The sequence below is a fragment of the Pelophylax lessonae genome (genome assembly GCF_965119305.1).
Source record: "Pelophylax lessonae genome assembly, chromosome: 1".
In the NCBI taxonomy this organism is placed as follows: Eukaryota; Metazoa; Chordata; class Amphibia; order Anura; family Ranidae; genus Pelophylax; species Pelophylax lessonae.
In genome coordinates this window covers 806,468,507-806,612,685 of record NC_138768.1, presented here as the reverse complement: position 1 = coordinate 806,612,685, position 144,179 = coordinate 806,468,507, and the positions used below count along the sequence as shown (strand labels likewise).

Sequence of the window (144,179 nt, the reverse complement as noted above, 5' to 3'; positions counted from 1 at the left end):
TCTTGTCCATGGGCTCTTTAAGGACACCCAGGTCCTCAAAGGCCAGGTCTGTAGACTTGGCGGATTGTGAGAAGGCCGCATCCAGTTTTGGAACCTTGTTCCAGATGCAAGAGGGATCCTCGTTAAAGGGGAACCTCCTTTTTAAGCTTTTTGGGAAAAACAGCTTCTTTTCAGGTTCCACCCACTCCTTTTTAATGGAGTCCGACAAAGTATCATGTATCGGAAAAACCCTAGACTGAGTTTCTTTTAGGGTTTGGTACATTTTCTCATGTAGGGACAGAGAGACCTGCTCTTCTTTAATTTCCAAGGTCTCATAAATCACTCCTAGTAAAGCATCAACCTACTCTAGTGATAACTTAAACCTAGGCGATTTAGTCCCTAACTCAAGGACCTCCCTGGAAGAAGCTGCCTCACTAAGCTCTTCAAGGGAATCTGAGTCCTCTGCCTCGGTTTCTCCACCCTCCTCTGGGGCTGAAACTAGGGGGGCTTCTGTTGGCTGTCTCTAGGTTAGACAGCATAGATTTAATCGCTTTCATCTCCTTCTGGACTCCTGCGATTAAATCCTTGCATGCCCCTGTTGACTCCTTATAGACCAATTTGTCTATGCAGGGTTTACTCCAGCCCTCCTTAAACTTAGCCGCACAGGCCGGGCATCTTTTCCTCCCTGCTAGTTTCTCTGTGTCTTTGGGCTGAGCCTGAAGACAAGAAGAGGGGGGAAAAAAAAGGAAAAGTAAGACCCCTAACAGAAAAACAAGGAGGGGGATAATCTTCAACAGCCACCCCCTCCCCCTGCCAGAAAAGCCAAGCCAGAGTTCCTAGGCTCTTTAGCCCGGACTTAGCTTTGAGAGGGGGGGGGGGGTAAAAAACAAACAGGGGAAATCATAGCATTCTGAGGGGCCCCTGTCCCAGCCCAGTAGGTAGCTTACCCGTGACACCTACCTGAGCTGGGATGGCGCCACCACCGCTGTGTCTTGCAGTCTCTATGAGAGAGGCCTCTTCCTCCTGCAGCATCCTGCCGTTGCGTTCTGCCCAGGGAAGCCTCGCAGACTTGGAGCGGTTTCAGCAGTTTAAATAAACCGCCATGGCTCCGGCTTCATCACCGCTGTGAGAGCCGGAACTGGAAGTGATGCGCCGGAAGCCCAGCCCTCCTCTGATGCACTCCAAAGGCCGGAACTCGAGGCCTGCGCATGCGCCCCCTGCCTCGTATGTGGAAGCTGCTCGGTGAAGACAGGACTCCACATCGTTGCGGGCAGTGGACATAGCCCTCCCCGGGCTCCAGGAGGAGATGCGCCGGACACGGCCTCATTGGCCACTGGGGGCCCCCACCGCTGACCTCCTTCATGGCCCTCTGACCAGGACAGGTACAGCAGAGCTCCACACCTGCCTCCTCCTCCAGGAAAGGAAACACAAAAGACTGGGGAAGATGGTGGGTGTCCGTCCCTTTATTCACCTGATCCTTTGTGTTTCCTGTCTCCGGAGGTGGAGCCTATATCTCCCCTGTGCTGTCTTGGACAGACTGGAGAAAAATTTATTTTAACCCCAAAAGCAAAGAGCAGTTCTTCCTGGAATTTTGTCTGCGGCACAATGGTTATGGAGCCTAGATAGGACATCTGATGTCCATATGAATCTAAGTAAATGGTGGGAATCCCTTTCTTACATCCTAATAGCTTCAATTACTTACCCATACATCTTATGACCCATGTACTATGTGGGACTAACCCATCTCCATTGGCGTGGTAGTCAAGTAATAATTTTGGTAGTTTTCTTGTAGATCCTACCATCTATTATTCTGCCCCTCATCTATCAGTAGAATTTTATTAAGCTTCCAACTGCTCTTCAGCGGTGATGAAGCCGGAGCCATGGCGGTTTATTTAAACTGCTGAAACCGCTCCAAGTCTGCGAGGCTTCCCTGGGCAGAACGCAACGGCAGGATGCTGCAGGAGGAAGAGGCCTCTCTCATAGAGACTGCAAGACACAGCGGTGGTGGCGCCATCCCAGCTCAGGTAGGTGTCACGGGTAGGCTACCTACTGGGCTGGGACAGGGGCCCCTCAGAATGCTATGATTTTCCCTGTTTGTTTTTTACTCCCCCCCCCCTCAAAGCTAAGTCCGGGCTAAAGAGCCTAGGAACTCTGGCTTGGCTTTTCTGGCAGGGGGAGGGGGTGGCTGTTGAAGATTATCCCCCTCCTTGTTTTTCTGTTAGGGGTCTTACTTTTCCTTTTTTTTCCCCCCTCTTCTTGTCTTCAGGCTCAGCCCAAAGACACAGAGAAACTAGCAGGGAGGAAAAGATGCCCGGCCTGTGCGGCTAAGTTTAAGGAGGGCTGGAGTAAACCCTGCATAGACAAATTGGTCTATAAGGAGTCAACAGGGGCATGCAAGGATTTAATCGCAGGAGTCCAGAAGGAGATGAAAGCGATTAAATCTATGCTGTCTAACCTAGAGACCCCTAAACAGCCAACAGAAGCCCCCCTAGTTTCAGCCCCAGAGGAGGGTGGAGAAACCGAGGCAGAGGACTCAGATTCCCTTGAAGAGCTTAGTGAGGCAGCTTCTTCCAGGGAGGTCCTTGTGTTAGGGACTAAATCGCCTAGGTTTAAGTTATCACTAGAGTAGGTTGATGCTTTACTAGGAGTGATTTATGAAACCTTGGAAATTAAAGAAGAGCAGGTCTCTCTGTCCCTACATGAGAAAATGTACCAAACCCTAAAAGAAACTCAGTCTAGGGTTTTTCCGATACATGATACTTTGTCGGACTCCATTAAAAAGGAGTGGGTGGAACCTGAAAAGAAGCTGTTTTTCCCAAAAAGCTTAAAAAGGAGGTTCCCTTTTAACGAGGATCCCTCCCCTGCTCGCCTCCTTGATATTTTGGTGGACAGTGGGGGGCAGGAAAGGTATTTTGCATATTTGCTGTACACAGATATGCAAGTCGCCACTGCTTTTCTTCTCATGCTTCCTAAAGAAGAAGTAAAAACGAAAAAACGTGTTGACCCATGAGGACTTCATTCCACCTAATGATCCTTTACAAAACAATTAGCCGTTTGCATACACAGTATATGATATGTTATATGGTAAATAACTTGCAGTGGGTCTACTGAGCTGTGCTATTTATCAGATTTGTTTTTAGTACATCCCATCTTGGTTTTTAATGTTGAAATGAATTTTGATGCTTGTAATAAAATATGATACCGTTTTATGATTCATTAAGTCTGTTCTTTGCCAGTAAAGTCCACTATTTACAATGAAAGGTTCTAAGATATTTTTCATCTGAATGGCATTAAATCATGAATATAAAGTTTTATTTGTTAGGACAAGGTGGAGGTTTGTACATCACCATCCCCATCTTCACTTCTCCAATCAGAGGATGCTCCACATTATTTGAGGAAATGCAAAGAGTTCCCTAAATGGCACCCTTGCCGAACAAGTGCCCTCCTGTGTTCAGTAAGCAACAGGGCAGACACTCTGAATCTAGGTATTGTACATTCATACTTATGCTGGTCCACGCTGTACCAATTTACCTATGTAACAGTTAGCATACCTGGAATTCAGCTTTAATCACTTCAATACCATGCACATTGACCCCTTCCTGCTCAGGCCAATTTTCAGCTTTCAGCACTGTTTTCCCACAAATAGAGCTTTATTTGGTGGTATCTGATCACCGCTGGGGTTTTTTATTTGCTACACAAATATTAAAAAAGTTTTTCTTTGCTTCCGTTATAAAACTTTGTAAATACATTAAGTATGTTTTCTCCTTCGCTGATGAGGCTGCACTGAAGGACACTGATAATGAGGCACTAATATGCAGCACTGATAGGTGGCAATGGTGGGCACTGATAGGCAGCAATGAGAAGGCACTGACAGGCATTACTTATGGGCTTGGATTAGCATTCTAGGTGGGCACCACTGATGGGTCTGCACTGATAATTAATGTGCTGATTATCAGCGCAAACCCCCCTGTCAGCGCAAAAAAAGGAAATGCCGATAACTGTCACTTCCTGGTTAGGATGTGATCAGCTGTGATTGGACACAGCTGATCACATGGTAAAGAGCCTATGCCATAGGCTCTTTACCTAGATCAGAGATGGAGTTTGTCAGAGCGACACACTGCAGTACGGTTAACTGCACCCAGGACCGGCTTATCCTGCTGGACGTCATATGGTGCCCAGTCAGGATAAAGAAACCACCGCTTGGCCATCATTCTGCAATAGGCCAGGCAGGATGTGGTTAAACAGTTTAACAGGTTCAAAAAAATTCCCAGGAAAATAAATTTCTCAGGAGTATAAATGCTCCATCATTACCCTTTCCAATATGTAAGTGTTCATAGGAAGATATGTCCTTTTCACGGATGGCAATATATGGTCATGCTCTTATCCTTAGAGCTGGCCATTTCCATTTTAATAAGGACTTAACAGAGTTCTGAAGCTTTCAGCTTTATCCGAGCTGTAACAGTGCAAGGCAAGAAAGGACATGTTCATGCTATTCAGAATACCAAAAGAATTCATCTACTTATGTTGTGTTTGTCCATTAGCCAGCAGCAGAGTTTAGTGTTCCGTGAAACAAAGGAAATCTTATATACAGACATGGAGGGACAAATCTAAACCACAGTCTAAAGGTGAAACTGGCTCCTCATGCACATTTTTGTGAAATAAAAATATATGTTACACAATGAGAGCTTCTGAAAACAAAAGACCATTATATGCCACCTCCTCATTAAAGATAGAGTATTGTTTAAAGGTTTCTATCTGTAAAATTACACATTATAAACTCCTCCTCCAAATCTCATATTCGCGCTGCTGTATTTCAATCTCCTATTAGAGGATGGCTACATTCGTTCTCCATGGTCCAACTATATGTAGGAACATTGCCACTCTCTCTTGCTAGCTCCCCAGATAGACTATGTACTTTAAACTATGGGAATTGTAGTGTGCATAGAGCTGTGTACATTAAAGCAACTAAGGTGCACTGCTTGTTCTAAATCAGTGGTCCTCAACCCTGGCCTACAGAGCCCACTAACAGGCCAGATTTGCAAGATAACTGAAATACATCCCAGGTGATATCATTTGCTGCTCAGTGATTGCAGTACTCTAGTCTGCATCTACCCAAGGTCATACTTAAAATCTGGCCTGTTAGTGGGCCCCGAGGACCGGAGTTGAGGACCACTGTTCTAAATGACAGAAAGTGGGGGGTGGGCGGGGGGAGGAATATCGAGAGCTTACTGAGGACATTACGAGGAGAAAGAAAAACACAGTAAGAAAATCCAAAAAAAACAGATTACAAGACCAATAAGTGCTGGATGTGTATGGACTATTTTTGGAAAATAAGGATATTGTTTGGTGTATCTAAATGTCCAGAGAAGTATGTTTAACTTTTTGCCAGACCTTTTTTTATAGTTTTCAGTGCTGTGATTTTTTTGGCTGACAATTACTCAAGTTATGCAACAATGTACCCACATTATTTTTTTTCTTTTTTACAGATAGAACTTTGTTTAGGTGGAATTTAAAGTGGTTTTAAAAGTAAAAAAAAAAGTTTTTTTTTGTTTTTTTTTTTTAACCTTAATTTTATGCATTAGGATAAAAAATTCAAGTTAGACTTACTGGTAACTTGTTTACCAAGAGTCTTTCAGGACAGCACCTTGAGAGAGATTGCGCCTCCCACTTGCCAACAGGAAACGGAAACACCACTTCACTTCCACCAAACTTTAAAATGAAGCTTCTTCCCACAGCTCATCAGTTGTAGAAGAGTACCTCCAGCCCATGCTGGAACACATAATCACAACATGGTTAAAAACAGAAAAAAACAGAAGGGCGGGTTGTTGCTGTCCTGAAAGACTCCTGGAAAGCAAGTTACCAGTAAAGCCACGTACCGATTGTCGGCCGTAAATATTCGGCCGACGACCGCTCGGCCAATTGTAGGCTTGTTAGTATGATGCTTCCGACAGCGCATTTTCGGCCAAAGAGAATCTGTCGTGCAGGCATTAAAATTTTTGTTGGCAGTCACCAGAACGGCCGATTGTTCGCCAGTCAGTACAGATTTCGGCCGACAGACCGCAGATTAGCAAGACTGGGCATGCTCAGAAAAGAAAAAAAGACAAGGAAAGTTAACCATCACATGACATCACTTCTGCAGTCGGCTGTTGTTGGCCGACAAAATTCGTGTGCAGTCTTTTGCAGTTTTCAACAGACACGACAGCCCTGGACAAAAGACGGCCGATCGTTCGGCCGACGATCAGTACGAGTGTACGGGGCTAAAGTCTAACTTAAATTTTACCTTAACATCTTTCCTGACAGCACCTTGAGAGTCTAAACGAGACTTACTAATTAGGGAGGGACAACAGCCTGAAGGACCTTTCTGCCAAACATCTGATCCCCTGCTGACAGAAGTTCCAGTCTGTAATGACGTACAAACTTTGGATAGCTTGACCACTTAGCCGCCCCACAAATTTGATCTGGGGTGGCACCAGCTCTTTCTGCCCATGTAGTGGCTGGAGCTCTAATAGAGTGTGCTCGAATGTCAAGCGGGGGAGATAATTCCATCTGGGAGTAATGCCCCATACACATGTGCAGATTATCTGAGGACTTTTGTCTGCAGACTTACCTTTTCTATGTAGTGCAAGGGCCTGCCGGATTGCATACAAATTGAAAGTGTTTAGGTTTGACCTCATATTATATGGTTTTGGTAAGTCTGCAGACAAAAGTCTTCAGATAATCTGCACGTGTGTACGGGGCATTAGCCTCCAAGAGTCTGGAGACCTAAATCTCCTTGTTACCTCCAGAAAATGCAAAAAGATTCTTCTCACTTCTAGATTGTGAAAAAGTTTTTCCCTTAGCCCCTGAAGGGTTAGGGCAAAATGTCGTCAAGACAATATCCTTAGACCGGTTTTGAATTGACACTACCTTTGGCAAAACACCTGGATCCATTTTCAGTATATTTCTAACCAGGTAGATGGACATGAAAGGCTCATTAACTGATAGTGTGTGCAGTTCACTGATTCTTCTTGCGGATGTAATTGCAGCTAGAAATACCGTCTTGAGGGAAAGATTACTCAAAGAAAAGGATTCTAAAGGTTCAAAAGGCTCCTTTGTGAAGGCTTGTAGAACCACTGACAAATCCCACTTTGGAAAATGTTTAGCAGGTGCTGGTCTGGAACGGTAAGTGCACTAAAACAAATCTTGCAACCAAGGCTTCTGAAGAAATTGGTCTCTCCAGGAATACTCCTAAGGCGGCCATCTGCACTTTAAGAGTACTAACTGCCAGACCTTTATCTGCACCATTCTGTAGGAATTCTAACACTGACACAATATTTTCCTAGGTTCGATTCATTGAATGACACCAAGCATTGTAGACCTTCCAAACCTTAGCGTAAATAGCCCTAGTTACTTTCTTCCTACTAGAAAGCAAAGTGGTTACTAGAGGTTCTGAGAATCCTCTTATTCTTCAATAGCTGCTCCTCAGATACCAGGCGGTGAGGTTTAGCCTGGCTACATCCGAGTGATACTCGGCCTTGAAGTAGCAAATCCTGTTGGAGAGGAAGCTGCCAGAATGGTTTGACTGCCATCTGTTGAATGGTGAAAAATCAAGCTCACTTTGGCTAGAATGGAGCATTTAGAATTACAGACACTCTTTCTGTATCTTCCTTAACACCAACGGAATTAGCTGAAAAGAGTAACCCAGGTGAAAGTTCCAAGAACGCGCTAAGGCATCTAACCCCAGAGAACCGTCGTCTGGGTGGAGAGAAAAGAATTGATGGAGCTGTGCATTTTCTTGATGCAAACAAGTACACATGTAGACGCCCCCCAAGTCCTGGTGAATTATGCAAAGATTTCTGGATTCAGGCTCCAATCTGCTTCCTGAATCTTTCGTCTGCTCAAATAATCTGCCACCTCATTTAACGTGCCTTTAAGATGGACCGCTGGTAAGGAAAGTAAGTGAATTTCTGCCCAATCCAGGATTTTGGTTGACAGCAACTGAAGGGCCTTGCTTCTCGTGCCCCCCTGTTTGTTTAAGCAAGCCATGGCAGTGGCGTTGTCTGATGAAATCTGCACATGGGACCCAAGGAGGTTTGGAGAAGGCGGCCAAAGCTAAAAAGACTGCCTTTAACTTCCAGTTTGAGGACTTCATTGCCTCGGCTTTGGACCAAACTCCTTGTGCCAGATTCTGATCCCAGTGGCCCCCCATCCCGGCATCAGTTGTCACTCTTCTTTCGATCAGAAAGGTCCATAGTAAGCCTTTTGACAAAACCAATTGATTGCTCCACCACCAAAGGGTCCTTTTGACCCTGGTGGGGATCTTTACCTTTGATTCTAGGGTTTTTGGACAGTGAACCCAAACCTTCAGCAGGAAATTCTGGGATGGCCTGAAATGGAGCCTTGCCCATTGAATGGCTGGCATAGTTGAGGTTAAGGACCCTTCTGACATAACCTTTATGACCGACAGCTCCTGATTTCTCTGTAGCATAGCTACTATATCCTGGATTTTGTTCCTCTTCTCCTCTTCTGGAAGGAAGACTCTTTGCTCCTCAGAATTTAACTGGTAACCCAGAAACTGTGTGACTTTTGAAGGTTCACCATCTAACCCAGGGTTTCCAAGTGACTGCAGGCTTTGTCCAGGTCTTCTTGCAATCTTTCCCTGGAAGGAGAAAAGAAGAGGAGGTCATCCAGATATGGGATTACGGAGACTCCTTGAAGGCGGAGTGGAGCAAGGCCTTCTTCCATTCATTACCTTTGTGAAAATCCAAGGGGCAGATGAAAAGGCAGAAAGGAAGGGCTTTAAATTGTAGCTGCAGAATTTCCACTGCCAACCTCAGGAATTTTTGGGACTGAGGGGTTATAGGAATATATAGGTAAGCATCTCTTAACCCTCCTCTTATGTTAGGGTCAAAACTGACCTGTTTTCAGGTTTTGAATGTCTATAAGTATCACATAAATTTGTTTATTGCATCAAGATTTTTTTACTTTGTCAGGAACCTCTATTTAAACAATGTAATAGAAAAATAATCCTTTTCACTAAATTATAAAATACTGTGGTGAAAATTAAGACGTTCATGGTGTTACGGTCAATTCTGACCCAGTTATAATATAGGATTTTAGGACACTAATAAGTGCCAAAACTGAAATCATAAACACTCTCTCTGCTTAGTAACAGTGACAGCCAATCCCCTCTCAACCCTGTGAGCTGTAGTTAGGGAGGGGCCTATCTCTTTTCCTGCTTGTCTGCTTCTCTAAATAAAGTGAAGAAACATAGGACAAATTCATTTCAGAGTTGCTGACTTTATTTTACCATTTTTTAAATTTGACAATGAGAGGTATGCTATCAAAAGAAAGGTCTAGGGGTCACACCAAAAATATTAAAACCAATCTTTTCAAGGATAAAGAAGCCTAACAAGGTAACCAAGAGGTAAGAAACAAATTTGATGATAAATAATTATTCAGAGGGTATTTTATGGCTGATTTAAAACACGGGTCAAAACTGACCCTAACATCATGGATAGTAACGGAATTCTAACATAAGAGGAGGGTTAAATCAATGGATGCCATCAAGCACCCTTTGGTCAACAGATTCCTGACAGTAAAGATGGAGTCCGTATGAAGCCTGTATAGGACTGACCTGTTCAACGGGGGCAGTGGCGTAGCGTGGGGGTGCGGAGGGGGCCGGTGGCACCGGGCGCAAAATTTAGGGGAGCGAAATCCAGAGCCGCCTCTGTCATTTTTTTTATGGTGTCCCCGCGCTCCAGGCCGCCATGTCCCCTGTTATTGGGCAAATAGGGTCATGTGCGGCAAGGGGCCTGGCCTGTCTGAGAACCCGGGTGGCACATGCGCACGGGTTGCTCCTGGAGTCTCGCCTCTGCCTCTGAATGTGAACTGCGAAGGTCTTCTCCTCCTCCTCTCCTCAAGCCTGGATCTCAGGTAAGTCAGCAGCCACACAGCCAGACAGTGAGTTAGGGGAGAACAGTTAGGGTCACGCTGTGTAGTGATCAGTATAGGAATACTATAGGCTGGGCAGTGTAATTTAGTGGGCAGTGTAATGTAGTGTAGTGGACAGTAGTGTAGTGTAGGGAAGGGTAGTGTAGGTGACAGTGTAGTGTAGTGGACTACTACACTGTCCACTACACTACTTGCTACACTACACTGTCCACTACGCTGACCACTACCCTGTTCAGTGTAGTGGACAGTGTAGTGTAGTGGTCATCGTAGTGTAATGGATAGTGTAGTATAGTGGACAGGTAGGTCAGTGTAGTGGACAGTGTAGGAATCAGGTACGTTAGTGTAGTGGTCAGTAATATTGTAGGAAGATACTCAGGGAGTGCTAAAAGTCCGCAGTTTGGGGGGGCGCAAATTACTTGCCTTGCCCTGGGCGCTGACAACCCACGCTGCGCCACTGGTCTGGGGACAACCCCACTCATGTCCCTTTCTCCCAGGGCTGGACCCGATCACACTGTCAGTCCAGTCTGGGCTCTGCTTCCCCTGCCTGTCTTTTTGTTTCTCCACCTGACTCTGGAATATGTGGCAGTTTGCCATCTTCGCCCTGGGCACCAAACTACCTTATCCCAGCACTGCATATAAGTCCTTGATTTCAGCTGAATGTGGCTACCCAAACACTGATCTCTAGGTAATATATTTATTGATTTTGAAGTTCTCATCAGCACTCTCCCACTATTAACCACCTAAGGACTGAGCCCATTTTGACACATTTTGTTCACAAGTTAAAAGCAGTATTTTTTGCTAGAACAATTTCACTGCATTTAAAAAAAACTAAACAGTAAAGTTAACCCATTTTTTATGTATATTGTGAAAGATAATGTCATGCCGAGTAAATAGATACCCAACATGTTAAGGTTTAAAATTCCGCACACCTGTGGAATGGCGACAAACTACGGTCAATAAAAATCTCCGTAGGCTTTTAAAAAAATGTTAACGGTTACCAGTTTAGAGTTAAGAGTGTAGCTCTTTTATTTAAATTATTGCTCTCGCTCTGGCAATCATGGCCATACCTCACATGTGTGGTTTGGACAGCGATTTCATATGCGGCGCAACTTCCGTATAAGTTTTTTCGTGCGCAAGCTCACCGCGACGGGGGGGGGGGGGGGGGCCAGGTAAAAATTATTAATTTTTTTCCTATTTATTTTTTTTAAATTTTAGCACAGGTTTTTAGAAAAAAATCTGGTAACTTTTATTGCTGTCACAAGCAATGTAAACATCCCTTGTGACAGCAATAGGCAGTGACAGGTACTCTTTATGGAGGGATTGGGGTGTAAAAGACCCTAGACCCCCTCCACTACACTTCCATGTATTCAAAACTCCGAAAACGGCATTTTTGAATACATTCACTTTTTAAATCTGGCGCCTTTAGCAGCGGAGTAAGCCGGATGTGACGTCATGGACGCCGCCTCCAGGTTACGCGATCGGAGACCCGATCTAAGCCGCATCCGGCTTTGATCAGGACTCCATCCAGCCAGCAGATACGCCGACTGGTTGCTTGGGTCTCCCGGTGGGACGGGAGACCCGGGCAGAGCCCCCGAAGGTGGCGGGGGGGGGCATCCCCTCTCGCTCTCTGGGGTAATGATCGAGCGGCTCCCAAGCCGCATCGGTCATTACTGCTGGAAAGCCAACCGCCGGGTCTAAAAAAACGGTACAATCACTTAAAGTCAGCTGACGTAGGTCTAAGTGGGTGGTCGGTAAGTGGTTAATGACGTTTATTGATATACATCTCTTCATCATTGGTAGGAACCTGTTCCATAGACCATAGGTTTTCCAACCTTACCATCTGATTACATGGACCGGCCTTGAAAATCTATTACGTGAGGATCATTGTACAACTGATATTAGTAAGTTCATATATTGGGTTATGGTCTGTAGCTTTATATGGCCATATAATCTCTGGTGGTTTTTGCTGTGTATTGATTGCCATTTGGGACAGTATGGCTAGAATATATTGATTTTCTGTCACAGCTGCCCAGCAGGGGAGTAATTTTTGAAGTCTTCCTCCCACAGGCAACACATTTTCATTGTGTCTTGTTGGCTGATGTAGGAGGATGGAAAGGGACACTTTCTTTCCCTTTAGCCCTCTGCGCCGACCAATTCTTCCTTTTCCCCTGGGGCTTGCCATCTTGCTCCTGAGCCCTTTGAGGTTGAAAAAGCCATTTAGCTGGTTGTTTTCTCTTCTTAACAGGGAATGAGCTCTTTTTGTCAGCTGTCCTATCTAAAACTGAGTCTAAATCGGAACTGAACAGCAGATCCCCCATAAATGGAATACCACAAAGCTTGCTTTTGGATGCCGCATCACTTGGTCTTCAACCATAGAGTCCTTCTGTTAGCTAGGGCTGCAGATCTTGCTGTCATCCTTACAGATGCATCCGCAATGTAGGCTACAGCCGTTGACAGAGTGGTAAAAGAATCAAGGATCTCTTGTTTGGGTGAATCTGCGATAATATGCGCTTTGTGTTGATTTATCCAGTACTCCAGATTTCTAGATACGCAAGTAGTCGCCATAGCTGGCGTGAACATTGCCCATGATGGATTGCCAAGCTTTTTTAAGTTTTTGATCTATCCTTTTGTCCATGGGATCTTTTAATATTCCCATGTCCTCAAATGCCAGCCCAGTTGACCTGGAAACTTGGAAAAAGGCTGCATCTAGCTTAGGTACTTTATTCCAAAGTGCCTCTGGGTCTTCATCAAAAAGGAAATGCCTTTTCTAGGCCTTTGGGAAAAAATGGTTCTCTCTGGTTCTGCCCATTCCTTTTTAATGGCTTTAGAGATAACAATGTACAGGAAAGGTGCGACCTTTAGGTTCCCCCAGACCTGCACACATCCAATCATGCAGAGACATTCTTCTTCTCTTCTCCCAAGCTCAAAGGAACATAAACTGCCTTCCACAAACCATCAACCTGATCTAAAGACAGTTTGTATTTTGAGGGTATATCTTACCCTCCTTCCTCCTCTTCTACCTCTGAATCTTCTTTGAAATGAGAGAGGAAAGTCCCTCTTTGGTAGGAGGACCGATCTCAACCACCTCAGGGATTAACTGTGAGCCCTGAGAGGATTGTGAGGTAGATGGCTGATTTAAGGGTGGATTTGTTAGCGAAGAGCGAAAAATTGAATGGTAGCATCCAGCTCTTTAACCAATGCAAATAAATCACTGCATAAAGTAGAAGCTTTCTCTTTAACCAGGGAGTCAATGCAAGTCTGACATAGTGTTTTCTTCCAACCCTCAGATAGTTTTGCTTTGCATGAAGGGCATTTTTTTTTTTAACCGCCAGGTCAGAGCTCTTAGCCTGCCATAATGAGCAAAAAAAAAAAAAAAACACAAAACAAACCATCCCAGTGAGTCAACCATTTCTCATGGAGATCACCCCAGGTGCACAATAAGGATAAACAAAACTCCAAGTGCCCAGACAGGGCCCCAGCCACCAGGGGGGAAAAGAAAGAAGGAGAGAGACCTCACAGTAATCAAGGCAAGATGCACAATCCACTTGTTACCTGGGCCTTGCTGGTGCCTGTGCCACTTGCTGCCGCGACCATGGCAGTATTACAGTGTCCACCCGTGGCTTAGGAATGCCACTCCGTAACTAGAAATATGCACCAACTCTGTTCCTTCCCTCTCCTCCTGTGCTTTCCCGGCGGAAGTGATGCATCGAGCCTGCTCCACGAGCACCGCTCCTGGCCGGATACCTGACTTCCGGCCGGCCGAATCACTACTCGCATCCGAAAAAATGGCGGCAGCACCTGTACAAACTGATCGGCGGGCGGAACTAAGAAATAATAAGGGAAGTCCAATGCCGGTGTCTGCCACCGCCAAGGAGCAGCGTTCACCTGAGCAGTACAGGCTCTCCTGAGTACCGAAGAGGGAGAGGAAGCCCATCCAAACAGCTCGTGTGGTATGGGAGGAACTGACTCTCAAAGAAAAAAAAGTAGGTATGGCTGGTCTCTCAGGACAACACCTAAGAGCTCCTGACTCCCAACTAGGTGTTCCTTGGCCGAAGGAAACAAAAACTGATGAGCTGTGGGGAGAAGCCTCATTTTAAAGTTTGGTGGAAGTGGTATTTCCTGTTGGCAAGTGGGAGGAGCCATCTCTCAAGGTTCTGTCCTGAAAGACGATAAGGGAAAAACTCCTCACTACTTCCCTCCCCCAATACCTAAACACTTACCTGGCTCCTCTCTTGATCCAGCTCTGTCCCGACCACTTCCTGGCCTCGCAGGAGACTGAGAGCAGCAGAAATCATAAGTTCCTGCTGCTATTAGTCAAATCTGGGAGAAGGGATCAGGGGGTGTAGCCAAGCCTCGCTGGGTGTGTCTATAGATACGGCTTACTGAGGGGACACCTGCAAGTAAGGAGGTGTGGACAGTGCCGGCGGGAGACTCCAGAAGAGGTAAGGGACACTCTGCAATACCATTGCACAAAGCAAGCTGGGTTAGGTTAAAAAAAAATATCCCAAGCTTTGAATATCTCATGGAGCACTGTTCAATCCATCATCCAAAAACTGAAAAAGTATGGCACAAGTGCAAACCTACCAAGACATGGCCGTCCACCTAAACGGACAGGCTGGGCAAGGAGAGCATTAATCAGGGAAGCAGCCAAGAGGCCCATGGTTACTCTGGAGGAGCTTCAGAAATCCACAGCTCAAGTGGGAGAATCTGTCCACAGGCCAACTATTAGTCATGCACTCCACAAATCTGGCCTTTATGGAAGAGTGCCAAGAAGAAAGTCATTGTTGAAAGAAAGCCATAAGAAGCCCCATTTACAGTTTGCAAAAAGCCATGTGGGGGACACAGCAAACATGAGGAAGAAGGTGATCTGGTCAGATGAGACCAAAGGTTTGACCCAAAAGCAAAAGGCTATGTGTGGCAGAAAACACTGCACATCACCCTGAACACACCATCCCCACTGTGAAACATGGTGGTGGCAGCATCATGTTGTGTGGAAGCTTTTCTTCAGCAGGGACAGGGAAGCTGGTCAGAGTTGATAGGAAGAGGGATGGAGCCAAATATAGGGCAATCTTAGAAGAAAACCTGTTAGAGTCTGCAAAAAACTTGACTGGGCTCACCTTCCAGCAGGACAACGACCCTAAACATATAGCCAGCGCTACAATGGAATGGTTTAGATCAAAGCATATTCATGTGTTAGAATGGCCAGACCCAAATCCAATTGAGAATCTGTGGAAAAGACTGGAAAATTGCTGTTCACAGACACTCTCTATCCAATCTGGCAGAGCTTGAGCTATTTTGCAAAGAATGGGCAAAAAAATGTCACTCTAGATGTGCAAAGCTGGTAGAGACATACCCAAAAAGACTTGCAGCTGTAATTGCAGCGAAAGGTGGTTCTACAAAGTATTGATTCAGGGAGGCTGAATACAAATACACGCCGCACTTTTCACCTATTTGTAAAGAAATTGAAAACCATTTATCATTTTCTTTCTACTTCAGAATTATGTGCCACTTTGTGTTGGTCTATCACAAAAAAACAATACAATACATTTATGTTTTTGGTTGTAACATGACAAAATGTGGAAAATTTTAAGGGGTATGAATACTTTTTCAAGGCACTGTACCTTCTCTTATTTGCAGCATTTTCCTATTGAATTTCCAAGACTGGTAGTTCAGATTTGCAAATGAAAGCTTTGCTGCAGCTGTGTTACTGGCCATTTTCTTTTATTCTCTTGGTAGTCATCTGTTGCTGTATCTTGCACATAGCTGTAGCTGGCTATGACTGGGTTGCCAGCTTTTCTTTGGGTGGGTGTCTGGGCCCATAACCTGTTAGAAATGCTGTATTTAGCACTACAGATAATTTATGGGATGTTTTTTGATAAATGATCTGGTTAATTGCAAATGCTGTGCCCTTTAAAGAGTGATCCACGTTGGGTCACTCTTCAGAGGGCAGTTGACAGGCAGTGATGAAACATATTGCATTCTTACTGCTTGCTTTACCCCGTGAACCCTGCACCAGCACGCCACAATCGTGTGCATTACACACCATTGCGTGTCGGTTGGGGGGGGGGGGGCACCGCATTCAGTTGAATGAGCCATGTTCAGTGGATGGTAAAGCCCGCTGAACTGCATCACAGCGCAGCATATGCACACCCTCCTCCGCTACCTTTTTAGCTCATTACATGTGTAAACTAGACCTATGAAGCATTTGCTTATCTGTCAAAGCACTGTGGATTTCTTGAACTCTGAACCTCTGCTATAGACTGAATTTAACCCTGTATGTCTAATGCAGTAAAAAATCCCAGATATTCTTCTCTACTAAAACCTTATAGGACAGCTGAGGTTTGTTATTTTACAACAAAGTTTAAAGAGACTTGACTTTAAAGAAGTATGTGTAACACCCTCCTAAGTAGGTGCTAGGTAGGTAAAGCCTAGTGTCTCCATCTGCTTATCAGGGGAGCCGGATTGTTAGTTTTGCCTGTTGCATGTGTGATTCATCTGGCCTGAGGTAGTGTCCCCACTGTATCCAATAGGGGAGCCTGTTGGACAGTGGAGGAAACCCAGCCAGTGAAACACAGGCTTTTGTAACTATCCCAGTGGGTTGGCACAAACATTGTTGCATCCTGGGATATGTTATAAAAGCCAAGGGCACATGTGACAGGGTGTCTTTGGGTCCCAGAAGGAGGGTGACATTTGTCTCTGCTGACTAGTGGAGTTGGAGGCAGAGCAACCTTGGGAAAGGCAGTATCCGTGAAAACCGGAAATCTTGCCGGGGGTCTGCCCAGGAAGGGGACCACACCTGTCCACTCCGTCAGTGGACAGGTGTCAGCGCACTCAGCAAGTGAGAAAGGGGGTGCCAAGCTAGGACCCTGAAGAGTGATTCAAACTAACACAATATCTATCTTCACTTCGGTGGCGGGCTGAAGCAGCAGCCTTGCTGCACACTGCAGCTGGTTGTCCTCAAGATTGTGCATGGTTCATAGTTGGGGTGTCCCTCTCATCCCTTCTCCTATCCCTGTTCCAAATGGAAGCACAAAGAACCAACATCCCCTGGATTGATTATTGACCGAGTCAAGGACTTTCAATGCCATTTGTCTGCTGTCGGTTGCTAAGGGTAACCCAGGGTAATCCAGAAGGTGTGGTACTCAGCAGTCCTCTAGAGGGCAGTGCTACATATGCATTAGGGATATAGAATGGTTGCGTACAGAAGAATTACCTATTTTGTCTTAATATAAAATGGCATTATGGTTCTTATTAATTTTATTGCTACTAGCTATACTATACTTTTATCCAAAGCACTGGTCCCTGATAGTTCACTGACCAGCGATGGCCGGTGAATCTGCTTGGGTTCAGTTGGAGGAAAGGTTCAGAATACACATCCAAAAATGTGCAAACTGCAAAATTGAATGCAACCCCATTGAATCAATAGGGGGCGAATCTTGAAAATCAATTCTCTCTATTTTCAAGGCTAACCAAGTGCATGGGGAGCTGAGCACTGCCGGTGGGATGGAAGGAGGGGGTCATGTAACAGTTATGAAAATAAAATGTAAACTACAGTTCACTCTTAAGAAGGCTTAAAGAGAAAACGTAAAAACATAACATTTCTTTAACCAATTAAGGACCGGAAGGTTTTACCTCCTTAATGACCAGGGCATTTTTTGCGATTTGGCACTGCGTTATTTTCCCGGACAATTGTGCAGTCGTGCAAAGCTGTACCCAAATAAAATTGATGTCCTTTTTTCCCTGTGCAATTTTTTTTTTTTGCGCTTTTAAAAAAAGAGCGACAATTCTGAAAAAAAAGAAAAAAAACAATATTTTTCACTTTCTGCTATATAACATTCGCCAAAAAAAAAAAAAAAGATTTTTAGTGGGACGGTGACATTGCGGCAAACAGATCCGGACCCTAACTGCCATTTTTGACACTTTTGGGGGAACCAGTGACATTACTACAGTAATCAGTGCTAAAAATATGCACTGTTACTGTAATAATGACACTGGCAGGGAAGGGGTAAACCCAAGGGCGATCAAAGGGTTAAATGTAAGCCTAGGGGGGGTTTTCTAACTGTGAGGGGGATGGGCTTATTGGATCAACACAGGGACCTGTGTTCCTAAATGGGGGGGAACACAGGAACCCTGTGATGATAACTGACAGAACAACGGTCTGCCGTGTTTACAACGGCAGACCGCCATTCTGTCTTCCAGAGGAGTGATCGCAGGTGCCCAGCAGCAATCACAGCCGCCGGCCCCGCAGATCAGCTTCCCTTCTCGCGAATCGCCCATTATCCTTGGTTACTAGGACACAGGCAGCAAGTTGGCATTTAGTGGTGGTAGTAATACTGCCACTAAATGAGTTACCTCCTTCTTTGACAAGAGTTTGACAAGGGGTGAACAGGCCAAATCTGGCCACTTAGTTCACCCAGCCTGCGAATTACAAACATGTACAGTTTGCAGCAAACCTGGCATGGCTGTGAATGTGAACCTCATCCCTAGTACCTACTATACTGATAGCTCTTCTGCCACCTGCTCTTTATTTACCCACTGGCCGTATGCATATGTGCGGCTTCTTGGCAGGTGGGCATTAACCAAGAGAGGCCGCATATATGCAGCCCTATGTAGACATGTTTCTGTTTCTGTGCTGAGAGTGTGCGCCTTGCATTCTCCCAGCACAGTTAACGGCAGGTACCAGAAAGCTCCCGATGCATACTTGCAATTGGGAGTTTTCCGATCATGTGACAGGCAATCTCATGAATGGAATGCCCGCCTCCACATCCCAGGATTTAGAAACTCTCACAGGGCCAGGAAGTGGCACCCGGAAGGGGTGAAGAATAATTTATCTTACATATAGTCACAGCTGACGCTGCCATCTGCTACACGGAGAGTTAGCAGAGGGCCCCATGATTCGTACTTACGACCCGTGGGTCTGGCGAGGGGTCTCTTTATTTGCCATTTCTTTTGAGAGGTTACATTAAGTGCCGGTGTTACGTGAGAATTACCTACCCGTGAGAAAAACCTACCCCTCGTCACTTCCGGTGCTCGGCACTGTATGTAATGCAGCGGTTACATTAAAACAGCTGTGCTGAAATACGAGTCATCTCTGCTCCTGTGCCTGTCATTTCCCTGCTCCCGGCAAGTAAATATTAAAGCGGCGGCGGGTGTATGAAAACATAAATCACGGAGCCGAGAGCCGCTTTTATATTTACTTGCCGAGAGCAGGGAAGTGCCAGGGACAGGAGCGGAGATGACTCATATTTCAGCACAGCTGTTTTATGTAACCGCCGCGTGGGTAGGTTTTTTTCATGGTACACCGTGATCTTTTCATACTAGTGCGCATGCGCACTAGTAAGCTCCTCAGTTGTTCCATTAGGTATCCGGGGCTCTGAGCATGCGCACTGCTCAGCTGTTTCTGGCAGGAAGTGACGAGGGTAGGTTTTTCTCACGGGGTAGGTAAAATGAATGTCTATGCAAGTCGCTCCAGGTCGCCCCGAAGTAGTACAGGACCCTTTTTCTAAGTCGGAGCGACTTGTGTCGCTCCTATTAGAACCGTTCCTGTACCGCACAATGGACCGCGACGGTGCACGACTTGTCAGGCTGACCAAGTCGTACTAGTGTGAACCGGCACTTAAGTATAAGTTCACCTTTGGACCATGTTAAATCCATTTTTATGGTGTAACATGTCCCAGCACACCCTCTCACCCCCTCCTTCCCCATGAAAGCGGGTGGGGTTCTTCTTCCCTGTGGTCACTGTAAATTTAAGATAGTGCGGCCACGCATCCATGTCAATAATTCAAGGGGATCTGTGAATGAATAAACTACATGTGCAGTCTTCCACTACGGCAGTCAGGTCGTAGTTCCCAGTTGACTAGAAGCACGCTGATGAGCACACTCCTAGTCCATTCACTCTTCCTCCAGCTTTGTACCAGAAATTCCGTACAGAGGTATGGAAAGAAAGCTGGAGGGAAAGTATGCAGGAACCGTACATTGCACCCCTGATTGGGTGCAATGCTTTGCAGGCTCCTGTAGAAAAAAAATTATAAATCTGCATTTTTTTTTCCTGCAAGAATAAGTGTATTTAGTATTTGTTTTTCCTAACGCTTGAACTTTAAAGTGGTTGTAAAGGCAGAAGGTTTTTTACCTTCATGTATTCTGTGTATGCATGAAAGTAAGAAACCTTCAGTGTGCAGCTCCCCCCTAATACTCCCCTAAGCCCAATCCTGATCCAGCGATGTGCACGAGACCCAAGGCTCTCCTGGTTCTCTGCCTCCTGATGGGCTGAGATGCAGGGGATGGGACTGAGCTGCGCTCTCTGCGTCCTATGAGCACAGAGAGCTGGCTTGGGAGGGAGCACGCACGAGTGCCCCCACAGGTCCAGAGCACTGGTAGATGACCCATATAGAGGAGGATCATGGCTGCTCTGTGCAAAACCACTGAACAGAGCGGGCAAGTATAAGTGTTTGTTATTCTTTTAAAATAAAAAGGTTTCCTTTACAATCACTTTAGTGCCCCTTTCACACTTGTACGACCTGAAAGCCGCGTGAATTTGACGTGACTTTGCAGCACAACTTTGATGCGACTTTGCCGCGACTTGAGGCAATGCCTGTGTAATCTTTAGGTCTATGGACCTCAAGTCGCATCAAAGTCAGACCAAAGTAGTGCAAGGACTACTTTGAGGTCGCACAGATATAAATGGTACTCACTGGAATTAATGGGGGCATGACTTTTCATGCGGCTTTGCAGTCACAAGTCGCAGAACAAGTCACAAAAGTGTGAAAGGGGCCTTAGCCTATGTTTACACTGAGGGCGGGTTTGAAACCGAGTGAGTTCAGCTGAACTCGCACAATTTCAAACCGGCATTTCAGTTTGACTTCAGGGGCAATTTGACAGACATCTGTGTGGGTTCCTGCACAGATGTCTATTAAAATGCACCCCACCCTCGAAGTTGCCAAAAGTAGTGCAGAAACTACTTTTGGGAATCGCTGCGGCGCTGCAAAGTCAGCGTCGCACCAATTAAGACGATGCCATTGTCAGCAATAGGCTTTGATATGTCAAATCGCATGCCAAATTGACCCAATGTGAACGTGGTCTAAGCGAAGCCCCGTACACACGTACCGATGGTCGGCATACAAATGTTCCTCTTTTCTCCCCGGGATGTCGGTGTCTGCTGAAAAGTGCAAAGACAGCACAAGGACAGCACAAGAATTTTGTCCGCCGACTGCAGAAGTGATGTCATGTAATGGTTAACTTTCCCTGTGTTTTCTATTTTCTGAGCATGCCCAGTCTTGCAAATCTGCGGTCTGTCGGCCGAATTGTGTACTGACAGGCGAACAATCGTCCGTTCTGGTGTCGGCATACAAATATTTTCATGTTTGCACGAAAGACTTTTGTCCGCGGATTGTGCGCAGACATCTGTCGGAGGCACCATACTAACACGCGTACAATCGGCAGATCCTTCGTCCACCGACGTTTGTATGCCGACGATCGGTACGTGTGTACGGGCCTTGAGTTTAGTAGTGTTATCTAATTGTGTTGCCTAATGACCTTTTCTTTATGAAAGCTTTCAAATTCAGGTGATTTTAAATGACATCATGAAGTAGATCACACATGCGATGTCGCTGAGTTCATGAAAAAAAAAAAAAAGTTTCTTTAGCAGTCGCCTCGACCGGCATTGTATCTGGTTTCTTCTAACTGCCTCGGAGCTGAAACGTTTGAAGGCTCATACAGAAACTTGCTCTAGATTCTAAAGGGGGAAGAAGCGCTGAAATGTAAGACGTGTGCATGTATACAAGAAAGGAACACAAAGCAGGAAGGAAATGGCTGGTGAATACAGAAAATCTATTGTACTGTATCTGTATTAGACCCGAGCAGAGCTCTGCACAAGATGAGTCAACCTAGAACAAGCTCTCCCAGGTAAGGACAAGCCAGGTACGATGATTAGGAGGTTGGACAGAAGGAGGGCCGATGGCAGGGATGGGGAAGGTTGGAGGAAGGAGGTGTAACCCACACTGCTCACATTTCTCTTCTTTCCTTCTCTTGTCCAGAAATAATGTGAACAGAGGTGTGTGACTGGGGCCCCTGGAACTGGCTGAAGAAGAGCCCACCCTGCTAAGCTGTGGAGCTGTCCTCCTACAGAACAGGTAAGTCCCCCATAGGACTTAGACTTTGTCCTTTATACTATACATTGCTACAGCTAACAGATGCCGACCTATACAGAAAGTATGGTGTGATAATTTGCGATTTAATACATTATTTGCAATTTGTGTGCCACTGTGCTGCTTTGTACATGGTGAACTTTTTCCATATTAGAATTTCATATTCACATTTATAGTGAGAAAAATGACACAGCTTAGTAGTTAGAACATCTGTCTTGCAGCACTGGAGTCACCGTTTTGAATTGCAGCACTGGAGTCATCGTTTTGAATCACGGCCAGGACCCTATCTGCATGGGGTTTGCATGTTCCCCCCTCTGCTTGCATGGGGTGCAATCTGCACTCCAAACACATGCTGGTGGGGAAATTGGCTCTTTTCAGATCTGTCCCATGCATGTAATCTCTGAACCAAAGTTTGTAAGATTCTAGACGGCAGGGACTGGTGTGCTTGTATGTAAATCGTTGATGCTACATACATGCCTGAAATAAATTAATTATAACTGTCTGAAGTAGAAGCATGAAATTGCATTTAACGTATTGATGCCAATGGTCACCATGACAGCCAGGGAACTTGCATTTGCTGCAAAAATCCAGCAATGGCAGCTTCGTTGTTTTTCTCATAACATTTTCACTTTAATCACTTGACCTCCGAAAGATTTACCCCCCCCCCCCCCCCTCATGAACAGGCCATTGTTTGCAGCACGGCACCACATTCCTTTAACTGACAATTATGTGGTCATGCAACTCTGTACCCAAATTAAATTTATATCTTTTTTCCCCACAAATAGAGATTTATTTTGTTAGTATTTGAACACCTCTGCGTTTTTTTTTTGTTTTTTTTTCACCGACAATTCTGGAAAAAAAAATTATATATTTATTTTTTTTACTGCTATAAAACCTATCCAATAATATACTTAGGCCAATATGTATTCTGCTACATATTTTTTGGTAAACAAAAATACCAATAAGCATATATTGATTGGTTTGCGCAAAAGTTAAAGCATCTAGAAACTATTGTGTGTGTGTGTGTATATATATTTTTTTTTTTTTACTAGTAATAGCGGGACTGCAATATTGCGCTGGACATTCTGACACTAACTGACACTTTTTGGGGTGACACTAATACAGTGCTAAAAATATGCACTGTCACTATACTCATGACACTAAAGGGGTTAACATCAAGGGCGATTAAAGGGTTAACTGTGTGCCTAGCCAGTGTTTTACTACTGTGTGAGGTGCTTTTACTAGGGGAAGAGATGGAATTTATTCCATCCTTGCAGGGACACGAATTCCATCCCTTCCCTCCTGTCAGAATGGTGATGTGCCATGTTTATCTAGGCAAATCTCAGTTCTGTCTCTCTGCCTAATGATCGATGGGTACCGTGCACTCGCCGATCGGCTTTCGCTGTATATAATCACAGCTGTAACGAGCTGCATGAGCGCCCCCTACCCGGAAGTGTCAGATTACATATACATAAATATAAATATACACACACGTGATCTGGTGCACAGGTGTTGTAAAACTGCTATATGGCAGACCTGAAGTGGTTAAAGCTGAATTCAGGGCTAAAAAAGTGGGGTCCCCCACTCTCTAAGGGTTAAATTCCTGTTAAGAGTAGTGGGTTTTTTTTCTGGCTCCAGAAGGTGTAATCCATCCATGTGACCGGTCCAGTGCTGCTTCTTCACTAAGGCACTCTCACCTCCTCCAAGTACAATGCAGAGTCCTTTGTACATGATGATGCCCCCCTCCTGGAGTGCAAGAGGTAAAAGGGCAACATTGAAGCCTGGTGGAGTGGGGAGTACAGTACGCAATAAAGCCTCTTCCTATACCACTAGAAATAACATGCAATTAAAGCTAAAACTGTATGAAAACTAAAGGTCCTCTCTTGCTGGGGACTGTGTCCACACTACAAGGGTTTACTGTTCATTTGGATAGGGAGAAGCAGTTACTTACCTGATCCTCCACTTCCATAGACTCCTCTGCACTGCTAGACTGTACTCCCCTACACCCCAGTGGTCAGATGCCCCTGACATCATCAAGACCAATGCAGGGACTTTAGCACTGCACTGGATGTTAGGCCACTGAGGGACAGTCCATGCAATGGAAGGGTGGTCCATCTGCTGGAGGAGCGGAGGATAGGGTAAGTACCATCCCCTAGACTAAACGAGCAGTTAACACGAGGGCTTACAGTGTGTGTGTGTGTGGGGGGGGGGGGACTCCGCTGCTAGGGTATTTTTTAACAACCCTGGCGTTCGCCTTTAACTACTTTAAGACCAGAAGGATTGGCCCCCTTAATGACCAGGCCCTATTTTGCGATTCTGCACTGCGTTATTTTAAACGGACAATTGCGCGGTCGTGCAATGCTGTACCCAAATAAAATTTATGTCTTTTTTTCCTACAAATAGAGCTTTCTTTTGGTGGCATTTGATCACCTGTGAGTTTTTTTTTTTTTTTGTGCTATAAATAAAAAAAAAAAAAAAGCGACAATTTTGAAAACAAAAAACAAAACAAAAAAAAAGAAACGTTTACATTCTGCTATATGACATTCTCAAAAAGTTTAAAAATCTAATTTTAACATTTTAGGCCAATTTGTTTTCTGCTACATATTTTTTGTAAAATAAAAAAATTACAATAAGCGTATTTTGATTGGTTTGAATCGCGTCTACTAAACTACAGGAAAGAGTTATGTAATTTTTATTGTTTTTTAACTAGTAATGGCGGCGAGCTGCGATTTTTTTGCGGGACTGACATTGCGGCGGACATATAAGACCCCCTAACTGACATTTGACACTTTTGGGGGGGGACCAGTGACATTACTACAGTAATCAGTGCTATAAATATGCACTGTTACTGTAATAATGACACTGGCAGGGAAGGGGTTAACCCTGTGGGTGATCAAGGGGTTAAATGTGAGCCTAGGGGAGTGATTCTAACTGTGGGGGCGTGGCTTCTGAAATGACCATAGAAACCTGTGATCCTATATAAAAAGGATCGCATGGGCTCTGTGATCATTCCAGGGAGAAGAACGGTCAGCTGTGTTTACAACAGCCGACCGTCCTCTCTCCGCGGGGAGCGATCGCGGGTGTCAGGCAGCAATCGGAGCCACCTGCCCCATGCATCGGTTTCCCCGCTGACGATCCGGTGCAGGAGCGCGCCGCCAGTGGCGTGCGCTTGCCCCCTAACTGCCACCAAGTGACCGACGTACCCATACGTCGGTTTGCCTGGGAGAACCACCCTGCCGCAAGTACAGTGCCTTGCAAAAATATTCGGCCCCCTTGAACTTTGCGACCTTTTGCCACATTTCAGGCTTCAAACATAAAGATATAAAACTAATTTTTTGTGAAGAATCAACAAGTGGGACACAATTATGAAGTGGAACGAAATTTATTGCATATTTCAAACTGTTAACAAATAAAAAACTGAAAAATTGGGCGTGCAAAATTATTCAGCCCCTTTACTTTCAGTGCAGCAAACTCTCTCCAGAAGTTCAGTGAGGATCTCTGAATGATCCAATGTTGACCTAAATGACTAATGATGATAAATAGAATCCACCTGTGTGTAATCAAGTCTCCGTATAAATGCACCTGCACTGTGATAGTCTCAGAGGTCCGTTTAAAGCGCAGAGAGCATCATGAAGAACAAGGAACACACCAGGCAGGTCCGAGATACTGTTGTGGAGAAGTTTAAAGCCGGATTTGGATACAAAAAGATTTCCCAAGCTTTAAACATCCCAAGGAGCACTGTGCAAGCGATAATATTGAAATGGAAGGAGTATCAGACCACTGCAAATCTACGAAGACCTGGCCGTCCCTCTAAACTTTCAGCTCATACAAGGAGAAGACTGATCAGAGAGGCAACCAAGAGGCCCATGATCACTCTGGATGAACTGCAGAGATCTACAGCTGAGGTGGGAGACTCTGTCCATAGGACAACAATCAGTCGTATACTGCACAAACCTGGCCTTTATGGAAGAGTGGCAAGAAGAAAGCCATTTCTTAAAGATATCCATAAAAAGTGTCGTTTAAAGTTTGCCACAAGCCACCTGGGAGACACACCAAACATGTGGAAGAAGGTGCTCTGGTCAGATGAAACCAAAATCAAACTTTTTGGCAACAATGCAAAACGTTATGTTTGGCGTAAAAGCAACACAGCTCATCACCCTGAACACACCATCCCCACTGTCAAACATGGTGGTGGCAGCATCATGGTTTGGGCCTGCTTTTCTTTAGCAGGGACAGGGAAGATGGTTAAAATTGATGGGAAGATGGATGGAGCCAAATACAGGACCATTCTGGAAGAAAACCTGATGGAGTCTGCAAAAGACCTGAGACTGGGATGGAGATTTGTCTTCCAACAAGACAATGATTCAAAACATAAAGCAAAATCTACAATGGAATGGTTCACAAATAAACATATCCAGGTGTTAGAATGGCCAAGTCAAAGTCCAGACCTGAATCCAATCGAGAATCTGTGGAAAGAACTGAAAACTGCTGTTCACAAACGCTCTCCATCCAACCTCACTGAGCTCGAGCTGTTTTGCAAGGAGGAATGGGCAAAAATTTCAGTCTCTCGATGTGCAAAACTGATAGAGACATACCTCAAGAGACTTACAGCTGTAATCGCAGCAAAAGGTGGCGCTACAAAGTATTAACTTAAGGGGGCTGAATAATTTTGCACGCCCAATTTTTCAGTTTATTTGTTAAAAAAGTTTGAAATATCCAATAAATTTCGTTCCACTTCATGATTGTGTCCCACTTGTTGATTCTTCACAAAAAAATAGTTTTATATCTTTAGGTTTGAAACCTGAAATGTGGCAAAAGGTCGAAAATTTCAAGGGGGCCGAATACTTCGCAAAGCACTGTATATATGTGGTAAGCTGTCAGCATGTGGTTAAAGATATTTTTATGCATTTTAATTCATAGACTTTAGGATCATTTAAATGAATGAGAAAAAATAAAGGAACTTTGTAAGTGGAGTTTCTTTGGAAACCCTGAGACAGAGCACAAGGGGGATGAGTCCAATCAAATCACCCGCTGGCTTCTTGAAGATCGTCAGAACCTAAGCGATACTGTATCCCAGTGTTTAACCTTTTTTCAGTCAAGGCACCCTTTACAATTATAGATAATGTCAAGGCACCCCATTCTAAAATGTAAAAAACTATTCTAATTGTTTTACATAATGCAGCAACATCCACACCTGTAGGACACCCAACGTTAGAGGCGATTTATTCTTCCAAATCAAATACACTTTTGCACACTGGTACTGACTAGTATGCCAATGTTTCTCTTCTCCCTCAATTTCTCTCCATCACTCAGCTATTGTCACCCCAGTGCTAAGAGAGAGGGGTACAGGAGGGTCAAAGATATTTTTTGTGCGTGTGTACGAGGCATAAGGATTAAAAAATCGTCAGATCGTTCGTCAGACGGAACTTTATTTCCGATTTTCTTACTGTGTGTATGGGCCTTAAGACTGGGATGCCATTAAAGTTCATGTATGTGTAACAGCAGGCATACCAATACCTTTGGTAATATAGTCTGTATTATATACTGTATATATATATATATATATATATGATTTCTTTTTTTGCTGGCAGTGTTTCTTTAAAGCAGTATTAAACTCAAAATTAAAAATGGAATATAATGCAACTTACAAATCATTAGATATGGTGGCTGCATTTTCCTTTTTAGGCTTTTCTCCCCTCTGTTTTCACCTGGTGATCCGGCCAGTAACATACCTGCTGTATTAGAGTGCTTACACTCTTGATGTCAGTCATGAGGGAGGGGTGTTAGGTACGCTAGCAGATTTAGATACATTAACAAATTGAAGCCAAACTCCAGCAAACACTTTTCCCTTTTGGGATAAAGGTTTCACATAAATAAATAGTTGATTATTGTAAGCATCCTCCTGTCAGTGGTAAATGGTTTGTCTCAGCACACTAACTGATACATTTGTAGGAGAGCTTGTTCTGTTGGAAAAACAGACTTACTGGTTGAATCACCAGATGAAAAAAAAAAAAAAGGAAAGAAAGACTGAAAAAGAAAACAAATACATATATCACATCTAAGAATACATAAGCTGCAATAGACACTATGTTTGCTTTTGAGTTTAATACCACTTCAAGTAAGATTGGGAAAAAAATATATATTCAAACACGATTGTAAGTTTTAAAACAATTCCCCCTTATTTTATATGATAGTAGTAATACCTGAAACAAATAAAAAATGTATATCTGCAAAGAAGGACTGATTGAGCCACATGCAGCCCTGCCCCCAACAGCCCAACATTGCAGTACCTGGTGCCAGCACACAAAATGTTAACCTTGTGCCTCCTGTAACGCTCACCATTTGCTCCGTGTGTCTGTATTAGGGGATTTTTCTACCTTTTTGTTTTTCATTGCTGCCAGCCTGGAGGGAAATGCGTGGTGTAAAATGAATAGCTGATGATTCATGACAAGGGCTGATATGGGGGGAGCAGAACTTTCTCATACACTCCTATATACAGGATGCTGTAACTGCACATGGGACACAGTGCATCTGTTACTGCTGTGTATGAAGTTCTAGGTAACAGGTTCAAGAAAAGATGTCATGGGTGCACTGATAACTTCTTTCTAAAAATGCTAGATGTCTGGCTGTTAGGTTGATTTTCATGCCCCTGATGTCAGAGCAACACACATTGCAACCCCATTTCTCCTGTATGCACATATAGAGCACACACATGTAAAGCACGCACGTGTACGTAAACAAATTGCACCATACATATGAGGATTGTTGGCAAGAGAGCAATAATTCATAGTTAACCTGTAAAGGCTTTTAAAGTTTTGCCGCTGCCAATGGAGAACTTTGAGTATCATAGCTTTTTGCAGTTTTAGGACTTAATATGTTTGGTATCTATTTACTCGTGCCCATCTTTTTATTTTACAAACAAATTCGGTATAATAATGTGTTTGTTTGCACTAAAATTAATTTTTGTGTTTTTTTCCTGAAATAATGCAAATCTGCAAATATTGTGCAACATAAAAATTGTAACTATTGTCATTTTATTCTCCAGGGTCACTGCTTTCAGAAAATATATCACTGTTTTGGGGGTTAAAGCACTTGCCAAATTGGGCACTTACCCCTTTCAGACCAGGCCAATTTTCAGCTTTTGCTGCTCTCACACTTTGCATGACAATTACTCAGTCATGAAACACTGTACCCATATGAAATTGAATCGTTTATTTTAAGAGAGCTTTCTATTGTTGGTATTTATTAACCACTTGGTTTTGTATTTTTTGCTAAACAAAAAAAAAAAATTCTTAGTTATAAAATTCAGCAAATAAATAATATTTCTTCTTCACTGATGTGTCCTGATAAGGCGGCTCTTATGGGCTGCACTAATGGGCACTGGCAGTAATAGTTTGCATTGATGATTAGTGCCCTGATCATCATCGAAAATGATGTCCTTACAGGCTTGCCAGTTAACGGCTCTCCTTTCCTCCAACAGACACAGCATGGGAGGAAAGGAATGCCGATAACAGGCAAGTCTGTTTACATGTCATCAGCTGTGATTGGAGACAGCTCATTACATGGTAAAGGGCCACTGTGATTGGCCCTTTACCCAGATTGTGATCAGCTGTGTCTGAAGGACACAGCGGTCACAGAGCACGTCCGATGCCCGCTACAGGAGGCGGCAGGGGGGGGTGGAGTTCTGGGAGGATGTCTATTGCGCAGCTGGCAAGTGGTTAAGTAATTTCTAGCAATCAAATTTAATTTAACATGACTGTGAAAAAAAAAAAATGAACACTGGTTAAAGAACACCTGTGCATTGCCCATGAAACAGGTTCACTTTATTGTCTCTTTCTCAAGCAGAATATATTCACCATTCTTTTGTTTTCCTGTTAATCTTTAGGGGAGAAAAAAAAAAATAATAATACCCATTTGTTTCAGGTATGTAGGAGCATGGTTCTCATTCCATGGGTCCGTGCTGGTGCTTGGTGATAGGACAGCGCACTGCAGAGGGGACAGTCTTTCTTGGCAAATGGTGCTTATACAAGACTGTCCCTTTGCTCATGGAGGGGCTTGAATAGAGTAAGAAGTGCAAAGGAAAGATGGGTATGTGCAGCTGCCCCATGATCACCCCAGTTTCCCCCATTACGGACTTACCCTGCCTTGTTCTGTACTGTGTCTGTGTGGTGGCAGCCATCTTGGTAGAAGCAGAGCATTGATTTCTTGTGTCAGAGCCTCCAGCAAGGAGAACAGCGAGCAGCACAACAGTGACATCACCAAATCGCACTCCAAATCTCCCGAGACTAGCAGTCAGAGACCGTAGTCACAAGACTATATACTGCTGATGAGAAAATGTATTTAGCAGTTTGTATTCACTAAAACGATTGCATTTCCATGTCCTGTGTACTGTGGGAGACCAGATATAGTGAATGCAGGCTCCTGGGTTTAGTAACACTTTAAGTGAATAATATTGATTGATTGATTATCGTGTTACAATAGCTTCTGAGATTCAGTGTGATATATTAGGGAGCAAGTAAACATGTTGTCTATTAAGTCGTTGTGTTGAAAGCAGACAAAATGGGCAACACAGCCATGTCCACAGCCAAAACCGCCTTCAATGGGCATGTGAGCATCAAAAGTGGATTACAGAGTGATGGAAGAAGGTGGCCTGGGCTGATGAATCACATTTTCCTATACAAAATGTGGATGGGCGGGAGTGTGTCACTTACCTGGGGAAGAGATGGCTCCATGCAGTATGGGAAGAAGGCAAGCCAGCTGAGGCAGTGTGATGCTTTAGACAATGTTCTGCAGGGGAACTTTGGGTCCTGCCAGTCATGTGGATGTCACTTTAACATGTACAACCTACCTAAACATTGTTGCTGACCAAATAAACCCCTTCATGAAAACGATATTCCCTAATGGCAGTGGCCTCTTTGCTCAGGATAATGCACCCTGCAAAAATGGTTCAAGAAAGGTTTGAGGGACACAATGAATTTGAGGTGTTGACTTGGCCTCCACATTCTCTGAATCTCAATTCAATCAAGCATCTGTTGGATGTGCTAGAAAAAATAAGTCTGATACTTAGAGGTGCCACCTCACAAACTTACAGGATTTAAAAGGTTGTGCTACTGATGGCTTGGTGTCAGATACCGCAACATACCTTCATAGGTCTAATAAGGTTTATGCCTCAACGGGTCAGGGCTGTTTTGGTGGCAAAAAGGGGACATACTCAATATTAGGTGAGTGGTCATAAAGTTATGGCAGATCAGTGTATATACCTGTGCCGAATTATTAAGGGTTGCGTTTAGTGGCCCCAGACACAGATATGCATGTAGGCACAATCTGCCCTCTGTCAATGACCAACCTTATTGCTTTATCACAACAGTCATTAAGCAAGGATGCGTAAATTTGTGTAAAAAAACAATATGGAACAGCAAAGGTTATTTTTAAATGATATCTGAATACCCATGTTTCTTGAAAGTATATCAGATTTTTGCTTCTATTTAATGGAACAATTACGTCATAGATCATCACTTGTCAAATACATTTATTAATATTGTTAAAGGTATTGAACTGTGCATCATAAAGTTATGGGCCATAGGGGAATGACCTATTAAAAGTGGCCCGAGGGTTCTTAAGTTAGGCCTGATTTTTAGCAGTCTGTTTTTTCTTCACTTATGTTCCTGGTAATTTGAGTCATTGTATCCTTTATCCTGCATTTTGTGCTACATTCTGTTCGGTGAGGTTTTTAGGTAAAACAGGTTTTACTTAGAGACACTGAGACATATGCAAAACAAATAGGGGAAAAAGATCTTTAGTAAAGAGGCATTTTACCCTTTAGGCTTTGTGTGTCGAGTGAACTGAAATACAATGCAAAGTATTCACAGATGTGCGTTATGTCATCGATAAACCTCTTCTGTATAGCACCTTCACTAGGTTATGGATGCAAAGGATTTTGAATCACTCCACACTCGCAAGTTTCTCAAAGTCGGTGGGGACAAATTCCAGTTGAATTGGACTAACTACTTCTAGCTATCACCTGGATGAGTTAAAACCTCTACAGACAATGATATGACAAACATTCACACTGTAAGCTACAAAGAAAAATTGCTGTATTTTGTCTTATATGTTTTTTCCCCTTTGTTTGTCGGGGCCATAATGCAGTATTTTCCTGATTGAATCATTTCAGGAAAAACAACACCTTATGGCTACTAGATAGAGCTTATGATCGTAGGCAATAATCATATTAGATAAAATACAGTGATTTTTACTGTGGCCGTGAAGATTTATAAAATGTGTACAGAAAATTATAAACAACAAGTAATATTGCTTGGAGTAGACTAAGGAGTAGGTGGATGTACAGCAACTTCCAGCTTGAAACTGGTAACATCACAGATTACCATACATATTTCTGGGACACCCAGCAGATTTAGATAATGTCAGTTTTTATCCAAAGTGATCACATCACAGCGGACAAGTGCAATGTTTCAACGCCACACAGAACCACTTTTGTCGGGCATGTGAGTTTTTTTTTTTATTTATTTTATTGATGTGATATTTTTTATTAATAGACCCTTTAGGTGATTGTAAAGCCCTGTACACGCGATCTGAAAATTAGATGACAGAGCGCCTGTTTTTTTTATGCATGCTAGTCACATATCGAAAATGGAGAAGTTACAAAAATTCTGGTATGACAGAATAAAAAAAAATAAATAAATCAGAAGTGATGGCATATGTTGTAGTGTATTTGTATTGTTTTTTTGAACAAATGTATGGATTAAACAAAAACCGTACGAGAATAATTTTCGTGCTTTTCCGATCTAATAATATCGGATAAACTGTCATGATCGGCTCTGGAAAGCGGTATTTTTCATATAATTTTCGGGTCGTGTGTACAGGCCTTAAACCCTCACCTTGTAAAACAACCCATTTAGTTTAAAATAGAAATCAAAAGATAAAACATTTGTGTATAGATATAAAAAAAATAATAATAATGAACTTTATTTATATAGTGCCTTTAATGGTAGCTTCTCAATGCCTTTAACAAGGAAAACACAAATATACAGGATAACATAACAGGAAAAAAAATAAAGAGGGGGGTGGCAACTATGTGAAAGCTTGTCTAACGAAAAGTTTTTAGATTTGATTTGATTGAGTTTAGAGAAAATGACTGATGTTCATAGGAAGTGAATTCCAGAGTTTGAGCATAGCAGGAGCCTCTGTCCCCCATCGAGTGTAGATGAGTAGAGGGGACACAGAAGACCAGAATTTGGAGTGGTGGTTACGAGGGGGGCGGGTAAGTTGGCAAAGGTTCAGAGAAGTAATGGAGTGCCAAGCCATGAGGAGCCTTATAGGCGAGCAAGAGGATCTTAAGCCCCGTACACACGTACCGATTGTCGGCCGTAAATATTTGGCCGACGACCGATCGGCCGATTGTAGGCTTGTTAGTATGATGCTTCCGACAGCGCATTTTCGGCCGAACAGAATCTGTCGTGTAGGCATTAAAATTTTTGTTGGCCAACACCAGAACGGCCGATTGTTCGCCAGTCAGTACAGAATTCGGCCGACAATCAGCAGATTTGCAAGACTGGGCATGCTCAGAAAAGAAAAAACACACGGAAAGTTAACTATCACATGACATCACTTCTGCAGTCGGCTGTTGTTGGCCGACAAAATTCGTGTGCAGTCTTTTGCAGTTTTCAACAGACACGACAGCCCTGGACAAAAGACGGCCGATCGTTCGGCCGACGATCGGTACGTGTGTACGAGGCATTCGTTTTACTAAACCCAGGAGCCTGAAATCACTATATCTGGTCTCCCACAGTACACAGAACATGGAAATGCAATTAATTTAGTAAATAAAAACTGCTAAATACCTTTTCTCATCAGCAGCATATAGCAGTCATGTGACTTCATCAGTGTCCGGCCGAGCACTGGTTAGAGCTTGTAGAGGGAGTTTTTATTCTCCTCTGACTGTCCTATGAGGCTGTATGACCTCTGACCCTCTGTGCTGATTGACCCTGTGCCGATCACATGCACCCTCCCAAAAAAAAAAAAACTTTCTAGCAATACACACCAAACTGAGCATGTGCAGAGTACCTCATAGAGCTCTGTACTATCAGCAGATGGATTGGGGCCAGTAAAAGAAGGGGAGGATCAGAGAAGACAGGATCAAACAGCCTGTTCAGCAATTCAGAGTATTAACCCCTTAGGTTCCACAGAGTATAACAAGCATGCTTTACTGCGTATACAGACTGATTTTACTGTTGTGTGTTTAACACTTTAAAGTCTATGTCAACCCTGATGTGTAGCCAGTGAAAGGACTCCAGGATAGGGGTAATATGGTCACTTGTAACAGACCTATAAACATATTGAATTAAAAATATACCTTTTTTTCCGCTTTTTTAAAATGTATCACATTCCTTCTTTTCTCAACTGCATAAGAGCCGGGGGAGGAAAAAGCAACAGTACACTGAGCTTCCCAAAGAAATGCTGTGAGGTGGGGGGGGGGCAAGACAAGTCTGATTATGGGAGGAGAGCACACCAGCATAGCTAGAGAACTGACCATGGTGTGTTCTCCTGCTTAGTGTGGTCAGTTTGTATTAGGAAAGCAGAGGGACTGGAAGGAACATCAGGGATTTTACATAAAAGAAATACAAAGAGAACTGGATACCTTTTTATACAAGTACATGGTACAACAGGCGCATACCAGGAAAATGACATGTTGGGATTACTGAATTGTGTTTCCACCACTACTAATTACATCCCCATCTAAGCATGAGCTCTTAAGATGGATACACACTATACAACTTTTGTTGCTCAATTTTCTTTAGCTTTACCTTCAACTATGTAGTGCAAGGGCCTGCCTGATTGCATACTGTGACGGTGTTCACCATCACTAGGAGTGAAAGACAGATAATTAATGGTTTGAATTGCTTCAGATGGGACAGTAATATTTGTCGGCAATATCTTCATATACAAATATGAAGATTTAATCCTACTTTACACTGGGAGACTTAGACTGTTATAGACCATTGTCATGAAGTCTGACTCCTAGATAATGTGTATTCTGTGTGCTTGTCTGTGAGAGAGACACACAGACTGTCATTGGCAGACTTCCCTATTGTTTGTGTTTTGAAATGGAATGTGGATTGTGCATGTCCCATTGTTAAATGTTAATGACCTCACATTGTTCTGTCGCCTAGATAATTAGTTTAGGTTAATTCTGTTCCTGTATACACTTTCATCTGCATATAATACTGTAATCACCCAGAGGAGAGGGATTGTGTACACTGTATGGGAATGACTTGAGTGTAAAACCCTGTTTCTGTTGGATTGTGAATGTCATGTCCTGTTCTCAAGGTCTACCTGGGCAGTAACCTTGTGGGGGAAAACTATAAAAGAGCAGCTATACCATTAAAGTTTGAGTGCTACTTCACCCTCAGTTTAGAGTCCTGTCTCTTATTGGGGGAATTGGCTACAAGGGATTGCTATGCTCTTCATACTCCCTTGAATCATCACTAAGCTCTTGTAAGAGCTTGTACCTGTTCCTGCTTCACTCTCTGGGGAAAGAGCTTCACCCACTGGAACCTGGAGCCTTGTCGTAGGTCCAGGGTGGGTAGGAGACGGTGAGATCCCAACCAAGCTGCAGCAGTTAATGGGGTCTGAGGTGGTTATGGTGTCTGGTGGAGTGCTTGGAGCCCTCATAAAGCACTAGGAGCATCAGTCAACGGAGGTACCCAGTCGGGGTGGCGGTTGATCTGTTACACATACAAATTTTAAACTGTTTAGGTATGACCTCATATTACATGGTTTTGGTAAATCCCCCCAAAAAAAATCTAAAAGACAATTGTATAGTGTATATCTAGCTTTAGACACTGCCTATTTAGGTGTCACCTGATGGCCCACCACCCTTAGTAAGGTCACCAATGCTGTTCCACTGGGGCCCTCCCTTTACTGCGGTAATGGAGCAGATTTTCTGGGTTTGGGGGAGCATGCATGCAACCTCTCCGATGTAACAGTGCTCAGGCCTCAGCAGCTAATTGCCAGTCCCCAGTACTGTGGCCTAGGGACAGCTACGTCATCCACCTGGCTAAGCTCTAAAGACATCCAACACCTCATTTTACCCAGGATGGACCCAGTGTGGATCAGTGAGTATAACTTGCTAGGGAGCTGTCAGTAGACACGGTCACTTTTTCCTTAAGGACATAACTGATCTAACTGATCTATTCTAACAATGGCCCAGAAGAGGTTTGATCATGCAGCTCAATGTATTTGTAGAGTATTGTGGTACTCTATATAAATACATATTGTGTTGTAAAATGGAGATTTTCAAACTGCCTGCACGTTGTCATACTGCGTCATACCAAGACTGATTCTGCCAAGTATCTGTTCAAATTTCCAAAACTTGAATTCCACATATATCTAGTTCCTCCCACACATGGTACTACCAGTAACTGACTATCAGATATCTTTTTTTTCCATATATTCATGCTTGTTTTATCTCGTTTTGGAAGACTTAATGACTGTATATGTTATTGCATAAAAACAGAGTATCCAGCGATCAGTAGATGCTTTCCTTTATATGTATCTTTTTTAAACTCCCATTTAAAGTGGTATTAAACCCAAAAGTAGACATCTATTATATTGCAGCTTAGATGTAATGGCTGCAAAGGCATGTGCAGGGGGAGTGCCAGGTGTGCCTGGGCACACCCTAATCACTCTTTGCGGTATTGCCTGGGCTTCCTCCTATGTTTCCCCCCCCCCCCCCGCAGTGCTGCTGGCTTCTCTTCTCTCCACCCGGATGCTGCAAGGATGTTTCAGGATGGAGAGCGGAGGAAGGGGCTAGTCAATATGTCATTTACCTACCCTTTTCTGAATGAACATAGCGAACACACAAATTCACTCATAGCTGAAGCATAGTAAAGTGTTTACTGTGCTTCAGTTTGTGAATGAACAGGAAGCCACTCAGCACAGAGCACTTTCCATTCATTCACTGCCCAGTGCAGCGAAGGCTGCAGAGACAGGCATGTGTGTTTGAGCTTGGGGGTGCACACACCTATGGATGGCTGCATTTGTTTTCTTTATGCTTTTATTCCTTTAAAAAACTGTTTGCTGTAACAGTTTATAAAGTGTTAGCTGGAGTTTGGCTTCAGTTTGCTAGTGTATCTAAACCTGGATCAGACAGATGTCAGCGGACATGTCTCCGCTGACATCTGCTGCCCCATAGAGATGCATGGGGCATCCGTTCAGATCCGCCTGAAAAACTGACAGGCGGATCTGAACGGTCCGCATGTGTGAAAGGGGCCTTAAGGTGCCCCTTGTGCTCCCTTATCCAAATTGGTGGCACTCTAACACAGGAGGTGTGTTACCGGCCAGATCACCAGGTGAAAAAATTAGCAAAAAAAGAAAAGAACACTAATGCAGCCACAACATCTAAATATTGATAATTAGCATTATATTACATTTTTGGTTTGGGGTTTAGTACAGCTTTACAGGATAAGTTCACTTTTTGGAAAAAGCTAAGAAATGCACATTTTGCTGCAGATGTGCATTTATTTGTTTTATTTATTTTTTGAGCCCTTTTTGAGCCCTAAAGCATTGCACCACCGATCGACAGATTCAACCCATACAGGCAGGCAGAATCAATGACAACGACAGCGGCAGAGCTGTGTGAATGAATGACGTGGCCGTGTGGGCAGAGCCCTGCATGGCCACGCTGATTTCAGAAAGTGGCAGCTAGTACAAGAAACTTCTCCCCATACTGCCGTCACAAGGAGGGGGGGTAAAGTGCACAACAGTTGCAGCATTGGGAACATGTTACATGTTCCATCCTAAAAATGTAGCATGTTCCCAAAGGTGAACTTACCCTTGAAGGGTTATTTAATATTGAAACTTTTCAGTCTGTTAGGGCCAGTTCACACCATAGGAACGCAGTCTAGATGTGTTCCAGGTCCTTTTCTGCATGCGCGCTTTTGATGCAGTCCAGTGCATTTTCCCCCCTCTTTTTTCTTAACCTCCCTGGCGGTATGATTATGTCAGGAATTATATACCAAAAGCGGTACAATTTTTTTCATGGAAATTTGGCAATATATATTATAGGCCTACAATTCTTAGTAATTACTGACTTAAACCTGACCAAAACAAGAGAGTCTAGTAGACATCCAGATGTGATACATTTGAAACACAAACGCATGAATTATAATCGAATCAATAATATAATTTTATTATATAATATATATAATAAAATTATATTATTGATTAGATTATAATTCATGCGCTATATATATACAGTGGGTACGGAAAGTATTCAGACCCCCTTAAATTTTTCACTCTTTGTTATATTGCAGCCATTTGCTAAAATCATTTAAGTTCATTCTTCTTCCTCATGAATGTACACATAGCACCCCATATTGACGGAAAAACTCAGAATTGTTGACATTGTTGCAGATTTATTAAAAAAGAAAAACCGAAATATCACATGGTCCTAAGTATTCAGACCCTTTGCTGTGACACTCATATATTTAACTCAGGTGCTTTCCACTTCTTCTGATCATCCTTGAGATGGTTCTACACCTTCATTTGAGTCCAGCTGTGTTTGATTATACTGATTGGACTTGATTAGGAAAGCCACACACCTGTCTATATAAGACCTTCCAGATCACAATGCATGTCAGAGCAAATGAGAATCATGAGGTCAAAGGAACTGCCTGAAGAGCTCAGAGACAGAATTGTGGCATGGCACAGATCTGGCCAAGGTTACAAAAAGATTTCTGCTGCACTTAAGGTTCCTAAGAGCACAGTGGCCTCCATAATCCTCAAATGGAAGACGTTTGGGATGACCAGAACCCTTCCTAGAGCTGGCCCTCCGGCCAAACTGAGCTATCGGGGGAGAAGAGCCTTGGTGAGAGAGGTAAAGAAGAACCCAAAGATCACTGTGGCTGAGCTCCAGAGATGCAGTCAGGAGATGGGAGAAAGTTGCAGAAAGTCAACCATCACTGCAGCCCTCCACCAGTCGGGGCTTTATGGCAGAGTGGCCCGACGGAAGCCTCTCCTCAGTGTAAGACACATGAAAGCCCGCAGGAGTTTGCTAAAAAACACCTGAAGGACTCCAAGATGGTGAGAAATAAGATTCTCTGGTCTGATGAGACCAAAATAGAACTTTTTGGCCTTAATTCTAAGCGGTATGTATGGAGAAAACCAGGCACTGCTCATCACCTGTCCAATACAGTCCCAACAGTGAAGCATGGTGGTGGCAGCATCATGCTGTGGGGGTGTTTTTCAGCTGCAGGGACAGGACGACTGGTTGCAATCGAGGGAAAGATGAATGCGGCCAAGTACAGGGATATCCTGGACAAAAACCTTCTCCAGAGTGCTCTGGACCTCAGACTGGGCCGAAGGTTTACCTTCCAACAAGACAATGACCCTAAGCACACAGCTAAAATAACAAAGGAGTGGCTTCACAACAACTCCGTGACTGTTCTTGAATGGCCCAGCCAGAGCCCTGACTTAAACCCAATTGAGCATCTCTGGAGAGACCTAAAAATGGCTGTCCACCAACGTTTACCATCCAACCTGACAGAACTGGAGAGGATCTGCAAGGAGGAATGGCAGAGGATCCCCAAATCCAGGTGTGAAAGACTTGTTGCATCTTTCCCAAAAAGACTCCTGGCTGTATTAGATCAAAAGGGGGCTTCTACTAAATACTGAGCAAAGGGTCTGAATACTTAGGACCATGTGATATTTTAGTTTTTCTTTTTTAATAAATCTGCAACAATGTCAACAATTCTGTGTTTTTCTGTCAGTATGGGGTGCTATGTGTACATTCATGAGGAAGAAGAATGAACTTAAATGATTTTAGCAAATGGCTGCAATATAACAAAGAGTGAAAAATTTAAGGGGGTCTGAATACTTTCCGTACCCACTATATATATATATATATATATATATATATATATATATATATATATATATAATTATAATCGAATCAATAATATTTTATATTATATATATATATTATAAAATGTGTTATGTGCAACGTTTTTTTTTTTTTTTTTTAATTTCCCTCCCTAGTTCCGCTCCCATGCAGCATTGCTGCTGCAGGGAACGGAACTAGGAAGTCATCACACCGACGGAGGAGCGGCGGGACTCTCGGCTGGCGGTCACAGCAATGAGAGATCATCGCTGGATCGCCAGGAGAAGGTAAGAGACACCGCTGCGCTCTCTGCACATTCACCCCGAGCGTGACTCGGGGATACCGATCCTGGACTAAAAAATCCACCCCGAGTCCAGCTCGGGATTACCGCCAGGGGGGTTAACTTTAAATAAGGACATGTGTGTTCCAGTGCTTTTTTTGGTGTGAACTATGCCATTGGAGACCATATATCCTACTTTCCATGCAGAAAATAAATGCGCTGGACTGCATGTGGTGTGAGCTGGTCCTTAAATACACATTTGAAAGCATTTTATTATGTCTGTTTGATAGGCGTAAAAAAAAAAAAAAAAACACCTGTTGATTCTGCCCAAAATTCAGTACTGTGCTGTATCGTATGAACTCCAGAGTTATTTTTTATGAGCCCCGTTGAGGAATTTAGTGACATAATAGTGGTCTAAATAGACCCCTGATGTCTCACTTTTGAGACAGAGAAAGAGGCTGAGGACTGAGCGGTTTCCTGTTCATTCTCCCCCTGGGCAGCAGGGGGGAATCTGAGCCACACTGGATGATTAGGGTGTGCCCAGGCACATCCTGCACACCCTTTGTTCACGCCTATGCCCTGACAGGTCTCCTTTGTGAACTACAGAACACCTTCCTCCATGTTATGGAGAAGAGGGGGAGGTACTTTGTAGTCCTGACAAACTTCCTATCCTGACAAGCTTCCTATCCTATGAACATTCTGCAGTGAGTGCCGGCACCGTAAGGAATGATAAATGCAGAGTTTACATTTCTGTTCTTCCATTTGGATATCACTTTAACCACTTCAATACAGGGCAGTTTCACCGCCTTCATGCCCAGGCCAATTTTCAGCTTTTAGCGCTGTTGCATTTTGAATGACAATTGCGCGGTCATGCAACACTGTACCTACACCAAATTTATGTCATTTTTTTCCCACAAATAGAGCTTTCTTTTGGTGGTATTTTGATCACTGCAAGGTTTTTTCTTTTTTGTTACACAAATAAAAAAAGACCGAACAGTTTGAACAAATAAAAAAAAATGTGTTTGTTATAAAACTTTGTAAATAGATATATTTTTTCTTGCACTGATGAGGCCACACTGATGAGGAGGCACTGATAGGTAGCACTGATATGCAGCATTGGTGGGCACTGATAGGCGGCACGGGTGGGTAATAATGGGCACTGGTGGGCGGCACTGATAGATGGCAATCATGGGCAGCTTTGATGGGGAAGGCACTGAAAGCGTCCCTGAGCCCTGATTGCCATGGGTGGGCAATCCCTGGTGGCTCTAGTGGCAGCCCCCCAAGGGTCTGCACTGGTAATCAATGCTCTGATTATCAGCACAGACCCCCCCGTCAGGAGAGCCGCCGATCGGCTCTCCTCTACTCGTGCCTGTCAGGCACGAACTGAGGAAAGCCGATCAATGGCACTTCCTATTTACTATGTGACCAGCTGTTGATTGGACACAGCTGGTCACTTGGTAAAGAGCCTACGTCATTAGGCTCTTTACCGGGATCGGAGATGCGGTGAGCCAGAGTGACACAACGCAGCACCGATCGCCAGCGGTCTATCCTGCTGGACGTCATATGACGGCCAGTCAGGATAGTGCAACCACTTTGCCGCTGTCAATCTGCTATAGGGCGGGCGGCAAGTGGTTAATCTACTGTATGTAAGCATTGTGTTCAACAAGTGTTTCTTGGTCTATATGTCTGAGTATTGTTAATCATAGGAAATATAAGACTTTACTTCCTACATCAAAAAGATGTCAATAGAAGCAGGAAAAATGCTTCTCAGTCACTTGCATGCTGTTATGTTATGCCCAGAGGTTGTTGTGGGGAATCATACATCTCCCTAGTTGGAAATCAACACTCATGCATGGAATGTTTTCATTGACAAATACCTTGGCTCCCTGCTTCATGGCTTTTGTCTAGGTCTATTCACAGACAGTAATGCAAAGACCACCCAACGTGCATGGAAAGGGCAGAAAGGGAATGAGGATTGTGTAAGGGCCGATTGTTAATTTCTGAATGGGCAGCACAGGTTTCCACATAATGGCTCAGGCATCAGTCCAGAACTACGATCAGCTTTAGAAGTTTGCAGGAACCAGTGCAAAAATAATATGCAAACTATACCTTAACAATAGGCAAAGGATCAGGGCAATATTTTAGGCTGTAAATAATAATATTCAAATATCCCTTTCAGGTACTAGACAGCTAATTACATTCCAATGTCATTGGGTGATATATTAGATCAATAATGATCTACGTGTCGGCCAGAAGGGAACTTAGGAATTTAATTCCCCTTTTTTTTCCCTAGGAGCTACTTGTAAGGGAGAAAGAGGAACAGGCATGCTTATTACGTGATGATTTTATCAGTTTAGCAGAGGGAAATAGAGGGTAACTCCACTTTCATGGGGAAAAAAAATAGCAAAGAAAGAAAAAATATAGTGTATACAATTGCAACACAAATAGTTGTAAATGAATGGTATTATAAATGACCTTTCCTTTTTAATCTGCAGCCGCTGTAATTTTCTGAAAATGCAATGCAATATGGCTACCTGGAGTTGTTCTGTGCACAGAATGTATACTGACCACACCCCAGAAACATCATTTCCTGCTTGGGCGATTGGCCCACTGATTTTCCCAGAAGTCTACACTAAGATGCAAGTCAGATATCTGGCATTTCGTGCAACACAAATTTAATTTTTGGTGAGATACTCCCAATAGGAACACGTCTAAAAGGGATCCAGGCCCAGCAGCTTTCATCATTAGTGCTCTGCAGCTGCACAGCCGACTGATAATACCAAAACCACTCCCATTAGACTCACTCAGCATAGAGGAACAAACAACGATTTATTTAGAATAACAGTAACAAAAAGGTAGGAAAGGTAGGAATCTGCAACAAAGTTAGTTAAAATCCCTGCAATGAACAGAGATCACCTAGAGGGGAAAGTGGAGTTATGCTTTAGGGTCTGTCTTGTAGCACTGTGGTTCTCCGTTCCAAATTTGGACAGGACACTATGCAAGATAATTGAACACTATGCAAGATAATTGAACAACAGGAAAAGGAAAAAATTGAAAGCAAAGTAGACAAGTGCCTTCTCTCATGCCAGGGTGCTAGATGAATTCCTAGACTCTGAATTTTTCATAAGGCCTCACATCCAATCACTGTCCAAATCTTGCTGCCCTATCCAAAATGTCCCCTCCTTAAAGCCCAATTCTGCTTGATTCGTCAAGGGGAGAGTTCTTGCACTTTGTTACCTGATCCTCCCTCCCCACAACAGATGGTGCTCCCCCTATGCTCAGGTAGTGGACTGTCCCTCAGCGTCATCAAATCCAGTGGGTTGGCTTTGGTCCCTGCACTGGTCTTGTTGACATCAGGACATTAGACCACTGCAAAATAGGGGAGAAGATACTGCAAAAGCTGGTCTAGCAGCAAAGATGAACAGAAGATCAAGTCAGTAGATCTTGCAGGCAGAGATGTATAGTAACTAAGTAGAACTACTTCACTACTGTACTTAAGTACCGAAAGGCGGTATCTGTACTTTCCTGGAGTATAATTTTTTTCTCCTACTTCCACTTTTACTTAACTACATTTTTTTGATGATTTCAATACTTCTACTCCAATATTTTTTTTTGTGCTGCATAGTTACTATTATAAAAATGACCACTGCCAGAACAGTAGATGGCAGGTTTCATGAAGCTCAAAACATGAGTATTATCAGCGCATACGAAAATAAATGCTACTGTATGTATAAATAAAAGCTGCATTTGAAATAATAAAAAACAAACAATATGATGTTCAAACTTTTGACTTCTTTTCTTTAATATCTACATAACACAGTACTTGTACTTTTACTTTCAGTACTTGAGTAGCAATTTTTTTTTCAAAACTACTGGTACTTTTACTTTCAGTACTTGAGTAGCAACATTTTTAATAAAACTACTTGCAGTACTTAAGTACAAAAAATGTTGAATACTTTAGTACTTCTACTCAAGTCACTTTTTGATCGAGCACTTGTACTTTTACTCAAGTATGGGTTTCGAGTACTTTATACAACTCTGCCTGCAGGTGAGCAAATAACCCTGGCATTACGCATAAACTCCCACTGTGAGGGATAATTATTACGTTTCCCAGAGGTGGGCTTAAAAAAACAGCACTTCAAAGCTTCTAATTCACTCCCTGGTTATCTCTTGCCTCAACTGTTGCAACTCTTTTTGATGGCCTACTTTTACACAGGCTTTCCCCCCTTCAGTCTATCATGAATGTAGCTACCAGCAGAGGCTGCTCTTTAATTAGGCAAAATAGGCGGATGCCCAAGGCCTCGCGCTCATTGGGGCCTCGCAGCCGCCTGATTTGCCTGAAGGAGGAAGGGGAGACACCAGCATCGGGAAGGATGGCGCTGGCTGCGGATGTGCGGGACCAAACTTCTCACGCCGGGACTCTGCACTAACATAAACTTGACTGCCCCCCCCGGAGAACCGAGGTGAGTCACTGCCCCTTGACAGCTCTGCACATGACAGGAGAGAAAGCTGTTCCAGGGTCATCCCTCTCTCCCCCATCCATCCCTCTCTCCCCCATCCCTCTCTCCCCCATCCATCCCTCTCTCCCCCATCCCTCTCTCCCCCATTCCTCTCTCTCATCCATCCCTCTCTCCCATTCCTCTCTCTCATCCATCCCTCTCTCCCATTCCTCTCTCTCATCCATCCCTCTCTCCCATCCCTCTCTCATCAATCCCTCTCTCCCATCCCTCTCTCTCCCATACATCCCTCTCTCTCTCCCATCCCTCTCTCTCTCCCATCCCTCTCTCTCTCCCATCCCTCTCTTTCTCCCATCCATCCCTCTCTCACATCCCTCTCTCACCCATCCCTCTCTCTCATCCATCCCTCTCTCCCATCCCTCTCTCCCATCCCTCTATCCCATCCCTCTTTCCCATCCATCCCTCTCTCCCATTCCTCTCTCTCCCATCCCTCTCTCTCCCATCTCTCTCTCCCCCACCCCCTCTCTCCCATCCCCCTCTCTCCCATCTCTCTCTCCCCCATCCCCCTCTCTCTCTCTCTCTCTCATCCCCCTCTCTCTCTCATCCCCCTCTCACCCCCCTCTCTCTCTCCCATCCCTTTCTCTCCCATCCCTCTCTCTCTCCCATCCCTCTCTCTCTCCCATCCCTCTCTCATCCCATCCCTCTCTCATCCCTCTCTCTCTCTCCCATCCCCTCTCTCTCATCCATTCCTCTCTCTCATCCATCCCTCTCTCCCATCCCTCTCTCTCCCATCCATCCCTCTCTCCCATCCCTCTCTCCCATCCCTATCTCTCTCATCCATCCCTCTCTCCCACCCATCCCTCTCTTTCTCCCATCCCTCTCTCCCATCCATCCCTCTCCCTGCCATCTCTCTCATCCATCCCTCTCTCCCATTCATCCCTCTCTCCCATCCCTCCCTCTCTCCCATCCCGCTCTCATCCATCCCTCTCTCTCTCTCTCCCATCCATCCCTCTCTCTCTCTCTCTCCCATCCATCCCTCTCTCTCCCATCTCTCTCTCATCCATTCCTCTCTCCCATCCATCCCTCTCTCTCATCCATCCCATCCATCCATCTCTCTCTCATCCCCCTCTCTCCCATCCCCCTCTTTCCCCCATCCCCCTCTCTCTCTCATCCCCCCCCTCTCTCTCATCCCCCCCTCTCTCTCTCTCTCATCCCCTCTCTCTCATCCCCCTCTCTCCCATACCTCTCTCACCCCCCTCTCTCTCTCTCCCATCCCTCTCCCATTCCTCTCTCTCCCATCCCTCTCTCCCATCCCCCTCTCTCTCCCATCCCTCTCTCTCTCATCCATTCCTCTCTCTCATCCATCCCTCTCTCCCATCCCTCTCTCTCCCATCCATCCCTCTCCCCATCCCTCTCTCCCATCCCTCTCTCTCCCATACATCCCTATCTCTCTCATCCATCCCTCTCCCCACCCCCCTCTCCCACCCCTCTCTTTCCCCCATCCATCCCTCTCTCCCATCCATCCCTCTCTCTGCCATCTCTCTCATCCATCCCTCTCTCCCATCCATCCCTCTCTCACATCCATCCCTCTCTCACATCCCTCCCTCTCTCACATCCCTCTCTCTCCCATCCATCCCTCTCTCCCATCCCGCTCTCATCCATCCCTCTCTCTCTCTCATCAATCCCTCTCTCCCATCCATCCCTCTCTCTCCCATCCATCCCTCTCTCTCCCATCTCTCTCTCATCCATCCCTCTCTCTCATCCATCCCTCTCTCTCATCCATCCCTCTCATCCATCCCTCTCTCCCATCCCTCTCTCTCCCATCCATCCCTCTCTCTCTCATCCCCCTCGCTCTCATCCCCTCTCTCCCATCCCCCTCTATCCATCCCCCTCTATCCCATCTCTCTCTCTCCCATCTCTCTCTCCCCCCATCCCCCTCTCTCTCTCTCTCATCCCCCCCTCTCTCTCTCTCATCCCCCTCTCTCTCTCATCCCCCTCTCTCTCTCATTCCCCCCTCTCACCCCAATCTCTCTCCCATACCTCTCTCTCCCATACCTCTCTCTCTCCCATCCCCTTTCATCCCTCTCTCTCCCATCCCTCTCTCTCCCATCCCTCTCTCTCTCCCATCCCTCTCTCTCTCATCCATCCCTCTCTCTCCCATCCATCCCTCTCTCCCATCCCTCTCTCATCAATCCCTCTCTCCCATCCCTATCTCTCTCATCCATCCCTCTCTCCCATCCCTCTCTTTCTCCCATCCCTCTCTCCCATCCATCCCTCTCTCTGCCATCTCTCTCATCCATCCCTCTCTCCCATCCATCCCTCTCTCCCATCCCTCCCCGCTCCCATCCCGCTCTCATCCATCCCTCTCTCCCTCTCCCATCCATCCCTCTCTCTCCCATCCATCCCTCTCTCATCCATCCCTCTCTCCCATCCATCCCTCTCTCTCATCCATCCTCTCTCTCCCATCCATCCCTCTCTCTCATCCCCCTCTCTCCCATCCCCCTCTCTCCCATCCCCCTCTCCCCCATCCCCCTCTCCCCCATCCCCTCTCCCCCATCCCCCTCTCTCTCATCCCCCCTCTCTCTCATCCCCCTCTCTCTCTCATCCCCCTCTCTCCCATCCCTCTCTCTCCCATACCTCTCTCTCTCTCCCATCCCTCTCCCTCCCATACCTCTCTCATCCCTCTCTCTCTCTCCCATCCCTCTCTCTCTCTCCCATCCCTCTCTCTCTCTCCCATCCCTCTCTCATCCATTCCTCTCTCTCATCCATCCCTCTCTCCCATCCCTCTCTCTCCCATCCCTCTCTCATCAATCCTTCTCTCCCATCCCTCTCTCTCCCATACATCCCTATCTCTCTCATCCATCCCTCTCTCCCATCCCTCTCTTGCTCCCATCCATCCCTCTCTCACATCCCTCTCTCTCCCATCCATCCCTCTCTCCCATCCCGCTCTCATCCATCCCTCTCTCTCTCTCATCAATCCCTCTCTCCCATCCATCCCTCTCTCTCCCATCCATCCCTCTCTCTCCCCATCTCTCTCTCATCCATCCCTCTCTTCATCCATCCCTCTCTCTCCCATCCATCCCTCTCTCTCTCATCCCCCTCGCTCTCTCCCCCTCTCTCCCATCCCCCTCTCTCCCATCTCTTTTTCCCATCCCCCTCTCTCCCATCTCTCTCTCCCCCATCCCCCTCTCTCTCTCCTCATCCCCCCCTCTCTCTCTCTCCTCTCATCCCCCTCTTTCTCTCATCCCCCTCTCTCTCCCATCCCTCTCTCATCCCTCTCTCTCTCTCATCCCTCTCTCTCTCCCATCCCTCTCTCATCCCTCTCTCTCTCCCATCCCTCTCTCTCCCATACCTCTCTCATCCCTTTCTCATCCCTCTCTCTCTCCCATACCTCTCTCATCCCTCTGTCTCTCCCATCCCTCTCTCTCTCATCCATTCCTCTATCTCATCCATCCCTCTCTCCCATCCCTCTCTCTCCCATCCATCCCTCTCTCATCAATCCCTCTCTCCCATCCCTATCTCTCTCATCCATCCCTCTCTCCCATCCATCCCTCTCTCTGCCATCTCTCTCATCCATCCCTCTCTCCCATCCCTCCCTCTCTCCCATCCCTCCCTCTCTCCCATCCCGCTCTCATCCATCCCCCTCTCTCTCTCTCCCATCCATCCCTCTCTCTCTCCCATCCATCCCTATCTCTCCCATCCATCCCTCTCTGTCCCATCTCTCTCTCATCCATCCTCCCATCCATCCCTCTCTCCATCCATCCCTCTCTCCCATCCATCCCTCTCTCTCATCCATCCATCCATCTCTCTCTCTCCCATCCATCCCTCTCTCTCTCATCCCCCTCTCTCCCATCCCCCTCTCCCCCATCCCCCTCTCTCTCTCATCCCCCCTCTCTCTCTCTCTCATCCCCCCTCTCTCTCTCACCCCCCTCTCTCTCTCATCCCCCTCTCTCCCATACCTCTCTCACCCCCCCTCTCTCTCTCTCCCATCCCTCTCTCTCTCCCATCCCTCTCTCTCCCATCCCTCTCTCTCCCATCCCCTCTCTCTCCCCATCCCTCTCTCTCTCATCCATCCCTCTCTCATCAATCCCTCTCTCCCATCCCTCTCTCTCCCATACATCCCTATCTCTCTCATCCATCCCTCTCTCCCATCCCTCTCTTTCTCCCATCCATCCCTCTCTCCCATCCATCCCTCTCTCTGCCATCTCTCTCATCCATCCCTCTCTCCCATCCATCCCTCTCTCCCATCCCTCCCTCTCTCACATCCCTCCCTCTCTCTCCCATCCCGCTCTCATCCATCCCTCTCTCTCTCTCATCAATCCCTCTCTCCCATCCATCCCTCTCTCTCCCATCCATCCCTCTCTCTCCCTTCTCTCTCTCATCCATCCCTCTCTCTCATCCATCCCTCTCTCTCATCCATCCCTCTCTCTCATCCATCCCTCTCTCCCATCCCTCTCTCTCCCATCCATCCCTCTCTCTCCCATCCCCCTCGCTCTCTCCCATCCCCCTCTCTCCCATCCCCCTCTCTCCCATCCCCCTCTCTCTCATCCCCCCTCTCTCTCTCTCTCTCTCTCTCATCCCCCTCTCTCTCTCATCCCCCTCTCATCCCTCTCTCTCTCTCTCCCATCCCTCTCTCTCCCATCCCTTTCTCATCCCTCTCTCTCTCCCATACCTCTCTCATCCCTCTGTCTCTCCCATCCCTCTCTCTCTCATCCATTCCTCTCTCTCATCCATCCCTCTCTCCCATCCATCCCTCTCTCATCAATCCCTCTCTCCCATACATCCCTATCTCTCTCATCCATCCCTCTCTCTCCCATCCATCCCTCTCTCATCCCCCTCGCTCTCTCCCTCTCTCTCTCCCCCATCCCCCTCTCTCTCTCATCCCCCTCTCTCTCTCATCCCCCCCTCTCTCTCTCTCATACCTCTCTCGCCCCTCTCTCTCTCCCATCCCTCTCTCTCCCATACCTCTCTCATCCCTCTCTCTCTCCCATCCCTCTCTCTCTCTCCCATCCCTCTCTCTCTCTCCCATCCCTCTCTCATACCTCTCTCTCTCCCATCCCTCTCTCTCCCATCCCTCTCTCATCCCCCCTCTCTCTCTCATCCCCCCTCTCTCTCTCATCCCCCCCTCTCTCTCTCACCCCCTCTCTCTCTCACCCCCCTCTCTCTCTCACCCCCCTCTCTCTCTCACCCCCCTCTCTCCCATCCCTCTCTCATCCCCCTCTCTCTTCCATCCCTCTCTCATCCCTCTCTCTCCCATCCCCCTCTCCCATCCCCCTCTCCCACCCCTCTCTCTCTCTCTCTCTCATCCCAGGTATAGGAAGTAAGTGACAATCACTATACAGAGGGAGCTTGTGTTGCAGTGCATGTCCTGGCGTGATATGATCCAATGACAAAGCTGGACTGGCCATGGGTGAATTGCCATCAGTTCATTGTACACTGTTCAGTGCAATGTATTATAAAATTTAATTGCTTGAATTATTTTGCCATTATGGGCATGAGTGGGGCCTCATGTCTAAGTTTTGCCTAAGGCCTCACAAAGCCTAGAGCCGCCTCTGGCTACCAGACTCATCTACTTTACCCAACCAGTCAGACTCTGCTCCCTTTTGCCAATCCTTCCATTGGCTTCTGCTAGCCCAATGGATAAAATTCAAAATACTAACAACTACCTCTTAATCTCCAACTCCCTCATCGCATGATTGCCTCTAGGACATCTCCAAAGCCTATTCCTTCCTCTGGAACTCCTACCTTAATCTGTTTGTAAACTGTCATGGGCAGAGCCCTCCTAATCCACTTGTATTTAATTGTATTGTAACTATGCTACCTCCCTTTACTTTAAAGAGGAAGTAAACCCTCCTCTGACACTTTTACCTATAGGTAAGCCTATGATAAGTCTTACCTATAGGTACTGTAAATATCTCCTAAACATGTACCGTTTAGGAGATATTTACTTTGCATGCAGCCAGAGACATCACTGGCGCATGCGCTCTGAAGGAACGGCCGCTGGTGCCGTTCCTTCAGAGCCCCGTGCCGTGACCGTCGGCTCGCGCGCAGGAGTGACGTCACCGCGGCTCTGGCCAATCAGATGGCCGGATGCCGCGATCCCGGAAGACGGGCGACTGAACATGTCGCCCGTCAGAGGTAAGCGGGCGACACGGCGGGGGCTCGTTATAAGGTAAGTATTTCATAATGAGCTAGTATGCGATGCATACTAGCTCATTATGCGTTTCTCTTTCAGGTTGAAAAAAAAAATTGGGGGTTTACAACCTCTTTAAGCACTGTGAAAATTGTTGAAGCTATATAAAACCTGTACTATATTAATAAGAATACGTGAAACAAGGTTCATATTAAAACAGAACAGGTTGCATATGTTATTCATGCTCTCACAGTCCCATTTGGACTTTACTGCATCTTTTCCATTATCCTTAATTTTATTTCTCACCTCAAAATCCAGTAGACAATCTATGAACACATTCACCTATGGTTGGGCTTCTCATAAGACAAGACTTGCCTTGAAAGACCATTACTGGTTCATTTTTACAAAGGAAAATCATATTTACAGCATGTGTGGTCCACCACCATGTCACTCTGTTAAGATGACCTAATTACTGAATAGTAAAAACCATAAGATGCCAAAATGTACCTACTTTGTAATAAATCTTTGAAAGCACCATAGCAAATTTTGACTACCTAAAAGTCAGTGTTGGCACACCCCAGCCTGTAGGGGCTCAGGCCTACAGGTCACCAAACATTATTATATAAGGGAATGGGACTGGCATGTGTACTTATCCAATACTAGAAAGGACATTTTAGGAGGTTTCAGTAATGCCTGCAGAGGGGGTTTACTTTTCAGCACTTACATCATCCTAATCATTTCCTTACCAATACAGGTCTACTTTACCAAAATGGAAACTTGGCCTTTTCTCTTGAAGGAAAAAACCATTTTACTTTCCTGTTAAAATGTATGACATTTTCAAGTTTTTATACAAATTGTCGTTTTTACCTTTGCTACATACTTTACATTAATGTAGAAAAAAACAGAAGTTTAGCTTCTTACTGAATTTTTTTTGTACTTCCTCTTACACGACAGGGAAGAACACATACGCAAATACATAGTCAGGGTGGCGGGTTATCAGCTGATATTTCAAAATAACTTTTGGCACCCTGTTGAGAACCTATGACTATTTTGTTTTTCTATACATTTTTTTTTGCCTTGCTCAGACCTTAACAAATACAGTTTTTAAAAATGTTTAAACATGAAACATAACAATACAATCGTATCATACTTAGTGTTTGCAGCTAGCATGCATCGCTTTTGGCTTTCTTTCACATGCTTATAATGTTAAACTTAAAAGTGTTTCAAAAATGTCTAAAACCAACGGTTAGACTTAGCGGTAACAGTGAACCTTCCGGTATGGCAACACCTGAGAAATGAGAGGCTCCACCCTACAGGAAACGCAATCAGTTCACAGCTGCTTAAAAGTTGTTAACCTCAGGGGTGATCAAAGGGTTAAATGTGTCCCTAGGGGTTGCTTACTATCTGGGGTGGGGGTTGCACTGATTGGGGGAGGACAGAGATCTGTGTTTCTGCTTAGCAGAAACACAAGACCTCCATCTTGTCCACTTGCAGAACGGCGACCTGCCTTGTTTACATAGGCAGACCGCCATTCTGCTGTCCCGGGGATGATCGCAGGTAGCCGGCGGACATTGGGTCACCCAGACCTGCTGGTTGACATCCCCTCAAGCCAATCATTGCCGATTGCGCCATCTAGTGGCTATTGAACCAAACAAAATACAGATACGTGGTTTTAGGCAATAGAGCCACACTGCTGCAGTCAATTACACGGCGGGCGGGCGGTTGGCAAGTTGTTTTTTCCCATTGAATTTTTGGCCCTGTAAACATTCCTGATTTTCCAGATTTATTCAATATAGAACAGCATTTACAGTAGATGCAACAAAGTATCCATAGTCCAATTTCATAAAGATGTCAGCATTTAGTATAGCAGTGTATACTAGAGATTTACCCTGTATTATTGTTCTGATGACAATCTAAAGTTTGAGATTTTCTCCCACTTTCAGTGAAAATGGTAACCTGGACAGGGTAATTCTCCCTAATAAAGGCAGCAATAAAAACATGACAGATGTTCTACTGCTTCTCTACTCTATCCAAACCTAACAAAAAAGTGTTGCTTTTAGTAATACCTCAAAGCAATGGTCCATGCACACTGACTTAAAAAAACACTGTGCTCTTGGCAGAAAAAAAATTCTAATTTTGAGCATTTTTTTTGTACTAGCGTCTACCAGGGTTTAGGAGGGTTTAGTGTTTTTTTTTTTTCTACCAGAAAACTGCTCTCAAAAATGCAAATCAGAAAGGTTTTTTTTTTCTGCCTCTAAATGCTGAGCTTAAAATATGCCTCTAAACGACCGAATGCGCATGGACACAAAAGATTACATTCATTATTTTTACAGGCAAAATGCTAAACTCCCCTAGGAGCAGCGCTTTTTTAAGCCAGTGTGCATGGACCCTAAGGCCCCTTTCACACATGTGGACCGTTCAGATCTGCCTGTCAGTTTTTTTAGCGGATCTAAACAGATGCCCCCTGCATCCCCTTGGGGCAGTGGAGACATGTCCGCTGACATCCGATCCGATCCTGTCCGTCAAATGCGGACGGATGGAAACCCTATTTTCCATCCGTCTGGCGAATGAGAACGGACAGGCGGTCCGTTCTCATCCGAATCCCCCATAGAGGACAGCGGAGACCACACAGCGCGGAGACGGAGCTGCCATCCGCCCGCTCAGCGGGGGATCGGCAGATCGATCCCCCGCTGAGAAAAACTGAGTCCGCTGACGGAGCGGACAGTGTGAAAGTGGCCTTAGATTTCATGTACAGAGAGCCTACTTTGAGCTCCGGCAGCAGGAAAAAGCAAAACATGGCAAAATTGCGGCTGCGTTTTGCGGGCAGCGATCACAACTATCCTGAACGTGATTCTGCCACGTTCAGGAGAGGGAGGTTAAAGCTCCCCTAAGTGCAGTAGCTCCTAAACTCTGCTAAAAGCCTATGTGCTTTGGCAAAATAAATGTCAAAAGCTCCTAAACTCAAGTTTAGGAGCTGTAGTGTACATGAAGCCTTAATCTGTGGCCAGGCTATGGACATTCAAGTGTTTATATAGAAAGGGAAGCTGAGCTATCTGGAACTTGAACGTGCTTCTTAGGAACTTTGAGGATCAGTTGCTCCACAGTGTCTATAGCCACAGAGATCAGTGAGGGCTTGTTTTAAAGTGGGATAAAAAAAAACAAAACACTGACAGGAAAGGATTTTCATAACAATAGAGACCCTATTGGTCTCTTCTGTCATAGCTGGTTCTCCCTGCCTGTCAGCATTTATGTGCACTGTGCCGTTCAAGTGCAGCTTAGTGTACCTTTACAGCACCACCCTGTGCCCTAATGATGTGACTCCTGTGTGTATGCATGTCATTGCAGCCAGGCCAATCAAGTGGACATGCCAGCCGAAAGCACTACCACAGGTACGCTAGGCAGTAAATCTGCCATAATATGAGGTGCATATTAGTACATTATGACATAAAGCTTCCAGGGGCCATTTTTGCATTGTTTTTTTTTGTTTGTTTTAGGCAGAGGTTTAATTCTGCTTTAAATCTCATCGAGGGCTCATTCAGACTAGTAGTTCGGGGGCAGTTGAGTTGAGCAATGCTTTTACCAACCCTCCGACCGCTACCCCCTTTAGCTGCAGATACAGTGGCTAGCGGTGTACTCCTGTCACTTTCAGCCGGTGCTATCTCCTGCCAAACCGAATCGATTCAAGTGAATGGGGCCATTCTTTAACCGCCTTGCAGGCAAGTTTAATGCACACCCTTGCGGCACACACACTAATGCAGGGTTCAAGGGGTTAAAGCAGGCCACGGGGAGGCAATACAATGTCAAATACTCCCTGAAGAGCAATCAGAATGCAAATTGCTCTACAGAGAGCAGAGCTAGTGTGAACAAGCCCTTAGTGCATGTTAACAATGAATAAAAGGTTGAATGTCTGTAGCCTGGAGATAGATTTACTTTAATACCATGTCCGCAGGTCTAGTGACATAGAAGGCTGAACCTGTGACATAAAATGTGGCTAGGTCACATTCAATTTAGTAACACATAGAGGACAGAGGCTAAATACAAGGCCAGGAACAATTCTTTTTGTGTGGCATCTCTATCATCAACCAAAATGTTAAAGTGATTTAAAAGTCTCATTTAAAAAAAAAAATAACAAACACATTATCCTTACCTCTCCTCTGTTCAGTAGGTTTTGCACAGGGCAGCCTGGATCCTCCTCTTCTCGGGTCCCTCATTGCTGCTCCTGGCCCCTCCCTCCTATTGAGTGCCCCCACAGCAAGCAGCTTGCTATGGGAGCACCCAAGCAAAGCTGCAGCTCCGTGTGTCCATTCAGACATGGAGCTGCCGTTCGACCCCACCCCCTCTCTCTCCTGATTGGCTCACTGACTTTGACAGCCACGGGAGCCATCTCAACCAATCAGGAGTGAGAGTCCCAGGATGGCCGAGGGACTCATGGACATCCCTGGATAGAGAGGGGGCTCAGGTAAGTATTAGGGGTGCTGGGGGGGCTGCTACACACACACAGAAGGCTTTTTATCTTAATGCATAGAATGCATTAAGATAAAAAAACCTTTCTGACTTTACAACTCCTTCAAATAAGCCAGCCTGCAGGTCCAGCCCAGCTGGAAGTTAGCTCAATACTAGGGATGGGATCAGGAGTGTTCGGATCGTAGTCCCTAACCAATCCCGCCAGGAAGCCATTACTGCACATCGCCAATCATAGGCAGTGAGGCATTTCCCGGCCTGTAGCCGCACATACACACTCCTTGACTAGGCAGGCTTATGATTGGCGATGTGCAGTGACGGTTACCTGGTGGGATTGCTCAGGTGGGTTTGGACTAGGATCCGAACACGCCTGAGCCCATCCCTACTTAAGACTATGGAGGCCTATTTTACTATATGTAGTCACATTTGTCTTTTAAGAGAAACCATTATATATCAGCCCATGTGCCAGCAGCTGCTCCTTATTCTCAGTACCAGGGTCACTTTAAAAATCATTAATGCTCACACTCAAAAACGGATTTTCGTGGGCTTGTTTACATGAAATTAGAACTTGTTTGGGCTGTAGAGGCAGACCCAGAAACCACAAAGAACACTGCTTTGTATGTATCAGACCTGAAGAGATGGCTTGATACCAGAGGAAAAAGTGATTGGGGGAAGATGAGCACGTATTTATAAAATGTGCTTTTTTTTCAGTTTCATTCTCAAAAGTGAAAAGCTAAAAATAAATGGCAGGAAGTCGTTTATATTCACTTGCATGCCTAAGTCTAACTGTAGCAGATCACTTTGCATGAACTCTCTGCAATTCTGCATCAAGGGCAACTCCTGCTGTACAGCTAAATGCTCAGCTGATACAGTGGGGTTGATTTACTAAAACTGGAGAGTGCAAAATCTGGAGCAGCTATGCATGGCAGCCAATCAGCTTGTTCAATTAAGCTTTGACAAAAAAAAACCTGGAAGCTGATTGGTTTCTATGCTGAGCCGCACCGGATTTTGCACTCTCCAGTTTTAGTAAATCAACCCCACTGTGTAAAGAAACAGAATTGCCTTCCACATGTTTTATAAAGTGATGTATATAGCTTTGTACAGCACCCCAGCTGTGTTATATGACTTTAGACAGTATAAGGTGGGTGCCAACACTTCAGAGGCTCCAGGGTTGCAGAATGTGTGCCCCGCCTCTAACCTAATGTTCCAAACTGTTTAATACAAGGACCACACCGTATACTTTTCATTTATTCTCAGACCAGGTTTAAAAGATGAAGGAATGAATAAACATGCTCCAAGAAGTAATTTTACATGAGATGCCCCCCCCCCAACCCTTTACATCAGAAGTCCATATATGCTTGACTCTTTTTCTCATTCAACCAGCGGGTTGTACAAAAAAAAATGATCAGATTCCCACATCCACACATTCGAGATGGATGCATGAATTATTTCTGCTATTGTCTATTGAATTCTGACAGTGGGGAGCCTTCCCCACCCTCAGAATATACTGATCAGTGCTGCTGGCTATAGCAGGCACCGCTGATTGATCAGGGAAATTCCAACAGGCTTGTTATACAAAGTCGATCGGTAGATCAACATTTGTACAACCATCCTAGCCTAAAAAAAAAAGGGAGGGGTTACACCTGCGCCGACGGACCACCTGTCAGGTGAAAACCTAATATAATGTGCACATAAATAGTGTTAAAAAAAATGTATAAACTGCTAAACCTCCTCCTGCCACGGAGACAAGTAAAATAACAGAAAAAAGAGAGGTGATGACACCCCACGGTTCAGCGCTTGCAAATGAACAATAGAAGTGGAGTGTGAGCAAAAATACTCCTATATAATAAACAGAATATATTAAATCAGAACAACATATGTTATAGTGAACTATATATATATATATATATGAAAAAAATATATTGATAATTGAAATAAATTGAATTAAATAGATAAGTGTGCATAAATGTAGAATAAATCCCACAAACAATGATGACACTTTTTCAATGCCTTAAAAAGGCTGATGGAAAAATTCTGACATCAACAACAACAACCAATAAAGTTATTGTTCCAAATGGGCTGGTGAAAGGTAGGTGCTATGCCTGAATGAATGCATGCCACCATTTGTACATCATTGTCAAGCCTAGGTGGACTTGTTGCAGATTTGTGGACACTTTCCAATAGGAATACCTTTGCACTATTGCACCAACTGTGTTTGCCTGACATTGCTAATATTTGAACTTTTCATAGTTTGTGAACAATTTATGATAATATTCATTCAGGCATAGCATGTAAGTGTATATCACATATCTTTCACCAGCCCATGTGGAACAATAACTTTATGGGTTGTTGTTGTTAATGTCAGAATTTTTCCATTAGCCCTTTTAAGGCATTGAAAAAGTGTCATCATTGTTTGTGGTAATTATTCTACATTTATATACACTTATCTATTTAATTTAATTTATTTCAATTATCAAAATATTTTTTCATATATATATATATATATATATATATATACACACAAACCCAAATCCAAAAAAGTTGGGACACTGTACAAATTGTGAGTAAAAAAGGAATGGACTAATTTACAAATCTCATAATCTTATATTTTATTCACAATATAATATAGATAACATATCAAATGTTGAAAGTGAGACATTTTGAAATGTCATGCCAAATATTGGCTCATTTTGGATTTCATGAGCGCTACACATTCCAAAAAAGTTGGGACAGGTAGCAATAAGAGGCCGGAAAAGTTAAATTTACATATAAGGAACAGCTGGAGGACCAATTTGCAACTTATTCGGTCAATTGGCAACATGATTGGGTATACAAAGAGCCTTTTAGAGTGGCAGTGTCTCTCCGAAGTCAAGATGGGCAGAGGATCACCAATTTCCCCAATGCTGTGGCGAAAAATAGTGGAGCAATATCAGAAGGGAGTTTCTCAGAGAAAAATTTGAAAGAGTTTGAAGTTATCATCATCTACAGTGCATAATATCATCCAAAGATTCAGAGAATATGGAACAATTTCTGTGCGTAAGGGTCAAGGCCGGAAAACCATATTGGATGCCCGTGATCTTCGGGCCATTAGACGGCACTGCATCACATACAGGAATGCTACTGTAATGGAAATCACAACATGGGCTCAGGAATACTTCCAGAAAACATTGTTGGTGAACACAATCCACCGTGCCATTCGCCGTTGCCATCTAAAACTCTATAGGCCAAAAAAGAAGTCAAAACTAAACATGATCCAGAAGCGCAGGCGTTTTCTCTGGGCCAAGGCTCATTTAAAATGCACCGTGGCAAAGTGGAAAACTGTTCTGTGGTCAGACGAATCAAAATTTGAAGTTCTTTTTGGAAAACTGGGACGCCATGTCATCCGGACTAAAGAGGACAAGGACAACCCAACTTGTTCTCAGCGCTCAGTTCAGAAGCCTGCATCTCTGATGGTATGGGGTTGAATGAGTGCGTGTGGCATCGGCAGCTTACACATCTGGAAAGGCACCATCAATGCTGAAAGGTATATCCAAGTTCTAGAACAAAATATTCTCCCATCCAGACGTCGTCTCTTTCAGGGAAGACCTTGCATTTTCCAACATGACAATGCCAGACCACATACTGCATCAATTACAACATCATGGCTGCGTAGAGGAAGGATCTGGGTACTGAAATGGCCAGCCTGCAGTCCAGATCTTTCACCCATAGAAAAATTTGGCGCATCATAAAGAGGAAGATGCAACAAAGAAGACCTAAGACAGTTGAGCAACTAAAAACCTGTATTAGACAAGAATGGGACAACATTCCTATTCCTAAACTTGGGCGACTTGTCTCCTCAGTCCCCAGATGTTTGCAGACTGTTATAAAAAGAAGAGGGGATGCCACACAGTGGTAAACATGGCCTTGTCCCAACTTTTTTGAGATGTGTTGATGCCATAAAATTTAAAATCATTTTATTTTTCCCTTAAAATGATACATTTACTCAGTTTAAACATTTGATATGTCATCTATGTTGTATTCTGAATAAAATATTGAAATGTGAAACTTCCTAATCATTGCTTTCTGTTTTTATTCACAATTTGTACAGTGTCCTAACTTTTTTTTGGAATCGGGTTTGCATATATATATATATATATATACACTGTATATACAGGTCCCTCTCAAAAAATTCGCATATTGTGATAAAGTTCATTATTTTCTGTAATGTACTGATAAACATTAGACTTTCATATATTTTAGATTCATTACACACAACTGAAGTAGTGCAAGCCTTTTATTGTTTTAATATTGATGATTTTGGCATACAGCTCATGAAAAACCAAAATTCCTATCTCAAAAAATTAGCTTATCATGAAAAGGTTCTCTAAACGAGCTATTAACCTAATCATCTGAATCAACTAATTAACTCTAAACACCTGCAAAAGTTTCCTGAGGCTTTTAAAAACTCCCAGCCTGGTTCATTACTCAAAACCGCTATAATGGGTAAGACTGCCGACCTGACTGCTGTCCAGAAGGCCATCATTGACACCCTCAAGCAAGAGGGTAAGACACAGAAAGAAATTTCTGAACGAATAGGCTGTTCCCAGAGTGCTGTATCAAGGCACCTCAGTGGAAAGGAAAAAGTGTGGCAGAAAACGCTGCACAACGAGAAGAGGTGACCGGACCCTGAGGAAGATTGTGGAGAAGGACCGATTCCAGACCTTGGGGGACCTGCGGAAGCAGTGGATGGAGTCTGGAGTAGAAACATCTAGAGCCACCGTGTACAGGCGTGTGCAGGAAATGGGCTACAGGTGCCGCATTCCCCAGGTCAAGCCACTTTTGAACCAGAAACAGTGGCAGAAATGCCTGACCTGGGCTACAGAGAAGCAGCACTGGACTGTTGCTCAGTGGTCCAAAGTACTTTTTTCGGATGAAAGCAAACTTTGCATGTCATTCGGAAATCAAGGTGCCAGAGTCTGGAGGAAGACTGGGGAGAGGGAAATGCCAAAATGCCTGAAGTCCAGTGTCAAGTACCCACAGTCAGTGATGGTCTGGGGTGCCATGTCAGCTGCTGGTGTTGGTCCACTGTGTTTTATCAAGGGCAGGGTCAATGCAGCTAGCTATCAGGAGATTTTGGAGCACTTCATGCTTCCATCTGCTGAAAAGCTTTATGGAGATGAAGATTTCATTTTTCAGCACGACCTGGCACCTGCTCACAGTGCCAAAACCACTGGTAAATGGTTTACTGACCATGGTATTACTGTGCTCAATTGGCCTGCCAATTCTCCTGACCTGAACCCCATAGAGAATCTGTGGGATGTTGTGAAGAGTTAGGCTGGCCATACACTATACAATTTTCTTGTTCAACTTTCCTTTAGATTTACCAAAACCATGTAATATAGGGTCAAACCTAAACACTTTCAATGTGTATGCAGTCAGGCAGGCCCATGCACTACATAGTTTAAGGTAAATCTAAAGGAAATTGAATAAGAAAATTGTATAGTGTATGGCCAGCCTAAGTTGAGAGACGCAAGACCCAACACTCTGGATGAGCTCAAGGCCGCTATCGAAGCATCCTGGTCCTCCATAACACCTCAGCAGTGCCACAGGCTGATTGCCTCCATGCCACGCCGCATTGAAGCAGTCATTTCTGCAAAAGGATTCCCGACCAAGTATTGAGTGCATAACTGAACATAATATTTTGAAGGTTGACTTTTTTTGGATTAAAAACACTTTTTTTTATTGGTCGGATGAAATATGCTAATTTTTTGAGATAGGAATTTTGGTTTTTCATAAGCTGTATGCCAAAATAATCAATATTAAAACAATAAAAGGCTTTCACTACTTCAGTTGTGTGTAACGAATCTAAAATATATGAAAGTCTAATGTTTATCAGTACATTACAGAAAATAATGAACTTTATCACAATATGCTAATTTTTTGAGAGGGACCTGTATATATAGTTCACTATAACAGGTGGTTTTCTGATTTCACATATTCTGTTTATTATATAGGAGTATTTTTGCTCACACTCGACTTCTATTGTTCATTTACATAGTAGGTGAGGTTGAATAAAGACAATAGTCCATCTAGTTCAACCTGTGTAGGTGTGTGTGGCCGTAATCATCTCTCATATCCCTGAATGTTCTGATTCTAGAGATGTACGTCTAAGAGTCTTTTGAAAGCCACCTCTTGTGGTAGAGAATTCCACAATCTTGTAGCCCTAACAGTAAAGAACCCCCCACGTTGCCTGAGGTTAAAACGCTTCTCCTCTAATCGCATTGTATAACCTCGAGTCCTCATGCAATCCTTTCGACTTTTTTTTTATGCTGAGATCACCATTGAGATATTTATAAATTGCTATCATGTACCCTCTCAGGCGTCTCTTCTCCAGGAGGATTAATTAAGCCATTGCAGACGCTCTTCATAATTATGGCCCTCCAATACCCTAATTAGTTTAGTTGCCCTTCTCTGGACTTTCTCCAGCTCCAACACATCCCTCCTGAGGACCAGCGACTAGAACTGGACAGAATACTCCAAATGTGGTCGGACCAGTGTATTATATAGTTTTATCTCTGGAATACATCCCTTTCTTTATGCATGCTAATATTCTGCCGGCTTTGGCAGCTGCCGCTTGACATTGCATGCTATTGCTTAGTCTATCTGCCAAGACTCCCAGATCTTTCTCCATTTTTGATTCCCCCAAGGGTTCCCCTCCTAAAGTGTATTGTGCTTTTATGTTTTTAGTCCCCAAGTGCAAAACCTTACACTTCTCCACATTAAACCTCATTTGCCATGTCGTTGCCCACTCTGTTATTTTGTTCAGGTCATTCTGTAACATATCTGCCTCATGCTGTGCAGTTATTGCCCTGCCAAATTTTGTGTCATCTGTAAAAACTGATATAGAACTACTGATCCCGTCCTGAATGCTGTTTATGAATAAATTGAACAAGGTTGGTCCCAGGACTGAGCCTTGGGGGACCCCACTTACTACCTCAGACCAGTCTGAGTATGCGCTGTTTATTACCACCCTTTGGACACGCCCTTTTAGCCAGTTCCGTATCCAAGAGCAAACCTTGCGGTTGATGCCTGCAGACCTTATTTTATAAATTAAGCGTTGTGGGGAACGGCTTCCTGGCGGGATTGCTTAGGTGGGTTGGGACTACGATTCGAACACGCCTGAGCCCATCCCTAATCTAATGTATGGTTGCTGAACATACAGTAAACAGTTGCCCTGTAAAAACAGTGACAAATGCCATATATTTCCTTGGCCATGCGGTATTTATAACGAGTATTGTTCCTGTTGTTGTAGAAGCATAGCTAAGGCTCCTTTCACACGGGCGGTGCGCCCGACGCAGCCTGTTTTTATCAGCGGGGATCGATCCGCCAATTCCCGCTGAGCAGGCGGATGACAGCTCCGTCTCTACTCTCTGTGCAGAGATGGAGCTGTCAGAGCCCCGCTCTCCTCTATGGGAGATTGGATGATAAGGGACCGCCTGTCCGTTTTCATCCGATCCTCCAGACGGATGGAAAATAGGGTTTCCATCCGTCCGGATTTTGTGGACAGGATCAGATTGGATAGCAGCGGGTGTCAGCGGAGAGGTCTCAACTGACATCCACTGCTCCATAGGGCTGCATAGAGCATCCGATCAGGTCTGCCTGAAAAACTGACAGGCGGATCGGATCGGAAAGCCTGTGTGAAAGGGACCTAAAAGAATATGCTTTGTGCTATTGCTTATCCCCTTCCTATTTTGTTACTAAAGTGACAGTATCTTTATTCTCCCCTAATAACCCATACACATCCACTGCCTAACAGCCCTGTAATCAATTTTTCTTAAAATATATTCTTTTTTGCGTTTTACCACCTATTTGTGATGTCCTTCATGAGCTCTCCTTTCCCCCCTCACGTCTGTGTATTTGGAATGAGCTGTGCTCATTAGTTGCAGTCATGGGCACTGCTCTGTGCAATCCACAAATCCTATAATCCATAGTCCATGTCAGGAGAGAGCAAGAGAGGGGGGCTGCATTCCTACATACAGTGGAACTAAGAAAAATAAATGTACATAGTTACATAGTCAGGTTGAAAAGTCCATCTAGTTCAACCAATAAAAAAAATTAAAAAATCATACAATCCCATATAAACAATTTCATACCCACAGTTGATCCAGAGGAAGGTGAAAAACCCAAGCAAAGCATGATGTAATTTGCTACAGCAGGGGAAGAAATTTCTTCCTGATCCCCCGAGAGGCAATCAGATATTCCCTAGATCACCTTTACCTATAAATGACTTAGTACCCATTTATATTATGTTTATTTAGGAAAGAATCCAGACCTTTTTCAAAGCAATCTAGTGAGCTGTCCAGAACCACCTCTGGAGGGAGTCTATCCCATATTTTTACAGCTCTTACTGTGAAGAAACATTTCCGTATTTGGAGATGAAATCTGTTTTCCTCTAGATGTAAAGAGTGTCCCCTCGTCTTCTGTGATGACCTCAAAATGAATAACTCAAAACCAAGTTCACTATATGGACCCCTTATGTATTTATACATGTTCATCATATCCCCTCCTAATCTCCTCTTCTTAAGAGAGAATAAATTCAGTTCCTCTAATCTTTCCTCATAGCTGAGCTCCTCCATGCCTCTTATCAGTTTGGTTGCCCTTCTCTGCACTTTCTCCAGTTCCCCGATATCCTTTTTGAGAACTGGTGCCCAAAACTGAACTGCATATTCCTGACGATGTCTTACTAAAATACAAGTATTGGTTTATATGTATTTCCACTGTTATACTTACCTAGGTGAATGCAGCATCGATCCGATGCTACGTCTGTCCCCCCAGTGCCTCTACACTGAGAACTGAGCGATCAAACACCGCCGATCACTGGGTTCTCACAGCTACGTTAGCAGAGAACTGGTAACTGTCAGTCAGCTGCCCCCTCCTCACTCATTGCAGCGCTGGGCTGTGGAGAGGGTGGGAGCGGCCAGATCAGGCTCTCAGCGGCTCGCTGAGAGGCTGAGCCAGATGTCGGTCCAGGCCCCTGGCAGATCCCCACTTCCATTGTCGTGATGACATGTGCCTGGACTGACTCCTGTGACGTCAGCAGAGAGCGGACTTCAGGCCGCTCTCTGCTGAAAACGGATCACAGTAGTGCAGATCACACTGCACTTCTGTGATCCATAGGAGATGTACAGCCAAACGAGCATTGGCTGTACTTCTCCTTAATGATTTGTATAGGGGCAAAATTATATCTCTGTCTGGTGTCCATACCTCTCTTAATACAAGAAAGGACTTTGCTCGCTTTGGAAACCACAGCTTGGCATTGCATGCTATTATTAACCTTATGATTTACAAAAAACCCCAGATCTTTCTCCACCATTGATGTAGCCCCCCTCCAATAGGAAGTTGGTTTACAGCAACAAGAAAAAATGGAGGCTGAGGGCGTTAGAACGGACACTTTTGAGTTAAGAATACATACTTAACCACTTGCCGACCGCCGCAAGTACATATACTGCGGCGGTCAGCCCCGTGCAGACAAAGTGACGTATGGGTACGTCACTCGCCTGCAAGCCAATAGGGGGCGAGCACGCGCCACCGGAGGCACGCTCCCACCCCCGCTCGTTCACTGTGATCCCCGCGCGTGTGACCGGCGGACGTCACTCCCGATCGTCCGGTACAGAGGGAGAAAGGCAGGCGGCTGATGTAAACAAAGCCGCCTGTCAATTCTCCCCTGTGTAAGTGCAGAGAGCATACGGTCCTGCTATGTAGGATCGTATATCTCTGTAGTTACACAAACAGCCACATCCCATAACAGTTAGAAGCACGCCCCTAGGGACACACTTAACCCCTCTTTCTCCAATAAAGTTAACCCCTTCCCTGCCAGTGTCATTTTTACAGTAACAGTGCATATGCATAGCACTGATTACTGTAGTAATGTCACTGGTACCCCCAAAAGTGTTAAAAATGTCAGTCAGGGGTCCGATATGTCCGCCGCAATGTCGCAGTCCGCAAAAAAAATTGCAGATCGCCGCCATTACTCGTAAAAAAAAAAACAATAAAAATGACAAAAATCTTTCCCTTAGTAAACACAATAACTTTTTCGCAAACAAATCAAAATACGCTTATTTCGATTTTTTTTACCAAACATATGTAGCAGAAAACAAATTGGCCTAAAATGTTAAAAAATTTAGATTTTTACATTTTTTGGGGGGGGAATTTCATATTAAAAAAATGTGAAAAATATTGTTATTTTTGCAAAACTGTCACTCTTTTTTTGTTTATAGCGCATGATCAAAAAATTGCACAGGTGATCAAATACCACCAAAAGAAAACTCTGTTTGTGGGAAAAAAGGACGTCAATTTCATTTGGGTACAGCGTCGCACGACCGCGCAATTGTCCGTTAAAGTCACGCAGTGCAGAATCGCAAAATAGGGCCTGGTCAGGAAGGTGGTAAAATCTTCCGGGGCTTAAGTGGTTAAATAGAATTGATTTATTTTTCTAAATCAGAGTTTAGTGTCACCTTAAAGCAGAACTAAACTGTATCTGAGCACTACAAACCAAAAACTCTGTTTAATTCATTTTTAATATCTTATGCGACCTCACCCATCCATCCAAGTTTCCATGTTTTTATCTTGTTGAGAAATCACTTTGAATAACACTCCTCTGGCATTTTTAGCCACGGCCACCATAAGGACAGTTGATTGATGTAGCATTTACTTCCTGGAATCCATCTGCCATCTGCTTAGCTGAGAAAGCCCCAACTCCCCTCCTCCAGATAAAAGAGAAAAAAAAAGCCCATAAAGGCTCCTGGGTTTTCTTTACGTAATTTTGGCCTAGGCCAGAAACCAGGAAGCAACTGAAGAAAAGTAATAAAATGTTTAGAACAAGTAAATATGATATAATAACTTTCCTATCTATTTGCTAACAACATAAGGATTACAAATAGTTAATTTTGATAGAGAAAATTTAGTTCTGCTTTAAACTGTTCTTGATAAAATATGCATTACTTTGATGTGTATTTTTTTCGGAGAAATGGCCACTGGATGAAACTGGTTCTGCTGCAAAGTCTTCCAAACTTCGTTGGGACCAGAAAATGAACATTGTGGTTATCCACTTCAGCTCTCACACCTGTACACCCCCTATGGAACAGCACAATGTTTCTGCTATGATCCTGCGGTCCGCGGATTGATTAGTGATGGCGCGCCTCCTCTCTGACGCGTTTCCTCCGAGCGGACTTCTACATCCCTCCTATCTCGGTAGAAATCCGCATGGAGGAAATGCGTCAGAGAGGAGGCGCGTCGTCACTAACCAATCCGCGGACCGTGCTGCAAGCGGCCACGGACCACCAGGGTTCCAGCTTTAGCTTTCGATTTCTTCTTAAATGTAAGTGCGATTTTAACAGACTTGTATAAAGTACTCAAAATTTCTACTTGAGTAAAAGTACAAGTGCTCAATCAAAAAGTGACTTGAGTAGAAGTGGAAGTGCTCGCAGAAAAAGTTACTTAAGTAGAAGTACTAAAGTATTCAACATTTTTTTTACTTAAGTATTGCAAGTAGTTTTTTTCAAAAAATTTGCTACTTAAGTACTAAAAGTAAAAAGTACCAGTAGTTTTGAAAAAAAAATTCTACTCAAGTACTGAAAGTAGAAGTACAAGTACTGTGTTATGTAGTTATTAAAGAAAGAAGTCAAAAGTTTGAACATCATATTGTTTTTTATTATTTCAAATGATTTATTCAAATGATTAACCTGTGTTTGTTAGTAGTTTCTTGATGCACTTTAAGCGCTGTAGCACCATTTATTTGTTTGTTTCATATTTTCTTTTTATTGGAAAGATTTGGTATAGCAGCTTTTATTATACACAGCCTTTATTTTGGTATGCGCTGATTTACAAATGACATTATACACATTTTTTTGAGCTTTATGCAACCTGCCATCTACTGTTCTGGCAGTGGTAATTTTTTTAAAAGTAACGAGTAACTATGCAGCACAAAAAAAAAATACTTGAGTAGAAGTATTGAAACCATCGAAAAAATGTAGTGAAGTAAAAGTAGAAGTAGGAGAAAAAAATTCTACTCTAGGAAAGTACAGATACCGCATTTCGGTACTTAAGTACAGTACTTAAGTAGTTCTACTTCGTTACTATACATCTCTGGATTTTAATTATATCTAATAAAGTTTGTAAAGGATAATGCACTATTGGTCCCCCTTTCTTTATTTTGGGGAACTCCTGTGACCACCGGGACGGAGTGTCACTCCACGGAATAACAGGAAGCTATACATTTGGGGGAACGTCCAGATTATATGCTGCTGCTGGTGAGAAACCCAGAGGCTACCATTATACCTTCCATCTGGTAAGAGGCTATTTACTCTTGACCATACACGAGGTGGGCAGAGCTGGTCTTTCTACATCACTGCACAAATGATCTTTGGAAAAGTTTATTGCACCTTATTTTCATCCGTCTGGTAAGGGGAACACCTGCACATTCGAAAGCATTTCATTTCTTGTTATAAGTTCACCTGCTGTAAATTGGGATCTTCACTCAGGCACTGGTGTGATTGTTACACTAAAGGACTTTTATGGACTTTTGTATGGACTTATGTTGTTAAAGATCCCATCTTAATTTATCTATTGATTGGTTTGTACACCCTTTTTTATACACATTGCTTAGTGTATCTACACTGTCTTTTTATTTTAGCGCACTACTATATTTATTGATATATGCTTATATTTATCCAACTGGGTAATCGGATTTAGTTGCAGCTTTATTTATTTTTCCCCTTTATCAGCGCTCCCTTCACCGTCATTCATGTGTTTATAGGAATGTTTGACCATTCTTCCAGAAATGTACTTGTGAGGCACTGATGTGGAAGAGAAGGCCTGACTCACAGTCCCCATTCTAATTCATGCCAAAAGTCTATCAGGTTGAGGTCAGGACTCTGTGCAGGCCAGTCAAGTTCCTCCACCCCAAACTCGCTCATCCATGTCTTTATGGACCTTGTTTGTGCACTGGTGCACAGTCATATTGAAACAGGAAGGGGCCGTCCCCAAACTGTTCCCACAAAGTTGGGAGTATGACATAATTTGCCTATGCCTGGCAATTAGGAAGTAATTGAAGAAATGTGAAAAAAAAAAAGTTTAAAACGAATGTAGCAATATTTCCAGGCATTGGGCCCGATATGGTTCTGCCATCGTTACCGGTAACACTTCCAACACATTTAAGTTGAAAACCCAAGTGTGAGAACTGAGACAATGACCATTCCGGCATCTTTGGTTTGTTTTGTTTATTTTGTAATGGGGATGGAAGAAGGGGATAAGTGGGATACTCCTGTGGCTCCACTAGGTACAAATGGGACACTGTACAGAAAATTGCCTGTTAGCGCTGTCTTGATGCCAGCTGAATGCCGGCCAACGCTCCCTGGTGCTTGAAGATACTGTTCTGCTGAACTGTGCTGAAACTTTGACTTTAATATTCAGATTAACTCAGAAGATCCAGGACTGTAAGACATTTGACTCCTGACACTCTGTTTAGCTCAAAAGTCCGGTAAACAGTTCCCTCCAGCCCTTCACTGGCTGAGGTAGCTCCTTGTAACTGTTTGTGCTGCTGCAACTCTGAACACTGTACACTTCACACTGTACACTTAACTCTTCAGGGCCCAACCGCTGGTGCCCCCTCTACACTTCAGGGTCCTCTCCCTAGGCACCCCCTCTAACACTTCAGGGTCCTCTCGCTAGGCACCCCCTTGACACTAGCTGGCTCCTGGATCCCTGGGACCCTCTCCAGAGTGGTCCCCTTTACACTAGGCAGACCCTTTGGGGCAATTCACAGTACTCACGAACTTGGCATGCTTCCCTGGAACTGAACCCCTCTATCTCCACTGGTCCTCAGCACACCAGATCCTCTCTGCAGCTCAGCTCAGCTCACTCTCTGGATTCTCAGGCAGCCGTACCCTCCCTCCTGGGACTCTGCTTCCCGCCAAAGACGCTGCGTCATGCGTTCCCCTCAAACTTATACCCACTCCCAGAATCCTCTGCGGCAGAATCTGCCTTCTGTGGTAGATACAGGCCTGAATGGACCACTGATTGGGTTCCTCCACTGCCCTATGAGAATCCTCTCATGGAGCGGGGAGTGGGGAGACTCCCCTCTCAGCAGCCACACCTGGGAGACATGACAGCCCAGCTGAAAATCATGGACCTGCTGTTAGACAGCCAAGGCCCACTATGCTTCCACCTAGCACCTACCTGTAGGGTGCTACACAAATAAATATGAATACTTTCCTATCTATGCTAGCAGATAAGAATTAAAAATAGTCAGTGTTGATTAGGAGATTGGAGTTCTGCTTTAAATAGTTGTTATAGAAAAAAGGAGTCATGATTGGAGAATTTTCCCTTACCTTTTGCTCTGGTGACAACCCCTATATTTTGGATCTACACTCACTTTCATTCACAGAGGAGGGAATCTCCTCACTGGGGAGACAGCAATAAAGACTGATAGAGGTTCAAATTTCTCCCTATGCTATCCAAAATTTTCCTTATGCATTTCAAATAAAGGGCTTTTTTCCTCAGAAACAAGGTGCAGGAACTCAAAGACACGACCCCCCTCCCCAACCCCCCCCCCCCCAAACTGGTCAAAATGTCACGAACAGTGGGAGGGTCTTAAAGGGGCATCAAATACCAGGACTGCATTATGTACAAACCAGGCCACATGCCCTCAACCCCAAATCACCTTGTCGCCATGTTGATGGGAACAAGGGCCTCTTCCCTACAACCCTGGCTGGTGGTTGTTGTGGTCTGGGGGCAGGGGGCATATTGGAATCTGGAAGCCCCCTTTAACAAGCCCCCTATGTAAATGAGCATAGGGTAAAAAAAAGCTCAGCTCACGCCAAAGGCTTCTGTCACCTGCCTGCTCCGCCGTGTGACAGATCTTAAATAGCTGAGGGGTGGGGCCACTCAGCGATGCCACCTGGTGGCACACCTCTGCAATGTCACCAACCTGTTGTTAAGGACATGGTGGCTGGCCTGCTTCTTAACAAACAGCTAATGTTAAAGACACCCCGGAGGCCACTGGCTCCAAAAATTTGCATCTGAACTGCATCTAAAATCCCAGATGAACCACTGAACAGCTGCTTAGGGAATTTGCAGTGAAAACGGAGGGGAAATTTTCACCAGACATGTGCAAACCTAGACTTAGAGAAAAAAATGTTACGATGAACTAACTCCAGACACTCCATCCTCCCCCCCGGCCCCTGCTATGCTTACTTTCAGGGTTGCCAGCAGTCCCAGATATGAAAAGCCCACTCTACTCCCTCTCCTCCATGTAGAACTTCTGCAGTGACCCAATTGATTCTGATTGATTAGTGCAGTCACATTGATGGCGCTGACCAACCAGAATCCATCTGGTCTGTCCCAGAAGCACTGACAGAGAAGAGGGAGATGAGCAGGGATTTGAAATCTGGTGTTAGTTTACCTTTTACATTTTTTCTGTAAAGGTGAACTAATACTTTAAGACTTCATGCACACAGAGGTTTTGAGGCATAAAAATATTTGTGTCAAACCCAACTGAGGTTTGTACGGGGTAAACACAGCTTTTTATCTGATTGAAGTTACATTCTATCTTGTCAAAGTTCCAGGCAAACGTTCATGGGAAAGAAAATTGGACCAAATGTATCTCTAGGTGAGAAGCAACCAGTGGTGGAAGGAAAGCGTAGTTTCTTAGCTTTTGAACTGCAATGGAAAGTATGTAGGCTGGTATGCATTTAGCTGCTGTTATTGCAGTTTATGGAGGTAGTTTTCTTGAAATAACAGAAAATTCTACCTGTTCAGCAAAATATACACCATATTACCAAAAGTATTGGCACGCCTGCCTTTAGACACACATGAACTTTAATGGCATCCCAGTCTAAAGCAGGCCATAGACGATTCGAATTTCGTTCGAAAATCGTAAATGGCAGTGTTATCGAACGATTTTCGTATCGTTAGTGTGGTATGAAAAACGTTCGATTTTCGTACGACAGCAAAAATTCACATATCCAACATGTTGGGTTTTTTTGCGAAAATCGGCCGAATTTCGTATCATTAGTGGGTGAGTTGTATGATTTCGCCTAACAAAACACAGAACAGTAGGGAGTGTGTCCGGTAGAGATGTGGTTAAAAGGCACAAAAAATAGTGTTTTGTCGTACGATTTTCGGCTCACATTGATGGTACACTCGATGATGTGCACGAGTGCCGCTTTCGTTTATCGAACGATAAATCGTACGAAATTCGAATCGTCTATGGCCTGCTTTAGTCTGTAGGGTTCAATATTGAGTTTGCCCATCCTTTGTTGCTATAACAGCTTCAACTCTTCTGGGAAGGCTGTCCACAAGGTTTAGGAGTGTGTCTATGGGAATGTGTGACCATTCTTCCAGAAACGCATTTGTGAGGTCAGGCACTGATGCTGGACAAGAAGGCCTGACTCGCAATCCCCGCTCTATGTCATCCCAAAGGTGTTCTATCGGGTTGAGGTCAGGACTTTGTGCAGGCCAGTCAAGTTGCTCCACCCCAAACTCGCTCATCCATGTCTTTATGGATTTTGCTTTGCACACTGGTCGGAACCATATGGTGGAGGAGGATTATGGTGTGGGGTTGTTTTTCAAGGGTTTGGCTTGGCCCCCTAGTTCCAGTTAATAAGAACTGTTAATGCATCAGCATACCAAGACATTTTGAAAAATGTCATGCTCCCAACTTTGTGGGAACAGTTTGGGGATGGTCCCTTCCTGTTCCAACATGACTGCACACCAGTGCATAAAGCAAGGTCCATCAAGACATGGATGAGCGAGTTTGGGGTGGAGGAACTTGACTGGCCTGCACAGAGTCCTGACCTCAACCCGATAGAACACTTTTGGGATGAATTAGAGCGGAGACTGCGAGCCAGGCCTTCTGGTCTACATCAGTGCCTCACCTCACAAATGTGCTCCTGGAAGAATAGTCAAACATGGACACACTCCTAAACCTTGTGGACAGCCTTCCCAGAAGAGTTGAATCTGTTATAGCTGCAAAGGGGGGGCCAACTCAATAGTAACCCTACGGACTAAGACTGGGATGCCACTAAAGTTCATGTGCATATAAAGGCAGGTGTCCCAATACTTTTGGTAATATAGTGTATTAAATGACACAAAGTATGTGCTAGACAGCGCTTGCTAATAAAACAATGTGCAAAAAAATATTAACAAAAGATATTTATGTTAAACTTTAATAATTTGCACTCAGTCCAAAATGGTGTTACTCCTATAATAGGATTCAAAAACAGCAATGACAGTCCTTGCAAGAACGAAGATATTGCTTGTGTCTTGACACCAAAGATCACCCCTTGCTGTGATATATCACCACATGCATATAGGAAACAATCCGCGCTCACCATATTGCAATTACATCCTTGTTATACACACACTTGTATAAAGTACTCGAAACCCATACATGAGTTAATGTACAAGTGCTCGATCAAAAAGTGACTTGAGTAGAAGTGGAAGTGCTCTATCAAAAAGTGACTTGAGTAGAAGTACTTAAGTATTTAACATTTTTTGTACTTAAGTATTGCAAGTAGTTTTTTTTTAATTTTGCTACTCAAGTACTGAAAGTAAAAGTACAAGTAGTTTTTTTAAAAAAAATGCTACTCAAGTACTGAAAGTAAAAGTACAAGTACTGTGTTATGTAGTTATAAAAGAAAGAAGTCAACAGTTTAAACATCATATTGTTTTTTATTATTTCAAATGATTGACCTAAAGGACAATCACAATTCCTTTGGCTGTAACTTTTTGTAAACAAAAACAGATAAAGTATGTCCCTCCCTTTCTCCTTTAAAGCATCCCTCCTTCTCTTCCCTGCATGTTTTTTTTGGATTTCCCCCTTACCCGGCGGATGAAGGTAAGTGCAAAATAATATCCAAATAGACTCTTCCAGTGAAAGAAAACTGCAAAACCTGTGCTCTCAACTTCCAGTGAAAAAGGCAAAATCAGCCTCTTACCAGAAAAAAGGTCTATGTACGCTTGTGACTCTCCTTGGTTGGGGGAGGTTCTCTTTCCCCTTAACAGCAGATATGTAGACCATTTTATTTATATATACAGTAGCATTTATTTTCGTGTGAGTTGATTTACACATGACATTATACACATTTTTTTGAATTTCATGAAACCTGCCATCTACTGTTCCGGCAGTGGTAATTTTTATAATTGTAACGAGTAACTATGCAGCACAAAAAAAAAAAAAATATCGGAGTAGAAGTATTGAAATCATCGAAAAAATGTAGTGAAGTAAAAGTGGAAGTAGGAGAAAAAAATTCTACTCCAGGAAAGTACAGATACCGCCTTTCGGTACTTAAAGCGGAGTTCCACCCATTTTTAATAGGTTGGAATACATAGCTGTATGTAATCCCCTTTAAAACGGCTTTTACCAATGGAAACTTTTTTTTTTTTTTTTTTGCTAGTAAGTACCTTAATTTCGGCATTATTCCTCCTCTCCTCACTTCCTGGTCCGATCGGCGATGACGTCATTCGGCGATCCGCAGTGTCTGCTGGGATGTATTCAATTCCAGAAATCTCGGAGTAGCTGTATCTGTACTGAGCCGTGCCTGCCCCGCCTCCGCCCCGCCTCCTCTCATTGAGTTGCATTGTATGAATGTATTAAGGCCGTTCTCTGCCCCGCCTCCGCCCCGCCTCCTCTTACAAATCAATGAGAGGAGGCGGGGCAGAGGCGGGGCAGAGAACAGCCTTAATACATTCATACAATGCAACTCAATGAGAGGAGGCGGGGCGGAGGCGGGGCAGAGAACAGCCTTAATACATTCATACAATGCAACTCAATTAGAGGAGGCGAGGCGGAGGCGGGGCAGGCACGGCTCAGTACAGATACAGCTACTGCGAGATTTCTGGAATAGAATACATCCCAGCAGACACTGCGGATCGCCGAATGACGTCATCGCCGATCGGACCAGGAAGTGAGGAGAGGAGGAATAAAGCCGAAATTAAGGTATTTACTAGCAAAAAAAAAAAGTTTCCATTGGTAAAAGCCATTTTAAAGGGGATTACATAGATCTAAAGTTCCAAAAATGGGTGGAACTCCACTTTAAGTACAGTAGTGAAGTAGTTCTACTTAGTGTCTATACATCTTTGGTTATACAACAAGAATAGTTAGATGCGCTTTGTGGTCCCCTAGGGACCAGGTCATACTACAGGGTTGGCACCTTATGTAGATATCCTCTCCTCGCTGATAAGTGGATCAATATCTCAATGGCTCGGATGGCAGGGAACAAAAATTGAAAAAGAAGAGGGATCCTCTCATAGTGTGAAAACCGTTATTTATTGGTAAAAACCGCTTGCGTATAAAGGCTAATGCCAAAAAACATATGGACAATGTATGCCTGATCTATTGGGAAGCCGACGGCCAGTCTGCATGCGGTTCACCTAGACCGGAAATGGCACGTTTTGTTCTCACGTGACGTCCTTAGAAGCAGCTTTAGGCCCTTTTCACATGGGCGATCCGAACCGCCTGTCAGTTTTTCAGGCGGACCTGATTGGATGCTCCATGCATCCCTATGGGGAAGCGGGTGTCAGAGGAGACATCTCCGCTGACACCCGCTGCTTTCTGATTCCGATCCTGTCCGTGAAATCTGGATGGATGGAAACCCTATTTTCCATCCGTCTGGAGGATGGGATCAGATGAGAGCAGGCAGGCAGTCCATTCTCATCCGATCTCCCCATAGAGGACAGCAGGGATCTGGCAGCTCCGTCTCTGCACACAGAGCGGAGACAGAGCTGTCATCCGCCTGCTCAGTGGGGATCGGCGGATCGATCCCCTACTGAGCAGAACGGACTCTGTTGGGCGCACACGCCCATGTGAAAGGGGCCTAATAGATTGTGCCTTCAGGTGTTCAGCATTTTTCTTCTTCAGACTTTCAGTGTGTCCCTCCTGACTTTTTTCAAATTTTGGTAATTATGCAGAAAATAATGCCTCTGAGCTCCAGCACAGCAAATTGATCTACTAAGCTAAATATCTCTGCATGAAGTTAAATCATGTATTGAAGGAGATCTTAAAGAAAATAATCTGCCCCTGTGCCAGGTATGCTAGTTACACCTATGGTTAAATCTCCCCAGTGGGGAAACAGAAAATGAACACCTTACAAAAGTTTTAACACTTCACTCTGTCCAAAATTAAAAAGAAAAGTTTTAGCTATGTATACGCTTTAATTTTCTGCTAAAGAACGCTCAAACCTTTTAGCAGAATTTTCCACGAGCGTGTGCGTGCTTCACAACATTTTGTAATTTGTGTTTGTTCTGCGAAAAGAGGAAGCACTGTCTCGACTGGATTGAGCTTTCCTTGAGAATTATACCATTTTCACAATCATGATGCAGTCATAATGTGAATAATCTCTTCATTTCTTGGGAACAGCCAGCAATAGATGGATAGAGGTGTTGATCAGCTATGAGAAGAAAGATAGTCAATTCCAGTGTACAAGTGACACACAACTGGGAACTAAATTGCAGTGTTTCAGTTTCTTCTTTTCATATAGGCAGGGCTGTCTTTAATTGGACCCTGGGCAAATATTTTCTTGGGCCCTCCCCAATCCACTTATCAAATATTCAAAGGCAATGGGAGCTCAAGGGGCAGCTGCTTGGGGCCCTACAACAATGACTGAGCCCAGGGCAGCTGCCCCTTTTGCCCTGTGTTAAAGACGGCCCTGCATATAGGGGCAAAAATATACAATAAAATACCGGAGTAATTAATAAACTGCATATTATCATTTATTAACTCATTATTAGTTTCTAGATTACTAATTAGTAAAAGGGAAAAATAAGGAAAAGGGAAGACTGCAGAGACATAACGGCAGATTTTCTTCTCTTGTTTTACACTAACTACAAACAACACCAAAACTGTGCCCCTGAAATTCAACAACCACGCAATCAAGCTCATATAGGCACCCTAACTTCAACCCTATTATAGAGCTGAAAAAATCCATGAAAGCCTGCAGCCTTTCTACCCAAGATCTTTCAACCTAGGGCAGCTTCTGAAGTTGGAAAGTCTTTGTAAGCATACTGACCATTGCTCTGTCATGCAGATCTAAATACCTTTTCATTTGCAAGATGCTAACTATAACTAACTATAACTATAAAAGCAGGTAAATATAAAGTCATAGTGGACTTCAGGAGCTGTACACCTAGGCCACCTTATCTCTATTTGTGAAGCACACACCCCTGGTGAGGCAGCACACCCTACTACCTTCCAAGGTAGGATTCCTTTCAAGGTGGACACACCCCTAACTTTTGTACGTACTTCTTCATCGTCATGAAATACATGGAAATACCTTTAAATGAACTGAGTTGGGACATCCTGAGCAGACTTTTGGCTTTCTGGAAAACAAGGAGAGCAATATTAGATTTAGGCAGGTATAAAGGTGGCATAACTAGATAGAGAGATGCTGGTCCTTGGTGGAAGAGACATAAGTACAGATGGATGGAGGCCCCTTGCATTGACAGTGTCAACTGTGACGATACTGGACTTATTCTTAACATAAACTTTGCCTAAATGAAGGCCAGGTAGCAGGAGAACTGTCAGCATATTTATCACATTACTAGGAGCCAGTGCTGAGGATATAAGTCATCAGGGAAAAGTAGTTGACAGTGAAGGAAATTCACTTTTAATCATAATTTTACCTACCCTGTCCTTAGTAGTAGTCCTTAGTAGTTCACAAATATATTTCTGCAAGCAAGTGCTCAAAAAGATGGTCGGTAGTCACTAAAGTCCCTAAAGCAAAACAAAATAAGAGTTGTAGTAGCAATAATTATTAAGCAAAGGGCATCTCCTGACCCCCATTTTAGTACCCTACCTTCCTTCTTAGCTCCATGCTCCTCCACAGCCGGTGAGAATACCTGGTGCTCCTGAGTCAATCACTAGGACTTATCACTATTACATCAGCAGGGAAGTGACATCACCACTCTCTTGATTTACCAACACTGCTGATTTCAGCACCAGCTGTGGAGAAGTCATGAGGGAGCGCAGATAATATAGGAATGGGGGAACGGGAGATGTCCCTTTGCAGAGACACTTTTACTTTTCCCCGCATAGAGCAGCTGATAGTGTCTCTTTAAAGCCTAATTCCAGTTTGGACATCTTAAGAAATTTTGCTCCCCTGGGCAGCCTTTCAGAACAAAAATGCAGCTCTGTAAAATGGTGGTCAGTGGGAATAAAAATGCCCTTTATACAATGGTCATCAGGGTAACCCATAAAAGAAGCCCTCTCACTGGTGCCAGTGGGCATTAGAAAGAAGGCACCCAGTTTCACTGGTGTCAGAGGGAGGCCCACTGATTCCAATCCAAGTCCAATGGGGACTCTTCCACTGCAGGATTAAGGAACAAATGCTGTTCTTACATTGGAGTCAGTCGGCTTTTGTGACAGAGCAGTACCTCTGTGCCAGCAACCAGTTGTCGGAACTGCTGCATATGGACAGGAAGTTAAGGATACGATGGACAGAAGAGGAATGGGAACTTTCAGGTAGAAATATTCCCAGCCTACCTATTACAGATATGCAAACTCAGGAAAGTATACAGACAGAGGCAATAGGAAATAAGAAGACTTAGGAAAGATCTTTGATATTGAATTCCTGCATCCACTGATCTTTTTCAACTGTTAAGCAGGGATTTCAGTCTCTCCCTGTTAGATTTTATAATTGAATTTATGTCATGGAAGTCTCTGTACTAGAAGTGAAACTTAAAGTGATCGTAAAGTCTCGTTTTAAAAAAATAAATAAACAACAAACATGTTATACTTACCGCCTCCGTGCAGTTGGTTTTGCACAGAGCAGTCTGGATCCTCCTCTTCTCGCGTCCCTCGTTTCTGCTCCTGGCCCCTCCCTCCTATTGAGTGCCCCCACAGCAAGCAGCTTGCTATGGGGGCACCTGAGCCGAGCTGCAGCTTCGTGTGTCCATTCAGACAGGGAGCTGTTGTTCGGCCCTGCCCCCTCTCTCTCCTGATTGGTTCACTGACTTTGACAGCCACGGGAGCCAATGGCGCCGTGGCTGTATCTCAGCCAATCAGGAGAGAGAGTCCCAGGACGGCCAAGGGACTTGTGAACATTGCTGGACAGGGAGGGGGCACAGGTAAGTATGAGGTGGGCTGCTACACACAGAATATTGCATTAAGATAAAAAAGCTTCCTGACTTTACAACTCCTTTAAAGGCAGATAAAGAAGGGCCAGGGATTAGGGCACAAGAGTTCCCAATACATGAATGTGATAAATTATTTCAATCTCCTTCAAAAGAGATCACAAGACCAAGTGCCTAGGCCTTGAGACATGTGACCAATGCATAAGGGAACCTGGATCAGCATTTTCACCAAGAAAGGTAAGTATTTTCACCTATCTGTTATACTTTATTGATCTATATCAGAAAGACTAACATTTGAGTACAAGCCCAGTCCCCTGGCGGCGTCCGCTTTTAGACGTAACACGTTGGGCAGGACCTAATTGGTGATGTCATCACGTCCGCCAATTGCGGAAGGCGAGGCATTACATGTCTATTTTTCTACCCATTGTGTTATTCAATAAAGGATGTAGCTGTTGCGGTTTTACACTATGTGGTATGCCTCTGTTCTTCTATGGTATCTCCCTGAGGATAGGCGGGTTTCTTGTTCCTGTTGGCTGGGTGCCATTTGAGAGGAGTGAGATTGTGGTATCAATACATGCAAAGATGTGCTGTCTTCTCAGTGACCTACTCTACAAGCACTAATGATCTCTTTTACTTTAGAGATCATGGATATTCAGTATTGTGGTGTGACACACTGGAAGAGGACACCTGCTTGCCTTTTTATGTCACATGTATGAAAGAACTGCATGGACGGATATCTTTTCAGAGATACTGGCAGAGATTATATTAACATTCTAAACAAAGTGTGAAATTTTAGATTTACACTACACTTGAATGTAACTTTCATTTCTTTTTTTTTCTCAAGCATTTACCTCCTACGCTTAACCACAATCCTTTTTATATAAAACTGGACTATTTGCATTAATCCATATCACCAAATAAGCTAATGTTTCTAAAACTTCCTATACACGTAAAAAGGGCTAATTTATGAGTGAAAGACTTGTAATACCAGTATTTTATGAGAGTAAATAGATCCGTACTATACAAACACAGCGAAAACTAGCTTGACAGATGAGGAATGAACATAGGTTTCCATTAGGTGAGCCTGCTAATCACTTAAGTTACCATATTGTCCAAACTCTTATCTGCTTGGTCTTCCATCAAATAACTGAAATGACTTCCTTTGCTAAACAACTGTATAAATAAGTCCAGTTTCAGAATAGGCCGCTTAGAAGTTCTATTTTTATTCCGTAAGAGCAGAATAACAGACTTTCGCTGAGAATAACTGGTAAAACTGGTCATATAGGTGGCTTAGATCAAAACCATAAAATGTTTAAACTCTAGGTGGGAGGTGGCCTTGATTGGTTTGGTCATTGGCTATCCAAAGTGGTTGAAATTGTAAGAATATTCCCTGAGTGTGTGCTAAGTAGAAGGCCATTCATATTTTCAGCCCATCATGTAGGTGAGGGTCAGGACAATTATTGATACCTTGGAGGCAAAATAAGCGATTCCAATGTCTATATATGTTCCAACAGAGGTTTTTCAGCTTGCTAGAAAATAACTGTACAATCTGGCTGATAGTTTCCTCTTTTAATTGAGAATAGGGAAGAAATTAGGTAACAGAGTTTCAGTGATTGATGCAACTGAAGACAGCTATTTGCCTCTCTGCTTTTCATTCTTAACTACTTCCTGCCCATAGGACGTCCATGGACATCCTCGGGTTGAAGTGGTTATACTGGGACGATGCCTGTTCCTACAGGCATTATCCCTGGTATTGAATTTTCAGCTGGTGATTCCAATTTTAGCAGACGTGTTTCGAGTGGCTTAATACCGTCCAATCGCGGAGCCCATGAGCCATGCGACCGGTGGTGATGGCTGTACGGAAAAGAGAGAGAGGAAATTAAGTTGTTCCTCTCTCTCTGTGACCCTATAAAAAACCTGGAGCGACAAGTATGTCATCACTTCCAGTTCCGCCTCTTTGTTTACCTGGCCGTTAGTGGCCAGGTAAGCAGCCAATCAGAGCAATCTGTGTCTGATTGCTGCATTGGAGGCCAAAGGAGAGATAAGCGTAAAAAAAATAAATAAAAAATAATTTTGTTTTTTATTTTCAATATCAATAAAAAAATGAAAGCACCTCTGTCCTCCCTTGCGTACATGTCAATGTGAATGTATACGTTACTCCCGCACGCATATGTAAATGGTAATTACACCAGACATGTGAGGTATTGCTGTGATCGTCAGAGCAAGAACAATAATTCTAGCACCAGTGTAACTCTAAAATGGTAACCTGTAAAGGCATTTAAAGCATCGCCTATGGAGAATTTTAAACATCGTAGTTTGCCGCCATTCCAAGGGCAGACGCAATTTTAAAGCGTGACATGTTAGGTATCTATTTACTCGGCGTAACATCATCTTTCACATTCTACAAAAAAATTGGGGTAAATATTGTGTTTTTATAACTAATTAAAGTGTATTTTTTCCAAAAAAAAGTGCGTTTCAAATCTGCTGCGCAAATACTGTGTGTCATAAAAATTAAAATAAAAAACACCCATCATTTTATTCTATGGGGCCTCTGCTAATATATGCATATATATATATATATATATATAAGAATGTTTGGAGGTTCTAAGTAATTTTCTAGCAAAGAAAAGTAGATTTTTACATGTAGGAGCGAAGTGTCAGAATTGGCCCGGATGCAAAGTGGTTAAAGCAGAACTACATTGCATCTGAGCACCACAAACTAAAAACGCTATTTGATTCATTTTTAATATCCAAAGCAAACTCCCCCAACCATCCATGCCTCCATGTTTTTTTTCTTGAGAAATCACTTTAATAGACAACCCCCTAGCATTTGTGGCTGTGGCCATCTTGAGTAAGGGCAGATGATTTATGTAGCATTTACTTCCTGGAATCCATCTGCTCTAGGCATGCAGACAGGAGGATGTACTTAGCTAAGAAAACCCCTCCTTGCCCCCTGAAGACTCCTAGGAATAATGACATCATTTGCCTAGCAGGAAGTAACTGAAGAAATGTTAAAAAGGTTTAACACAAGCAAATATGACATACTTTCCTATCTATGTACTTATGCTATCAGCATAAGGATTGAAAATAGTCAATGTCGATTAAGAGAGTGAAGCTCTGCTTTAAGAAGGCATCTATGATGAACCTAAGCATAAGGGAGTGTGGGGGCCATCTGCCTGAGCCCTTCGGTTCATACACATGTAGTACTTTGTAATTCAGTTAGCAATGTGGCCGGTAGAAAGCAGTGAGGGTGTGTGGTGTGGTCAAACAACGACCTTACCTTGTTAAGGGTAGGTCATTGTTAACCACTTTCCGACTGTATACTGTGTATGTATATATATATATTTAGTTATTTATTTCAGCTACTTATATAGCGCTGTTAATTTACGCAGCGCTTTACATATACATTACACTTTCACATCAGTCCCTGCCCTCAAGGAGTGTACAATCTAAGGTCCCTAACTCCCTAGGCGGCTCGAGCGAAAGTTCTCCTCTCCCCCTCCCACCCTGCAATCTTCTGGGACACGTCACAGGTCCCAGAAGATTACCTGGCCAGTCACAACGCGCAGGCTGTCACAGCCGGATGTCCACAGTAGTGATGCCGGCGCCGCGGGGAGAAGACGGAGAGAACCGAGGCTCCCCCCGGCCGCATCGCTGGATCGTGGGACAGGTGAGTATGTGTACTTTTTGTAGCTGCTGACTTTTAAGAAACACAAAAGCCAGTGGAACTCTGCAATTGGCAAATGTCTCTATGAGTAATAATTAGCACTTCCAGGTATTTTTAAACACTCAAATCCTCACCTAAGCATTTCACCAGGCCTTTAGATCAAGCTGTTTATGGTAAGTCTAGTGTTCACTCCCTGTGCAGCCCTACTAAGATTATTCACATTAAGTCCCCTTTCACACATACGGTCCGTTCAGATCTGCCTGTCAGTTTTTCAGGCGGATCTGAACGGATGCCCCATGCATCTCTATGGGGCAGCGGATGTCAGCGGAGACATGTCTGCTGACATCTGATCCGATCCTTTTCCATCAGTCTGGCGGATCAGATCGGATGAGAGCGAACAGGCGGTCCCCACATAGAGGACAGCGGGGAAGCTGAACTCCAGGGGTGTGAAAAAAATGTCCCTCAGAAGCCCCCCCCCCCCCCCCCGGCACTGCAACAATTAACTGCTCATTATGTCTAGGGTTACACAGGGACATCTATGCGACCAGTTCCCCCCCCCCCCCAGCATCCTTTCTAAGGTGTTTCATGCTGCGGTCGCACATTCATGCTGCATTGCATATGATGCTGCTGAGGTCTCGCCTACAGACCAGAGCTTCAACAAGTGGAGGACAGTGCCAGAACCGACAGAGAAAGGAGTCTGGTAATTTGTCATGCTTATTCCGCTCCCCACAGACTGAAAAAACATTTAATTCTTGCAGTGTGGAGGGCCCATAGGGCCCATTAAGAGTTCTAAAAGCCAGGAGGCGGGCATTCGGGTCATATGGCTGTTGTGATTGGCTGTCGCAATCACGCATCGTGAGCTTACCAGTTCCCGCCGACTACCGTGCTGGGAGCGTGCAGGGAGCGCACTCTCAGTGTGGTAAGTTGTAAACACAGGATCACATATTTGTATGAGGCTTGGCATTAAAGCCCACCGTACGGCCGGCACCAAGGGGTTAATGTCAAGTTTTGATTTTTTTTTGGACTGTGCTACAATCAAGGAGATTATTTCTCACTTCCTGTCCCAATAAAATCTATACAGGAAATGTGGGGAAAAGAAGTCACTGGGACAGGAAGGCATGAATAGTAACAAACACATTATCAGATGTTCTATTCCTTCCTCATTCTAGTAAAGAGTAATACAAAATAACACGATTAGAAAATGAAATCAGTACTTATCCTAACACTAGTACTGCCAAATGTTGTTGCATTGTGGAGAGATCTTCCTCTGAGGTTTGTTCTGAAATCGACACTGCAGCAAGAGTTGCCCACATAATGGTTCCTCTCGCCAACCTCTACCCTAGTGACATTGAGGTTGGCAGGAGGAAACACTGAGCACAGCAGGGTACTAGGAGATCAACACTTCCAGAAGTGTCATTTTTTGGACAATTTCACTTCTCCAAGGATTATGTAGACCACTGTTGCTCTGCTTCCAGAGGCGTAACTAGAACCTTCAGGGCCCGGTGCAAAAAACCATGAAGGACCCCCCAGACCCCTGGCTGGGGCTCTTCCCACTGATCCTGAGGCCCTTTACTCTCATTGCGGGGCCCTTTATTACAGTCCTGCAGCGGGACCCTTTTCACAAGTTCTGCAGATGGCCCCCCTTCCTGCAATCTTGGGGCCTCCCCATGGTGGTGGAATGCCAGGGCCCGGTCGCAAGTGTGATCTTTGCGATCCTGGAAGTTCATCGACTGGTGTCAGTAGTTTTTATTTTTTGGTATTTTAATTGTATTATTTTTTATCATTTTATTTTTTTACAATGTTACTGACTATGACTCTGTCAATTCAGAAAAGGAAGGAGCTGGTAAATTACATATTTACCGACCCCTTCCTGATTCTCTATTGTGACACATTCCCTGCAGAAGCCGGCAGGAGAGGGAAGGGAGCACAGTGGGGAGTGGGGGGCCAGAGGAGCGTACAGGGGCCCAGAGACAGCAGAACACAAGTGAACTGGATAGGAGGAGTGGCGTGGGCAGCATACAGAGGAACAAATCTCCTCCATTTTCCTGCTGCAGCTACAGGAGGAATAAGGAGGACAGCGATTTCTCTACATGCTGCCCCGCCGTCCCTCCTATCCAGGTGTACAGGGGAGCTGCACAGGCCCCCTGGAGCATAGGGCCCGGTTGCAATTGCAACACCTGCAACCCCTGTAGTTACGCCCCTGTCTGCTTCTTAAAGTTGTGACAGCTTGGCTGATCTAAAGGCTTCAAAGTTGTTTGAGTCACTGCCCCAGAACAAGCATGCAGACCAGAAGTTCTGACTTCAATCTGCCATATGTTTGGTATAGGTGAGTAACTAAACTGATCAAGTAGCTAGTATTTTCAGAAGGAAAGTCAGTAAGTGCAGCCCCCATTTTCTTTCAGTATAAGTTCACTATTCAAAGAGGATATGCCACTTTGGCCATTCAGGTTGCACTCCCCCCACGCTGTTCCTCTGGCAGAGCTGTGAGTCTAATCCCTATGTTCCCTATTATCTCTCGCCTCGACTATTGCAACTCCCTCCTCTTTGGATTACCCTTACATAGATTATCCCCCCTTCAATCCATAATGAATGCTGCTGCAAGACTTATCCACCTTACCAACCGTTCAGTGTCCTCCACCCATCTCTGCCAATCCCTTCACTGGCTTCCACTCACCCAACGAATAAAATTCAAAGTGCTAACAATAGTTTACAAAGCCATCCACAAAGCCTGCCCCCAGCTACATCACTAACCTGATCTCAAAATATCAGCCAAGCTGCTCTCTTCGGTCCTCCCAAGACCTCCTGCTCTCTAGCTCCCTTGTCACCTCTTCCCATGCTCGCCTCCAGGATTTCTCCAGAGCTTCTCCCATTCTTTGGAACTCTCTACCCCAATCTGTCCGACTGTCCCCTAATCTATCCATCTTTAGACGATCCCTGAAAACCCTTCTCTTTAAAGAAGCCTACCCGGCTACCAACTAATAACACTGTTTCACTTGCTCCATCAGCTCATCCCCCACAGCTATTGCCTTTTGTATCAATTGACCCTCCCTTTTAGATTGTAAGCTCTGACGAGCAGGGCCCTCTGATTCCTTTTGTTCCAAATTGTATTGTAACTGTAATGTCTGCCTTCATTTTGTTAAGCGCAGCGCAAACTGTTGGCGCTATATAAATCCTGTATAATAATAATATGTATGATTCACATGAGCTTACACTGGGTTATTGACCTTCTCCCCTTCCATATGTGACAGTATTTGGCCTGAAAATTGGCTGCTGAGGCCCCAAACACTGTTTTCTGAGAGGAAGGAAACAAGGCACCTGAGAGTTCCAGAAGTCAGGAGGAGTTGCAGCGGAGTACAGTGAAGGTACCAGTGAGTGCGGAGGAAGCTAGAATGGGAACTTGCCACTTTTCCATGGATGGGCAAAATTTCAAAATCGTTTTAATGGATCCTCACCAGCAGTGTATAGGTATTTTTCCTTAGCTTCTCCTGCACTCCAATTGGCCCCCAGGAGGAAAAAAGTTTCCTGGTACTTCTGGGTATAGTGCAGCATGTTACCCACATGCCTTCATCCCATGTGACATCACTCCTCCTTGTCGATTGGCCACTCAGGTACCCAGCAAGAGACTTTGCATCCCTGTGTAAGCTCCAAGTCACTTCACACATCTTTGTACAGGGAAATTAAAAAAAAACCCGATCATTAAGACAAAAAACAGCTGTTGTTGCAGTATCGATTGTATATCTTCAGCCATAGGTGTGTTCTACATGTTCTGCTATTTCATATATGAGGAAGCTAGACAGCCTTAGAAACAAGACCCTTGCATGGAAATTCCCTTTGATATGACTTATAGGTTATTTATGTGTCTGGCTATTTGATGCGACATGGAACTGTGAGAACAGGAAGCTTGTAAAAAAAAATATAGAGCGGCGTTGCGGTGACAGACCCCAGAAAAGAGGAAGCTTGTATCACCAGAGGAAATAAGCTCTGGGCAGTGCTGTGTCTCTTACTTGACCAGCTATTTGTTTCTCAGAGGCAGGCGAGTCACACAGCTTCTCTGTCATTGCTGCTGTGTACTTCCACTTTCCAGTATGAGTTTGGTCTTTGAAATCTGGATTTTACTCTGATGGCGACATCTATAAGAAGATCCAAGTCTTTAGCGGTGTCCGTTGAAAGAAGAGCCATGTGTCGGGTGGAAGTAAGGTTTGTGGTGCTGCTATTGTTTTGATAGATGTAGCTTTTCTGTTGTGATGGTGGATGAAGTGTCCTTGTTGACTAATGGTACTGCTATGCTTCTGTTCACTCTTCGATGGTAGCTTATTGGGTTGTTTTTTATTGTACAGCTTTACATGAGCAATTGGACAATATGTAGTGAGATATCAGGGAAAAAAAAGGACATATTATTACAAAGGCCTCCAAACTCAACAGGGATCCATACGGTGAACAGGTGGTCAGAAAGGTGGCCTGCAATTCACATAAGATTGCTTGGATCCCTCAGTATAAAAGCCGGGGCCTTATAATCACCTGCAACTGTTTGGTATTGTGTGTGAATGAATGCATTGGTGCTGATATTATCAGAAAAAACAATGGCGAGATGGCCTTGGCAGTGACGGCAAAGCAGTGAATGTAGTAGAAACTGGAGAGATGGAACATAGCAAGATTGGCAACTGCACAAGTGGATGAGTGTCACCATGTGAAGATGATATCAGGAGGACCCTTCATGAGCAACAAAGGGTGTCCACAACTGTTTACTTGCTCCAAAGACCATTTCCAGTCTATGCCATTGGTATTATTTAAACGTTTAGATCCCTCAAGATGTGTTTTGGCCATTCCTTTAGGTGACTGCAGAAGCAAAAAACTTTCCCAGTCAATCTTTCAGGGCTGAAAAACACTTTTGCAATAGGATGGCTTGTGGTAATGTGCGTTTTACTACATGTTATGGATGTTAGTGTGTTTATTTTAAAAGGCACCCCAATAGACTAAAGCCCCGTATACACGCGTCGAAAATTGGCAGGGAATTTTCGTCCGACGACCGATCTGCCGATTTTCGGCTTGTTAGTATGATGCTTCCGACAACCAACTCCGAATTTTCGGCCAAATAAAATCTGGTGTGCAGGCTATAAAATTTTTGTTGGCCGTCAACACAACGGCCGATTTTCGTGCAGTCAGTACAGATTTCGACAGGGAAAAATCTGATGAGCAAGTCTGGGCATGCTCAGTGAAGAAAGAACACAAAGAAAGCAAACCGACACATGACATCACTTCTGAAGTAGAATTTTGTTGGGCGAGAAAATTCGTGTGCAGTCTAGGCACATTCCAACCAACAAAACACAACTCTGGACAAAAGACGGACGATCGGTCGGCCGATAATCATTGCATGTGTACGGGGCTTAAGGCATCACAACTCCTACATACATGCGTTGCAGTGCACCACACCGCGCAGTAAGGCACTCTCATGTATTGTGGTGCTCTATGTCAGGAAAAAATGCTGCATGTCCATTTCTTGGCCCATTCTTCAGTGTTGTCAGCCCTTTCAAGGTGAATAGCCTGCGTTAATGCAATGCATGAAAACACTCGACACAAAGCACGTTAACACAATTCACAAGAACATGTGAATCTATCCTTAAGCCTGGTACACACCATTAGATTTTTTTCGTTCAACCCAGTGGGCTGAATGAAAAAAAACTGAAGAGCTCAAGAGGAGCTACTGTACTAGCTATACGATGTTAGTACAGCGACCCCCCCCCCCCCCACACACCCTCGCTGAGCATTGTGTTCTGAGAGGCCATTGGCTAAAAGCGCTGATCAGGACCCGGTTGGCAGACCTTTTTCAGTCATGCCCTTTTGACAGAGACCAAACAGCTGGCTTATGTCGGACCAGCTGCCATACACACGGGCCGAATGTCGGTCTGCTTATATTGAGCCGGCCGTTGCCGCCATGACATTCAGCTGTTCAGCTGTGTGTACGGTATTTACCATTTTCTGGAGTCATTTCAAACCTGCTGGGTTGCCATAGGACAAAATAACTTATTTTGATCAGTATCATAAATTAGGACTTTTTGTTTATATTTTGTTTTGCCTAAATGATTTTAATTAACTAAAATTCCAAGATAATTTCATACCCTACTACTAAACGGAACTAAACCCATTGATTCAATGGTCTCAAAAAACAGTTATATTCCTGGCATGCTGGGAATGTAACTGTCACATTTGCTTTTGCTCTCAACCAAAAACTGTCCAACCATCAAATAATTGGTGTCATAACTGATCACAGGTGCAGCCCCATAGTGTTGCAGATCAAACAGAGGCTAAGATGGCAGCTTCCTTGGCTTAAAAGGGTTTAGTTCTACCTTAAGTGAATGCCATGTTTTGCCCACTATTTGTTTTGGAGTCATTGGTATAGCTTACAGCACTTAAGAACTCTTTGTTGAATAAAGCCTTATTTACCCACTTGCCGACCAGCTGCCGCCTATACACAGCGGTAGGTTGACAGGTTTCCGCGAATCCTGGGGGGGCGCACTCACACTCCCACTCACCAGTGGGGAAGCCGATGCACGGGGCTAGAGGCCGCGATTGCCGCCGGGCACCCACGATCGCTCCCCGTGAAGAGAGAACATTGGTCTGCTGTTACAAACACAGCAGACCAATGTTCTTTCAGGAATCAATACAGAGCGCCTGTGTTTCTCCTATTTAGGTACACAAGTCTCTGTATTGAATTCACAAGCCCATCCCCCTCACAGTTAGAAAACACCCCCTAACCCTTTGATCGCCCCTGGGTTAAAAACCCTTCCCTGCCAGTGTCATTATTACAGTAACAGTGCATATTTGTAGCACTGATTACTGTAGTAATGTCACTGGTCCCCCCAAAAGTATCAAAAATGTCAGTTAGGGGTCCGATCTGTGCGCCGCAATGTCGCAGTCCCGCAAAAAATCGCAGATCACCACCATTACTAGTAAAAAATAAATAAATAAAAATGACATCTTTCCCTTAGTTTGTAGACGTGATTACTTTTGTGCAAACCAATCAAAATAGGCTTATTGGGATTTTTTTTGCCAAAAATATGAAGCAGAATACAAATTGGCCTAAAATGATGAAAAATGTTTGTTTTTTTTTTTTGTTTTTTTGGGAATGTTATAAAGCAGAAAGTGGAAAATATTATATATTTTTTTTCAAATTTGTTTCTCTTTTTATGTTTATAGTGCAAAAAAAAAAAATCGCACAGATGATCAAATACCACCAAAAGAAAGCTCTATTTGTAGGAACAAAAGAGCATCAATTTTATTTGGGTACAATGTCGCACGACCACGCAATTGTCCGTTAAAGTAACGCAGTGCCGAATCGCAAAAAATGGCCTGGTCATTAACCACTTAAGCCCCGGAAGATTTTACCCCCTTCCTGACCAGGGGGTATTTTGCGATTTGGCACTGCGTGACTTTAACGGACAATTGCGTGGTCGTGCGATGCTGTACCTAAACGAATTTGACGTCCTTTTTTTCCCACAAACAGAGCTTTCTTTTGGTGGTATTTGATCACCTGTGCGGTGTTTTGATCATGCGCTATAAACAAAAAAAGGGCGACAATTTTGCAAAAATAACAATATTTTTCACAAAAAAATGTAAAAATCAAATTTTTTTAACATTTTAGGCCAATTTGTTTTATGCTACATATTTTTGGTAAAAAAAAAGTTTACATTAGCCGCCTGCCTTTCTCCCGCTGTCACGGACGATCGCGAGTGCCCGGCGGATATCGGGTCCGCCGGGCACACGCGCGGGGGGGTCCGTGACCGAGCGGGAGCGCGCCTCTGGCGGCGAGCGCTCGCTCCCCAGAGCCTCACAGGCTAGTGACGTAGCCCTACGTCACTTTGCCTGTGAGGGGCTGACTGCCGCAGTATATGTACTTGCAGGGGTCGGCAAGTGGTTAAGGGAGAAAATCTTCCGGGCCAGAAGTGGTTAATAAAAAAGTATTTTTAAGTGCAAAAAAACAAAATCAACGTCAAAATGACTCTGATGAAGTGGGACCATTACAGAATGAATTTGAATTGGTTATTTTTGATGCAGATATATATTGTATACCCAATTAATATATTTTATGGTGGACTTCAGCTAATGTTTTGTTGTCATGATAGAAAACAAAACATTAACGTTGCTAAATATATATTGTAGAATATGAAATAATATGTCTAGGATTGTGACCTGAGCAGAAGATTCTCTGTTTAATGGATCCAGAAAACAATTGTGTAGGTTTGGCAATGGTTTCCTTTCCTATAACTAGCAGTATTTTCACCCTACCCACCCCCTCCCCCACTCCAAAAACAGTTCAACTGCCAATTTCTGAGGACAGGGTGATGATGTATGTATGCCAGTAAAATGTATCGGTTTCGCTGCAAGAAGGATAATATCCTGTGGTCTTACAAGGATTCTAAACTTCTGCTGTGATATCAGCCCAGCTGTCATTGGCACCACGTGGCACGTGCCTCATATTAAAACGAGTTTCCTGATGATGGAAGACGTAACTACCAGTGCATAGAAACCACACTTGATATGCAAGTCATAATTGAAGCAACTTCAGACTGAAAGATGATTGGTAAGAAATAGTATTTCCTCTATTATGAAATAGAAGGATTGCAGGAGCCACAAAAAAGTTCCAAGCAGCTCATATAACCAGATAAAGGTGTACATAGAAAGGAGAAATTCACAATGAGTGCATAACAGATTCTACAGCAACCATTGCCAGCTAGTACAGGGAAACCCGTAGTGAAATCATTATAGACACTGCCATTTTAGACTAGCTTTTGAAAATGTTAGTTGCCTGGCTGCCCCTGGCTGGCCTCTTAACTACTTGCCACCCACCCACCGTCAAATGACAGTGGAGTGGTGCAGCTCTCGTTCTGGGAGGATGTCATATAACGGCGCCCCAGAGCAGGGGGTGCGTGGCAATCGCGGCCTTGATGTGTTCCTAAGGACATGGCGCGACCCCGATCTTGGCTACAATCACAGCCGGTCACATGTAAATGAGGAAGTCCTGTTTATCGCTGTTTATCAGAGTGTGTGGCGAGGAGAGCCGATCAGAGAAGTCCAGGACAGGTAATCAGGGCACTGATCATCAGTGCCCTGGCTACAATAAAGAAAAAACAGTGCCCATCAGTGACACCAAGCAATGCCCATCAGTGACACCAGTCAGTGACCCCAATCAGTGCCCATAGTGACCTCAATCAGTGCCCATTAATGCCTGCTCATCTGTTCTGCCCATCAGTGACACCAAGCAATGCCCATCAGTGACACCAGTCAGTGACCTCAATCAGGGCCCATAGTGACCTCAATCAGTGCCCATTAATGCCTGCTCATCTGTTCTGCCCATCAGTGACACCAAGCAATGCCCATCAGTGACACCAGTCAGTGACCCCAATCAGTGCCAATAGTGACCTCAATCAGTGCCCATTAATGCCTGCTCATCTGTTCTGCCCATCAGTGACACCAAGCAATGCCCATCAGTGACACCAGTCAGTGACCTCAATCAGTGCCCATTAATGCCTGCTCATCTGTTCTGCCCATCAGTGACACCAAGCAATGCCCATCAGTGACACCAGTCAGTGACCCCAATCAGTGCCCATAGTGACCTCAATCAGTGCCCATTAATGCCTGCTCATCTGTTCTGCCCATCAGTGACACCAAGCAATGCCCATCAGTGACACCAGTCAGTGACCCCAATCAGTGCCCATAGTGACCTCAATCAGTGCCCATTAATGCCTGCTCATCTGTTCTGCCCATCAGTGACACCAAGCAATGCCCATCAGTGACACCAGTCAGTGACCTCAATCAGTGCCCATTAATGCCTGCTCATCTGTTCTGCCCATCAGTGACACCAAGCAATGCCCATCATTGACACCAGTCAGTGACCCCAATCAGGGCCCATAGTGACCTCAATCAGTGCCCATTAATGCCTGCTCATCTGTTCTGCCCATCAGTGACACCAAGCAATGCCCATCAGTGACACCAATCAGTGCCCATAGTGGCCTCAATCAGTGCCCATTAGTGCCTGCCCATCAGTGCCGCCCACCAGTGCCCATCAGTGCCACCTATCAGTGCGGCATATTAGTGACTCCTCATCTGTGCCACCTCATCAGCATTTTACAAGCTGAAATACACTCAGATGTGAACAGGGCCTTATGCGACCTAAGTGCTGGCTCACACATATGTGATGACAGACATTGCATGTGATTCACACCGCATTGCTATGCAAATCATATGCGATGTCTGTGTGTTGCGAATTCAGCCATACAGATTGTATGGCTGAAATTGCATCGCATTCAGGCCAGAGTTGCACATGACCCTTTTTTTGGTCCGCACCAGAATCGGATCACATGGGTGAACCAATTTAAGAGCCATACGGGGGGGTGTGTCCCAAAACGCAGACAGTGTGCATTGGGGGAAACAGCTGTCAAATTGGGACCAGCAGCTGGGTCCATGCAGCTGCTGCGTATCACGAATGAGGCCTTACACTCAGGACTTGGAGCTTTGCGATCAACTGACCATATAGAAAAACATGAAAAAAATATTTTTCACATAGCGATTTTCGAGACAAAGTGAAACAATGGCAAGGCAACATTTTAAAGTAGGTTTATTGTAGCCTTTCCGTCTACTTCAAGTTTACATTACAAGCCGCCTGTAAAATGGAATACGGCATCTCCAGTAATGGAGTAGCCCCCTTCACACCTGAGCTTCTTCAGGCAATTTGGAAGGGCTTTTACTGCAGGTATTTGTGCGTGGCAGCGCGCCATTTTAAAGTGTTTTGCACGTATTTGCAAGCTCAGGCATTTTTGTTTTGGAGGAGAACAGTTGTCCAGGCACCAAAGTGCCCAAAATCGCTTGTGTCGTGCATTCAGGGCCGGGACAAGGGATGAGCAGAAGGGGCGGCTGCCCTGGGAACTGTGGTATCATTTGAGGTGGGGGGGGGGCATGAGGAGATGGGAGGGGAAATTTGGAGGGTGGCAGGGGATAAGAATTGCTCTAGGAAGGAAAATTAGAAAGGGGTGCTAAGAATGGTGATTTGGAGGGCTTTGTGTTGGGAGGGAGATTATGGGATGATAATTTGTGCTAGGAGAGGAGATTTGGGTGGGTTTGTGCTAGAAGAGGTGATATGGGGGAGGGGAGAGGGAATTTGTGCTAGGAGGGGACATATATTTTTTGGGGAGGGGGGTCATTTGTGCTAGTAGGGATAATTTGTGCTAGGAGGAAAAATGTGTTTGTTTTTTATGGGGGGAGGGGGGAATTTGTGCTGTGGGGGTTGGTAAAAGAGAGGATTTGAGCTTGGAGGGGGGATTTTAGCAGGGGGGCATATTTGCACTTGGAGAAGGTGAGATGTTTGCTTAGGAGCATTTATATTTGTGCTCGATTTGTTTTGGTGGGGGGGGGGGCAATTTTTCTGACACATAATACTCATAAATCTTGGGGGGGGGCGCAGTTTGGTATGTTTGTCCTGGGCTATAGATGACCTAGTCCCAGCACTGCATTTACAGGCACTTCCTTTAAAGGCTTTGGGGCCAAAATGCATGCCACAGCTTCAAAAAAGCTCATGCACCTTTTTGGGCTTCAAGTGTGAAGATGTGAACAGTCACAATCAGACACAATAGAAAAGTATGGGTTTGTTGATGTTGATCGCATTCGTGCATAGGAAAATATCGCACCACAAATCTGTGAATGGGAGCTTACCATTTACCGCCACAGGGGCTTCATCTCTGCTAAGTGTCTTGCGCATATAAAATATCCGGAATTAAATGCTTCTCTCTGCTATACAAACAGGAATACATTGCATTTCTCGTGACCTTTGTTCATGTTGTGGTCTATTACTGTAGAATTTGCGTTGGTGGCTTTTTATAAATAACATCCTGACTTAGTTCCTTTCTCAGGCATTTATAAACTTCTAGACACCCACTTTTCCCCGATATGCAGGGTAGTTTTGTTTCCTTGGGGTTTTTTTTTTTCTGGCTGCCTACTCATCATCCGATCTAAATTTGGCAACATTGAAATGAGTGGGAGGCAGATGTGTAACCACTGTACATCATGTATACTGCACCAAGATAAGTGCTGAATGTTTGATAAGTGCATCCTCAGCTAATTCTGAAGTCCCATGCACACTGGGTGTTTGCTGCAGTTTGGCCCCAATGCCTGAGGATGCAGTGTTATATGCAGCGGGGGGACATAGGTGCACCACCCAGCTCCACTGCTGGCAGTCTGGGCTTCATTTACTAAAGGCAAATGAACTGTGCACTTTGCAAAGTGCAGTTGCTCCAGAGCAGGGGGTGACTGGCAACTTTCGGCCCAGGGGGGCAAGTACAAACCAGAGGCCCATGGTGCAGCGACTCGGCCCTCCTCCCACTCTCCCTCTTCCTGGCCTCCTTCTGACCCCCATTCCAGGCTGAAACTCCGCTCTAGGTAACCTCTACTCACTGGCCAAATACGGGTTACCGACCTGGCTACCAGGGGGGGTTGGGGGGAGCTGGGACAGCTTGGTCGGGGGGGTCTCCAGGAGAGGAGAGTCTCCAGTAGGGCATAGAACCGGCCTCTGCTCAGACACAGTTTACACCATCCATGCTGGGGGGGAGGCCTGCGCTCTGTCCTTGTCTTCATCCCACACTTAGTAGGTCAGCGTTGGAGACTTTTTACTTCTCTTCACCAGAAATCCTTTAGGCATGTCTGGCAGAAGCGGTGCAGCTTTTTTATGGGGCATCAGAGCAGCCTGGGGGGCAATTGCCCTCCTGGCCCAGTCCCCCCCTGCTCCTGAGCTTAGTAAATGAGGTAAAGCTTCACTTTGCAAAGAATAACCAATCACATGCAAGGAAAATTTATAAAAAAAAATGTTTTGCTTGCATGTGATTGGATGATAGAAGTCAGCAGAGCTTCTGCTCACTTACTAAGCTCTGGAGAAACTGCCCTTGCAGAGTGCAACTGCACAGTCTATTTGCCTTTAGTAAATTAACTCCAGACTGCCAGCAGTGGAGTTGGGTGGTGCACCTGTGTCCCCCCCCCCCCCCTGCATCTATCACTGCATCCTCATGCACTAGTAAATCAACCGCTATGTGTTCTAAGCACTCATTCCTAGATGTATTCTAAGGAATAGGCACATTCCCGGACAGTTTTGCATGACAGGGGAGTGTGACCGGCTCCCAATGGAGCCAGTTCACACAGGTCTGGGGCGGCCACGGTCCGCATTAAAAAGGGGTCCTATGCATCTCTGGTTCTGATTCAGGTGCAAATTTAGGCAAAAATATTGACCTGATTAACACCTGAACCGGTGAACAGGGACGCACTAGACCCCATGCTGGGAACCGTGGCCACATATGTGGGAGCAGTGAACCTGGCCTAAAATGTGCGCTATCCAGCTACAGCAGCTCTCGGCCTGTTATAGAGTTTAAAAGGCTGCCGGCAGAGGGGCTGGGAGTTGTACCTGTGCCTTCCGCTCGCACCTCGCACCTATATGCCGGAGCCTCATGCACCGGGGCTAATGCCCAAAGGGCATGGGGCCTAAGAAAATGTAGACTCAAAGATATAGAATGCGTATATACAGGAAGAGGGAGCTCACAGGCCCCTGCAGAGAAAAAGTACCCAAACAGGAATAAATGCAGATGAACATTGAGTGCAAATGCCACAGCAAAATGCCCATTTTGCTGCTTGCAGGAACGCTGGTCAGTGCTGCTCTCCTGTGTAGTGACATGAATCTTTTCCTTTGGACATGTAGCTTAAGCCATAGGTGATATTTAGTATTTATATGTTTTTTGAACCCTGTGGCATTTGCACTCAATGCTCATTTGCATTTAAACCTGTTTGGGTACTTTTTCTCTGCAGGGGCCTGTGAGCTCCCTCTTCATACACATTCTATATCTTTGAGTATACCATTATAGGTTTTGTGACTTGGCCGATGACTTATATTTTGGTGTTTTTGTTTAGGGTGTATTTATACTCTTTGAGAAAGTTTGCTACACATCTGGATCCTGAGGAAGCCCAAACTATGGGTGAAACGCGTCGATCCATCGCATTGTAGGATGTGCTGCAATACACCTGTTAGATATTGTATCTTTATGTGTTGGTTTTATCATATTGTCTTTAATAAAATTTATATATATTTTTTATAATCGGTCTCTTACTCAATTGATGTTTTTGAGCACATTAAAATCCCCACTGTCCTCGCCCACAGGGTCTTCCCTGGGAGACTAGGTCTACTGTTTGCATTTAATTTACAGGGCATTGTGCTGGTACTCCTTTTGATAGATAATTGCTCTCCACTCAATTACCAAATTGGAAATACATTTCTCTCCACTCAATTACCAAATTGGAAATAAAGAATCTGGGTTTGTGAACGTCTGTGGCTGAGAAGTGAATTACACACTTTTATTATACACTATTTACCAGAAATGCCACTGCTTTGGTTCATTTTCCGTACATAGATGGCATACGGTGGTTGGAAGGGTTGTGGTATGAAGTTGTTGTTAGATGGAAAGATTTAATAAGACTCTGAGCAGATTATAAAAATCCCCAGTTACCCGTGTGACCACTGGCCGGCATGACATTTGCCACCAGAATGTTTTTTATGTGTTCAGTTCTGAAGAGGAGAGCAAGTCTGAGACAGATCAACTCATTAATTCATCTCTCCTCCCACTGTATAAATACGTCATTATTTTGACGTTATATGCCGGGGTTATGGCAACAGATAGCTGCCATAACCCCAGTATTTTTTTAATACAGCAGGCAATCCTCTTTCACATAAAAGCGGTCTTATCGGCGGATTCGCCACAGGATCACTTTTAGGAGCAGCGTCAAAGGGATACTAATACTGCAGATCACTCAGTTCTCACAGACCCCCGGGCAGCTGAGCCAGGCGCCGGTCCAGGCATGATGGCGGATCCCGACTCCGTGGTCACAATCTTACCTGAGCCTGGACCAGCTCTGTGATGTCAGCAGACTGCAGCCCGCTGTTTGCTGAAAACAGGTCACAGGAGTGCAGAGCGAACTATACCCCTGAGATCCATAGGAGAAGTACAACCTGTGCTGTGCTTCTCCTTAACCACTTTAAGACTGGAAGGATTTTACCCCCTTCTTGACCAGGCCCTATTTTGGGATTCGGCACTGAGTTACTTTAACAGACAATTGCGCGGTCGTGCGATGCTGTATCTAAATAAAATTGATGTCCTTTTTTCCCACCAATAGAGCTTTCTTTTGGTGGTATTTGATCACCTGTGCGATTTTTATTTTTTGCGCTATAAACAAAAAAAGAGCGACAATTTTGAAAAAAAAAAAAAAACAATATTTTTCACATTCTGCTATATGACATTCTCAAAAAACTGTTTTTTTTTTTTAACATTTTAGGTCAATTTGTTTTCTGCTACATATTTTTGGTAAAAAAAATCGCAATAAGCATATTTTGATTGGTTTGCGCAAAAGTTATCGCGTCTACTAACTACGGGAAAGATTCATGTAATTTTTATTGTTTTTTTTTTACTAGTAATGGCGGCGATCTGCGATTTTTTGCGGGACTGCGACATTGCGGCAGACAGATCAGATCCCTAACTGACATTTTTGACACTTTTGGGGGTACCAGTGACATTACTACAGTAATCAGTGCTATACATATGCACTGTTACTGTAATAATGACACTGGCAGGGAAGGGGTCAACCCTGTGGGTGATCAATGGGTTAAATGTGAGCCTAGGGGAGTGATTCTAACTGTGGGGGGGGGGTGGCTTCTGAAATAAGCATTGTAAACACAGCTGACCGTTCTTCTCTCTCAGCGGGGAGCGATCGGGGGTGTAAGGCGGCAATCGGAGCCGCCTGGCCGCTGCATCGGCTTCCCCGCTGACGAGCAGGGGCGGGAGCGCGGCACGTGCTCGCCCCCTAGCCTCTTGAGAGCAAGCGCCGTACATGTACAGTGATTTGCCTGGGAGCGGCTGCCTGCCGCAGTATATCTCCGGCAGGCAGTCAAAAGAGCTTAAAGCTGAATACACACTATACAACTTTTGTTGTTAGATGTCCTTTAGATATACCTTCAACTATGTAGTGCAAGAGGCAGCCTGATTGCATACAAATTAAAAGTGTTTTAGGTTTGACTTCATATTATATGGTTTTAGTAAATCTGAAGGAAAAAATCTAAAGAAAATTGTATAGTGTGTATCCAGCTTTAGATCTGCTAGCGCATCTAACGACCCCCCCCCAGACTGACAATGCTGCTGTCCAAAGGTGTCCCTGTTGCACCTTCATGCACGGTGTAGATACTCAAATTACTGGCCTGATCAACAGGTGAAAATAAAGGGAAAAAGCCTACACAAAAAACAAATAAAACAAATGCAGCCACCACATCTAATAAATATTATATTTTCGGTTTTGGGTTTAATACCACTATAAGTAACAATAAACGTGTCAAGTGAAGGAATTTGGAACAAGTGAGTCAACAATTGCCTTTCAATGGAAACAGCTAAAAAGGTGAAATCCGGGTGGATGTTACTAGTTACAGCAGTTTACTCATCATCCCTGCCCTGCTCGAGGCTCTGCTGAATAAGTCTTTTTGTGGAACGTTTTTCTGACACTCGATGACCCGGCTAGTTCCCAGTAAATGTCTCAAGAGACCATGCTTTTTTCATTTGAAATTAAAAAGAGTGAGTCGCGAGTCTTTGAATGAGAATCAATTCTCATGTCACGTTCTAGTAAAATCCAGATATATAAATAGAAGGAGAGGAAGTATCTGCTGCGTCCTTTGATGGAACTCCAATGGGGGTATCCTGCTGATTGAAAATAAATGTGAGTGCAGTGATTTACACTGGAGACAATAAACACGTGCTCTAAATTTATTTGAAAAGGCCTACTTATTTCTCTGACTACAAGCTGCTTAATAAACGCTAAAAAGAAAAAAAAGAGGAGAGAAAAAAGGAAAAAGTACTTACCTTTGTCTCTGGCTACTGGGCTCTTCAAGTAGGCATCAGTATTTTTTCCTTTTTCATTTAATATGTTATTTTTTTTTAGCTTTTAGGCTTCTTTCACACGGTGCGCCTCCGCAGGCGGATCCGTGTTGCTCAGCGGGGATCGATCCGCAATCTCCGCTGAGCCGGGCGGATGACAGCTCCGTCTCCGCTTGCAGAGAGGAGAGGGAAGTGTCTCAGCACCCGCTGCCCTCTGTGGGGGATCGGAGGAGAGTGGACCGCTTGTCCGCTCTCATCAGATCCGCTCCGCTCCGATTACTGAACGGATGGAAAAATAGGGTTTCCATCCGTCCAGATTTCAGCACAGGATCTGATGCGGATGGCAGCGGGTGTCAGCGGAGGTGACCTCCGCTGACACCCGCTGCCCCATAGAGCTGCATGGAGGATCCGATCAGATCCGCCTAAAAAACTGACAGGCGGATCTGATCGGACCGCCCGAGTGAAAGAGCCCTAAATCAGTGGCTCGTGATACATTAGTCACGCTGCTCCTGGTTTGGTAGGGATCCTTTTTCTTTTTTTAATTACAAGTTTTATTGCGTCCTTTAGCTGAGCATACAGTTCAAAGTACCACAAGGGTACTATACATATTGAGGCAAAAAGGACTAATTCCAAAATTAAGGAACTGAGCTTATCCAGAACAGTAAACGTTACACAACCAACATGGAAATAATGGGTAAACGAAAATTAGAAATTACAAAAATAAACCCGACACCGAGGAATCATCTCATCCAGGCAGGGGTGTAACTACAGGGGTTGCAATTGCAACCGGGCCCTATGCCTTGTGCGGCTCCCCTGTACTCCTGGATAGGAGGGGCGGCAGGGGCAGCATGTAGAGAAATCACTGTCCTCCTTTTTCTTCCTATAGCTGCAGGAGGAAAATGGAGGAGATCGGTTCCTCTGTATGCTGCCCCCACTACACCTCCTATACAGTTCACTTGTGTTCTGCTGTCTCCGAGCCCCTGTGTGCTCCCCTGCCCCCCCTGTACTGTGCTGCTCCCCCCCCCCCCCCCCACGGTGCTCCCTTCCCTCTCCTGCCAGCTGCTGCAGGGGATGTGTCAATAGAAAACCAGGAAGGGGTCGGTAAATATGTAATTTACCAGCTCCTTCCTTTTCTGAATAGACCGAGTCCTAGTCGGTGACATTTGTGAGGTTAGGCACTGATATTGGATGGGAAGGCCTGGCTCGCAGTCTCCACTGTAATTTATTCCAAAGGTGTTCTATCAGATTGAAGTCAGACCTTCTCATCCAACTTCAGTGCCTGACCTCACCAATGCGCTTCTGGAAGAATGGTCAAACATTCCCATAGACACACTCCTAAACCTTGTGGACAGCCTTTCCAGAAGAGTTGAAGCTGTTATAGCTGCAAAGGGTGGGCCAACTCAATATTGAACCCTACGGACCAAGACTGGGATGCCATTAAAGTTCATGTGCATGTAAAGGCAGGTATCCCAATACTTTTGGTAATCTAGTGTACACATGAGCTGAACGTTGGCCAGTTTTTATTGAACTGGCCGATGTCTCCCAACATTTGTCCTGTGTGTACTAGGCATTAGAGTGCCTCCACTCCAGATGAAGGAGCACAGTGATACCTTTGGACAGCAGCATTGTTAATCTGGGGGAACGGAAGTGGTACAAATCTGATCATTGTAAGCATCTCTGCCAGTGTTAAATGTTTTGTCTCATTCCTGTAACTGCTACATCTGCAGAAGAGTTTGCTCCTTTGAAAAAAAAAAAAAAAAAACAGGCTTTCTGGCTAGATCACCAGTTAAAAATAAAAGAAACACTGTGCACCGCTATGGTGCACAGTGTATTCGTTGAGTGCTCTCCATTGCCCTTAGTTGTGCTGCCTGAAAAAAGAAAACTAGTGCAGGCAGCACCACTAAGGGCAATGGAAAGCACTCAACGAATACACTGTGCACCATAGCGGCAAGCAAAGAGCTTACTAAAAAAGAAAAAAAAAAACCTTCATAAAAAAACACATTTTTCACAATGGGCTTTAAAAGGGCTATTTTGTTTATTTGTAATGTAAAATCAGAAAAGACTTGTCACCAATTTTGTGATATATTTTCTGTGATAGCGCCTGAGGAGCAGTGCCTATAGTCAGGGCAGCCATCAGGGGGGATCAGCCCATACACATGTAGGGGGCCCAGGCGTTTCGAGGGGCCCAGCCGCCCAGTCCCCAACCAACGAGACCGAGTTGTTGCAGCTGTAGTAACTAGCAATTGCTAAAGCAGGGCGGCTGCAGAGTAAGCCGAGGCAGCAGAAGGGATGTCTCTTTGCTGGATTGCGCGGTCTCTTTGCTGAAAATATGAGGCTGGATTAGGATGTCTCTTTGCTAAATATATGAAACTGTCTCTTTGTTGGATTGGGATGTCTCTTTGCTGAAAATATGAGGATGTCTCTTGCTGGATTGGGATGTCTCTTTGCTGAATATATGAGGCCATCTCTTTGTTGGATTAGGATGTCTCTTTGCTGAATATTTGAGGCTGTCTCTTTACTGAATTAGGATGTCTCTTTGCTGAATATATGGGGAAGTCTCTTTAATGGATTGGATTCATTTTCAAGTTAAGTTAAGTTATAAGAGTTTTAAAATAGAAGTGGATGCACTGAAGGACTCGTTGGGATGGCCAGTAGGCGGATTCGGTGGGACGGCCAGAGGGTGGGCCCTGCGGAATGTTGGCGGTCAGGCCCGGAGGGGCCCAGGCCTAAAGCTGTGTAAGGGGCCCCACAATTTCTGATGGCTCCCCTGCCTATAGTAGAAGGTTAGAGGAAGCAGCGCTAATCCACAACCAGTACAAATTGTAATTTATTTCCTCTTTTATATCTGCCTGTGGACATCTGAGGATGACTTCAGCAGGAGGACTGTAGGTGAAAGAGGGTACAAGGGATGTTGAGGGGAGTAATATTGTTTTGTAGATTACTGTGCTTTCTCTTGTTTGAATATGTTTATAGTTGAAAGAATCTACATATAAATTAAATTAAATGCTACCTTCAAAGGCGCATTCTAGCATCAGTTTTCATAACTTGAGGGGTACAGTATAGTCTTCAGGGGTGATTTTTTCAGCTTGATGTAAAGTGCCTTATCTTGGTGTTCTCTTGCTGGGATCATGAAATATGAGAGATATAAGTCACTCATAAGACTTCAAAATTGAATTAGAAATTACATTTATTACCAATATTTTGGCAACAACCTTTCTCTGACCCATATCTCTTAATCTCACTCTCTCTTTTTTCTCTGTCTTTCTCTCTTTATAAAGAAGTGGCTTCCAAAGCCTAATTAGAATTGAAGTTCAATTCAGGTTAGCATGTCATCAGTTGCTCATACTTCCTGTACCCCTTGTACTTGCTACTTGTAATTCAATTATAAATTGTGGTTAATGTGTACTTCTCACAGGTCCTTTTATGTAGCATCAAACCTTGTTTGGAACAGATAAGGCCACCGGAAAACCATCACTTAAGGTCTAGTCGGCATGACATCATCTAGAGTTATCTCATTTCCCCAACAGTTTCTTTTTCTTAACCAAGTCACAATTATGTTGGCTGTACTAAAGCTGTGGGTCACACTTTAAAAAATAGGACACATGACTATAATTATGTAATCAATAATCAATCAATCAATTGGTGTTTTAAATTTGAAAAAAAAGGGTCATCAGTAGAAATGATTAAAAATGAAAGTTCACGTACAATAAAAGCAGTGGGTTTTTCAGGGAACTTATTTTCCTAACTCTTTGGCCACTGGGAAGTTTCTCTTCCTTTAACAGCTCGACCTTCCTGAAAATATTGTCTGCATATGTCTACTCCTCAGCACCACACAAAGTCCCTTTTCCCCCTCACAGCTGTGTAGATATACTGCACATATATTTATTATTATTATACAGGATTTATATAGCGCCGACAGTTTGCAATATAAGGGAAGACAATACAGTTACAATACAATTCAATACAGGAGGATTTAGAGGGCCCTGCTCGTTAGAGCTTACAATATATACAGTGGGTACGGAAAGTATTCAGACCCCCTTAAATTTTTCACTCTTTGTTATATTGCAGCCATTTGCTAAAATCATTTAAGTTCATTCTTCTTCCTCATGAATGTACACATAACACCCCATACTGACAGAAAAACACAGAATTGTTGACATTGTTGCAGATTTATTAAAATAGAAAAACTGAAATATCACATGGTCCTAAGTATTCAGACCCTTTGCTGTGACACTCATATATTTAACTCAGGTGCTTTCCATTTCTTCTGATCATCCTTGAGATGGTTCTACACCTTCATTTGAGTCCAGCTGTGTTTGATTATACTGATTGGACTTGATTAGGAAAGCCACACACCTGTCTATATAAGACCTTCCAGATCACAATGCATGTCAGAGCAAATGAGAATCATGAGGTCAAAGGAACTGCCTGAAGAGCTCAGAGACAGAATTGTGGCAAGGCACAGATCTGGCCAAGGTTACAAAAAGATTTCTGCTGCACTTAAGGTTCCTAAGAGCACAGTGGCCTCCATAATCCTCAAATGGAAGACGTTTGGGATGACCAGAACCCTTTCTAGAGCTGGCCGTCCGGCCAAACTGAGCTATCGGGGGAGAAGAGCCTTGGTGAGAGAGGTAAAGAAGAACCCAAAGATCACTGTGGCTGAGCTCCAGAGATGCAGTCAGGAGATGGGAGAAAGTTGTAGAAAGTCAACCATCACTGCAGCCCTCCACCAGTCGGGGCTTTATGGCAGAGTGGCCCGACGGAAGCCTCTCCTCAGTGTAAGACACATGAAAGCCCGCATGGAGTTTGCTAAAAAAACACCTGAAGGACTCCAAGATGGTGAGAAATAAGATTCTCTGGTCTGATGAGACCAAAATAGAACTTTTTGGCCTTAATTCTAAGCGGTATGTGTGGAGAAAACCAGGCACTGCTCATCACCTGTCCAATACAGTCCCAACAGTGAAGCATGGTGGTGGCAGCATCATGCTGTGGGGGTGTTTTTCAGCTGCAGGGACAGGACGACTGGTTGCAATCGAGGGAAAGATGAATGCGGCCAAGTACAGGGATATCCTGGACAAAAACCTTCTCCAGAGTGCTCTGGACCTCAGACTGGGCCGAAGGTTTACCTTCCAACAAGACAATGACCCTAAGCACACAGCTAAAATAACGAAGGAGTGGCTTCACAACAACTCCGTGACTGTTCTTGAATGGCCCAGCCAGAGCCCTGACTTAAACCCAATTGAGCATCTCTGGAGAGACCTAAAAATGGCTGTCCACCAACGTTTACCATCCAACCTGACAGAACTGGAGAGGATCTGCAAGGAGGAATGGCAGAGGATCCCCAAATCCAGGTGTGAAAGACTTGTTGCATCTTTCCCAAAAAGACTCCTGGCTGTATTAGATCAAAAGGGGGCTTCTACTAAATACTGAGCAAAGGGTCTGAATACTTAGGACCAAGTGATATTTCAGTTTTTCTTTTTTAATAAATCTGCAACAATGTCAACAATTCTGTGTTTTTCTGTCAGTATGGGGTGCTATGTGTACATTCATGAGGAAGAAGAATGAACTTAAATGATTTTAGCAAATGGCTGCAATATAACAAAGAGTGAAAAATTTAAGGGGTCTGAATACTTTCCGTACCCACTGTATATGGATCACTATATGGCCATATGGTGGGACCAAATCCCCATTTTTATTTATGGATTGTCTTCAAATTTGGTAGTAATTTCTTTTGCATGTGTGCGCTATTCTTTTTTAATATATATATATATATATATATATATATACACACAAACACACACACACCTATATCTACATTACAGCAAGTGGCAAGTCCCAATGCTCCCCACCAGCACCTGCACAATATAGAATATGTTTCTTTGAGTATGGGGAGCACATAACCTTCTCTCATGATGCAATGCTTGGGTCAAGTGGCCAGTGACGAAGATAAAGACATGGCCTCTTCCTGTAATCTCAAACACCAGCTATCAACTGGTGTTTTGCTGCAGCCTGGCATGCAGGAAGGAACAGTGATGGAGTGAAGTGATGGTCATATCTGGGTCAACAATGCTTCTTTTTGATATCAGCCTTTTTAGGCAGCTTCCCTCCTACCTAAATCTAAGTACACAGAGTCTCAGCATTCCTTCACAACTATTCCCAGCTTTGATTGTGTTCCTAAATTTAGGCAACTAACATAAATGTACCTCCTTCTATAATACTGTTGAGCAACATGACGTAGAAGGCAAATGAGCCGATATTGTCCTGCCTCTAAAACACATGTCAAACACAAGGCCCACAGGCCATGTGACCCTCGAACCCCTCCTGCAGTTGCGCCACGCTTTTCCACCCCCACCTTGTCTCAGCAGTTGCCAGCAGAAAGGGGTACAGAATTTCTATACCAGATCCTGCATTTCTTCATGCAGCCGAGGAGAGGCTCATCTCAGCCCCCCTGTCTCAGCTGTCAGCAGAAGAGAGGAGAACATAACTCCTTCTACAGGTCCTGTACCTCTCTGTGCAGCTGTAGCACCCCCTTGTTTCCACTACCCCTGGTCTCAGCATTCAGCAGCAGTCTGTTAGGGGTGCAGGGGTGCCTCCCCCTATCCATGTGTTATTTTTTTTTTTTTTTTTGTGAAGCACGTGATTAGAGCCAGAGACTCTAATAGGCTTCCAAAAAAGGGTGGGCTCTGAGCACAGAGCCCACCCAGTTGTGTGACAATAGCGAATGAATATTCGCTTTTGTCACACGGATCCTCCTCCTGGCCAATCAGGAAGCTGCTCCTAAGACCCGTTTCCTGATTGGCCGAAAGGAGAAGCCATGCCATTGGCCAAGAAGGAGGAGATGCAGGAGACTGAGGAGAAGCCGCCGCCACTGCCTGCCTGCAATCCACATGTTCACAGTGAGTGAGCCAGCGACCGGGGGTGGGGTATGGTGTGCGGGGTGGTGTGGTCTGGGGGGTATGGTGTGGTCCGTCTGCCTCCCCGCCGGCCCATGGAGCACCAGATGCCACTGTTCAGCAGACTCCAGCCCTCATCTTGGTTTCCTCCAGACCCAGCACTTTCTGCTTCCCAGCTCTGCCCCAGCTTCTTCCCAGCAGCAGCACAAAGTAAGGGGGAGTGCACTGTGATAAAATCAAGGGTGGGGGACACTTGACTTCTGATGGGGGTTCTTGACATCTGATGTAAAGGGGGGGGGGTTCCTCAGGACAGCTAGTCTTACAGATTGAACTAACCCTTTGTGGGCAACGATAATGCTGATGCGGCCCGCAAAGTAATTGAGTTTGACAAACCTACTGTAAAATGTCTGCTCTCCCATTGGCAGGAAAAAACAAGGATAAACAGCAGGAGGCCGATACATGAGAACCAGATGGAATAAAAATGAGAACAATATTTCTGTTGTTATAGAGAAACTAGAACATGTGTGTTAAAGAAGAATACTGATAGGAGTCAGTAACTGCAATGTGGTTCTCATTGGCTGTTCTCCAGTATTAATAAATCAGCTCCTATGAAGTGATGGCATTATTAGGTTGCTCCTGGCTCTACAAAGATCAATTTATTTCTGATTAGAAAGGAACTTTGTGAACTTGGAAAAAAGCAGTAAGAGTTTTAATGCATTCAGACTAGTTTACTCTTAGTCTTTTCAATAACTTCTTTCATTCGAGTTGACTGTCAATGATGATTGGAGAGGAAACTTCTTAAAACAGATAATAGGAATGTTGTTATATGACAATCTTCTCTGCATACTGATGGTCTATTAATATATTTGAGGATAATTCAGTATTGTAGTAAACTTAGGTTAGATGTTCATGTAGAGTTCATCATTAAACATAATTATGGGTTTGCTAGGCCACTAAATCACGTAACTGAGAGTGGATGAAGGAAGTGCATTAATATAGTACATAAGAGAAAGGCCACAATGGAAAGTCCAGAGTTTTTCTATATTACTGCACTACCGACAAACACTTTAATGGCATATTACTCCCCAAGTATCTTCTAATATCAAGAAGTTACAATAAGTAGCCAGAAGTCTAATCTCTAATATTTTTAATTCAATTTTTTTGTAAGATTTTAAATGTTGTCCGTGCCTCCATTCATGATTCCTCTACAACAAATGTGGTCAGAACTAAAATCTGCCAAATGGGAACACACAGAGCAATAAAAGGTCCCAGCAACTCCTTAGCCAGAGTGAGTATTTTACTCTAAGCGGATCGCTAGGCCAAAGTCACGAGTGTTACAACAGTCATGGTTCTTCTTTAATATCTTCATACATGATATCGGTGGCAAAGGACCAGATCTTGCCCCTGACTGCAGGTTTTACCGGTACAGTAAGTCCATGCTAAACCTTGTGCCTGTGGTATAAATAGGTTTGTACCAGTAGATGGCTCCGGCAATTAGTCCTCCAAAGTGGTAACATAATGACATAGATGGCAGCCACAAGTTTTGGTCTGAACTGTATCAGTAGAGGACAACTAGAACCCAACAAGACTGCAAAGGATTGTAACGGGCAAATTTACTATCCCAGATATAAAAACAAGAAATAGTTCAATACAAACCCAGAAAAGTAAACAGGCGAAGGACCTCACTGGGGTTCCATAGCCACAGGGTTCCAAGCAGAGAAAGTAGAGAAGTTTTTTAAAGTTTGGAAACTTGCAATATCGGTACACCCATCTATGCATGTTTCCATGCAGGCTAATTTATCTTTGCAAATTGTTATTGCTATTATACAGGATTTATATAGCGCCAACAGTTTGCACTGCGTTATATTCAGCAAAACTCTCTGGGTAGGAAGGAAATGGAAAATATTTTCCAAACCTTTAAGGCAAGTCATTGTTCAATACTACAAATGTTAAACTACAATCATAAGTTATATTTCAGTTATAGGTAAAGGCTGAAAGGTGAAGTCATTTTTGTGCTTTTATATTTCTTGGTCTGTACCTGTCCATCTTGTCATTTTAGATGCTTCTTCCCATCTTCCTCCTGTTTCTTTCTCGTTAATGTAATATACATCTAAACTCCTCCGGAGACACATTGAGTTAGGCAGGTATGTTGTCCTGGAGGACCCCAGGAATTTGACCTGGAATCAGCCTCTTGCAATTACCTTATACAGCAGTAGAGGGAAGGCAGGATAAGGGATCAGTCAGTTGTGCTGCAGTGTTCAGGCTCAAACAAGGAACATGCTCTTTCACTGTCTAGTCACATGCACAGACAAGGACAAGCCCCACTTGTGTACCTTAAAGTGGTTGTGAAGGCTCAAGGTTTTTTACTTTCATGCATTTTATGCATGAAGGTAAAAAAACCTTCTGTGTGCAGCAGCCCCCCCACCCCTCCCTCCCAATACTTACTCGAGCCCCATCTTGATCCAGCATTGTGCACAAGAGCAGTGGCTCTCCTGGGTCTCTTCCTTCTCTCTGGCTGAGACAGCAGCAGGAGCCATTAGCTACCACTACTGTCAATCACAGCCAGTGAGCCAATGAGGAAAAAGCAGGGGCAGGGCCGAGTCACTCTCCATGTGTGAATGGACACACAGAGCAGCAGCTCAGGAGCCCCCACAGCAAGCTGCTTGCTATAGGGGCAGGGGGGAGGGGCCAGGAGTGCCGATGTTGGACCTGAGAAAAGGAAGATCGGGCTGCTGTGTGCAAAACCACTGCACAGAGCACGTAAGTACATGTTTGTTATTTTTTTTTTTTTTTTTTTAATCTGCCTTTAATATCAGTTTAAGTGCGGCAGAGTGAGAAATCAGGTCTCCTGCTCTGCCAGATAGGTCTGTGCTGTGTAAATCTAGGAACTGGATGGACAGAAATACAAATTCTTTGACATGCAAATCAGTTCCCGCAAATGAACTTCATCTGTGTATTTAGCTGTTTGAATGGAGTTTAGCTTTAACTCTCTGGGATCTTCCAACAACCATATCTGGTTTCAGTGATCTAACCCTTTAACCTCTAAATAAGGTTTGCAAGGGGAATGTTCTGATGAATGAGTTCAATAAAGTGCCAAGTTACTGTAGAAACATCATACAAGCGTTATATTTGTATATTAAACATTACACCGTTACTTCACAGTATATTCATATGGTAACAGTCCTTTATTTCATATAATAATTTCATGGCTTTCATACAAGGAAATTAGTAACACAAGGTGAAACGACTCTTGTAGATCCTAATGCCCTTCTTTTATTTGCTTTTACCTGGCATTGCGCCCGAGGGAAAGAACAAAAGGTTATAAAAACATGCAGGCTTGGCTGACCAGCCACCAGTATGTATACAGCTGACCTTAGCGGCACTAACCATGAGTACGGCTCTTGGCTGTTCAACTGAAACTGAAAGCCCAAAAGACAAGGAAGTAAAAAACGACTAAAATTTCAGAATGTTTGACTATGCTACTAATTAACCTCTGGGGGGGGGGGGGGGGGTGGAAAGAATGCCTTAAACCATCGGTTAACTTGAATGTGTTTTCATTTCTTGCAGAGATATGGCTTGTGGAGAACCCAAATGGCCAGTTCCAATGAGGGCAATTGGTGCCCAGAACCTACTGACATTGCCTGGTGGAGTCACAATTGCAGGGTACTTGCACAAAAGAGGAGGAAAACAGCTGCAGCTCTTTAAATGTAAGTTGCAGAAAATATTATGTATAGTATAGTTTCTTAAATGTGAAAAAAATATTTTGAACACTATGATACGGCTGTTTTTTGAAAACTGGAACTTGGGTTCTACATTACACCTGATACGCTGCTGATAGGCTGCTAGTAATGGCAGGTACTATCTGTCTTTCCTCTAGTTTCCATACATGAATACCAGTCTTTAATTACCGCCTTCTCTTGACATAGGTGCAAATCTGTCCTTTCATGTTAGTTAAAGCTTAAAGTGATTGTAAAATCTTAAGGTTTTTCACCTTAAAGCGGAGTTCCGGGCACAGATCTCATTTTTTGATGAACATACCCCCGGGACAGTCAGGGCTAGCACATTCCACAATGGCTAGCCTCTGATCTGTCCCGGTTCACACTTACCTGCAAGAAGAAATACTTACTTTGAAAATTTCTTCCACAGCGTTTGCATCTCTCTTGTGGGCAGCTGAAGCCGGCGCGGTCCTCTTCGGCGTCTTCTTCCGCGTCTTCTTCTCCCAGAATGCGCCTGCACCGGCCCCTCTCGTCACTTCCGGTGCGGCGCCGCATTCCTAAACAGCTTCTGGGCATGCCCAGAAGCTGTTTAGCAGGGGAATGCGGCGTCGCCCGGAAGTGACATGCGGGGCCGGTGCCGTCGCATTGATTCCTGGGAGCGATGACGTTCAGCTCCCAGGAATCATCGCGAAGCAGGAAGTGACGGGGTGAGCCTCGGCGCTGGAGGAGGAAGTACCCTGAGGTGAGTATTTACGATCTTCAATTACAAGGTGAGTGTACAAAAAAAAAGAAAATTAACTATCAAATTCCTTTTCAGGTTATGTGTAGCTAGCGGAGGGGCACAAAAAAAAATACCGCTTTAAGGCATTTTTTTTTCTTACCTGCAAGGCAAAGGCATAATGTGCTAGTATGCTCACATACTAGCACAATATGTTAAACTTATGTGAAAAAGAAGCGTTCCAGCTGAAAGCAGCGTCCATCTCTACCCGGTCTTCCTTCTGGGTTTGCGAGTCCGGCTCTGTGACTGGCTGAAGCCGCGATAAAGTCACTCCCACGCATGCACGCGGGAGCTGCCAGTCACGGCACGCTGCTCTGAAGAAACGGCACAGGTGGCCGTTCCTTCAGAGCGCATGCACCAGTGACGTAACTGGCTGCTAGCTCAGTAAATATCTCCTAAACGGTGCATGTTTAGGAGATATTTACACTACCTATAGGCACGCCTTAACCACTTAAGCCCCGGAAGATTTTACCCCCTTCCTGACCAGGGTTTTTTTTGCGATTTTTTACTGTGTGACTTTAACGGACAATTGCGCGGTCGTGCGACGCTGTACCTTAACGAATTTGACGTCCTTTTTTCCCCACAAACAGAGCTTTCTTTTGGTGGTATTTGATCACCTGTGCGATTTTTTGATCATGCGCTATAAACAAAAATGTGTCAATTTTGCAAAAATAACAATATTTTTCACATTTTTTTTATATGAAATTCCCCAAAAAAACCATGTAAAAATCTAAATTTTTTAACATTTTCGGCCAATTTGTTTTATGCTACATATGTTTGGTAAAAGAAAATCGCAAAAAGCGTATTTTGACTGGTAGGCGCAAAAGTTATCGTGTTGACTAACAAAGGGAAAGATTTTTGTCATTTTTGGTGTTTTTTTTTTTAACAAGTAATGGCGGCGATCTGCGATTTTTTTTTTTGCGGGACTGCGACATTGCGGCGGACAGATCGGACCCTTGACTGACATTTTTGACACTTTTGGGGTTACCAGTGACATTACTGCAGTAATCAGTGCTATACATATGCACTGTTACTGCAAAAATGACACTGGCAGGGAAGGGGTTAACTGTATTGGAGAGGGAGGGGTTAAGTGTGTCCTAGGGGCGTGATTCTAACTGTGATGGGACATGGCTACTAGTGTAAAAACAGAGATCAACGGTCCTACATAGTAGAACCGTCTGATCTCCATTTTTACACAGGGGAGAATGACAGGCGGCTTGTTTACATTAGCCGCCTGCCTTTCTCCCTTCCCGGCGAACGATCGCGAGTGCCCGGCGGACATCGGGTCCGCCGGTCGCACGCACTGACTTGTCTGGGAACGAGCCGGGGTGGGCGCACGCCTCAGTGACAGGCTAGTGACGTACCGGTATGTCACTTTGCCTGGCCGGGGCTGACCGCCGCAGTATATGTACTTGCGGCGGTCGGCAACCGGTTAATATAGGTAAAACCTAAAGATGGAAGTTTACTTCCTCTTTAATGCATTCTTTGCATTAAGGTGAAAAACCTTCTTTGCTGTAGCCCCCCAGACCCCCCCTTTTTCTTACCTGACCCCAATCCCATCTAGCGATGAGCACAAGCCCAGCAGCTCCAGTGGCTCCAGCCGCTGTCTCTCTCAACATTGGACAGATTGATAGCAGCAGGAGCCATTGGCGCTCTGTGTCAATAGACGCAGCAGCAGGAATCAGGACCGCGCCTGTACGGGTGCCCCATGGAAAGCGGTTTTCCGTGGGGGCACCCGATGAAGGGCAGGAGCCAGGACCACCAGCGGGGCACCTCAAATAAGGAGGAACAGAGCTGCTCTGTGCACACAGCAGATAAGTATGACATGTCTGTTATCATCATTCAAAAAAAAATTCACCTTTACAACCCCGTTAATCCCAAGCAGCTATAATAGACACAAATAATGCAGGAGTGTATTCAGTAATGCATCATTGAACATATTTTTTTTATGCATATAATGAGGTTGATTTACTAAAACTGGAGAGTGTAGAATCTGGTGCAACTGTACATAGTAGCCAATCAGCTTCTAACTACAGCTTGTTCCGTTAACCACTTCCCCCCGGGTGGACTTCCATGGACATCCTTAGGTTTCAGTGGTTGAACGGGGATGATGCCTGCACCTACAGGCACCATTCCGTATGTATCTTTTCAGCCGGCGATTCCCTAACAGGCAGAAGTGATCCGAGTGGCTAATTAGGACAAGGAGAGTAAGGCCTTCTTGCCATTGCTACAATAGGCAAACATAGCTGAGAAATCAGGTTTTGGGATGTCTCTTTCCAAGTCCTAAAGAGAGATTTAAATGGCAAGACGTAATTAAATATTCCAAATGTCATCTTTGTGTGGGCTGACCTATTTTCTCTGATCATTTGCAACGTGAACTGACATTTTCTTTTTCATTAGGTTTGTTTTCACTTGTGTATCTAGTCAGCTTTGTGACCTGAAATGAAACAACAGTGGTGCAGAGCAGCCAATAAGAACATGTTGTGATGCTCGGTAGATTAACCATATGTCTATGTGGTCATCTTCTGCAGACACTGAGAAGCAGCATAGGGAAACACAGCTGAGCTCTCAGTTATGCATTCATTTACTATACTCAATATGCTGTACACTTCTTTTTTTTTTTTTTTTTTTAACCTATGTTTGTGGTTAGCCAAAATGTAAGATCTCAACTTGTGATTTTTGTATAGGTTTTAGAAAGGGTAAAATTACTAGGCATGGAGGTGTAAATTGGGGGCTAATCCTAATCAATATCTATCTGTTATAGACTTATCTCCTGTTATTAACCTTTTGTGGGACATTGTGAGGCTCAGAATGTCTGCGTAGACCTGCCTTGTGGGAGAATATATTTACATCTTCCTATGCTAGTGTCAACTACTGGTGGCAACTGTGACAGACCTAACTGGGAAAGAGGCTTTTGAAGGGGACTGCAGGGTAGCCTCTTGCCTACTGACTATGGGCCCTGGCTTTTGAGGGAGCACTACTCTTTGGGAGGTGTGTGCCTGGGGGATTCTTGGAGTGGTCTTGCTTCTGATTCGGGTCCACTGCCCCCCCCCCCCCGAAACACACAGACTCTGGGAATCTAGGCCCGGGATACATATTTGGGTCCTTTGTGCCCAAACCAGCAAGGTCTCAGAGTAGCTGTTAATCTAATTAGCTCAAACCAACCTGATACTGGGGTCTCCTGCTATAGTATGTTCATTAAAGTGTTATGTGTTTATTGTTAAGCATGCCTTTCCCATTGTGTGCCTCTTAGGTGTGCATTCCCATTTTATGAGTCACCTATTGTTTCTGTCTGTCTGCTCACCTCTTGGAGATGTGATTATTATTGTGTCCACTTTACCTTGTTATCGAACCATTGTGGGATGTTATGTGTTTATGTTTATGACAATGCGTAATGTACTTTGTATATCAGGGCTTGTGGGCTTGGTGCCAGACAGTCTGAACTAGAGTGGGATCTCTGATTAATCAAATTGTCTGGGTGGGCAGTAGTAGTTTAATTAGATTGATGTTCAAGTTAGCTGATCCTTACCTATGTTAAATACATCCCTGTTTACAGTTTCCTTTGTGTATGATAATGTGATCAGGCCCTGATCTGATCTTGTGTGCTATATAGATTCTGTGTGAGTTTTCAATAAAGTTTGAGTTTCAGTATGCACCTAAGCTAGTGTTGTCTAGTATCTTGAGTGCAATCTTCAGTTATAACACTTGGTTCCTGGGTCCAAACCGGAGGAAGCTGTATACTGACGGAAGCACTCAAGCTGGGTGCTGGACGGTTCTGTCACAGAAACCTCTACATCAGGGGTCTTCAAACTATGGCCCTTCAGTTGTTCAGGAACTACAAATCCCATCATGCCTAGCCATGTCTGTGAAGGTCAGAGTTTTACAATGCCTCATGGGACGTGTAGTTCCGCAATAGCTGGATGGCCGTAGTTTGAGAATCCCTGCTCTACATGGAGCTTGATAAAGTATTGTTTGGGCTTGTATATGTTCAGGTGAATAGTTTGGAGAAAAATGTCCTAACTGTAAGATGGCAGTGTGGGTGGATGGGACATAAAGTAATATTAAATGGTAAAGGTAGGAGGGGGATACAGCAGGGTAGTAATGGTACCACAAAACAGAGACAAATTTTGGAAAAACTGCATTTTGTTCCCCTGGTATGCCTGCAGGGATATTCAGCAATATTAGTAAATCTATTGTTTCATTTTATAAAATCCTGATAAAATGAAAATGTTACATCTATCTATCTGTAGTAAAGGAAAACACACCAGGAAAAAAATATATACATTTAAAAGAAACCTTTATTTCCTGTCACTCTGGTTAACTCAGTAACAAATATAGCAGACAGGTGAATTTCTGTCTTTTGGTGACATAAATAGCCCACACAAGCAGATGATCTGGCTACATATGGATCTATCATAGTGGAAGTCCCCTGTCTAATAGTATATAAGGGATTCTAGGACACCAGCATGATATTATTATCTAATGCAGGGATTCTCACACATGTCTTAAACTCCCAGCAACAGTTCATGTTTTCTGGATATCCAGACATTGACCTAAATTCAATTTGTGAGGTTACCTGCAAAGCATGCAGTGTTGGACTGGGAAACACTGATAGTGACCCTCCATATGACCAGAATAAACTGTTGTGGCATTTATATATGCTAGCAAGTAAGTGTAGAGTCACAGAGGTTAGCTATGAAAACATAACATCAGCTATTATCTTTCTTTCACCAGGGCCTTTAAGATATGTTATTATACATAAAGGCTGTGTGTACTACTTCAAATCCAGCACCTCATCAGCCTCACAAGGAGCCTTCTCACTAAATGGTTACAACAGGTATGTGCTTATCAATCCCACTAATACAGTATAAACACTATATGGTCAATAAATGTACCCCTGTGCACAAAGCCAGTTCAATGAAGACATGGGTAAATGAACATGTGGAGGTGGAGGAACTCTCAAGTGGCTTGTGCAAAGTCTTAATCTCAACCCTACTGAACAAATTTGGGATAAACTGGAATGCTGATTGCAAGTTATCCAATACAATTTCTCACAAACATACTTTAAAATCTTGGGGAAAGCCTAAAAGACCAGAAGAGTGGAGGCCGTTCCAGCTGTAAGAAAATGGAGAAGAGCAACTCTATATAAATGCCCATGGCATTGGAAAGTGAGTTCCTCCAAGCTCATATACACTGAGCAAAATTATAAACACAACACTTGTTTTTGCCCCCATTTTTCATGAGCTGAACTCAAAGATCTAAGACTTTTTCTATGTAAACAAAAAGCCTATGTTCACAAATCTGTCTAAATCTGTGTTAGTGAGCACTTCTCCTTTGCTGAGATCCATCCACCTCACAGGTGTGGCCTATCAAGATGCTGATTAGACAGCATGATTATTGTACAGGTGTGCCTTAGGCTGGCCACAATAAAAGGCCACTCTAAAATGTGCAGTTTTATCACACAGCACAATGCCACAGATGTCTCAAGTTTTAAAGTTGGCATGCTGACTGCAGGAATGTCCACCAGAGCTGTTGCCCATGAATTGAATGTTAATTTCTCTACCATAAGCCATCTCTAAAGGCGTTTCAGAGAATTTTGCAGTACATCCATCCGGCCTCACAACCACAAACCACGTGTAACCACACCAGACCAGCCACCCGGACAGCTGCTGCAACATTCGGTTTGCATAACCAAAGAATTTCTGCATAAGCTGTCAGAAACCGTCTCAGGGAAGCTCATCTGCATGCTCGTCATCCTCATCAAGGTCTCAACCTGACTGCAGTTCATCATTGTAACCGACCTGAGTTGGCAAATGCTCACATTCGGCACTTTGGAGAGGTGTTCTCTTCACGGATGAATCCCGGGTTTCTTAGATCTTTGAGTTCAGCTCATGAAAAATGGGGGCAAAAACAAGTGTTGCATTTATAATTTTGTTCAGTATAATTATGATGGGCAGATGTCCACAACTTGGGGATACACAGTTTAATTGTGGCTAAGTGAGGAAAAAAGCAAGAAGGAATATGAAGCCTATTCCTAATGTAGTGAAGGGAGCCCCTATGCCACTGTGGTCAACTTTGCATGAAGAATTGCCTGATATAGCACAGATACAACCCAACTAAACAACCATTTGGCTAACATGGGCAGTGTTGGGGTAGTTACTCAAAAAATTTAACTAGTTACTAGTTACTTCTGTAAATTGTAATGAGATTACTTTACTAGTTACTGCATTTGAAAAGTAACTTCACTACTTATTACTTTACTTCCCTCTTTCTTAATTGACCGTGTAGAAGAAGATACATGACACTCTTTCTGCATAGAGTTTATTGTATAAACACAGGCTTTGGGAAACATGAGAACAAAACCTGAAAAAACAGAATAAAACATAAAGTGCAACAAAAAGTCATAAACTTCATCCCTCTCTATTCTTCGAAATAACGATTGTATCGCACGGCTTGGGTAACGCAGGAAAGCGCGTTCCTATAGCCTAGTAAAGTAGTGTAGTTACTTCCTATAGCCTAGTAAAGTAGTGTAGTTACCAATATTAGTATTGTAACTAGTTACTTTAGTTACCAAAAAAAGTAATGTAGTTACTGTAATCAGTTACTTTGTAACTAGTTACCCCCAACACTGAACATGGGTATAGCTGTTGGTAAGTTTATTAACTAGCATGTGTCTAAGTTATACTGTATAAACCCTTAGTACCCAACCTGTGGCCCTTTGGTACTTTCAGGACCCTAGTAGTTAGCAGGGGCATTAGAACCATTGATTTGGAAAAAAAAGGTAATAGCAGTGATCTCTTTTAGTCCTATACGACATGTTCCCAGTTTCTCACTGTCTTACACATCATGTCCCCAGTCTCCAACCAACCCTGTAGCATATCTACAGCCTCTGACCATAATTTCCTCTGGTATGTCTGCAGTTTCTGACATATTAAGCATATTAAATGAGTGGCCCTTTGGTGGGGTCAGGGGCCGCAGTTGATAGTATGATACAAGTTTGGCTTCTATGGAGTAAGACATGTGAAGCAGCTATTAATAGGAGTAGTATCAGTCAGTTAGTTCTTTTATATCCTTATTGGTGTGCATCTGAACACTCTGCACATGGGATCTCCTTCATGGCGTGTCAAGGTAAAAATCAGTTTTAATTATTATATACTGTAAAAGAATTGCAGTTCCTTCGAAAAAAGAACACATTTGTGTTACAATCCCATCTCATCGTCTATGTGTAATGAACTGGACAGGACATCAGTTTAGTTACTGACTGGTAAAACCAACATGTCCAGTATTCCGAAAAACAAAATCAGATCAAGTTGTTGACGGCTGCTAACATAAAGTTGAATCAAACTTTTCTTGACCATAAAGGTGTGTTATATGCAGTCTCTAAAAATCTGGAAACATTGTGAGGACAAAACCTAATTCATACATCATCAGACCCTAACTGATTTGTTATAAATTACCTACAGATTGGATGCCAGACAGGAGCACATGCAAATGATGCTTACTTTTAACTCACATTCTTCATCACTTTTACTAGGGTAATGCGGGCAGCAGAAGAGACCACATCAAATAATGTTTTCCCCTTCAAGATGGTGCACATTAGCAAAAAACATCGAACATGGTATTTCTCGGCAGCATCTGAAGAGGAGCGGAAGGTAGGTCCATCTGCCAGCAGTAAGACAAGAAGATGTTATTTTATGTTCAAACTGGTGTACCAAAATGTCAATACTGACACAAATCGCCAAATGCAAGGCTTCATTTAATGATGAGTTGACCTGATTTCCCTCCTTATAAGGTAAAACATGTTTTTCATACACCACTGGTTGAAGCTAAAACTGTGTCAATTCATCTACCTATTTAAAGAACCTCCACATGGACATGTGGGAATAGGGAGAGTCAGACACTTGTATATAAACCTATAAGGGCAAAAGTACAATGCATAGTTTGCTAAAAAGGTAGCTTGAAAACCGAGCAGAGATCCAGCTAGCTTCTAACTTCCTTTTGACAACAGGCAGCTGACAACACACTGCCTCTGCTTAGGGCTGGCCCAAGACATTGTGCTACCTGGGTCCAAGAATGAAATGCTGCTGTTATCATGACACACAAAACTGCTGTAAAAAAAGTCTTGGGCGTCAATTTGCAGTGTAAATAGAAGAGAAGGAGAGGCGGTTGTGGTTTAATTTGCTGCCCCTCTCAAAGTTCTGCCTGGGTCCAATGGACCCAGCGGGACCCATTGTAGGGCTGGCCCTGCCTCTGCTGTACAGTAACCTATAATACTGTTGTCAGAAATCCCTAGTTTTCATCTCTTGGGCTACAGAACACTTCCCCATCTTCTTATCTCCAAACTATAATGCAGAGGTGTTGAGTAGTCCAGAGGGGAACAGGCAAAATGGAAATGTATTCAATGAGCTACTAATGCTGTCAAGTGCTGGGGCAGTACAGTAATCTTTGCATGAAATAAATACTCAACTATTCACACAGTACTGTCCTCCCTGTATGCAACTCAGACTTGGGTGTTTTGTTTAGTCATCTGATTTGCAATTGTAATCCATGTTTTTTTTTTATGCACATTGGTATTTGATTATTTTGGACTGTGTGGGTGAAAATATTGTTAAAGGAAACACAATAAAAAAACAATAAATTCTGTTACAGAAATGGATGCTAGCCTTGAGAACGGAGATAGACCATTATCATGAGAAGAAGGAAGCAATTACCGACCTAAGGTATGTGGCCATGTGAACAGCTAAGCAAAAATACAACCCATCCTATTATATTTTTTTTTTCAGAAAACAAGTCACAAGATAATAACAATGGTCTGTTCTGTTGACTGGTCCTATAATCCCCCCTACTTGGAAGGTTTCCTTTATTATTGACCACCCATCTCCTAGAACAAGGATCTCCAGGATTTCCAAACAAAGGGCCTGTTTACTGTCCTTCAGGCTTTAGGGGGCCAGACTGTGGCCAGCAGGAGTATAAATGCCCAGTGTCAGTGGAAGTAATCAGTGTCTCATCATCGGTATTAGTAGGAGGAATAGTGCCCCTTTGTTGGTGGCAGTGGGGGGAATAGTGCCCCATCATTGGTGTCAGTGGAAGGAATGGTGCCCCATCATTAGGGTTAGTGAGAGGAAGAGTGCATTGTATTAGTTTGAGAAATAGTGCCCCAAGGGCCAGATAGAGGCAAGCAAAGGGCCACATCTGTCCTACTACAGAAGTTTGGAGTCCGCTGTACTAGAAGAAAATGGACTGGAGTGGGGCATGAGGATAAAAAAACAAGTATGAATACTATTTGCTGTCTGGGTCCCTTTAGGGAGATTTCCTTTTACTTCCTGTCTTGTAGATTTAACAGGAAGTGAGTGGAAATCTTTAAGTGAGAAAAAAGTGTCCTCTTAGACAGTTGTCACTGGAAGAGTTGTTCCCATTGAAAAATGTACCTCTCATTCTGGTGACAACTGTAAAATTCTGTATTTCCGATTGTCACCAGGTAAAATAGAGAGGGTATATCTTTGTGGCAGGAACTCAGATAGCAAACAAAACTGAGGGGTTTTATTCTTTCTCTAAACAATGCACAAGTAAAAAAAAAAAAAATATATATATATATATATATATATATATATATATATACAGTAAAACCTTGGATTGCGAGCATAATTCGTTCCGGAAGCATGCTTGTAATCCAAAGCACTCTTATATCAAAGCGAATTTCCCCATAAGAAATAATGGAAACTCAGATGATTCGTTCCACAACCATTTATTCATAAGTTATTCAGTTTATAGTCCATATAAAAAGATTATAGCATTGCGATAGGTTATATAACCATAAAATGTCCATCCACAAATAGCCGCTTCCACAAGGGGATTAGAAGCAAAATCCAGCAGGAGCTACAGAGTATCAAAGAGAAGAGAGGCGCCTCTAAGTGTAGCAATATGGTTCCATTTAATGAAGGTACAACATTTAGCAACTGACATGGTTGATGAATAAAACAGGCACATCTAAGTATGCAGGCATCCGTGGTAAAGCTGTCCACATAGACCATCTTCTGCACCGCCGGCTGCCAGTCTGTAATCCTGACCCGGAAGACCACCCTGCAGTAAAGCGATCTGAAAGCGAGGGGCAGCGTGGAAGGGATGACGTAGATGGCGGTGCGGAGGATGGTCTATGTTGACAGTTTTACCCCGGATGCCTGCATCCTTAGATGTGCCTGTTCCAATCATCAACCCTGTGTGTTGCTAAATGTTGTACCTTCATTAAATTTAACCATATTGCTACACTTAGAAGCGCCCCTCTTCTCTTTTATACTCAGCTGTGACTTGAGGCTACTTGTATATCAAGACATCGCTTGTATATCAAGTCAAAATTTATTTGATAATTTTGCTTGTCTTGCAAAGCGCTCTTAAACCAAGTTACTCTCAAACCAAGGTTTTACTGTGTATATATGTATATATGACATTTTTTTAAAGTTTTTCCTATACATGCATTTGGGAGAACCAGTCGAGTTTTTCTTCTACTAGAGCAAGATGGACTAGACTGAGATATGATTTCCCATTGGCACCGGGGAAAAAAGAAAGGATATATCTCCCCCCGGGAACACATACAGCAAACAAAAAAATTACCTAAAAGAAATAACAATAAAAAAGTTTTTCCTATACATACACTTTAAAGAGAACCAGTCAAGTTTGGCCTTTTGAAAGAAATTGAATTAAATTAAATATTTTTATATACATTTTATATTTTCATCTTTCATAAGTTACCCTACACAACTTTAGTAAAAGATTAATTTCTTGTATGGCGTCTTTTGTTTTCTTTAAACTGACACTGTTCAGCTTTACACAGTTGTCAAGTTACAATGTACAGTCAATACAATGAAAAGATGCTTATGATACCAGATTTCTAAAAAAGAGAACAATTTGGTTTTTGCTACCTGTAGACCTATAACTTTCATGTAATTTCTGTTCCAGTGAGAGTGGCTCAGACTCGGGTAGCTTCTATGGCTCTGTGGAACGCCCCATCGCTATTAAATACGTCCAAAATCCAGCCGAAGGTAATCGTTAATGTCCAATTTGTCTTCCCTTTCTTTTATGATGTATTTTACAGCAATTTTTAAGCCATAAAAAATAACTCACCCTAGCTCCACCGCACTGTGGGAAGATAAAGAGCTAAGTGTCGGTGCTCAGGCTGAACGTCCAAACCAAATGTTATATGAATAAAGCCGGCACACGAGAAGTCTTCTTCCAAGTAAAATTCTTTATTCCAACATGGATAGCGGTGACAACATGACAAAATCTGACGCGTTTCGGCTTTACGGGTTCCTCATAGCATGCTACGAGGAAGGCATAAAGCAGAAACGCGTCAGATTTTGTGCAGTAGGAAACTGGCTGTAAAGCTGTAAGACTTCACTGCCGGTTTCCCTTAATCAAGATGGAGGCGCCAGCACTCGAGAGCTGATTCAAGAACTGGCTCGGGGGAGGACACCGCTGGATGCCTGGACAGGTAAGTGCTGTAATAGTAAAAGTCAGCAGCTACAGTGTTTGTAGCTGCTAACTTTTAATTTTTGTGAGTGGGGGCCGGAACTCCGTTTCACCCTTTACAGCCCCACTGCAAGGGATATTTTTTTTTTCTGCCCAGAGTTGGGTTTTAAGACCCTGTTCACACCTGAGCGTATTTCAGCTCGTAAAACACTCATCTCTGAAGTCTCAAAACGCCCAACAAGCAAAATCCTATTCATTTCAATGGCCCCTTGTCACATCTGAGCGTTTTGTTGCCTGAAGCAAAATTCCTGAAGCTCAAAAAAGTACATGAGCTACATGATGCCTACCTCCAAACACCTGCAAAAAACGCCTGAAAAACACAGAAAAAAATGCCCAAAAAAACACCTGAAAATGATATGCTCAGGTGTGAATGGAGCCTAAGGCTGAGTTCACATCTAGGCTTGCTATTTTTACAAGCGTTTTCAGGCGTTTACAGGTGTTTTTAGTGCAGGCATTTTTAGGTTGACAAGTGAATAATGAAAAAAAATGAAAATTTCTGTAACCTGCCAAAAAAGAAGCTCATGTACTTTTCTGAGCGACGGGCGTTTTGCTTAACCACTTCAGCCCCGGAAGGTTTTACCTCCTTCCTGACCAGGCCCTATTTTGCGATTGGGCACTGCGTTAATTTAATGGACAATTGCATGGTCGTTCGACGCTGTACTCAAACGAAATTTACGCCCTTTTTTTTCCCACAAATAGAGCTTTCTTTTGGTGGTATTTGATTTTGATTTTTATTTTTTGCGCTATAAACAAAAAAACAGCAACAATTGTGAAAAAAAACAATAATTTTCACTTTCTGCTATATGACATTCCCAAAAAAAATTAAAAAAACAAAATTTTTTAACATTTTAGGCGAATTTGTTTTCTGTTACATATTCTTGTTAAAAAAATCGCAATAAGCGTATTTTGATTGGTTTGCGCAAAAGTTATCACGTCTACTAACTACGGGAAAGATTTATGTCATTTTTATTGTTTTTTATTTTTTTACTTTTTTTTACTAGTAATGGCGGCGATCTTCGATTTTTAGCAGGACTGCGACATTGCGGCGGATAGATTGGACCCCTAACTGACATTTTTGACATTTTTTGGGGACCAGTGACATTACTACAGTAATCAGTGCTAAATAATATGCAGTTACTGTATAAATGACACTGACAGGGAAGGGGTTAATACTGGGGGGTGATCAAAGGGGTTAATATATGCCTAATATGCTAACTGACTGTGTAGGGGGGGGGGTTCTGTGACAGGCACAGAGAGATCGCAGTTTCAGCTTAGCTGAAACTGCTTATCCGTCCCTAGCTGTCGGAGAGAAGATCCGCCTGCTTTGTTTACATAAGCAGGCGGGTCTTCTCTCCCTTTCCCAGATGATCGCGGGAGGGCAGCGGCAATCGCTGCCGCTCCTCCCACCTCCCATTGTGTTTAAACCACATGCACACCAGTCAGGTAGTACTACGTGACTGGACGCAGCCAAGCCGCCCTGCCGCAGTAATATTACAGTGGGCGGTCGGCAAGTGGTTGAGATGATGGAACGCTCATATGTGAACAGGGGCCATTAAAATGAATGGGATTTGTCTTGTTGGGCGTTTTTAGAGCTGAGGCTTAGAGCAGAAAATCGCCCAAAAATGCCTAGATGTGAACAGAGCCTTAGGCCCCTTTCACACAGGTGGACCGTTCAGATCCGCCTGTCAGTTTTTTAGGGGGATCTGAACGGTCACCCCATGCATCTCTATGGGGCATCGGATGTCAGCGGAGACATGTCCGCTGACATCTGATCCAATCCGATCCGTCAAAACCCTATTTTCCATCCGTCTGGTGGATCGGATGAGAACAGACAGACGGTCCGTTCCCATCCGATTCTCCCATAGAGAACAGCAGGGACCTGACAGCTCTGTCTCCGCACACAGCACGGAGAACAGCTGTCATCCTGCTCAGCGGGGGATTGGCGGATTGATCCCCCGCTGAAAAAAACGGACGGACTCCCTGTGTGAAAGGGCCCTAAGACCTGTTGGTGGACTTGACCACTGATCTGTTGTAACTCGCATTTTTGTGCGGTACCGCCCCCCACTTTAGGAAACATTAATCTACTTTTACTTAGAAGGGGAAATCTAGGTAGGATATTTTTTTATAGTTATGCAATGTAAATGGGATCATGTAACTAATATAAAGTAAGTGATATCCCAATTTGGATGCAAAGGTGGAAAAACACTTTACCTTCACAGTGTTCAGGATAATCTTTATTGCTGGCGTGTGTCAAATATTTGAGTTAGTCAATAAATAAAGAAAATATTAACCATGTAATAATAAAAAGGAATGCACTGCCTATATAACTTCCCTTTGTAAGTGATGTAATGTTGGGTAGGATTGCATTGTTTGCTTTTTTCATTTACCAGCAAACTAACTCCGACAATGATTCACCGCATTCCTGTGTAAATATATCATCCTTTGAAAACAGAAGATATTTAACCAAGGCAGTTTAGAGGAGAGTATATCTTTCAGAACACAGATTAAACTAAAGCCTCGTACACATGCGTCGAAATTCGTCAGGGAATTTTCATCCGACGACCGATCTGCCGATTTTCGGCTTGTTAGTATGATGCTTCCGACAACAGACTCCGACTTTTCGGCCAAAAAAATTCTGGTGTGCAGAATGACATCACTTCTGAAGCAGAATTTTGTCGTGCGGGAAAATTTGTGTGCAGTCTAGGAACATTCCAACCAACAAAACACAACTCTGGACAAAAGACTGACGACCGGTCGGCGGAAATTCGTTGCGTGTGTACTAGGCTTTAGGATGCATTCCAACAGAGCAGACAAATTACTGCCGGGTAATTCAAAAAAGCCTAGTTTATGCTTGCATTGGGGGGGGGGGGGGGAACACATGGCTGAGCCGTGTTTTTACTCCCCTCCCAACTGCTACTCTTTTAGCTGCAAAGGTAGCAAGTGGGGGTGTTCACAAATGGTGGCATTTGCACAAATTATATCCGCGGTCTTGCTCAGCAGGTGATACCACCTATTAAACACGGCCCATTCACCAGAATCTATGTGAGTGCAGCACAGTAATGCTAGCCATGGATCAACATTTGTAAACCAGCCCAAAGTAAAAAATATTGATTTTCATTTTGTTCCCTCCTTTTCTTCTATAAGCACATTACACTGGTCAGTAGGTCACACAATTTACATCAGTGTCACCCGAGGCTGCTTACTCCTAATTTGGACTACAGAACCCCATCCCCTTTCCTTACCTTGAAAACACAGAGCGGTGCTCTGTAGTTCACAGAGGTAAACTGATGAGGGCTGATAACAATGTTTGAGGTATGAATGCAGCAGAGACAGAGTGCACAGGGATCACTAGATTTCTGGCAGGAGATTTTTTTTGCAGGTATTGAACGAATCTAAAAACAAAAAAACCCTTTCAATAGTATGGGTTCTTCAAACTATGGCCCTCCAGTTGTTCAGAAACTACAACCCCCATCACGCCTGTGAATGTCAGAGTTTTGCAATGCCTCATGGGATGTGTAGTACCGCAACAGCTGGAGGGCCGTAGTTTGAGGATCCCTAGGTAGAGTAAATAACAGACCAAATAGGAGCAAATGTGAAAGTTTGTTGTTCGGGTTTACAGTTTTCTTTAAGCTTTCATGGACCATCAATTTTATTCATGTAGGCCAGCCCTGGAGAGGTTTTAGTATGTAGCTTAAAGCAGTATTAAACCCTAAATAAATTACAATTTACCAATTCTTAGATGTGGTGGCTGCATTTGTTTTCTCTTTTAGGGTCCTTTCACCTCTATGAGAGAACGGATGAAAACGGACCACCTGTCCGTTTTCATCTGATCCTATCCCATCCGATCCTCCAGCGGATGAAAAATAGGGTTTCCATCCATCTAGATTTCACAGACAGGATCGAATCGGAGAGCAGTGGGTATCAGCGGAGATGTCACCACTGAAATCCGCCGCTCCATAGAGGTACATGGAGCATCCGATCAGGTCCGCCTGAAAAACTGACAGGCGGATCTGATCGGAAAGCCCGTGTGAAAGGCTGTAGGCTTTTTTTTTCTTTATTTTCACCTGTTTATCATGCCAGTAAGTTTGCTTTTTTTCCCCCTTTTTTTAGTGACTGCTGGAGTGTGGCTTTAATTTGCTAAGTCCACCCAAATCTGCTAATGCATTTAATACTACCCTCTCCCCAGATTGGCAATGCTGCAGTCCGTGGGTGGCTCTGTTGCTTCTCCATTCAGAGTGGAGACACCCTAAGATAGAAAGCATGTTTCTGGGCACACCACTAGGTGAAAATATGAGGAAAAAGGCATACAAAAAAGAAAATGAATGCAGCCACCACATTTAGGGATTGATATAATATTATGTTTTTGTTTTTAAGGGTTTAATACCGTTTTAGGATGAAAAGCTATATTTACTACATACAAGCAACAGTACAAAAGGAGAAGTACAGCCAAAGCTTGTTTTGCTGTACTTCTCCTGTGGATTACAGGAGTGCAGTTTGTTCTGCACTACTGTGACCCCTTTCAGTAGACAGCAGGCTGAAGCCCGCTGTCGGCTGACGTCACAGAGCCAGTCCAGGCTGAGGCAGGATCGTGACAATAAAGCCGGGATCCACCCACAACCCTGGAGCGGCACCTGGCTCAGCCTCTCAGGGAGCTGCTCCTGCCCCCTTCACAGCCCAGTGCTCCAGTGAGTGGGGGGGGGGTGGGGGGGTGAGGGTGAGACCAGGGAGCCGGTGACTTACAGTCACCAGCTGTCTGCTCACGGAGTTCTGAGAACCGAGCGATCAGCAGTGTTTGATTGCTCAGTTCTCAATCTTAGAGCCGGCAGGGGACTGATGCAATATTCACCTCCTAGGTAAATATGATTTCGGTAAAATAAAAAATTACAACTTCCCTTTTAATCAGAGCAGTTTTACCTAAAGATTAGGATTTGCATTTCTATCCATTCAGTGCAGAGATTTACACAACTCCGCCACACGAACAAGCCTGTCTAGCAGGGGAGGGGACCTACATGTCTCCTCCCTACCAGGCAACTAGACAGTGAAATGAGAACCCTTTCATGAAGTAAGGAATTATAATAATGCTATTATGGGGGTCATTATATTAAACATACAGTACATGTGTTAGCAATCATGTGAACAGCAGCCAGACTACTAATCCTATTCTGTATCCTAACAGATAGCTGGAATGATGAAGATGATGAGGAGGAGACTGACTATGAAACGCCAGATGCTGCAGATTGTAAGCAAGTTATATGTGAATGCTAGATTGGTGTAAATGATTAGGTGCATATAAATGATGATAAAATATATGCCCTTACTTTTTGATGAGCAATCGATCTCTAAGGGCACGACCTGTTACCAAAAATGTGTGTAGCCCTTTAAACAATGATGAAGTAGTTCAGTATTCTTGCGATCCTCCACCCCTGCATTGGAAAATAGCCGCATGACCAGTGCCGGGACAAGGTCATCTAGAGCCCAGGGCGAACATGTCAAATTGCATTATGTGCAGGGGCTGACTGGCAACTTCTGGCCCAGGGCGCAAGTAAAAAACCAGAGGCCCGTGGTGCAGCGATTTGGCCCCCCTCCCACTCTCCCTCTTCCTGGCCTCCTCCTGACCCCCAATCCAGGCTGAGGCTCCACTTCAGGTACTCTCTACTCACCGGCTGAATCCGGGTTCCCAACCTGGCCAGCAAGGGGCAGTTGGGGGGAGCTGGGACAGCTCAGGTAAGGCTGGAGGACATGCTGGGGCATGGAACCGGCCTCTGCTCAGACACAGTGCCTGGGGGGGGGGCCTTGGGCGGGTTGCTTGCACTCTGTCCTTGTCTTCAACCCGCACTCAGTAGGTCAGCAGCAGGGATTTTTTACTTCTCTTCACTAGAAAACTTTAGGCATGTCTGGCAGAAGTGGTGAAGCTTTTTTAAGGGGCATCAAAGCGCCCCCCCCCACCCCCTGGCCCAGTTCTCCCCTGATTACGTGTCAGCAAAAATCCCCCTCCCATAAAAATCGATAACCGATCTGCATGTGCAGATCTTTGCCCCCAGCTGAAATCCTTTGTCCCCATATGCCCTCAGCACAAATCCCCCCCCCCCCCACAAAAAAAAAATTCTCCCTACCAGCACAAATCCTCTAGCCCTCAAATGTCCTCTCTGAGCACAATCTCCACTTTACAAATTCCCCCTAGCACCAATTTCACTTCCCACCAATTTCCCTTCCCCCAATTTCATATTTTTAACACACATACACCTCCAACCCCCTTAAAAAAATGAGCCCCAATAAAGCTTTCAGTTTGATTATGGTAGCGCAGTACATCTAAAGCAACACACAAGGTACTAAAGAATTAAATTATTTGGTGTTTTTCTGGTTGATTCTTGACCACTAACATTCTAGCTAAGTACATTCTCCAAGGTCTATCATTTACATTGCAGGCATCTAACCTCTAAAAGCGCAATTTTACCATTCAGATTGAATACTGCAGTTTAGTATGTAAAGATATCGTTCAGCCACATTGACCATAAGGATCCATTCATACTTGTGTGACTTGCCATGTGACTCTGGACACACAGGGGTTGATTTATTAAAGGCAAATAGACTGTGCACTTTGTAAAGTGCAGTTGCTCCAGAACTTAGTAAATGAGGTAAAGCTTCAGTTTACAAGGAAACATCCAATCATGTGCAAGAAAAAAAAAAAAAAAAAACGCATTTTTGATTGCACATGATTGGATGATGGAAGTCAACAGAGCTTCCCCTCATTAACCACTTGTAAGCTCTAACGAGCAGGGCCCTCTAGTTCCTCCTGTTTTGAAATGTATTGTAACTGTATTGTCTTCCTTCACATTGTAAAGCGCTGTGCAAACTGTTGGCGCTATATAAATCCTGTATAATAATAATAATAATAATAATACCAGATTTTACCATACCAGATTTTGCTGTCTTACGTCCAGGCCACTTTTTCGATTCGGCGCTGTGCGACTTTAACTGACAATTGCACGGTCGTGCGATGCCGTACCCAAACAAAATTTACGTCCTTTTTTTCCAACAAACAGAGCTTTCTTTTGGTGTTATTTGATCACCTGTGCGATTTTTACTTTTTGCGCTATAAACAAAAAATAGCGTAAATTTTGAAAAAAATAACTATTTTTCAAATTTTTTTATATGAAATTCCCCCCCAAAAAAATGTAAAAATCAATTTTTTTTAAAATTTTTGGCCATTTGTTTTCTGCTACCTATGTTTGGTAAAAAAAAATCCCAATAAGCGTATTTTGATTGGTTTGCGCAAAAGTTATTGCGTTTACTAACTAAGGGAAAGATTTCTGTCATTTTTGGTGTTTTTTTTTTAACGAGTAATGGCGGCGATCTGCGATTTTTTTTCTGCGGGACTGCGACATTGCAGTGGACAGATCGGACCCTTGACTGACATTTTTGACACTTTTGGGGGTACCAGTGACATTACTACAGTAATCAGTTCTATAAATATGCACTGTTACTGTAAAAATGACACTGGCAGGGAAGGGGTTAATTTTATTGGAGAGGGAGGGGGTTAATGTATGCCTGGTGCTTACTAACGTGTGTGGGGGGGGGGGGGTGACTGAGTGACACAAGGACAGATCGCAGGTTCAGCTATGCTAAACCCTGCAATCTGTCAGTGTTTGTCACTTAGGAGATCCGCCCGCTCTGTTTACACAAGCAGGCGGATCTCCAAACTCGATTCCCCGACGATCAGGGAAGAGCAGCGGCGATCGCCGCCGCTCCTCCCCTGGCCCGACTCCCGCTGTGAATCAATACAGCGAGAGCGAGCCTCCGGCGGCGGGCGTGCGCCGCCCACAAGGGGAGGAGTCCAGCGACGTATGTCTACGTCGCTGGATGATAACTAACCACTTTGCCGCAAGTGGTTAAAGCCCCGTACACACGCTACGAATTTCCGCCGACCGGTTGTCCGTCTTTTGTCCAGAGTGGTGTCTGTTGGTTGGAATGTGCTCTAGACTGCATACGAATTTTCCCGTATGACAGAATTCTACTTCAGAAGTGATGTCATGTGTTTGATTGCTTTCTTTGTGTTCTTTCGTCTCTGAGCATGCCCAGTCTTGCTCATAAGATTTTTCCCAGTCGAAATCTGTACTAATGAGACGAAAATTGGACGTGTGTTGACGGAGGACAAACATTTTAATGCCTGCACATCAGGATTTTGTCAGCCGAAAAGTCGGAGTCGGCTGTCGAAAGCACCATACTAACAATCCGAAAATCGGCAGATCGGTCGTCGGACGAAATTTCCCTTCCGAATTTCTTATCGTGTGTACGGGGCTTAACCATGCTCTGGAGCAACTGCGCTTTCAAAAGTGCACAGTCTATTTCCCTTTAGTAAATCAACCCCATAAAGTCGCATGACAAGCCGATCCCATGTATTTCAATGGCAGCCATTTCAAATCTATGTGATTTAAAATTGCAGCAACTTTAAAAAGATTCCTTCACTACTTTGATGCGACTTTCATGCAACTTGAGTGTCATAGACTGCAATGTAAACTCTCAAAAGTTGCATGAAAGTTACATCTTAACGTTATCAATGCCACAGTTGGGCAAAAGTCAAAATCAACATCCAAAGTCGCATCCAAGTCGCACCCATCCAAAGTTGCATCAAGGTTACAATGTAAAGTCACAATGAAAATCGCAAAACTTTGGAGTTGTACAAGTGTGAATGGAGCCTAAGAAAAGAAATGTATGTCTTGCAGTAACACACAAAGGGGGGGATTTACTAATATGTGGTGAACACAGAATCTGTGTCCATAGTAACCATACAGCTTCTAAACTTAGCTTGTTCAGTTAAAGTGATATTAAAGTCTCGTCTTTTTTTTTGTTTAAAAATAACAAAAATGTCATACAGGTAAGTATGACATTTTTGTTATTTTTAAACCAAAAAAAGATGAGACTTTAATACAGCTTTTGCACAGAGCAGCCCCAAGCCTCCTCTTCTTGGGTCCCTCGCTCCTGGCTCTTCCCTCCTGTCACATGCCCTAACAGCAAGCAGCTTGCTATGGGGGCACCTGAGCCGAGCTGCTGTTCTGCGTGTCCATTCAGACATGGAACCGCGGCTCGGCCCTGTCCCCTCTCTCTCCTCATTGGCTCACTGCATGTATTAACCTTCCTAGTGGTATTCCCGAGCGTGACTCGGGGTTACATTTCAGAGCCAAAAGCGGTAACCCCGAGCCACACTCGGGGTACCGCTAGGAAGATCGCTGGATCCTGGAAGAGGTTTTACTTACCTTTTCTCCGGGATCCAGCAATGTATCCCGGCGGTGTGCGGCGGCGGAGCTCTCCCTCGATCGTCTGCGAGCCCCGGCTTCCGTCTCTGGCGACGTGACGTCCGCCGGAGGGTGGAACCGGCGGCAAATTCAAATGTAAAACACACCAAACACACTGATACAATTCAAAATAAAATAAAATCACATTACATTGCCCCCCAGTGCCCTTTCCTGCAGTTTTACTGTACTTTTTATGTATATATATATGTATATATATATATATATACAGTATATATATATATATATATATATATATACAGTATATATATATATATATATACATACATATATATATATATATATATATATATATATATATATATATATGTGTGTATATATACGTGAATCTTGTGAATGAGCAGCCCAAACCAATTGTATACATTATATATATATATATATATATATATATATATATATACATAATATATGTATACATACATATATACATATATATATATATATATATATATATATATATATATATATATATATATATATATATATATATATATACAGTTGGTTTGGGCTGCTCATTCACAAGAATTACATGCAAAATAATGGTACCGCTTTCAGCACCTAAAATCCAAAAGAATCATACCACCAGGGAGGTTAAGATAAAAAACGTTCTGCCTTTAGAACCACTTTAAGCTTTGACAATAAAACCTAGAAGCTGATTGGTTTCTATGCACAGCTGCAGCAGATTCTGATGTGCATCAGTTTTTAGTAAATCTCCCCAAAGACTTGAAGGCTGTTTTATTAAATTGCCTTGGTGTTCTTATAAATTGTAACCACTAACAATCCAATCCTCTCCATTTCAAAATGGAGATATTTTTAAAAACATGTTACTTAATGATTCCACTGGGTTTTAATTTAGTGAAATATTTTATGTTGTTCAGATGGTGCACCAAGCTATCCACCACCACCAGTTCCAATTCAAGCAAAGGCTGAAGATTCCCACATAAGACGATCAGTATCCAGTATTGTAATGTCAAAGCCACTTCCTTCTCTACCGACAAAGGAGATATCTGATTCAGATCTGACACGCCCAAGGAAGGAGTCTGTTGGTCAAACCAAAATTGAGATAGATGTGAAGCCTCCTCCGCCGATCCCTTTTTTTCCACCAGCTCACAAGCCATATAGCGTTAAACCTCCTCCTCCTCCTCCACCAATAAGCGGTGCAACTGACAGGGCTGATATACAGCCGCCGCGGCCCAGAAGGTCTTCCTCTGGCCCCCCCATTTTACCATTTCAACCTCCGTCTCCCAGGTTGGATTCACCTGTTACTAGCTCCAAAACGGAACCTCCAAACTGTGTAACTACAGATGAAATGCATAATATTTCTCAAAATCCTATAATGGGAAATGACCTGCTAAAGCAAGAACTGAGCAACTTATTTAAAAAGCCTTCTCCACTGGTACCATCAAGGCCTGCTGTACCTGCTATTGAAAAACTACCAAATAAGCCTAGCCACACAGCACCTCCTTTACCACCAGTAAAACCTCCATACCTGAAGGGAGAAGACAACACTCCTCCACCTGTTCCAAGAAACAAACCAAGAATATCATTTAATGAAGACAAATCCCCCGAGCACCCAAGCTCTCAGCCAAAAATTGGACCTGCTAAGCCGCCTCCTATCGTACCTAGGTTACGCCCACCAAGGGCAGATCATGGATTCTCACAAATGATGTAAGTAATATTATTCAAGATGTTATATAATATTTATACATTTATCTCAGTTACTATTCTAACCAAAATAATAGGCTTAGCACTTAGAATAGGGGTATCTGAGTGTCAATACTCTGGGGGAATGGGGCTGGGATCTAGGGAAATAATTAAACAATTTTAAGGAGAAGCATGGGTATAAAAAACAAAATAAATCTATATACTCACCTCTATGCTGCAGCTGTCCCACATCGGCTGTAAGACTGGGTGATCACATGACTGTTGATCGCTCAGCTCTCGCTTGGCTCAGAGGGGACAGCAGTGACCGTCAATTACACTCTCCACCCAGCTCCTCTAATGGGCCATACACACTATAAGATTTTCTGAAGACTTTTTCCTTTAGACTTACCAAAACCATATAATATGAGGTCAAACCTAAACACTTTCAATTTGTATGCAATCTGGCAGGCCCTTGCACTACATAGAAAAGGTAAATCTGAAGGAAATCTAATTACAAAAGTTGGATAGTGTGTATCCAGCTTAACACTCACTGGAGCACTAGTCCGGGTGAGAGGGGCGGGTGCAGCTGGCTCTGGCCTTCAGCCATGCTCTGGGAGGTGGAGCCAGCTTCCAATCAGGCAGCTGGGTGGATCCTGACAAAATTGTTGGGATCCTTCCAGAGTCTGGAGTGACTCTGCTCTGTCAGCTTATAGGGGCAATAGCCACTATAATCTGACTCTGGGTCACAGGACAAAGTAAATGTACTCCTGTGACCCACAAGAGAAGTATGGCTGAAAAAGCTTTGGCCTTGCTTCTCTTTCAAAGGATTTTCAAATGATTTTAACTCTGCAATATTGACTTTGAAACATACTGACGTTGAATCATTTACTTTATGCGTCAGATGACATGCAGGTAACATTGTCAGTAATTGTACCTTGATTCTATGTTTTGATTGCACAAAAACAACAAACATAGCAAAAAATATATTATATAAACTCTATGATATATTAGCTTGTGAATTCGTAATTTGCAGTTTCATTATAAATGGATATGATAAAATCCTCATGGTTCTCATCCTCATCCGTTTGGTTTGGGGATTATGAATAGGTTTGAGTAAAAACCCTTGAACCTTTCGTTTTCTGGAACCTCGGTTATCACCCTCTGAGCTCTCAGCTGGTCCAATGCCTGAAAGAGAGAGCTTTATTTTAGGGGATCTGTTGGTATAATTGACCTAACAAACATGTGGAGCACCTCTCCACCTTTTTTAGACACTGTACAACTGTACACTGTATCAAGTACAGCAGCAATAACAGTTGACGCGTTTCACACCATAGTCTGGTGCTTATGCTAGGATTAAGCACCAGACTATGGTGTGAAACGCGTCAGCTGTTATTGCTGCTGTACTTGATCTCCACATTGCTGTATGAGTTTTTTATACACAATAAAGGGGTTGCATCTGGAGTGTGGCCATCCAGGACATTTTTGCTTTACTTGCTATCTCTTTACTGTAGCTGGAAAAAAAGAAATATAATTTCCCTTACGCTAGAATTAAACTATATGCATAAGCAAAATGTTTTGTTTGTTTGTTTTTTTTTTTTTACGTTTTAGGGTATGGAAAAGTTAAAAATCTGTTTGTTTATTTAGTTACTTTTGTGTCCTTTTGGGGATTTCCCTTTACTTACTGTTCTAGAGAAACAACAGGAAGTGAGGGGAAATCTCTACTAAGGTAAAGTAGTGCCTCTCTTGGACAGTTGTCACTGGAATGGTTATCCTTATTGAAAGATGTCCCCTCTATTTCTGTTTTTTGTAACAACTATAACATTTTGGATGTCCCATCCCTTTTTTCCTGTGGGATGATGGTCACCAGGACAAACAGAGAGGCCGAAACTTGCTAGCAGGGACTCAGCAATAAAAAGTTTGACAGGGGTTCTAACTGATCCTGTCTGTATGCAAAATTCAAAAATTTTGGCTATACATGCACTACATAACTTGGGGAGTTCCTTTTTAACAGAATATTTCATGCTGTTTTCCAGGAGGTCACCACCTGATGGTCAGAGCTTTATAGATAAAACAGTGGAAACTCCAGTTCGACCATCAAGGTTAAAAGATCTGCATGAGGAAAGTGACAGTGACGATGATTATGAAAAGGTATGCACTATACCGTAGCATTAAGAGATTCAAAGCCATTTTGGCCAAATTCATTTATTCCACAGGCATGGCAATCTAAGAAAGTCTTCTTTTTCATATTTGACATGTTGGCAAGTCTGTAAAGTATAACATGTTAGGTTTTTCAATACCAGTATGTGCAGCTTTTAAAGAAAACAGTATTCAATGTGTGTCAAAAAACTAGAGGTACCTTTACCTATGGATTTCCATAGGTTTTTACATCCTGCCTGTAGTGAAGCGACAGCACAGGGACATGAAGTAAGCTAACTTGCCTACAAAGTAAATGTAAACCCTGGCTGGATGACAGGAAATTCACCAGCGCTCTGTTTTAATAACCAACTGCCATTTTTAAAGAACATTTTTTTTTACCATCTTTCATTATTTTTTGTTGTGTCTCTGCCGCTGATCTCCTGCGGCCTCTCTGCAGTCATGTCAAGCCTACATGCACTCCACCCAGCAAAATGGCTTCATGGCATTTCTCAAGGAGGGTTTCCTACAGGTGACAAAAGTGGACCACACCTGTGTAATGTGTGTTGAAACAGCCACTTGTCTCCACTGGAAGCCAGTGTAACCGGGTGTAAATGCGGGAGAACAAATTGGAGACGGCACAGCGTTGTCACCCTAAAACAGGACCGTCATAGCAGGACTTCAATAAAAGCTGCAGATTTACAAATATTAAAAATGGCATTTAAAACAACATTACCAAGCTAAAGCTTATATGACATTTTAGTTATTGAGTTTAGATATACTTTAAATCCATGCCAATTATTTAGAGTGGCCACATTAGTTAAAATTCAAATATATACATTTTGAGATGGAAAAACGATTACATTCATTTTGAGTAATTGGAAATTGAAGTGCCATGTTGTTATATTTGATTCCCCCTAACATGTAACACGTCAAATAAAAATTATAACATTAAGTTCAAAAAGCTAAAATAACAACAACCTAATTTAACTTTCTGAACTGTGTGTTATTTTTATTTTTCATGTTACATGTTATCTCTGATGAAGGAGACAGACATAAAGCCTCTGAAACGCATTGGTTTTGCAAACATTTTATCATCGAAATAAACTTGCGCTGGGACATTTATGGTGTGGTGCTTCAGTTCCTAACTACTCATCCCTACCACAACCCAAAGTTATTGTGGAAGCCCCACGCTGGGCAGAAGATGCCAGGCTAATATTCAGATTTCCAAAATTTACATTTCTGCTGCAATGTTGGATAACAATAAAGAGAATACAAAGTAATCATACAAAGAATCCTCAGGGTTCCAGTGTATCCTATCCAGTTTTGTAAACATTAAAGATGTTGAAAACCCTGAGTGCCGGTTCACATATATGCGATGACAGACATTGAATGTGATTCGCAGTGCACTGCTCTGCAAATCACATGCGATGTCTGTGCAATGTGAATTCAGCCATACAGATTGTATGGCTGAATTCGCATCGCATTCGGACACAACTCGCACAGGATCCTTTTTTGGGTCCGCACCAGAATTGGATCGCATGGTGGTTCACACCTATGCGATCCGATTCATGTCCGAATTGACAGTTCCCACTGCGATATGCGAACTGATCTGGGGGTGTTGTTAACTTTGTATTGACACCCCCAGCGATTCGCATATGGCAGTGTGAACTGCCTGCGAGTTGAATGAGATGTGGGAACCCACAGTGGATTCGCAAAGTTCCCGCATCGCATATGTGTGAACCGGGACTTACATATACCCAGTAAAGGGAAGCAGATGATACACAGAGATGAAACAAATCATCCTCCATAAGCTGTGCCTGTTTATCTGCAGCCCTCTCTTCTCTACAGCCTTCCAAAACACACATTTTACAATGCATCTCTCAGCTCTATAAGACATGGGGTGGGGATCTGAACTCTCACACACTCCCCTCCTTACAGTACACAGAAAACGTGCATGGCTGTGGCTTTCAATCACAGACTGTGTGCTAGAGCTCTTCTCTCCTGTCATCAATTATCGGTTGGAGACAGAAAAGCTGTCAGAAGTGACTCATGATGATAACAGAGGAATGAGGCAGCTAAGAGAAATCAAGCTCAGTGATTTGGATAGAGCCACGTACATAGTATAGAAGGATGAGCTTTGTTCATATTTCATGTCTGAGGTTCAAAACCTCTTTACATTTACTTTGACCTTATGGCAATTTTTCAAATACAAAGATGGAGTATTCTCATGAGGTCAAAATACAAATTGTGGCTTAGTAGAATTTTTTTTTTTCAAATATTTTTATTAGAGAAAGAAAGTTTGAACAGATAAACATCACATGGTATACAGTCATAGTAAGAGTAGTATATAAATCCAAATACATTATATAGCATTCGAAAATGATTGTAGACAATAACATAGTTAAACATAGCGACTTTGGCTAAGTATACATGGGTAGGTTGTCTCGCATGGTACGGGAAGAGAGAACCACCCTAAGGGTCGGATGACTCTATACTGGTTTATGTGATGTCATACGAGTTGATCAAGACATACGATACACCTAGAAGTCTTGGAAACCATTGCTTAAGCTAGAGGAGGGACGGGTAGATAATATAGGCGCTTTTCCACTGCATGGTACGGATCGGTTTGGCTCGGTTTGGCACTTTTCCACTGCATGGAACGGTTCGGTACGGTTTGGTACAGCGGCGCTTTTCCACTACATGGTACGGCTCACTTAAACAGTACCACCTCGGTTGGGGTTCCAAGCAATCCGTATCGATACCATATCCCACAATCCTTTGCATGCAGCATTGATTGTTTGTCACTACTAGCCGACAGATTGGTCAGAGAATCGTTGTAATCCCACCCACTTAGTACTAAGTACTACAACAGTGGAAAAGCAAACCGAGCCGAGTAGAGCCTATACAGTGTTGAAAACTGCCGACTCGTACCACGCAGTGGAAAAGCAAACTGAGCCGAGCTGGGCCAAGCAGTGCTGAGTAGAGCCCAGCCGGTACTTGCAGTGGAAAAGTGCCATAAGTCGACAGGGTAACTTGGTCGAGTAAAGACTGGGAAACAAGGTAGGTTAGCCTATGAGGGTTGAACTTTCAATTTGCCCAATGATTAATGGATGCCTGTAGATACTATTCGGTGTACTGAAAGGCGGACATTATAGTTGTAATTTCCGTTGGAGAAAAGGTGTATTCAATGTATTTACGCCATCTTTTAAAGAATTTGTGTGTGGTGGTGAAGTTTTGTAGAATAGTGGTCGTTCTCTCCCTGTAGAGAAGTGCTGTGAGGTAGTAGAATTTTTTAAAAAGAGATTTGCAGTCTGCACAATCCTTTGATTATCTTGAAATTCTCTCCTGTTCCTGAGCCCCACATGGGCTGTACACAACTACCAACTTGGGAAGCAAGAATGGTCCTCCCACAATGCAAAGCATCATCTCAGAAGCTTATTGAATATAGCTTGGACTGTGGATCCAACCTATGTAATGACCCATTAATGTTCAGTTCTAGTGACAGAATGTTACAATTGATAAAATGTTATAATAAACAGGCAACAGAACAAATGCTTTATTTATTGATTTATTTATTTATTTTATTTAATACTAGTTCACTAACTAAGCTACAGTATACCTATAGCAAATAAAGGCGTCAGTACTAACTAGTTGGATTTCTTTTTAAGGTATCCTTGCCTCCTTCAGTCTATGTGGATACATGTGAATCCTCAGATGTCGAGAGGTAATTTGTGTTTTATTTTAACTTCACTGTCCAGATAAAAATACATTTGTTAATCCCTTCACACCTAAGGGTAAAACAATTTAAAGGGTAAATGACTAAGCACAATTTTGCAATTTTGACATGTGTTAGTAAAACCGTACATATAATCACAACTACTTTGTGTATCCTGGTGGATTAAACCTTGCTTTTTCAGGACAAAGTGGGCTTTCATTTGGTAGTAAATAGGTATGGATATCTCCTAATTTTTTTTTTTTTTATCAAAGGAAAACTGGCCCAAAATAGTAAAAAACAAAATAGTTTTTTTAAAATTTAGCTGTATATTTCTTGTTACTACCATAACCTTTCACCAAAGGACAAGCCAAAATAAATTCTCATGCTCTTGACGATTGCAGCAATACCACATATATGTTATTTGTTGTTTGTACCCGTAGTACAGCCCAGAAGCAATAGTGTGCATTTCGCTTTTTTTATTTTTATTTAATGCCTAAAACTTAACAACGCTAACTGACACTGATGCTAATTAAAAAAATAAATAAAAAATCCTGTCCAAAATATTCTGATCCTGACCTTTGACTCTTATTTGTCCCAAACACTAACCCTGATACTAACCTAGATCGAACCTTGATCTAGGTATTTTTCTTTATTTGTTATTATTTATTAAAAAAAAATTACAAACACTTTGATTTTCTTTCTGCAAGGAACTAGAAAGCTACATTGTATCTTTCTTCTCCATTCACAGAAAGAAAAAAACACAGGGGCAGACTTCACAGTGACTGATCACTGTGGTAGCCAATCAGAGGCTATCACAGCATTCAGGTGACCCGGAATCAGGAGATCTGGGTCCTGATCGTTAGTATGGGGCCCGGGGCTTTCGGTGAGACCCCTGTCTCTATTCTGGGAGTGAGCCGTGCACAAAGGGAGAAACACTTATATGTGGCCCCACGGAAAAAAGCCCACTTCTGTGAGGCCGCATATATGTGTTACATCGACGTGAAAGGGTTAAGCAACAATTCAAGATTGTATTGGGACTCATTTCTGGTAAGTTGACAGCTGCCTAGGATAAAAAGTTACTAATATCACAAAGGCTTTCTATGGCCCCTTTCACATGGGCTTTCCAATCAGGTCTGCCTGTCAGTTATTTAGGTGGACCTGATCGGACACTCCATTCACCCCTATGGGCAGGGCTGGCCCTACCATGGGTCCCACTGCGTCCATTGGACCCAAGCAGAACTTTGAGAGGGGCAGCAAATTGATACCCAAGATTTTTTTCCAGCAGTTGTGTGTCATCAGTTTTCGGCTCGTTATGGGCAGGATTTCCCCATCTCATATTGCCGCCCATAGTGCAAACTGATGACTATGAGGAGGTGGAGGGTCTCCTCCGGGGAATGGTCCTTATGTGATTGTGGTGTGCGCAATGACCTCAGACATTCAGACAAACAAAATAATACTCAAGTTTGTGGTTTGGAATTGAACATAATGGTATGTCACATAATTGTGCATGTAGACTAGGTGCTGTTGCATATAAATCTGACTTCCTGAAACATTTAATTTTAGTTTTAATTATCATGATATAAAATAAAATTGTGTGGGCCTTTTGGTGGGGCAGCATTTAATTTTTGGACCCAGGCAGCACAATGTCTTGGGCCAGCCCTGCCTATGGGGCAGCGGATGTCAGCAGTGGCATGTCCACTGACCCACGCTGCTATCCAATCCGATCCGATCCTGTCTGTGAAATCCAGACTGATGGTAACCCTATTTTTCATCCGTCTGGTGAATTGGATCGGATGGGATCGAATGAAAATGGACAGGCGGTCCGTTCTCATCCAATCTCCCATAAAGGAGAGCGGGACTCTGACAGGCCCGTCTCAGCACAATGAGCGAAGATGGACCTGTCATCCTCCTGCTCAGCGGGGATCGGCGGATCTAATCGGATCTAAGCGGAGGCTCCGGGCGGAACTCCCATGTGAAAGGACCCTATGGCTGGTTAAAGGTCCTAATAATACTTCTGATAGTAAAAAAACAGGGCAGAAGTTTACCATCATCAACTTTCTAAACCTAATTAAACACATTAGATACACTACAATGCAAGTTAATATGAATATGCGGCAACCTCCATTTTGGGAGGATCTTGAGTTTGGAAAGTATTACTATTCATATCAGCCAAAGTTCACTCCTGCGGCTGCTTTGTAAATATTTCTGCGCAGCAGGCAGAAGAGATAATACTCTTGTCCCTTGTTAGGCTGAAGATAAATAAATGCATTATTTTTTTTTCCAGGATGTTCAAAGCTATGGATATCACAGGAAGCCCTCTGAATGGACTCTTCTGCATAAGAAACTCTGCAAAGGCCGGAAAGGTATTACTATTTCTGCATACACAATTTTTTACATCTTACCCTTTAGCTTTCGGTTTTATACAGCGTGTATTTTCACAGCAATTTCCTGTTTCCTGATGGCCAAGAAAATCATTTGTAAAAACGTCAGGGTCAACTCACAGTAGGACTATGAGGCTGCAAAGATTCTGAGTTAGCTGAATGCAACAAATTTTTCAATGTGTCAGTCCCTTAAATTAAACTTGTCTGTGGTTTTCATTTTATAACTGACAGTAATCTTCTCTTCTTTCGTAGGTAATAGTGGTATGGGATAAACAAGATGTAAAGTTAAGAAACTACCGAATATATGAAAAGGTTTGTACAACTTCACCAAAATAGATTTGTTTTTGAACCACTTGAGCTCTGGACGATCTTACCCCATTCGTGACCGAGGCATTTTTTTGCTATTTAGCACTGTGCTACTAACTGGTAATTGTGCGGTCATGCAACACTGTATACCAGGGGTCTCCAAACTTTTTTAAAGAAAGGGCCAGTTTACTGTCCTTCCAACTTTAGGGAGGCCGCACTGTGCCTTGTGGTAGTAAACAATGCCAGATCTTTGGTATTAGGGGGAGATATAGGTGATGTTTGTGTGAAAAATGGTGCCCCAATTTTTTGTCAGTGGAAGGAATTATGCCCCATTGTTGATGTCAGTGGAAGGAATAGTAGCCCATTGTTGGTGTCAGTGGCAGGAAATATGCCTCATTTGTTGGTGTCAGTGACAGGAAAAATGCCTCAAGGCTGGATAAAGGCAAGCAAGGGACCACATAAGGCCCCAGGACTACAGTTTGGAGACCACTGCTGTACACAAAAGAAATTTATATCATTTTTTCACACTGATAGAGCTTTCTTTTGGTGGAATTTGATCACCATTGGGTGTTTTTTTTTCTATTTTTTACTTTGTAAACTGTCAGTACTTTGCACTTGTGAAGATGGCAATGACATTTCTTCCCACTATGCAACCATTGTGTGGTTTCCTGAGAGAAAATTAGGTACATAACTCCTAAAAAATAATATTAAAAATACAGTATAAATAAATTGTGACAAAACCGATGAGAAAAACAACATAAATGGGTATTTTTTGATAAAATAAGGTTCAGATTTTGGTTTTTCAGGGAGATGCCAATCTGACCATCCATAGCCGGATTAGATGCCAGCTGACACCTGCTGGCATCTGATCCGGTCAGCTAAAAACAGATGGCTGGGGATCAGTTCGCCATCCATTCATTGGAACGGATGACAGTAGGATCAAAAGGAGACAGGCAGTCTGTTTCCATCTCACCACCCCATAGAAAAGAGCGGACTGTGTCTGTGTCCGCTCTGCAAAGTGGAGCAGACATGGATCTGGCATCCGCCTGCTCAGCGGGGATCAAGATACAGATCCCTCGCTGAGCAGACGGATCCACTAGGCAGAGTCCGCCCCATCTGCAAGGGACGATCAGGTAATTTGCTTTGTCTACGTACTAAACTGTGTTGGGCAAGGTTGCCCAATGCATATGATGTGAATGGGCCCTTGCAGTTGTATTTGATGTTTGTTGCTATAATTTCAAACATGTAAAATCTCATTTTAATTGACCTCTGTTGTTTTTGTAGGACACAAAAGTTTACCTGGAAGGAGATATACTGTTTTCAGATATTGCAGATTTGGTAGAACACTACTATAAGAGCCCATTACCTGGCCACAATACCCTAGTCCTAAAACACGCCTATGGGTGTATGAATAACTCCAGGTGAAAAGACCACCATTTAAGATAACAGAATCATTGGAATTTGCCAAGATTATACAAGTGGAAAAACCACATCACAGGTATGGTGCCCTTCTGCCCATCTCTAACAAAGACTTAACATAAATGTTTTAGTCTACAAAATATGATGACTGGAGGACCAGATTACGAGCAACAATCAATGAGGAAATACAATCTTGGTAATTTGCACATTTCCCCTCCAATGAAAATACAAAATACAGACCAGTAGAATGCAAAGAAGGAAGAATGTGGGAAAAATTGACAAGAAGGAAGCTCCTTATCCTGCCACAAGCTGGGCAGGAAAATTCCTCAACTCTAATCCACTTTAGTAATTATCTCCTCATAAGGCCATGGCCTAAAATGTATGGTGGATAAATAGCCAAGAGCCACTGGGAAGTCTAATGTACTATTTGCTTATCGTTGGAAAATTTGAAGACCTTTGTCGACGACAAGAAACATCAATTCAGAAAGTATTTGACACCTGATGCAGGAACTGATTTTGTGGACTGAATCAGTCGTCAGCAATTGCTGGTTATAGATGTCTACTTAACTAATTGGTGTCTTGTATCCTGTGAACATGCATGAACTGCGCCCCTCTTTTCTCTGATTATCTCTACATTGAACATTGGAGCATCAGAAGAATATCTCCAAGCCAACCAATGTCATCTGTTGCTGTCTTTGCACTGCATACACTACCTTATTGGTACCCAGAGCTGTAGAATTGTATGGATGGTACCCAGAGCACATGAACAGTATGGACCGCCTCATGGGGCTACATGTAAAAAAAGTCATAGTTTGGTATGATAAAAAGGCATATTTGCTCACTCTTCAGAGTCAGTTCCATATGATTTGTTGTTTCCCACTAAATGTTTTGTCAAGGAAGATATATTACTTTTGACCTACATGTATATTATCTTTTCAAGTGTATGTTAAGCCAAATTTTATTTCTCGTATGTTTGGCATCGCACCTTACTGTATACAGCTTCTGAAGTGCTACTGCCAAGGTCTCCAAGAAATTTGCAACAGGTCCACAATTTGCTTAAGCAAATTGTACACAGTGATGCTTGATGCCCCAAAATAATGGAAAAGCAGATTTATGGTTTACATACACTTTTTTTTCTAGATTATCTTCACTGTTAAAAATGTTTTATCTGCTTATACTGGCACAACACAACATTTTCAGGCAATTTAAACCAATTTAACCTCATTTATTTAGAGTTTGTCTGCAAAAAAAACATAGAAAGTCTTGATCCATTGTTGATAGCTGGTTAATTGGTATAAATAAAGTTTGTGTGTTGCCAGCATTAGATTATTCTCAATTACAGGAATATTAGTCATATATCATATT

General features: G+C 43.6%; 1 protein-coding gene across 1 annotated transcript; it reads left to right on the top strand.

Moving 5' to 3' along the window:
* The first annotated feature begins 86,088 nt into the window (after window positions 1–86,088).
* Window positions 86,089–142,844, top strand: SH3BP2 (SH3 domain binding protein 2). The gene is made up of 13 exons (XM_082243195.1): window positions 86,089–86,252; window positions 109,453–109,592; window positions 115,114–115,216; window positions 117,914–118,031; window positions 119,029–119,099; window positions 121,333–121,415; window positions 127,079–127,141; window positions 132,092–132,881; window positions 134,891–135,005; window positions 138,662–138,717; window positions 140,993–141,071; window positions 141,342–141,401; window positions 142,680–142,844. The coding sequence occupies exons 1-13, from the start codon at window positions 86,176–86,178 to the stop codon at window positions 142,818–142,820; spliced, it is 1,896 nt and encodes a 631-aa protein (XP_082099321.1). The 5' UTR covers window positions 86,089–86,175; the 3' UTR covers window positions 142,821–142,844.
* Window positions 142,845–144,179: the final 1,335 nt, after the last annotated feature.

Excerpts from the sequence above, each read along its gene's own strand:
- SH3BP2 (XM_082243195.1), top strand. The coding sequence starts at position 86,176 with ATGGCGACATCTATAAGAAGATCCAAGTCTTTAGCGGTGTCCGTTGAA. Across the intron at positions 121,416-127,078 it reads CGTCCAAAATCCAGCCGAAG|ATAGCTGGAATGATGAAGAT; the intron begins GTAATCGTTAAT and ends GTATCCTAACAG. Across the intron at positions 141,072-141,341 it reads ACTCTGCAAAGGCCGGAAAG|GTAATAGTGGTATGGGATAA; the intron begins GTATTACTATTT and ends CTTCTTTCGTAG.